This window comes from Staurois parvus, unplaced genomic scaffold (assembly GCF_062004578.1).
Source record: "Staurois parvus isolate SC_StPar_1 unplaced genomic scaffold, SC_StPar_1.0 ptg001026l, whole genome shotgun sequence".
In the NCBI taxonomy this organism is placed as follows: domain Eukaryota; kingdom Metazoa; phylum Chordata; class Amphibia; order Anura; family Ranidae; genus Staurois; species Staurois parvus.
This window is the reverse complement of record NW_028318822.1, coordinates 97099-208087: the sequence shown is the minus strand read 5'-3', so window position 1 is coordinate 208087 and position 110989 is coordinate 97099. Positions and strand designations below refer to the sequence as shown.

The following is a 110989-nucleotide window of genomic DNA, read 5'->3' as shown; positions in this document are numbered from 1 at the left end:
GGTCAAAGTCGCACTCAACCAAAGTCGCAATGAAAATGGAGTGTGAATGGAGCCTTAGGGATGTGCTGGACAGGCTCGTAAACTTGGATTTATAGATCATCTATGTAAATTCAGTCTTCCATCAAGCAATAGCCATGACAGCGGTGGTGAATGTTCGAGTCGAACGCAAGTTTGACTAGAGCATGGGCGAGTTATGTGTTTGCTGAACACACAAACGGTAAGGGCATTTGGCGGGCTGGTGCAATGCTTTGGCGCAATCACAGCGCATGATGATGTCATATGTTCGACTTGAACATCGGCCATTCGTGTGTTTGGTGAACATACGGATGGTAAGGGTGTTTGGTGGGCTGTTGCAATTCTTTGGCGCAATCACAGCGCATGATGATGTCATACGTTCGACTTGAACATCGGCCATTCGTGTGGTGAACATACGAACGGTAAGGGCGTTTGGCAGGCTGGCGCAATGCTTTGGCGCAATCACAACGCATGATGATGTCATACATTCGACTTGAACATTGGCCATTCATTGTTTGGTGAACATACGAACGGTAAGGGCGTTTGGCGGGCTGGTGCAATGCTTTGGCGCAATCACAGCGCATGATGATGTCATACGTTCGACTTGAACATCGGCCATTCGTGTGTTTGGTGAACATACGAACGATAAGAGCGTTTGGCGGGCTGGTGCAATGCTTTGGCGCAATCACAGCGCATGATGATATCATACGTTCGACTTGAACATCGGCCATTCGTGTGTTTGGTGTACATACGAACGGTAAGGGCGTTTCGTGAACTGGTGCAATGCTTTGGCGCAATCACAGCGCATGATGATGTCATACGTTCGACTTGAACATCGGCCATTCGTGTGTTTGGTGAACATACGAACGATAAGAGCGTTTGGCAGGCTGGTGCAATGCTTTGGCGCAATCACAGCGCATGATGACATCATACGTTCGACTTGAACATCGGCCATTCATGTGGTGAACACACAAACAGTAAGGGCATTCAGGGAGGGGGGGCTGGTGCACCCCACAATGTACTGGCCTCAGGTCAGGTGCAATGCTTTGGCCAATCACAGCGCATGATGATATCACGGGGTGGGGCCACCCAGTGATATCAACTAGGTGACCCCACCCCCTTGTAACGTCATCACAGTATTTAAGAACTGTCATCCCAGTGCAGCTGTCAGATGGCGGGAGCCCCATGAAAGCATCCCCCCATGTTGAGAGCATGTGGCCTGGCATTCTCTGGTTCCCCCGTTCCCCTTTCCTAACCTGCTGGGCTGCGTGCTCGGATAAGGGTCCGGTATGGATTTGGGGGGGAACCCCACGCCTTTTTTTTTCTAATTTCTAGTGACTAGAGACACTATTTTTCAGCATTGTCAAGACTGCATTTACCAGAGGAGGGGAAAACCAAAGGGCATCCTGGGGAGGCAGATCTATTACCCTGTAGAATCCGTTCTTCTTTCTTGGTGCGGGGGCTTGAAGGCTGACAGAGGGGAGTGTGTCTTTTTCCCTTTCAAGAGCAGACCGTGGCTCTACCGTCTAGCACAGTAAGCCTGCTTGGCAGTCTAGCATCACCCAGCACTGCAGGGCGACCTTCAACACTCCAAGAACCGCAGTAATCTCCAGGAATCGGGCCAGCCGCTGCTGAGCCCTTCGCAGGCGGTTCCCACTGTCTTGATTGGTTGTCAGGAGGCAATCCGGAGCCATGTTACTCTGCCAGGAGCCTGACCCTCCACAGCAGATTTCAGTTGTGTCATCTCCCAGGGGTCTGGTGAGCGGGTGCAAGCCCAACAATCGCCCTAACACAGTACAGGCACTGCATGCAGCCACCATTATTCCCCCTCTTTGCCTAGTTAAAGGCTTTGTTGGAGAATACCCTTTGCTAGGCCGTTCACTTTGCTGGTTGCAGCGCACAGTGATGCCTTTGGACCCCATCATAAGCCAGTCGAACTTCATGACTTTGATGCTATGTTTGGCAAGTTGGGGAACCCCCATAACTAACCCTTCTTTTTGTCTCCTGCTGACGTAATGATCTCTAGTAAATTATGATCTTGTAAAGCTACCCTTTTGAGAGTCTCTTGCACTTGAGTTTGCAGTATTCCTTTTCAACCAGGTGTGTCGGGGGAATCCAAAATCATCATCGGCTCTTTCGAGGAACATAGCAAGGATCATAATTTGTCCTTCGCCAAGGGAACTAAGAAGGCTTCAGTGCAAAGTGAAGGGTTATCTTTTTGAGGGTAAATCTAGCCCGGCTACACTTTCCCCAGGTCTAGGTGGAAAAGTGTCAAGGTCCTACCTTTTCCCAGAGGTTATACTGCTCCATGTGCTGGCATCCATCTTGGGTTTCTGCAGAGCATGGTGGGAGTCTTTTATGCCTTCAGGCCTCTACGGTCCATCCCCCAGAGGGGTGTGGTTGATCACATATAAGCCTGTTTTCCGCACATGCCCTTTGCATTCGTGTCTTGTGTGTTAGTGTTGCAACAGTTCTGTGTATACTCTCGTGACTCTCCTGGTATCTGACTCGGCTTTTGACTAGACCATTCTCTGTGTTTTCCTTTGATCTGACCTCCCGTTGCTGAACCCGGCCTGTGACCTGTTGTTCTTGTCTACTGTTCTGTACCGTTTGTCCCATTGTTGTCGACCCGGCCTGCCCGACTACGCTATTGTCTGATCTGGTTCCTACCAGCTACACGCCATTGGCGGCGGCCATTACCGCAGCTGAGGTGTCTCGGGGGCCGTGACCTGGTTCCTGGCTGCGTCAAGTACATCCCCACCATCAGGGGCCCTGGTGAAGGGCAGCCTGGGACTTAGACTCCGCGCCCTGAGGGACTCCGGTCTGTGAGTGGTGGTTGTCATCAGTCAGTGCGTGACCCTGCCACTAGGCCTGCCTGTCCGTTCCACATCTCCTGCCCTGACAAAAAGTTGACAGATGCTTGGCTGCTGCAGACAGTAAATCAAGGCCAGCGCTTGTTGGTTCAGTGAACCCCAAAAGAGTCCTTCGTTTCTGCAAACCTTCCAGAACAGCGAGACAAGAAGGACATCCTGTTCTGGTACATCTGGGACCTATTCACAGTTGGAGGGATCACTTCCGGAACTCAAGTTTCTTAGAATCAAGGGTATGTATTCCCCAATCTTCTTGGTGGAGAAGAAAACTGAAGATCAGGGGTCAGAAATTGATCTAAGCTGATTCAAGATGGAGTCACTTCCATCTTCAGACAATGTCACACTCAGCTCTTCACAAAGACTAAATGTGGTCCATCAGCTTAAAAGAAGCATATCTTCACATCCCCATAAAAGATTCCTTTCAGTCGTATCTGGGCTTTGTGGTGGAAGACCTCAAGTACCAATTTGTGTGCCTGCTTGTTGGTTTATCCACATTCCCATAGACTTTCTCAAAAGTGCTTCTGTCCTTCATAGCACTGCTGTGGGAAGTAGATACCAACATTAACTTGACAATGTGATTCTTAAATCTTATAGCAGATATCAGTTGCTTTGTCAAAAACAAGAAGTCGTATTTATACTCACTGGTTTTGGCTGCATAATACATTTTGCAAAGTCATCTCCATCAGAGCCCCCACCCACACCCACACACTTGTATCCCCATCAGAGCCCCCCTTGGCATACATCTGTGTGCCTATCAGATTCCCCTTACATAGACTATATTGCCAAAAGTATTGGGCCAGCCCTCCAAAATTGGTATTGTGGGATATTATAGGAGATTTATCCTTAACTTTGCATGCCTAGCATGTGGATCTCACAAAGGGAAGAAATTCTACAGTTGTTCACTGGAGTACTGAGGCAGAAGCAACGGTCTGCTGTTTTAAGCAACCTTTGTGCCAGGAACATTGCTAGTAGGTCCAGACTGTCAGAAAGAGTTTCTGGTACAAACTGATGCTTCAAAGTTGGGTCTTTGTGCTGTCTTGTCTCAGGTGATTGATGAGCACCCTGTTGAGTACTTGAGCCGGAAGCTCACTGCGGCTGAGGGAAACTATTCCATTGTGGAAAGGGAGTGTCTGGCAATAAAGTGGGCTCTGGAGACACACTTACTAACTGTTGGGCCAACCCTTCAAGATAGTGTCAAACCATGCGCCCGTTACATTGTTGGCACAAAATAAAGATAAGAACTCCAGAATCACCCAATGGTTTCTCACCCTTCAGGATTTCAAATTTGTAGTAGTGCACAGGGACAGTATAGCAGAATGTGGAGGCCCTTTCCTGGGTGCCATTTTGTGGTGTCCAGACCCCTGGCCTGGAACAGGAAGGTGCTATGAATGGTGAGGACACCTGAATGCTGTCTGGAAGGCTCTGTAAGTGGACTTTGACCTGCTAGGTGAGCTGGCCTGTAAATGAGACTTTCTTTATTGCATCTAATGTATCTAGAACAATGAAAGTTAGTGGATTATAAGTTGATTGAACTTTTTACTCCCCTGATCCCGACACAGGTTAACTGCTCAGTTTGCCGACCCCTGTGTTGATCGTTTTCTGCCTACTGGCACGGAGATTGTGGTTGTACTATCTGGAGAATCTCTGTGCTGAATGAGAGAATCATTGTCATGTATTAGTAGCAGTGGATGTATTGGAGCCCCCCACCCCAAAGCACCCCCTCAGGGCATGTGGCCTGGTATGGTTCAGGGGGGCGCTCATCCCCCCCTTTCCTGACCTGCTGGGCTGCATGCTCAGATAAGGGTCTGGTATGGAATTTGGGGGGACCCCATGCCATTTTGTTTTTACATTTTGGCGTGGGGGTTCCCCTCAAATTCCAATCCAGACCTGAAGGGCTTGGTATGGATGGGAGGGGGATCTTACATTTTTTATTATTTTTTTACATTCAGCTGTCAGTGGGGAACCCGCTGACAGATGAAGACTCATAGGTTGGTAGGGAACTGGTGGCCACCCATTCCTTAACAACCCATGACAGTACTGACAGATACCAGTACATACCACATGCCTGGACCACTACTTAATTACTGCATGCATTTAATTATTTACTTCCTTTTGTGAATTGGCTTTAAGGTCTTTTTATGCGGTATTTACGGAGCGTTTTTGCTATTTTCGGTAAATACTGCATACTAGCAATAGTGAATCGACATTTTCAGTATCGCATGCGATATGTGGTCATGTGACTGACTTAACGCATGCAATAAGCTTTAGTGAATTGTGCCCTCTGTTCTTATATTGTAGATAGTATCCTGAAGGGGTTGAGCAGAGATAGTTTCCTGATGACCTAACACCTTTGGAGACCCTTCTTGAGTAGAATTGTGTGGACCCCTATACTGTGCCCTGCTGTTCCCAAGACTAAAACTCCACTAAGCTGTGGTAGCGATGCAAGGAGTCCTTGGCGCAGGGACCAGGTTGGCCAGGACAGGAGAGACAAAAAAAGGGTGTCACATCTCATTCCATTACAGACACATCTTTTTTGGGGTAACTTTTGTGTCAGGGTACTCTGAAGGATATCTGAAAAATGATCCTTATGCAGTTGGCTAACTGCATCTGGATTTGGGCTTGGTATAAATGGGAGGGGGGACCCCACGTTGTGTTTGTAAAACATGTTTTAATTGTTGGGAAATGCCAACAATTCTTTTGATGTTCAGCTGTCAGCGGGGAACCCCACTTACAGCTGAAACATTATTATTATTATACAGTATATATATGGCGCCAACAGTTTGCTCAGTGCTGTACATTAGAATGGGAGACAATACATGAGACAGTACAATTATAATACAGTGCGATACACAAGGGGTTCGAGGGCCCTGCTCCTTGGAGCTTACAATCTAGAAGGGAGGGGATAGTGGTACGAGAGGGATAGCTGTGGGGGATGGAGTGGTAGGAAGATTGGAGGAGATCGGCAATTAGCAGAGGATGGGGTAGGCTTCCCTGAAGAGGTGGGTTTTCAGGGTGCGCCTAAAGGAGAGGAGAGTGGGTGATAGTCTGATGGATTAGGGTAGGGAGTTCCAGAGGATGGGTGATGCCCTGGAGAAGTCCTGGAGGCGGGCATGGGAGGAGGAGATCAGGGAACTAGAGAGAAGGAGGTCTTGTGAGGAGCGGAGTGTGCGTTTTGGGTGGTATTTGGATATTAGGTCGGTGATATAGTTTGGGGCAGAATTATGGACAGCTTTGTACGTCAGTGTTAGCAGTTTGAATTTGATCCGTTGGGCAATCGGAAGCCAGTGGAGGGATTGGCAGAGGGGGGTGGCGGAAACAGAGCGGTTGGAAAGGTGGATGAGTCTGGCCGCCGTATTCAGGATCGACTGAAGTGGGGATAGCCTGTGGTGAGGCAGGCCAGTGAGGAGCGAGTTGTAATCGAGTCGTAATATGATGAGGGAGTGGATGAGCTGCTTAGTAGTTTCTGGAGTTAGGAATGGGCGTATTTTGGCGATGTTGCGGAGGTGGAGTCTGCATGAGTTTGTCAGCGATTGGACTTGGGGCTGGAAGTTTAGATTGGAGTCAAGAATGACACCAAGTACTCTGGCTTGCGGGGTGGGCTTGATGGTGGCATGGTTGGACGTGATGGAGAAGTCAGTGGGGGGGTGCGCGGGCTGGTGGAAAGACTAGGAGCTCGGTTTTGGAGAGGTTCAGTTTAAGGAAGTGGAGCGACATCCAATCTGTAATGTTCAGTAGGCTGGTGATTCAGGCAGAGACTGAAGGGGTGAGGCGAGGGGTCGAGAGATAGATTTGCGTGTCGTTGGAATAGACGTGGTAGTTGAAGAGAGTGTATCAGTTGGCCAAGGGAGGAGGTGAGAAGAGAAGGGGCCCGAGAACAGAGCCTTGAGGGACCCCAACAGAGAGGGGCAGTGGGGGGAGTGGATGGTAGTGTTATAGGTAACGCTGAAGGAGCGTTGGGATAGATATGAGGAGAGCCAGGAGAGAGCGGAGTCTCTGAGGCCAAGGGAGTGTAGTTTCTTGAGGAGGAGGGGGTGGTCGACTGTGCGCAACACCGCGGAGAGGTCGAGGAGTAGGAGCACTAAATAGTGGCCATTAGTAAGGCGGTTTCAGTGGAGTGTAGGGGACAGAAGCCGGACTGTAGGGGGTCGAGGAGGTTGTTGTCATTGAGGTGGGAGCTTAGGTGAGTAAAGACTAAGCGCTCAAGGAGTTTGGATGTAAATGGCAGCAGGGAGATGGGTCTAAGGTTGTTCAGGTTGGTGGGGTCCAGGGAGGGCTTTTTAAGTATGGGAGTGATGTGTGCATGGTTCAGAGGGGAGGGGAATACGCCAGAATAGAGGGAGAGATTAAAGATGTGGGTGAGGGAGCGTAGGATGGAGGAGGAGGGTGATCGTTGAAGTTGTGAGGGGACAGGGTCAAGGGGGCAGGTGGTGAAGCGGGCTTCAGAGAAGACCTTAGTGACCTCCTCAGTGGTGGTGAGGTCAAAGGAGTGGAGTATTGAGGGGGTTACTGTGTGAGGGATGTTTGATGGGATTAGATGGATGTTAGATGGGGTGGAGGTCTGAACAGTGGTGAGGCTGAGGGAGAGGGGTGTTGTGGGGGTTGCTGTGTGAGAGGAGGTAGGTGGGGAGGAAGTCTGAGCAGCAGCTATATCCCTGCGAATAGTGTCAATCTTATTTTTGAAGTGATTGGCAATCTCAAGGGAGGTGAGTGAGGTGCTGGGTGGAGGTGGGGGCGGAGAGAGTAGAGAGTTGAAAGTGGAGAAGAGTCGGCGAGGATTGGAGGAGAGGGCCTTGATGAGGGTCAGGGAGTAGGCTTGTTTGGCAGCGTGGAGGGAGGAGGTGTAGGTGTGGAAGGCAGATTTATAGCGGGTGAACGCTAGTTGGGATCGGGTTTTGCGCCATAGTCGCTCCAGCGCACGACTGCGTCGTTTGAGAGTTTTGGTGTGATCAATCTGCCAGGGCTGGAGCGGTTGGGGTCTGATACTTCGTGTGGTTAAAGGCGCTAGCGAGTCTAGAGCTGATGACAGCGAGTTGTTATAGGCAGTCGTGGCCAGGTCGGGGCAGGACAGGGGAAAGATGCTGTTGTAAAGTTGATCAGCTGCGGAGTGGAAGGGGGAAGGGTTTAGGTTGCGGAGGTTCCGGCTGGTAATAGTTTGACATTTGGGGGGGTAGGCGTTTGAGGACTAGGAGACAGAGAAGGAGATAAGGTTGGGGTCAGAGAGATGGAAGGGGGTGTTTGTGAGGTTGTGGGGGCGCAAAGATGGGAGAAGAGGAGGTCCAGGGTGTTCCCGTCGGAGTGGGTGGTGGACTGTATACACTGTGCGAGTGCAAAAGAGGAGGTTAAGTGGAGGAATTGAGATGCAGCCGGGTTATTGATGTTGACAGGAATGTTGAAGTCTCCAAGGATGATGGTGGGTAGCTTGGAAGAGAAAAAGAAGGGTAGCCAGGCGGAAAAGTCATCAAGGAAGCGGAATACGGGTCCAGGAGGCCGGTAGATCACAACAATCCTCAAGGGGGTTGGAGAGAAAAGTCGGATGCAGTGGGCCTTAAAGGAGAAGGATAGAGAGGGGGGGTTTGGGAGGACTTAGAAGGTGCTCAGTGGTGACAGGAGCAGACCAACCCCACCACCTTTTCGACCATTGGGTCTGGGTGAGTGGGTCCTGATGAGACCTCCGTAGGAGAGTGCCGCAGGGGAGGTGGAGTCAGTGGCTTGGTTTCCATGATCCGTGATCACTAGGAGGTTGAGGGAGCGGGAGACAAAGAATGAATGTGTCACTACTAAAATACTGTATGACTTCATAATAGAACTCAGGATTTTAGTAACTGAGCGCTATCTTACCACATAACTCAGATGAAGTAAGATACCGCTCAGATGTTCAGTTTGTGTTCGAAGTTCATGGTCGAACATTCTGTAGGGTCAGATGTTTGACCATGAACTGAACAGGGGGGTGTTCGGCCCATCACTAACTGCAAGTTGCTAGAAGAGATCAGATTTGGTTTTGTAACACTATGGTTTTGTGGACACCAGTACAGTTCTGATCCTAATCAAGATACTGATCCATCTCTTGTGTGATGGGCATTCAAGGGGTTAACTACGGAGGTTAATAGTGAGGCGAGCAATCTGGCACTATCTGAGGCTAGCTGGCAGGGACATTAAGAGTGACTTTAACCCACACAGACGTTGCTAGTGACTCTAATACAGTGATCAGTGATAATACTGTACACTGCACTAATGAATCTTGACACTATTGTTTGGTGTATGTGGATATATATATATATATATATACACACACACACACATACATACAGTATCTCTCAGAAGTGATTCCCCCCCTCACATTTGTGCAAATCTTTGATTCTATCTTTTCATGTGACAACACTGAAGAAATGACACTTTGCTACAATGTGACGTAGTCAGTGTACAGCTTGTATAACAGTGTAAATTTGTACTCACTTTTGTTGCCAGCAGTTTAATGGGAGAAGGACTGACTGCTGACAGCCCCTACTACACCCAACTCCCACAGCTGATGCCCACGCCTCACAACCTTTTCTAAATCTCATCTCCACCACCTGGGAAACACTTCCACTGCTGACGTCCACCCCTCATCTCCTCAAGCCAAACCTCACCCTACAATCTGGGACTTGCACAAACTGGAACTTGTAGCTTGATTACAACCTTGCTACTACCCACCGGCACCAGGCACCACGGATCCCCTGGGGCCAGTATTACCCTTGGCCACAACTTATCCAACTGAACTCTACCCATCCTGAACCTAAGCACGAGAACTCTAGCTGCAGGAAGATACGAGATACTCTACTGCACGCTAGACTATCTGCAACCATGCACCCTGAGAAATTCTCCACCACACTTGTCCGCCACTCCATTTACCTTCCAAAAATGCCTCCTTTACTCCTCTCCTCCATTCCCAAAATCTCTTCTCTATATCCCTCTGCTCCTCCCAAACAACTGTATATCGCACCCGCACTGCTTCCATCTCCCTACTACGGCTCTCACCACCTCCTCTTGATACTCCACTCTCCCACTGACCCGAACGCCATCACTGGTAGATTTACGCGCTCCTGTACATCCCGCTCCCATGCCACCTTTCTCACTCTTCTTCTCCTAACCGCTGGGGACATCTCCCCGAACCCTGGTCCTCCACCACCTCGCCCACACACTAGGCACCCTCTTACTTCCACGATCTGCCGCAACCCCCTCAATCTAGTACCTGTCCCCTTGCTCCCCAAAACCACCTCCCCGTTTTCATGTGCACTCTTGAACGCCCAATCGGTTTGCAACAAACTCACCGCCATCCACAACTTCTTTGTCTCCGGCTCCCTTAACCCCCTAGCGATCACCGAAACCTGGATCCAAGCCACTGACTCTACCTCCCCTGAGGCACTCTCCTATGGAGGTCTCATCTGGACCCACTCACCCAGACTCAGCGGTCAAAAAGGTGGTGGGGTTGGTATGCTCCTGTCACCGCAGAGCACCTTCCAAGTCCTCCCAAACCCTCCCTCTCTATCCTTCTCCTCCTTCGAGGCCCACTGCATCTGACTATTCTCTCCAATCCCTCTGAGGATTGCAGTAATCTATCGGCCTCCTGGATCCGTGTCCCTCTTTCTCGATGACTTCTCCGCCTGGCTACCCTTCTTTCTCTCCTCCGAGCTACCCACCATCATCCTTGGTGACTTCAACATCCCTATCAACATCAATAACCCGACTACATCCCAACTCCTCCACTTAACCTCTTCTTTTGCACTCGCACAGTGTATACAGTCCACCACCCACTCCGACGGGAACACCCTGGACCTCGTCTTCTCCCATCTCTGTGCCCCCCACAACCTCACAAACACCCCTTTTCCTCTCTCTGATCACAACCTCATTACCTTCTCCGTCTCCTCGTCCTCAAACACCTATCCCTCCAAACGTCAAACTATCACCAGCAGAAACCTCTGCAACTTGAACCCTGCCCCTTTCCACTCTGCAACTGACCAACTCTACGACACCATCCATCCCCTGTCCTGCCCTGACCTGGCCACTACTGTTTATAACAACTCACTATCAGCTGCTCTAGACTCCTTAGCACCCCCAACTACACAAAGCATTAGACCCCAACCGCTACAACCCTGGCAGACTGACCATACCAAAAATCTCAAACGACGCAGTCGTGAGCTGGAGAGACTATGGAGCAAAACCAGATCCCAACAAGCGTTCACTCGATATAAGTCGGCTTTGCACACCTACACTTCCTCCCTTCATGCTGCCAAGTAAGTACTTTTAACTCTCTACTCTCTCCGCCCCTACCTCCACACAGTACCTCACTCACCGCCCATGAGATTGCTAACCACTTCAAAAACAAGATCGACGCAATTCGTAGGGACATCACCACTGCTCAGACTTCCACCCAAACTAGCATCCCTCACACGAAAACCCCCTCAACACTCCTCTCCTTCGACCTCACCACTGCCCAGACTTCCACTCCACCTAGCATCCCTCACACTAAAACCCCTCAACACTCCACTCCTTCGACCCTGCTGCCACTGAAGAGGTCACTAAGGTCATCTCTGAAGCCCACCTCACCACCTGCCCCCTTGACCCTGTCCCCTCACAACTCCTACGATCACCCTCTTCCACCATCCTATGCTCCCTCACTCACATCTTTAATCTTTCCCTCTCTACTCGCACATTCCCCTCCCCTCTAAAGCACGCGCACATCACTCCCATACTTAAAAAACCCTCCCTGGATCCCACCGACCTGAACAACCTTAGACCCATCTCCCTGCTGCCATTTACATCCAAACTCCTAGAGCGCTTAGTCTATAATCGCCTGAGTTCCCACCTCACCGACAACAACCTCCTTGATCCCCTACAGTCTGGCTTCCGCCCCCTACACTCCACCAAAACTGCCCTACTCAAATTCACCAACAACCTGATAACTGCCAAAGCTAATGGCCACTATTCAGTGCTCCTACTCCTCGACCTCTCCGCGGCTTTCGACACGGTTGACCACCTCCTCCTCCTCAAAAAACTACACTCTCTTGGCCTCAGAGACTCTGCTCTCTCCTGGCTCTCTTCCTATCTATCACAGCGCTCCTTTAGTGTTACCTATAATGCTGCCACTTCGTCTTCACTCATCCCTCTCTGTTGGGGTCCCTCAAGGTTCTATCCTTGGGCCCCTTCTCTTCTCCATCTACACCTCCTCCCTTGGCCAACTGATACACTCTCAAGGCTTCAACTACCATCTCTATGCCAACGACACGCAAATCTGTCTACCCCTCACCTCACCCATTCAGTCGCTGCCCGTATCGCAAGCCTATTGAACAACATGTCGGATTGGATGTCACTCCACGTCCTCAAACTAAATCTTTCCAAACCGAGCTCCTAGTTTTCCCCCCAGCCCACGACCCCCCCCTCTGACTTCTCCATCAAGACCAACAACACCACCATCAGTCCCACCCCTCAAGCCAGAGTACTAGGTGTCATCCTAGACTCCAATCTGTCCTTCCAGCCCCAGGTCCAATCACTGACAAACTCATGTAGACTTCACCTCCACAACATCTCCAAAATACGTCCGTTCCTAACCCCAGACACTACTAAACAACTCATTCACTCCCTTATTATATCACGACTTGACTACTGTAACTCCCTCCTCACCGGCTTACCTCACCGCAGGCTATCCCCGCTTCAGTCTATCTTGAATGCTGCGGCCAGACTCATCCACCTTACTAACCACTCTGTATCCGCCACCCCCCTCTGCCAATCCCTCCACTGGCTTCTGATTGCTGAACGGATAAAATTCAAAATGCTAACATTGACGCACAAAGCTGTTCATAATACTGCCCCAAACTACATCACCGATCTGGTATCCAAATACCACCCAAAATGTACTCTCCACTCCTCACAAGACCTCCTACTCTCTAGTTCCCTGGTCTCCTCCTCCCATGCCCGTCTCCAGGACTTCCCCCATCCTCTGGAACTCCCTACCCCAATCCATCAGACTATCACCTATTCTCCTCACCTTTAGGCGCACTCTGGAAACCCATCTCTTCAGGGAAGTCTACCCCGCCCTCACCTAACTGCCGATCTTCTCCACTCTTCCTACCACTCCATCCCCCACAGCTATTTCCTCCTGTACCACTATCCCCTCCCTCCTAGATTGTAAGCTCCAAGGAGCAGGGCCCTCGAACCCCTCGTGTATTGTATTGTTACTGTACTGTCTTGTGTACTGTCTCCCATTATAATGTACAGCGCTGAGCAGACTGTTGGTGCTATATAAATACTGTATAATAATAATAATGGCAGTGTGTTGAGTTATTTTGAGGAGACAGCAAATTTACATGTTATACAAGCTGTACACTGACTACGTCACATTGTAGCAAAGTGTCATTTCTTCAGTGTTGTCACATGAAAAGAGAGAATCAAAGATTTACAAACATGTGAGGCGTGGACTCCCTTCTGGGAGATACTGTGTGTGTGTGTATATATATATATATATATATATATATATATATATATATATATATATATATATACACACACACACATACATACATACATACATACATATACACATACATACATATACACATACATACATATACACATACATACATATACACATACATACATACATACATATACACATACATACATATACACACACATACATATACACACACATACAGTTGTGTTCAAAATAATAGCAGTCAGACATCACTAACCGGATCAATCACTGTTTTTGGTAGAAATGATATTTCTACATGGCAAATAATTTCCTAGCAGGTGTAGTAGAGTAATAGAAATCCAACAGACCCAACAGTCATGACATGCATGCTGCTGATTCTGTGTAATGGAATCACTCACTGAAAGGGGCGTGTTCAAAATAATAGCCGTGTGGAGTTCTATTAGTGAGGTCATTCATTCTTTGAAAAACAGGTGGCAATTCTTGCCCTTATTTAAGGAAGGAAGGCAGCAAATGTTTACATGCTGGTTACAGTGCATTTCTCTCTGAAATTCTGAGGAAAATGGGTCGTTCCAGACATTGTTCAGAAGAACAGCGTACCTTGATTAAAAAGTTGATTGGAGAGGGGAAAACATATAAAGAAGTGCAGAAAATGATAGGCTTCTCAGCTAAAATGATCGCAAATGCTTTAAAATGGCAACCAAAACCTGAAAGACGTGGAAGAAAGCGAAAAACTACCATTGGAATGGATAGAAGAATATCCAAAATGGCGCGGACTCAGCCAACAATCAGCTCCAGGAAGATGAAAGAAGGTGTAAAGTTCCCTGTGAGGACTGTTACAATTAGAAGACGCCTATGTGAAGCCAAGCTATCTGCAAGAAGCCCCCGCAAAGTCCCACTGTTGGAAAAAAGACATGTGCTGAAGAGGTTACAATCTGCCAAAGAGCACATTGACTGGCCTAAAGAGAAATGACGCAACATTTTGTGGACTGATGAAAGTAAGATTGTTCTTTTTGGGTCTTGGGCGGAGACAGTTTGTCAGACGACCCCCAAACACTGAATTCAAGCCACAGTACACTGTGAAGACAGTGAAGCATGGTGGTGCAAGCATCATGATATGGGGATGTTTCTCATACTACGGTGTTGGGCCTATTTATCGCATACCAGGGATCATGGATCAGTTTGAATACATCAGAATACTTGAAGAGGTCATGCTGCCTTATGCTGAAGAGGAAATGCCCTTGAAATGGGTGTTCCAACAAGACAACGACCCCAAACACACCAGTAAACGTGCAACATCTTGGTTCCAGACCAACAAGATTGACGTTATGGAGTGGCCAGCCCAATTCCCGGATCTTCATACAATAGAAAACTTGTGGGGTGACATCAAAAATGCAGTTTCTGAGGCAAAACCAAGAAATAGAGAAGAACTGTGGAATGTAGTCCAATCATCCTGGGCTGGAATACCTGATCACAGGGGCCAGAAGTTGGGTGACTCCATGCAACACAGATGTACAGCAGTTCTCAGAAACAGTGCGACTACAACCAAATATTCATGAAGTCATTCAAAGGAAAGCAAAATCTTCAAACATTTTTCAGTTTATATAGTGAATGTTTGAGTTTGTAAAAAAGAATACAAACACTGCAATTTTTTTGAACTGTCTAATATTCACTTTTCTTCAATTGTTTTAGAGGAACAACACAAATGTGATCTATTTTTCTTCATGTTTTGATTTGGAATAGAATGTGTCGTGTTCCCAATGCATTTGTGTGGATGGAAATAAAAGCTATTAGAAGGATTTTCAGCTTTATTCACTTTTTTTCAACACACTGCTATTATTTTGAACACAACTGTACATACAAACACAGTATAAATAATAGAGAGATAGAGTGAGAGAGAATTAGATATTCTTTGTTTAAAAAAATAACATTTTTCATTAATTTTGTTATATTAAAATATAAATATATTTATCTGTAAAAATAAATCTTAACTTTAGTCATTTTAAATGATTAGTAGAAAAGATTGTAACAAAATATAACTGAAGAACAATAAATTACAACAGTAATGCAAAATACAGAATATTGTAAATAAGGGATATAGATTATACCTTAAAATACAGCTTAAACAAGTTCTATATTGTGAAAGGAGAACACTTAAACGTTAATTTCATGGTTGCTGGTGGAAACGTGATAGGTATTTCTTTAACATATCTGATTTCTCTGGACATGGTAACGGTGTGATATTCTTAGGTTCTCCCGGGTGTCTGGGTGTCCACTTAAATTCTATTTCACCTGAGACAAAAGATACAACATCTGACACAATCTGAATCATTAATTCTTGCGTTGTTTCTTCATATACTTTAGAGACTATCCAGTCCTTTTTGGCCTTGCTGTATGAATAAGGAAATCTTTCAGCTCCCAACTGGCCGTTGGCCAACCTTGGATTTTGAACGGAACCTTGCTTGCGACTTACATTTCTGTTATAATCCAAGGCTGCTAACTCGGTTCGGGCAACCATGCCATCTATTTGGAAGTGGTGCCTTTTGGATCTGTACTTGAGGACCATACTGTGATAGACTTCAAGGCTTCCTGTGTGGCAGAAGTTTGACAAATGACCCATGTCCTCCAATAACTTTGGGTCCCGAACAATTTTTTTGAGTTGTTGGTGTGCTGCAGATCCAGCAATGAGCCAGGGACGTTCCTCATCATCTCGATGTAAAACTGGTGCATGACTGCAGGATTTATAAAGTTTTCCCTCTGACCATTCATGTATGTTAGCTGCATGGTATATTATTGACATCCATTTCTCCTTCAAAAGATCCACATTCCTATGACAGGTACTGGCGCTCCACCACAAATGATTTTTTGTTGGGGTAACCCAAGACGCTAATTCCTTAGCACTTGACCGTTGCATTTTGCGGCCTATCGATTTAGCTAAGCGCCAGATATCGAATTCATGACGGATATGTTTGTACTGTTCCTTCATAATTTTACGTATTCCAACGTGACGATCGGTAGCGATCATTTTAATTTTTACGTTTTCGCTAAGTAAACGGTCCAAAGCTAGCTGAAATGCCTTTTTTTCGGGGGAGACCGACGAGACGCCAGCTGCGATTTGTTCTAATTGAAAATCTAGAATTTTCTCGGTCTCCGCGTCCAGGAATGTGTACGTGCAGTACTTGGCAGAAGAACCTGGTGAGTCGCACTGACCACCTCCGGCCAAAGCCACACTTTTCCCTCTAATCTCTGCCAACCCATCAGATCTTTCCTTGAGCCAGTGGTGATGTATAGTAGGGTAAATAAATTTGTTTTGATTATCGCAATGAGTTTGACGGGATATTCCGGCCAAGGATAGTAGATTGAAAAAATGTGTTGATTTCTGGAAGCTACAGCCACTACATAGCAGAGCGGAGGATATCAATAAATTTCCGGCCGGCATGTTGCCGATAAAAGGTTGACTGGACCACAGATGAAATTTGTGGTTCTCCGAACAGAATCCACTCACAACAACGGCGGACCCAACACGATATTTTTTGAGATGGGCAATATATCCAGGACAATCGCTTCTTCCTTGGCATCTACAATTTAATAACAACTTATTCAAGCATGACTCGAAAACAATGAACTTGCGCTCCGTGGCCATTTTATTTGATCCCAAGTGCAAAGGCATGTGAAGAAATGAGGAATCTGGATCAGACGGATCTATTAAATTGTCTTCTTCCGTTTCTTTTTGATACTCTTCTTCTTCCTTTACTGTTGGACGGTAACCTTCATCCATAATGGTTTGTTCAGTAGCTGAGAAAGGAGCATCAAGAGTTGGAGGGATCTCAGTAGTAGCACTAACTGGAAGTTGAAGCAAGTATCCCCGAAAAGGTGTTTCTAAAGGATTCAACGAACCGGGGGCAGTGGAAATTTGTGGTTTTTGCTTGCTGAATTCCTCACAAAATGAAGGTTGCTGCAAAGGTTCTTCAAGTTTGACAAATCGATGTTGCCTATCTTCTGTAACCTCAGGAGCTGACCACAACGAAAGAGGTGGCAGGATCACCATTTCACATTGTACACCAATTGAACATTGAGTATTCCGGATCGAGACTTGTATACATTTTTGTTTAACACCCATGTTTTTTTGTGTTTGTATACTTTTGTGTTTTTGTCCAGGATAGTACTCTGTGTTTGTTCCTTTGGTAGACATTTCTTGAAGGGACCTTTTTTTTTTTCTTTTAGAAATTTTAATAGAGGACTCAATATTTTCATCTTCTTCTGTTGTTTGTAAAATAGCCTCTTGTGCAACGTGTTCAACTTCCATGTCTTCGAAAAAAATAGTTTCAGAAGGAAGTGCTTCGGACGTTGGGGTGGTGGGTTCCTCTAATTCTTCTAATTGACTGAACTGTCCGCTTAAGGAACTAGAAGTTCCTTCAGGTTCAAAAGTAGGATCTGTACTGTGTTCCTCATAGGTGGTAGAAGTATCCAGTCGTGGTCTTTTTGCATATGAATGTTCTGACAGTTCATCAATGATATGTTCCCTTGACGGGGGTAGACGCTGACTTGGAATTGCATTTCTCTTCAGGCCACGTAGAGTTCCTCTGGTTGCGAAGTCTTCATCGTCAAAATGCAAGGAGCAAACACGATATTTGCCTTTTTTGCAAGACATGATTTCTGGGACAAGGAAGTTTTTTTCTTTTTCTTTGAAACCAAGCTGATCGAGCCATGATTTTATCCTGTTTACCTTCTTTGGGAAGACATGTAATGTTGTGTCTGGATGGTGTGTTCTCCATGAAAAACTGCAACCTGGCACGAAGCAGTTTGGCATCCTAAAAATTACAAAAATTATACATTTTGTTATTATTAAAATTTTTTATATTATATATATATTTTATTAATATCTCAGTTGTGGGACATTTATATTCATATAGACCAGTGGTCTCCAAACTGCGGCCCTTTGCTTTCCTCTCTCTGGCCCTATTCCTCCCACTGACACCAACAAGGAGGCATATTTCCCTCCACTGACACTAACGATGGGGCACAATTCCTCCCACTGATATAAACAATTAGGTACTATTCCTCCAACTAATACCAAGGATGGTACCTTCCTTCCTCTGATACCAATGATGGGGCACTATTCACCCCCCTGACACCAATGATGGGGCACTATTCACCCCCCTGACACCAATAATGGGGCACTATTCACCCCCCTGACACCAATAATGGGGCACTATTCACCCCCCTGACACCAATGATGGGGCACTATTCCTCCCACTGACACCAATGATGGGGCACTATTCCTCCCACTGACACCAATGATGGGGCACTATTCCTCCCACTGACACCAATGATGGGGCACTATTCCTCCCACTGACACCAATGATGGGGCACTATTCCTCCCACTGACACCAATGATGGGGCACTATTCCTCCCACTGACACCAATGATGGGGCACTATTCCTCCCACTGACACCAATGATGGGGCACTATTCCTCTCACTGATACCAATGATGGGGCACTATTCATCCCACTGATACCAATGATGGGGCACTATTCCTCCCACTGACACCAATGATGGGGCACTATTCCTCCCACTGACACCAATGATGGGGCACTATTCCTCCCACTGACACCAATGATGGGGCACTATTCCTCCCACTGACACCAATGATGGGGCACTATTCCTCCCACTGACACCAATGATGGGGCACTATTCCTCCCACTGATATGAATGATAGGACACTATTCCTCCCACTGATACCAATGATGGGGCACTATTCCTCCCACTGACACCAATGATGGGGCACTATTCCTCCCACTGACACCAATGATGGGGCACTATTCCTCCCACTGACACCAATGATGGGGCACTATTCCTCCCACTGATACCAATGATGGGGCACTATTCTTCCCACTGATACCAATGATAGGACACTATTCCTCCCACTGATACCAATGATGGGGCACTATTCTTCCCACTGATACGAATGATAGGACACTATTCCTCCCACTGATACCAATGATGGGACACTATTCCTCTTACGGACACCAATGATGGGGCACTATTCCTCCCACTGACACCAATGATGGGGCACTATTCCTCCCACTGATACCAATGATGGGGCACTATTCCTCCCACTGATACCAATGATGGGGCACTATTCCTTCCACTGATACCAATGATGGGGCACTATTCCTCCCACTGATATGAATGATGGGGCATTATCAAGTCCTGGGAGGGCGTCATATGACGTCCTCCCAGAACGCACCTCCTGTGCGCCCTTGGGGGCACGCACCTGGCAATCTCCGTGATCGCTGTGCCATATGGACACAGTTGATCACATGATGTGGTAAAAGGCCAATCACAGCTGCCTTTTACCATGTGATCAGCTGTGTCCAATGACACAGCAGATCACCGGTAAATGCTGTTGCTGATTATCGACTGCACTTTCCTCACACTGTCACAGCGTGAGGAGAGTACTGCCGAGAACCGGCAATTGTCAAGAGGATGGATCGGCACTGATGATCAGTGCCCTGATGATCGGTACCCACCAATGCCACCCACTTGTGCCCATCAGTGCCACCCACCTGTGCCCATCAGTGCCTAGTAGTGCCACCCACCTGTGCCCAGCAGTGCCACCAGTCAGTGCCCAGTGGTGTCACCCATCCGTGCCCATCAGTGCCACCTATCAGTGCCCATAATTGTTGCATATTAGTGCAGCATCATCAGTGCCAACTCATCAGTGCCACCTATCTGTGCCCCTTCTTCAGTGCTGCCTATTAGTTCCCATCAGTGCCGCCTATCAGTGCCCATCAGTGCCGCCTGTCAGTGCCCATCAGTGCCGCCTATGTGCCACCTCCTCAGTGCCGCCTATCAGTGCTGCCTATCTGTGCCACCTCCACAGTGCCGCCTATCAGTGCCCATCAGCATTGCCTATCAGTGCAGCCTCTTCAGCGCACATCAGTGAAGGAGAAAAATTACCTGTTTGCAAAATTTTATAATAGAAACAAATAAAAACTTGTTTTTTCTAATTTTTTGCTCTTTTTTTGTTTATAGTGCAAAAAATAAAACCCCCAGCAGCAAGGAAATACCACCAAAAGAAAGCTCTATTTGTGTGAAAACAATTATAAAAATATCATATGGGTACAGTGTTGCATGACCGCGCAATTGTAATTCAAAGTGCGACAGTGAAAAAGCTGAAAATTGGCCTGTGCAGGAAGGGGGTATAAGTGCCCGGAAGGCAAGTGGTCTTTCATAGCCATTCATTGTGTGCCATTGTATTGATCTCCGTGACTGGTCACAGTGATCACATGATACAGACAGGGCCAATCACAGTGCATTTGTACCATGTGATAGCTGTGGCCAATCACAGCTTTACAGTAGTACACCTTGGATGGACAGATGCCAGACATCAAAAAAAGGATTGCTTATGACAGTTATCACGGTTTTAAATTAATACATTTTATACAAAAAATGTTTTCAACGTATTTATGTGTAAATTGAAATATTCAATCAGGAATCTTACCTTGTGCTAAAAATGACCAGTAGAATAGTAACTTTAGACCAAAAAATACGCAGACTCTTAGAAAACTGAGTGAGAGTACGATTTCACCAGATCTGAAAAATAAAATTGTTGAAAAGTACTACGATATAAAAATTGTGTTAGAAAATTTTGCTGAGTAACGATTGATTGTAAATGTATTTATAACCGTATGCCCATATGGAAGAAAAATATATTTTCAATATATTTAGAAAAAAAAAAAAAACATGCGATGTATATTTACAATATATTGGCCTACATACTGTATAATAATAATAATACATAAATATATTTTAACGTGTATTCCAAAAATGTAGATTAAAATATATTTTCCAGATATTTTTGATCATCTAAAAAAATGCATTTAAGCATAGATTTTTAAATATACTTGTAAATGCATTCCAAATTACACTTTGATATATATTGCAGCATGTGTTCTGAATATAATTTTTTATAATAATAATATTCACAAATATATTTTTGAAATATATTGAATATGGTCAAAATCGTAGTAGCTGAAATATATGTCAATATATTTGGGAAGAATATATTAAGAATGTATTTTTAAAATATATTTTTCTTCCATGTGGGTGTGATGTGTCCAAGATCATAAATGATGCAGCTCATTTTCATAGCTACGCATGTATAATCTTTAGGCCTCACGTACACTGTTGTTCCTAAACGTGAGTTTAGGAGCCTTTGGTGTTTTTTTTTGCCACAGCCCCTGAACTCAACTCAATAAAAGCCTGTGTGTTCACGTACACATAGACGTTTTCCAGAGTTTACTCACATGGAAGAAAAATATATTTGAAATATATATTAAAAATATTCTTCCCAAATATATTTACATATATTTGAAATGCTACAATTTTGGCCGTATTCAAAAAAAAAAAAAAAAAATATAATAATAATAATATATATATATATATATATATATATATATATATATATATATATATATATATATATATATATATACACACACACACATACACACACACATATATACACACACTACACTGCATGCTGAAATGCGTTTTTATTACAAAATATATGAAAAATATGTTTTAAAACACATTCAAGTATACTGTATTTCTTTAAAAATACAAGTCTACATTTTTGGAATGCATTTACAAGTATATGTAAAAATAGATGTTAAAAATGACTTTTTTGTATGTTAAAAAAATCAGTAATAATAGGGGAGCTGAGGACAGTAATGGAGGGGGGGTGCTGAGGACCGTAATGTGAGGGGGCGGAGGACAGTAATGGGGGGGTGTTGAGGACTGTAATGTGAGGGGGCGGAGGACAGTAATGGGGGGTGTTGAGGACCGTAATGTGAGGGGGCGGAGGACAGTAATAGGGGGGGTGTTGAGGACCGTAATGTGAGGGGGCGGAGGACAGTAATAGGGGGGGTGTTGAGGACCGTAATGTGAGGGGGCGGAGGACAGTAATAGGGGGGGTGTTGAGGACCGTAATGTGAGGGGGCGGAGGACAGTAATAGGGGGGGGTGTTGAGGACCATAATGTGAGGGGGGCTGAGGACCGTAATGGGGGCAAGTACAGTAATAATGGGGGAGCTGAGGACAATAATGGAGGTGCTGAGGACAGTAATGGGGGTGAGGACGGTAATAATGGGGGAGCTGAGGACAATAATGAGAGGTGCTGTGGACAGTAATGGGGGTGAGGACGGTAATAATGGGGGAGCTGAGGACAATAATGAGAGGATGCGGAGGACAGTAATGAGGGGACTTAGGACAATCATGAGGGGCTAAGAACAGTAATGGGGGCGTGTACAGTAACATTGGGGAAGCATAGGACAGTAATGGGGGGTGCTGAGGATCATAATGTGAGGGAAGCTGAGAACAGTAATGGGGGCTTGTACAGTAACAATGGGGGAGCTGAGGACAGTAATAGGGGGTGCTGAGGACTGTAATGTGAGGGCGGCTGAGGACAGTAATGGGGGAGAGTACAGTAATAATGGGGGAGCTGAGGACAGTAATGGGGGGTGCTGAGGACCATAATGTGAGGGCAGATGAGGACAGTAATAGGGGCGAGTACAGTAACAATGGGGGAGCTGAGGACTGTAATGGGGGGTGCTGAGGACCGTAATGTGAGGGCGGCTGAGGACCGAGATGGGGCAAGTACAGTAATAATAGGGGAGCTGAGGCCAGTAATGGGGGGTGCTGAGGACCGTAATGTGAGCGGGGCGGAGGACAGTAATAATGGGGGAGCTAAGGACAGTAATGGGGGTGAGGACGGTAATAATGGGGGAGCGGAGGACAATAATGAGAGGGTGCTGAGGACAGTAATGGAGGTGCTGAGGACAGTAATGGGGGTGAGGACGGTAATAATGGGGGAGCTAAGGACAGTAATGGGGGAGCAGAGGACAATAATGAGAGGTGCTGAGGACAGTAATGGGGGTGCTGAGGACAGTAATGGGGGTGAGGACGGTAATAATGGGGGAGCGGAGGACAATAATGAGAGGGTGCGGAGGACAGTAATGGGTGTGAGGACGGTAATAATGGGGGAGCGGAGGACAATAATGAGAGGGTGCTGAGGACAGTAATGGGTGTGAGGACGGTAATAATGGGGGAGCGGAGGACAATAATGATGGGGGAACCTCGGTGTTCCTTTCCTCTCTAGGCTGGGTTATGCTGAGTGGGTGTACGGAGCATTTTTGTTTTGATACATGTTTTTTAGCCTAGTAGTCCATTATCTCACTTGGAACGCACGGTGTCAGGTCACCACTCTGCATAAAATCCTTCCTGTTCAGGTGGTGGTGTGACATTTTGCATGAGGTGGGGAAGATTCAGGTGCTTGAGAGAGACAAGTGGAGTCTCTTTCCGGGGTGTGGCTGTCTGTCTCTTATCACCCAAGGTTTTTTTTCCTTGATGCTCAATAATTGAAAAATGGCTGCGTACGTAGGCGATGGGTTGTGCCTCTTAGGCCCTCTCTGCTGCTTTATGTAAATAGTTTTCAATAGTCTGAAAATATTGGTAGTAAACTCTGTATATATGGTATATATTCTGGACATAGGTGTACATTCCTTTTGTTTTCTGTTGTATGACCGTACTATGGTTATGTTTTATTACTTTTATATAAAATTATGTTGTTTGATTCTTTTCAATAAAAGATCAATAGTGCCCCATCATTAGTATCAGTGGGGGGAATAGTGCCCCATCATTGGTATCAGTGGGAGGAATAGTGTCCCATCATTGGTATCAGTGGGAGGAATAGTGTCCCATCATTGGTATCAGTGGGAGGAATAGTGCCCCATCATTGGTATCAGTGGGAGGAATAGTGTCCCGTCATTGGTATCAGTGGGAGGAATAGTGTCCCGTCATTGGTATCAGTGGGAGGAATAGTGTCCCGTCATTGGTATCAGTGGGGGGAATAGTGCCCCATCATTGGTATCAGTGGGGGGAATAGTGCCCCGTCATTGGTATCAGTGGGGGGAATAGTGCCCCGTCATTGGTATCAGTGGGGGGAATAGTGCCCCGTCATTGGTATCAGTGGGGGGAATAGTGCCCCGTCATTGGTATCAGTGGGGGGAATAGTGCCCCGTCATTGGTATCAGTGGGGGGAATAGTGCCCCGTCATTGGTATCAGTGGGGGGAATAGTGCCCCGTCATTGGTATCAGTGGGGGGAATAGTGCCCCGTCATTGGTATCAGTGGGAGGGATAGTGCCCCGTCATTGGTATCAGTGGGAGGGATAGTGCCCCGTCATTGGTATCAGTGGGAGGGATAGTGCCCCGTCATTGGTATCAGTGGGAGGGATAGTGCCCCGTCATTGGTATCAGTGGGAGGGATAGTGCCCCGTCATTGGTGTCAGTGGGAGGGATAGTGCCCCGTCATTGGTATCAGTGGGAGGGATAGTGCCCCGTCATTGGTGTCAGTGGGAGGGATAGTGCTCCGTCATTGGTGTCAGTGGGAGGGATAGTGCCCCGTCATTGGTGTCAGTGGGAGGAATAGTGCCCCGTCATTGGTGTCAGTGGGAGGAATAGTGCCCCGTCATTGGTGTCAGTGGGAGGAATAGTGCCCCGTCATTGGTGTCAGTGGGAGGAATAGTGCCCCGTCATTGGTGTCAGTGGGAGGAATAGTGCCCCGTCATTGGTGTCAGTGGGAGGAATAGTGCCCCGTCATTGGTGTCAGTGGGAGGAATAGTGCCCCGTCATTGGTGTCAGTGGGAGGAATAGTGCCCCGTCATTGGTGTCAGTGGGAGGAATAGTGCCCCGTCATTGGTGTCAGTGGGAGGAATAGTGCCCCGTCATTGGTGTCAGTGGGAGGAATAGTGCCCCGTCATTGGTGTCAGTGGGAGGAATAGTGCCCCGTCATTGGTGTCAGTGGGAGGAATAGTGCCCCGTCATTGGTGTCAGTGGGAGGAATAGTGCCCCGTCATTGGTGTCAGTGGGAGGAATAGTGCCCCGTCATTGGTGTCAGTGGGAGGAATAGTGCCCCGTCATTGGTGTCAGTGGGAGGAATAGTGCCCCGTCATTGGTGTCAGTGGGAGGAATAGTGCCCCGTCATTGGTGTCAGTGGGAGGAATAGTGCCCCGTCATTGGTGTCAGTGGGAGGAATAGTGCCCCGTCATTGGTGTCAGTGGGAGGAATAGTGCCCCGTCATTGGTGTCAGTGGGAGGAATAGTGCCCCGTCATTGGTGTCAGTGGGAGGAATAGTGCCCCGTCATTGGTGTCAGTGGGAGGAATAGTGCCCCGTCATTGGTGTCAGTGGGAGGAATAGTGCCCCGTCATTGGTGTCAGTGGGAGGAATAGTGCCCCGTCATTGGTGTCAGTGGGAGGAATAGTGCCCCGTCATTGGTGTCAGTGGGAGGAATAGTGCCCCGTCATTGGTGTCAGTGGGAGGAATAGTGCCCCGTCATTGGTGTCAGTGGGAGGAATAGTGCCCCGTCATTGGTGTCAGTGGGAGGAATAGTGCCCCGTCATTGGTGTCAGTGGGAGGAATAGTGCCCCGTCATTGGTGTCAGTGGGAGGAATAGTGCCCCGTCATTGGTGTCAGTGGGAGGAATAGTGCCCCGTCATTGGTGTCAGTGGGAGGAATAGTGCCCCGTCATTGGTGTCAGTGGGAGGAATAGTGCCCCGTCATTGGTATCAGTGGGAGGAATAGTGCCTCGTCATTGGTATCAGTGGGAGGAATAGTGCCCCGTCATTGGTATCAGTGGGAGGAATAGTGCCCCATCATTGGTGTCAGTGGGAGGAATAGTGCCCCATCATTGGTGTCAATGGGAGAAATAGTGCCCCTCTCATTTTTTTAGCGTTTTTCCTTTTTCTAATGTAACGTGGCACATTGAAATCTTTTAGGATTTATATATGCATGAAATTACCTCCTCGCTTACCCCCTCACTGGGCAAAACAAAGCTGCAGGTTAAGGAATCAATTATCCAATGAGTAAACTTACCTCCAAATCCGTGTCAACTTACAAAAACACAAAAAACCCACAAAAATAATAACGTGAAACTATACAATGGGGAGATTTTCTACAACTGGTGCGCTCGGAATCGGGTGCAGCTCCAACGGCGCTCTACAATACCGCCGACAATGAAGGAATGGTTGTGGAGAATCAATAAAATGGAAGAGATAGAGGAACTCATAGCAATTTCACGAGAAAGACTCGCAAGATTTTCCTCTACCTGGTACAGCTGGACTCATTTTAACCTCTTGGTGCCGGCACCTCCTGGTCCTTTAAGAGTTTCAGAAGCCAGGAGGCAGGGCGGGGTTTTAGGGTCTTTTGACCACAGTGATTCGCTGTCACGGCGGTCACATGATTCGAAAAGGTCCCAATCGAAAGGGGAGATCGGGACCTTTCCGGGAGTTGCAGACATATGTGCTGGGAGCACTCAGGGCGTGTGCGTTCAGCACATATGTAATTTCTAATTGCACGCAAATATGCGGCCGCTCGGCGTCAAGGCCCAGACACCGAGAGGCCGCATATTTGCGTGCAATCGGCGTCAAGGGGTTAAGATAACTTCTGTATATCACAATTTATGCAAAAAACAACTCACCCAAGCTCTACTGCTAATCAGAAAGATGGGAGTGGGTTGCTGTTGCTCAGGCTGATTTTTGAATCCTAGGACATATATAGCAATCTAGCTGGCAACTCATTTCTTCATCATAAGATCTTTATTAGCACACAGTAGATGTAAAATTCATCAAAGCTGACGCGTTGTGGCCAAAACGCATCAAATTTACACCTGGGCAACACAGTCGCTAAATGGTTAGCATTTCTGCCTGGCAGTACTTGGGTCGCTTGTTCGAATCCCACCACCTGCCTGGAGTTTGCATGTTCTTCCTCTGCCTGCGTGGGTTTCCTCCAGGTGCTCCAGTTTCCTCCCACACACCACAGACATGCTGGTAGGTTAATTGGATCCTGTCTAAATTGTCCCTAGTATGTGTATGTATGAATGTGAGTTAGGGACCTTAGATTATACACCCCTTGAGGGTTAGGGACTGATGTGAATGTACAATATATATGTAAAAAGCTTTGCATAAATTGAAGGCGCTATATAAGTACCTGAAATAAATAAATCTTCTACTGTGTGCTAAGATATTATGATGAAGAAATTAGTTGCCAGCTATATATATATACATATATATATATATATCACAACGTATGGCCACAGAAGTAAAGTGTATGCTGTAACCATGAGCTCATCGGCTCCTATACCGCTCATACTCTTTGAGGATCACCTTTGGACATAGGCAACCCTAGTGGACTGATCTGTAACCCATTTGCAGAGGATAGGAAAAAGAACAAACCCTTACCGCCTAAATTTAGACCCCTCACCTATTCCCGACCCTTACCTTCTGCGCCTATAATCTCGTCCCTCCACCTTCTTTTTCTATCCCCTCTTTCCTCCCACTCCTATTCTTCTCCCTTCCTCCGTAATACCCCCCCACCCGCCCCACCAGCGACTCAAAGCTGCATCTTTAATTTGGCTACTGTACATGCGAGTTTCTGATGGGATATCACTTCTTGTTTGCATTTGGTAACAATACTTGGTCATTTCTCATGACTATTTATCTACTGGAATTCTTGTTTCTGTTCGAGTTCTTCCGTGTTCTTTTGTGTTCTTCCAATTCACTGTGTTCTTCCTTGTCTATATCCTGGCATAATATGTATCAGGGGGTCTTCAAACTTTTCAAACAAAGGGCCAGTATATGGGCCTTCAGACTTCAGGAGGGTTAGATTAGGGCCAGTGAGGATAGAAAATATCCTGGCCCCAGCATCAGTGAGAATAAACATGGCCTCAGGGTTGATGGTCAGTAGGAGAAGTAGCGCCTCAGGGTTGATGGTCAGTAGGAGAAGTAGCGCCTCAGGGTTGATGGTCAGTAGCAGGAGTAGCGCCTCAGGGTTGATGGTCAGTAGCAGGAGTAGCGCCTCAGGGTTGATGGTCAGTAGCAGGAGTAGCGCCTCAGGGTTGATGGTCAGTAGCAGGAGTAGCGCCTCAGGGTTGATGGTCAGTAGCAGGAGTAGCGCCTCAGGGTTGATGGTCAGTAGCAGGAGTAGCGCCTCAGGGTTGATGGTCAGTAGCAGGAGTAGCGCCTCAGGGTTGATGGTCAGTAGCAGGAGTAGCGCCTCAGGGTTGATGGTCAGTAGCAGGAGTAGCGCCTCAGGGTTGATGGTCAGTAGCAGGAGTAGCGCCTCAGAGTTGATTGTCAGTAGCAGGAGTAGCGCCTCAGGGTTGATGGTCAGTAGGAAGCGTAGCGCCTCAGGGTTGATGGTCAGTAGGAAGCGTAGCGCCTCAGGGTTGATGGTCAGTAGGAAGCGTAGCGCCTCAGGGTTGATGGTCAGTAGGAAGCGTAGCGCCTCAGGGTTGATGGTCAGTAGGAAGCGTAGCGCCTCAGGGTTGATGGTCAGTAGGAAGCGTAGCGCCTCAGGGTTGATGGTCAGTAGGAAGCGTAGCGCCTCAGGGTTGATGGTCAGTAGGAAGCGTAGCGCCTCAGGGTTGATGGTCAGTAGGAAGCGTAGCGCCTCAGGGTTGATGGTCAGTAGGAAGCGTAGCGCCTCAGGGTTGATGGTCAGTAGGAAGCGTAGCGCCTCAGGGTTGATGGTCAGTAGGAAGCGTAGCGCCTCAGGGTTGATGGTCAGTAGGAAGCGTAGCGCCTCAGGGTTGATGGTCAGTCGGAAGCGTAGCGCCTCAGGGTTGATGGTCAGTCGGAAGCGTAGCGCCTCAGGGTTTATGGTCAGTCGGAAGCGTAGCGCCTCAGGGTTGATGGTCAGTAAGAAGAGTAGCGCCTCAGGGTTGATGGTCAGTAGGAAGAGTAGCGCCTCAGGGTTGATGGTCAGTAGGAAGAGTAGCGCCTCAGGGTTGATGGTCAGTAGGAAGAGTAGCGCCTCAGGGTTGATGGTCAGTAAGAAGAGTAGCGCCTCAGGGTTGATGGTCAGTAGGAAGAGTAGCGCAGCAGGGTTGATCGTCAGTAGAAAGAGTAGTACCTCATGGTTCATGGTCAGTAGAAGTAGTACCTCAGGGTTCATGGTCAGTAGAAGGAGTAGCGCCTCAAGGTTGATGGTCAGTAGGAGGAGTAGCGCCTCAAGGTTGATGGCCAGCAGGAGGAGTAGTGCCTCAGAGTTGATGGCCAGCAGGAGGAGTAGTGCCTCAGAGTTGATGGCCAGCAGGAGGAGTAGTGCCTCAGGGTTGATGGCCAGCAGGAGGAGTAGTGCCTCAGGGTTGATGGCCAGCAGGAGGAGTAGTGCCTCAGGGTTGATGGCCAGCAGGAGGAGTAGTGCCTCAGGGTTGATGGCCAGCAGGAGGAGTAGTGCCTCAGGGTTGATGGCCAGCAGGAGGAGTAGTGCCTCAGGGTTGATGGCCAGCAGGAGGAGTAGTGCCTCAGGGTTGATGGCCAGCAGGAGGAGTAGTGCCTCAGGGTTGATGGCCAGCAGGAGGAGTAGTGCCTCAGGGTTGATGGCCAGCAGGAGGAGTAGTGCCTCAGGGTTGATGGCCAGCAGGAGGAGTAGTGCCTCAGGGTTGATGGCCAGCAGGAGGAGTAGTGTCTCAGGGTTGATGGCCAGCAGGAGGAGTAGTGCCTCAGGGTTGATGGCCAGCAGGAAGAGTAGTGCCTCAAGGTTGATGGTCAGCAGGAGGAGCAGTGCCCCAACATTGGTATTAGTGGGAAGAATAGTACACCATCATTGGTTTCAATGGAAGAAGTGCTGCCCCATTGTTGGTCTCAGTGGGAGGAATAGTCCCCCAAGGGCTGGATAAAGGGTAGCAAAGGGCCATATCTGGGGGCCACAGCTTGGAGACCCCCAATATATATTTTTATGTCTTGTTAATAAACTTCTTATGAAACAAAAAGAATCTGGTGCAGCTGTGCATGGGAGCCAATCAGCTTCTGACTTCAGCTTGTTCAATTAAGCTTTGCCAATAAAACCTGGAAACCGATTGGTTTCTCTACAGAGCCGCACCAGATTTTGCACTCTCCGGTTTTAGGAAATCAACCCCAATATCTCCTTCTCGTAACAGTACTCAATATATATGTGCAAAATTATATGAACTGGGAACTAATTTCCACATAAGTCCTCGAGTTCATTTACCCATGTTGTGGAAAAGGTAGCCGCCAATCAGCTTTTGACTTCACAGTAAAAAAATGGGACTCAGCGAGTGCTTATAAATAGCAGCTGATATACTAAAAGGAAACCACAAACCTTCTAAAATCAAAATGTAAAAATATAGTGCAGCGCTAAAAACAATATAAATGCCAAAACGCATAAAATGACCAGCATAAACGCATAATCTGCACAGAAATGTTAATACTTCGGATACTAAATTAGTGTCCAATGGAGAAATGCAGATAGATATACCAAATGGATGACTATTCGTATCCCTTAGAACTGTACAAGGTGCTCGTATATGAAATCATAACATAAAAATGATATTATATTGATAGGTCAAAAGTTTGGTATAAGTGCAGCTAAAAGATTCAGAAAGGTGACACTTATTCTCCCAGTAGAAGCAGGTAATCCAGTGATGTGCGGAGTAATGGTAGAAATGCACACTCACCAGACGCGCATCAAATATGCGCAATTAATCAAACAGCCAGAGGTCCCCTCTTATGGTGGAGTAGGATGCAGCCTGGTATGTGTAAACCTCCTCTATGGATCTGGGCGATAGGATGTCAATCAGAGGTCCCCTTAAAGGTAAGCTGCGGTGGGGTCTGGTGTAGGTCTCTCTCCTCTGGGTCTTGGGATGGTCACCTGCGGAGTTAAATGCTCGGTACAGAGCAAAAAAGTATGGTGCCCATAGTGTAGTATTCCTTATGAAAGGTTTATTAACTTGTTCAATTAAACTTTGACAATAAAACCTGGAAGCCGATTGGTTTCTCCACAGAAATGCACCAGATTATGAGCTCTCCGGTTTTAGGAAATCAACCCCCAATATCTCCATCCCATAACAGTACTCACTATATATGTGCAAAATTATATGAACTGTGAACTAATGTCCACGAAAGTCCTTGCGTTCATTTACCCATGTTGTGGAACAGTGAAAATTCTCCTCGCTGAAACGAAAAAAATATCCAAACGTGCTCCTGAAAAATCTCCACCACCAAGAGAAGCTACAGACGGGTTCTCACCTCCACACGGCACTGATCTCACTGCTACCCAGACAGGAAGTCTCTCTGGAAGACAGGAAGTGATGTCAGGTACAGACTGGACGTGATGTCAAGTATAAATAGGAAGTTCTGGGTGAGAGGTGAGGTGGGAGGAAGTAGAGAGGAGACGTTGGTGGAAGTGGCAGCAGAGGAGGTAATAAGATGTTATTTCCTATTTACACCCAGTAACCCTCCGTCATGTCTGTCCTCTTCCTCCATAGTCACGTCCGTCCTCTTCCTCCATGGTCACGTCCGTCCTCTTCCTCCATAGTCACGTCCGTCCTCTTCCTCCATGGTCGCGTCCGTCCTCTTCCTCCATGGTCACGTCCGTCCTCTTCCTCCATGGTCCCGTCCGTCCTCTTCCTCCATGGTCACGTCCGTCCTCTTCCTCCATGGTCCCGTCTGTCCTCTTCCTCCATGGTCCCGTCCGTCCTCTTTCTTCACAGTCACTGTGACGTCTTTTATCTCTAGCAGATGATGATACACACATATTTCCACCCCAAAACTTGTACATCTCACCCTCACATCTACCATCTCCCTACTACTGCTCTCATCACCTCCTGCTGATACTTCACTCTCCTGCTGACCCAAACACCAGGACTGGAAGGCATGTGCGCTCGTGTACATCCCGCTCCCATCTTACTTTCCTCACCCTCCTTCTTCTCCTAACCTTTGGGGATATCTCCCCAAACACTGGTCCTCCACTATCTCACCCCCGCACCAGGCACCCTCCTTCTTCTCCTAACCTCTGGGGATATCTCCCCAAACCCTGGTCCTCCACTATCTCACCCCCGCACCAGGCACCCTCCTTCTTCTCCTAAGCTCTGGGGATACCTCCCCAAACCCTGGTCCTCCACTATCTCACCCCCCCCGAACCAGGCACCCTCCTTCTCCTAACCTCTGGGGATACCTCCCCAAACCCTGGTCCTCCACTATCTCACCCCCGCACCAGGCACCCTCCTTCTCCTAACCTCTGGGGATACCTCTCCAAACCCTGGTCCTCCACTATCTCACCCCCGCACCAGGAACCCTCCTTCTCCTAACCTCTGGGGATATCTCCCCAAACACTGGTCCTCCACTATCTCACCCCCGCACCAGGCACCCTCCTTCTTCTCCTAACCTCTGGGGATACCTCCCCAAACCCTGGTCCTCCACTATCTCACCCCTGCACCAGGTACCTTCCTTCTTCTCCTAACCTCTGGGGATATCACCCCAAACCCTGGTCCTCCACTATCTCACCCCTGCACCAGGTACCTTCCTTCTTCTCCTAACCTCTGGGGATATCACCCCAAACCCTGGTCCTCCACTATCTCACCCCCGCACCAGGTACCCTCCTTCTTCTCCTAACCTCTGGGGATATCTCCCCAAACCCTGGTCCTCCACTATCTCACCCCCACACCAGGCACCCTCCTTCTTCTCCTAACCTCTGGGGATATCGCCCTGAACCCTGGTCCTCCACTATCTCACCCCCGCACCAGGCACCCTCCTTCTTCTCCTAACCTCTGGGGATATCTCCCCAAACCCTGGTCCTCCACTATCTCACCCCCGCACCAGGCATCCTCCTTCTCCTAATCTCTGGGGATATCTCCCCAAACCCTGGTCCTCCACTATCTCACCCCCGCACCAGGCATCCTCCTCCTTCTCCTAACCTCTGGGGATACCTCCCCAAACCCTGGTCCTCCACTATCTCACCCCCACACCAGGCACCCTCCTTCTCCTAACCTCTGGGGATATCTCCCCAAACCCTGGTCCTCCACTATCTCACCCCCACACCAGTCACCCTCCTTCTTCTCCTAACCTCTGGGGATATCTCCCCAAAACCCTGGTCCTCCACTATCTCACCCCCACACCAGGCATCCTCTTTCCTCCAGGAATAGCCGCAATCCCCTCAATTTAATCTCAATCCCTGTGCTCCTAAAAACCACCCTCCCTTTTTCATGTGCGCTCTGGAATGCCTGCTCTGTCTGTAATAATCTCACCTCTGTCCATGACCTTTTTGTCTCCCGCTCCCTTCACCTACTAGCAATTACAGAAACCTGGCTCCAAGCAGCAGATTCTGCTTCTCCCGCAGCACTTTCCTATGGAGGCCTCATCTGGACCCACTCACCCAGACCCAGTGGTCGGAAAGTTGGTGGGGTTGGTTTGCTTCTATCCCCACTGAGCACCTTTCAGGTCCTCCATAACCCTCCCTCTCTATCCTTCTCTTCTTTTGAGACTCACTGCATCCGGCTGTTTTCTCCCATTTCTCTGAGGATTGCAGTGATCTATCGGCCTCCTGGACCGGTGTTGCGCTTTTTTGATGACTTCGCTGCCTGGCTACCCTACTTTCTCTCCTCCGAACTACCCGCTATCATTCTCGGAGATTTTAACATCCCCATTAATGTGAACAACCCGGCTACATCCCAGCTCTTCAACATAACCTCATCTTTAGCCTTAGCACAATGTATACAGTCCTCCACTCACTCTGATGGGAATACATTAGACCTTGTTTTCTCCCATCTTTGCACTCCCTACAACCTCACAAACACCCTCTTTCCTCTCTCTCTGATCACAATCTCATCTCCTTCATAGTGTCCTCATCTTCAAACACCTATCCCTTCAAGCAAAAAACAAACAATTACCTGCAGAAACCTTCACAATTTAAACCCTTCTCTTTTCCACTCTGCAACTGACCAACTCTATGACAGAATCTCTCCCCTGTCCTTCCCTGACTTGGCCACTACTGTCTACAACAGTTCGCTTTCATCCACACTGGACTCACTTGCTCCTCTAACAACACGAAGCATCAGGTCCCGACCATTACAACCTTGGCAGACTGACCACACCAGAAATCTTAAGAGACATAGTCGTGCGCTGGAGCTAATGTGGCGTAAAACCAAATCCCAGCAAGCATTCACCCAATATAAATCTGCTTTCTTCACATACAATTCCTCCCTCCATGCTGCCAGACAAGCCTACTTTGTCACTTTTATTAATACCTTGTCATCCAGTCCTCATTGTCTCTTCTCTACCTCCTACTTTCTCCACCTCCACCCAGTACCTCACTCACTGCTCACGAGATTGCAAATCATTTCAAAAACAAGATTGATGCAATTCGTAGGGGCATCGCCACTGCACAGACATCCATCCCACTTAGCATACCTTATACTAAACCTCCCTCAACACTTTCCTCTTATGACCTCGCTACTACCGAAGAGGTCACTAAGGTTTTCTCAGAGGCCCGTCTCACCACCTGCCCCCTGGATCCTGTCCCCTCACAACTACTACGGTCACCCTCCTCCTATCCTATGCTCCCTCACTCACATTTTAAATCTCTCCCTCTAAACTGGTGCCTTCCCCTCCCCTCTAAAGCACGCGCACATCACTCCCATACTTAAAAATCCCTCCCTGGACCTCACCAGCCTGAACAACTTAAGACTCATCTCCCTGCTGCCATTTACCTCTAAACTCCTAGAACGCTTAGTCTACAATCGCCTGAGCTCCCACCAAACCGACAACAACCTTCTTGACCCTTTACAGTCTGGCTTTTGCTCACTAAACTCAACTGAAACTGCCCTACTAAACCTCACTAATGATCTACTAACTGCTAAAACCAATGACCACTACTCCGTACTCATCCCAACCAATGGCCACTACTCCGTACTCATCCCAACCAATGGCCACTACTCCGTACTCATCCCAACCAATGGCCACTACTCCGTACTCATCCCAACCAATGGCCACTACTCCGTACTCATCCCAACCAATGGCCACTACTCCGTACTCATCCCAACCAATGGCCACTACTCCGTACTCATCCCAACCAATGGCCACTACTCCGTACTCATCCCAACCAATGGCCACTACTCCGTACTCATCCCAACCAATGGCCACTACTCCGTACTCATCCCAACCAATGGCCACTACTCCGTACTCATCCCAACCAATGGTCACTACTCCGTACTCATCCCAACCCATGACCACTACTCCGTACTCATCCCAACCCATGACCACTACTCCGTACTCATCCCAACCAATGGCCACTACTCCGTACTCATCCCAACCAATGGCCACTACTCCGTACTCTGACTACTTGACCCCTCTGAGGCTTTTGATACGGTTGACTATCCCCTCCTCCTCAAATAATTCTACTCTCTTGGCCTCTGAGACTCTGCTCTCTCCTGGTTCTCCTCCTACCAATCGCAGTGCTCCTTCAGCGTAACCTATAACTCCTGTCCTTGGACCCCTTCTCTTCTCCATCTACACCTCCTCCCTTGGTCACTTGATAAACTCCCATGGCTTTAAGTACCATCTCTATGCTGATGACACACAATCTATCTTTCTACTCCTCACCTCACCCCTTCAGTCTCCTCTCACATTACTAACCTACTAAGTGACATATCGGCATGGATGTTACTCTACTTCCTCAAACTGAATCTTTCCAAAATGGAGCTCATACTATTCCCTCCAGCCCGTGCTCCTTCCCCTGACTTCATCAAGATCAATAATACAACCATCAGTCCCTCCCCTCATGCCAGGGTACTAGGTGTAATCCTAGACTCCCATCTGTCCTTTCAGTCCCAAAACCAATTGCTGTCTAAATCTTGTAGACTTCACCTCCGCAACATCTCCAAGATATGCCCGTTCCTAACCTCGGAAACCACTAAGCAACTTATTCACTCCCTGTTTATCTCTCACCTTGACTATTGTAACTCCCTCCGCATTAGCCGACCTCATTGCAGGCTATCCCCTCTTCAGTCTATCCTGAATGCTGCTGCCAGACTCATCCACCTTACTAACCATTCCATATCTGCCACCCCTCTCTGCCAAGCCCTCCACTGGCTTCCCATTGCCCAATGAATAAAATTCAAAACATTAACAATAACATATAAAGCCATTTATAACTCTACCCCAAATTACATCTGATCTTGTCTCCAAATACCACCCAAACCATCCTCTCCGCTCCTCCCATGACATCCTGCTCTCTAGCTCCCTTGTCTCCTCCTCCCATGCTCGTCTCCAGGACTTCTCCAGAGCCTCCCCATCCTCTGGAACTCTCTACCCCAATCTATCAGACTATTGCCTGCTCTGCCCATGTTTAGGCAATCTCTGAAAAGCCTATCCTGCCTTCAGCTAATAACGGAATCTTCTCTTCCTCCTACCAGTCCATCCCCCACAATTACTACCTTTTGTATCACTAGCCCCTCCCTCTTAGATTGTAAGCTCCAAGGAGCAGGGCCCTCCTATCCCTTTTGTATTGAACTGTATTGTTGCTGTATTGTCTCCTGTTATATTGTAAACTGCTGAGCAAACTGTTGGCGCGATATAATTCCTGTATAATAATATATAGTGTAGGACTCCAGATTAACCCCTTCAGGGGCAGAACATTCCCCCGCTTATGGGGCCGGAGCATTCTCTTCCTTGTGGAGATGGGTCACCTTCTTACTGGAGGTGAGATGAACATACTTGGGTTTGGGGTGAGACGGCACCACAGAACAGAACTAAAGTTCAGGTGCTGAATTTGAACCCCATTGAGGTCAATGGAAGCCGAATGTTAAAATCCAGAACTAGGAGCGCAGAGATAGAGCATGCGGAGGCAGATCTCACAAAATCTGATGTGTGGGTGTTTACACGGGAACTTGAGGGCACAGTAGTGGTGAAAGGATACATTACAATGAAATCGTCCATCGGGTAGTAATGTACCACTACACAGATAGTCTACGTAGGATACAGACCAGGGTGTAGAGTAACAGGGTAAGTACAGCACACAGAACATAGATCTGGGCAGACAGGGGTGAAGTCCAACTAACAGGGTAGCGATCTGGGCAAACGAGATAAGGGTGAAGCCCAGCACACAGGGCAATGATTGGGACAGATACGGGTGAAGTCCAGCACACAGGGCAGGGTTCTGGGCAGATATGGGTGAAGTCCAGCACAGAGGGCAGGGTTCTGGGCAGATATGGGTGAAGTCAAGCTCACAAGATAGGGTTCTGATGGTTCTGAGCAGATACAGGTGAAGTCCAGCTCACAGGGCAGGGTTCCGGGCAGATACAGGTGAAGTACAGCACAGAGGGCAGGGTTCTGGTGGTCAGATATGGGTGAAGTCCAGCTCACAGGGCAGGGTTCTGGTCAGATATGGGTGAAGTCCAGGTCACAGGGCAGAGTTCTGGTCAGATATGGGTGAAGTCCAGCACACAGGGCAGAGTTCTGGTCAGATATGGGTGAAGTCCAGGTCACAGGGCAGGGTTCTGGTCAGATAAGGGTGAAGTCTAGCACACAGGGCAGGGTTCTGGGCAGATACTGGTGAAGTCCAGCACACAGGGCAGGGTTCCGGGCAGATACAGGTGAAGTACAGCACAGAGGTCAGGGTTCTGGGCATATATGGGTGATGTCCAGCTCACAGGGCAGAGTTCTGGTCAGATAAGGGTGAATTCTAGCACACAGGGCAGGGTTCTGGACAGATATGGGTGAAGTCAGGCTCACAAGATAGGGTTCTGAGCAGATACAGGTGAAGTCCAGCTCACAGGGCAGGGTTCTGGTCAGATACGTGTGAAGTCCAGCTCACAGGGCAGGGTTCTGGTCAGATACGTGTGAAGTCCAGCTCACAGGGCAGGGTTCCGGGCAGATACTGGTGAAGTACAGCACAGATGGCAGAGTTCTGGTGGTCAGATATGGGTGAAGTCCAGCTCACAGGGCAGAGTTCTGGTCAGATATGGGTGAAGTCCAGGTCACAGGGCAGAGTTCTGGTCAGATATGGGTGAAGTCCAGCACACAGTGCAGAGTTCTGGTCAGATATGGGTGAAGTCCAGGTCACAGGGCAGGGTTCTGGTCAGATAAGGGTGAAGTCTAGCACACAGGGCAGGGTTCTGGACAGATATGGGTGAAGTCTAGCACACAGGGCAGGGTTCTGGACAGATATGGGTGAAGTCTAGCACACAGGGCAGGGTTCTGGACAGATATGGGTGAAGTCAAGCTCACAAGATAGGGTTCTGAGCAGATACAGGTGAAGTCCAGCTCACAGGGCAGGGTTCTGGTCACATACGTGTGAAGTCCAGCTCACAGGGCAGGGTTCTGGTCATATACGTGTGAAGTCCAGCTCACAGGGCAGGGTTCTGGTCAGATACGTGTGAAGTCCAGCTCACAGGGCAGAGTTCTGGTCAGATATGGGTGAAGTCCAGCTCACAGGGCAGAGTTCTGGTCAGATATAGGTGAAGTCCAGCACACAGGGCAGGGTTCTGGGCAGATACTGGTGAAATCCAGCTCACAGGGCAGAGTTCTGGTCAGATATGGGTGAAATCCAGCTCACAGGGCAGAGTTCTGGTCAGATATGGGTGAAGTCCAGGTCACAGGGCAGGGTTCTGGTCAGATAAGGGTGAAGTCCAGCACACAGGGCAGAGTTCTGGTCAGATATGGGTGAAGTCTAGCACACAGGGCAGGATTCTGGACAGATATGAATGAAGTCTAGCACACAGGGCAGAGTTCTGGACAGATACGGGTGAAGTCAAGCTCACAAGATAGGGTTCTGAGCAGATACAGGTGAAGTCCAGCCCACAGGGCAGGGTTCTGGTCAGATACGTGTAAAGTCCAGCTCACAGGGCAGAGTTCTGGTCAGATATAGGTGAAGTCCAGCACACAGGGCAGGGTTCTGGTCAGATAAAGGTGAAGTCCAGCACACAGGGCAGGGTTCCGGGCAGATACTGGTGAAGTCCAGCACACAGGGCAGAGTTCTGGGCAGATACTGGTGAAATCCAGCTCACAGGGCAGAGTTCTGGTCAGATATGGGTGAAATCCAGCTCACAGGGCAGAGTTCTGGTCAGATATGGGTGAAGTCCAGCTCACAGGGCAGAGTTCTGGTCAGATATGGGTGAAGTCCAGCTCACAGGGCAGGATTCTGGTCAGATACTGGTGAAGTCCAGCACACAGGGCAGGGTTCCGGGCAGATACAGGTGAAGTCCAGCACACAGGGCAGGGTTCCGGGCAGATACAGCTGAAGTACAGCACAGAGGGCAGGGTTCTGGGCAGATATAGGTTAAGACCAGCTCACAGGGCAAAGTTCTGGTCAGATATGGGTGAAGTCCAGCTCACAGGGCAAAGTTCTGGTCAGATATGGGTGAAGTCCAGCTCACAGGGCAGGGTTCTGGTCAGATATAGGTGAAGTGCACCACACAGGGCAGGGTTCCGGGCAGATAGTGGCAACTTGGGAGGGGGGTCTGTGACACCAGTAATGGTCAGTACTAGTCATTTTCTAGGCTAATAGGCAAGGGATTGTCAGACAAATGGTATGGGGGGGACTGGGCACTGCCCTGGGGGACATGTACCAAAGAAAACAGATTTTTTCATAAATATCTGTGTGGCACGGAGCAGCTATTTGGGTTCCAAAGTTCATCCCAGACCATCATATGAGCATGCAGCCTGGCAGACCAGGTAAGGGTGGTGGTCTCACTCCCCCTGAACCGTACAAGGACACATACCCCAAACATGGAGGAATCACCCAGCACAGCACCTTGTCCATGTGTTGATGAGGAGAAGGGCCTCATTCCCACAATCCTGGCCTGGTGGTTTTTGGGAGTCTCTAAAGAAGAATATAAATACCTCCCCACTAAACGCTGCCTACAGACTACAAGAGAGCAAGAGAGGCCAGAGTCGTGCAGATGAAGATCAGATTATGGTTTAGGTGAGACAATAAGAGAGAGAACAGAAATAAACACCCCAATAATTTAGACAGGACTAGAGATGTAAGAGAAGCAGTGATGAAGGAAAAATTGAAAACAGAGTCGGCCTATTAACCCCTTACATCCCCATCCTAATATTGTACAACCAACACCGTCCAGATAATTCTCTGCTATCTATCTACAGAGAAACCCGCATAGATCACATGACCACATCAATGAGGATGGAGGAGGACCGGAGTCACATGACTGAGAGGATACTAAACCTCACCCTGGAGATCATCTACTTGCTGACCGGAGAGGTGAGGAGGATTCTGGGAGGTCACATGACATCACTCTTATCTCTATTAATAAAGCACAGACCTGACCGGAGAGGTGAGGAGGATTCTGGGGGGTCACATGACATCACTCTTATCTCTATTAATAAAACGCAGACCTGACCGGAGAGGTGAGGAGGATTCTGGGAGGTCACATGACATCACTCTTATCTCTATTAATAGAACAAACCTGACTGTAGAGGTGAGGAAGATTCTGGGAGGTCACATGACATCACTCTTACCTCTATTAATAAAACACAGACCTGACTGGAGAGGTGAGGAGGATTCTGGGATTCTAACATGATTATCCTTTTGGTTTTCCAATACAGAAATTGCCTCCTCTGAAGTCAGGTGATCATATGACCATCACAGTGCCTCCATGTGACTCCCTAAAACCTGAGAGACACAACATGCAGAAGATTCTAGAAGTCACCAAGAAGATGATGGAGCTGCTGACAGGAGAGGTGAGCGGTGCCGGGAATTCTGGGACATTCTCCAGTAACAGACAAGGGATGTGTCTGGATGGTGACTGTATCATTGTGTGTGTCAGGTTCCTATAAGGTGTCAGGGTGTCACTGTCTATTTCTCCATGGAGGAGTGGGAGTATTTAGAAGGACACAAGGATCTCTACAAGGACGTCATGATGGACAATCAGCCGCCCCTCACATCACCGGGTAAGAGGAGACTTTATTGTAAAGGAGAGAGCAGTACGGAGGATCCACCTAGATCCCCCATCATCTGATAAACACATAGAAACAATGGATTCAGTCAGTGTGTGTGTTTCCTACAGATGGATCCAGTCATGGGAACCCACCAGAGAGATGTCCCCATCCTCTGTATTCCTGGGATTCCACACAGGAAGGTCACACCATCCCTCACCATCATCAGGTAGATGGATCCAGTCATGGGAACCCACCAGAGAGATGTCCCCGTCCTCTGTATTCCCGGGATTCCACACAGGAAGGTCACACCATCCCTCACCATCATCAGGTAGATGAGGAACAATCACTGATAGTATCATTAGGATCTGTACATTATCTGCATTGTTACCACTGATGACATTTTTATTATATATTCAGAGTGGAAACCTGAGAGATTCTACAGTTGATATGAAAGAAGAGATAAAAGAGGAGGATGAGGATGGGGTGATGGAGGAGTCAGAGTCTCTAAAAGTACACAAAGATCTGTACCAGGACACCATGGTGGAGTCATCCAGCTACAGAAACCCACCAGAGAGATATTCCCGTCCTCTGTATTCTGGGGATTCCACACAGGAAGATCACACCATCCCTCACCATCATCAGGTAGGTGGAGTTGAGGATCTGGAACCTGACAGATCCTGTATACTGTGTGCAGATGAAGGGTTCATTGTAGACTTGTGAGCTTCAAACCCACAGAGTAAAAGAGATCTATACACACCAGGCTCCCTGTTATCTACCAAACATTTTTCCTTTTCTTACAATCAGAGTATTAGTAGTTACAGGGAGATGGAACTCATTTATTTGATGTGTATGTTATGATGCATTTACAGCTAAATAATTGTATGTTCTGGTTGTACAGAACCACCTGGGGACCAACAAAATGGTTATTTGGGGCCTACTGATGCAATGTGTGGATTTGTTGCTATCAGGCAATACTGGAAATCCTAACCCCAACCCAGCCACTTTAGGAGGTCAGGATCTCTCATCTTAAAATAAAAAGTGACTTCTGCGTACAAAACAAAGAATGCATCCTCCTAGAGAGAGATTGCTACATTGTGTTACCAGTTTCTGTATGATCGGTGTCAGCTATTGTTATTCTATTAATCTGTAGTGATGAGCCGAACACCCCCCCTAAACGGCCGATGTTCTAGTCGAACTAACGGGAGATTAAGCTCTCTCCTCATTCCTTCTCCACCAAAAAAGGTCCTCACCACGGATAGTGATTCTCCATGGATGTGCATCCTTCACAATTGTATCTTCTGCCATTCTGTTGGTTTAGGGTGAAGATCTGATGAAGATGAAAGTTGGGGGTGAAGTAGAAGAGACGTATGTGAGGGATGATCAGCAATATACGGAGGAGGCTGGAATGACGAGGACATTCAAAGAGGAGGACACTCCTACAGAGATCAGCACAGGTGAACCAGAATATATTCTTCTATTATCTCTGCTCTGTTTTTCAAGCTATGAATAAGAGTTAGATGAGGACGAAAGGTGTTAGGGTTGTTCTGTGTTTCCCTCTGCTGTGTTCATGATTTTGTGATTTTTTTTTTTTTTTTGAAGAATCCTATAAGGATGATTTTAGAAGCCAACTTTTTCCTTTCCTTATCTCTGCTCTGTTACTGCGCACTGATTGGTCCAGAGTAGGGCAGGAGATGAGTGATGTCATAGGTTGATAATAGTCACCTTCTTGTACTGATACCCGTCCTGCACATTAGACCTTCTTTTCTGTCAGATAAGCCCCTTTCTCTGTGCTGCTGATACAATTGATATATTCAGACATGATTTGTGTACTGGGGTCCAGTTCAGGGCAGGTTGGGCTAATTTGCTGAATCAGAATGGGGGCTGGGCACTGCACTGGGGGACATGTATCAAAGTAAATACATATTTTTAATGGTAATCGACACCCCATGCAAAATGAGGGTTTTTCCATAAAACATTTAATTCAAACATGCAGCCTGGCTGGAGAAGAAAGAGGGTACTAGCATGCACCCCCATTCCTCCATATCAAGCATAAATGCACTCAGCATATGGGGGTACCTTGCATTGGGTAGCATGCTAGCAAAGATTCTTGTCCCCATGCTGATAAGTAAAGTTTGTCTTCCCCACAAACCTGGACTGCTGGTCATGAGGGTGTGAAGGTGGAGGCTTAGCAAAATTTGGAATCCCCTTTAAAATTATGGGGGCCCTCAGATCTTACCCTGGTGCAGTTTTGCATTGTAGCCAGTCAGCATCTAACCTCAGCTTGTTCAGTTAAGCTTTGGCCATAAAACCTGGAAGATGATTGGTTTCTATGCAGAAGTGCACCTGATTTTGCACTCTCCAGTTTTAATAAATAAACCCCAGGTCTGTCTGGATGGTATGGTCACATGCTGACTTGGCACCATCCACAGGCAGCTTAACTCTTCAATAAGACAGAAGAAGTTGAATCCAACACATTTTTACTTGCAGTATTTGCAGTATAGGGGTGTTTTTTCCAATCTTTTGAAGGGCCACAAGACAATGAGTTCCTAAACCCTTTCGATGAGTAGAACTAACACTAGCTGAGGAAACATGGAAGAAACTGGGAGAGTCTAGCCAGGACTGAACTAAGTAGCGCTAAACAGGAAGGCAGAGGAAGCTACCAAATCACCTCTGTAAACTATTTGTAGTAACCTAAAACTACCACTAGATGTCAGCATTCATCAAACAATGGTAATGCTGATGCTTTTCAGTACAACACAAAAAAAAATATGAATAGGTGGGAAAGGACACCTACTCATTCACATTCATGTCCCTATTTATGTGGATTATGGGGTTCAGCTGGCAGTGTGAGGCTGAATTTCAATCCTAATTACTGTAGCATTTTCAGAGGTAGACAATCTTGTTTGAGTTGACTTATAGCTAAAGGTAACATAAAACCTTATTACCTGTCTTGTTGGGATGAAAAGTAAGGAGGTTCTTGGAAAAGAAAAGTAAAGAGGAACATAGAAATCTGAAACACTTATATTTGCAACAGAAAATACTTCCCCAGACACCCTCCAGTGCTGCTCATCACCAGAAGCCTAGGCTTATGGTCACTTGTTCTCTACTATAGGCTCTTCAAGCCTGAACCTTGAACCTCTTCATTATCAGAGATCACATGACCCAGTGCCTAGCCTTGTGGTTGTGTGAAGAGCATGCCCCTCCCAGTCCCTATTGGTTCCTGCTCTTCTGACAAGGGTGTGGAAATGTAGAAGTGATCTAGGGGAGGACCAAAGGACCTTTTACTGAAGAGGGGAAGTCACAGATGGTTGGGACATCTACAGAGATCATCTGCTCAATATAACCTGCCTGATCCAGATGGAATCTTGATTTGATGCCTAGGCTAACGGTATCTTGTTCTCTACTAAAGGCTCTAAAAGTCTGAATGTTGAACCTCTTCGTTATCAGAGATCACATGACCCAATGCCTAGCCTTGTGGATGTGTGAAGAGCATGTCCCTCCCAGTCCCCATTGGTTCCTGCTCTTCTGACAAGGCTGGGGAAATGTAGAAGTGATCTGGGGGGAGGACCAAAGGACCTTTTACTGTAGAAGTGATCTGGGGGAGGATCAAAGGACCTTTTACTGTAGAAGTGATCTGGGGGAGGACCAAAGGACCTTTTACTGAAAAGGGGAAGTCACAGCTGGTTGAGACATCTACAGAGAACATCTGCTCACTAAAACCTACCTGATCCAGACGGAACCTTGATTTGAGTGAATGAACCATCTTGTGTTTTTATATTTTCCAGGACACATCCATGACAAACCCTCAAAGGATCATCTCACTTTATCTTCAAGTTGTGAAATAAAAGAGGACATCACAAGAGATTGTGCAGGAGAAAAGACAATGATCTCAGCTATGGATGGTGGACTTCCCAGTGTGGATGGACCATCAAATCCCTCTGACTCTGAGCAACTTTGTACTGTGAGGGATGGTGCCGAAATTCAGGGGGAGGAGACATTTTCCTGTCCTGAATGTGGGGAAAGTTTCACCTCTTTGTCCCATCTTTGCATGCATCAGAGTACCCACATGAGGAAAAATCTATATTCTTGTCCTGAGTGTGGTAAATGTTTTACACAGAAGTCAGACCTGGTTAGACATGAAGGATCTCACACAGAGAAAAAGCCTTTTTTCTGCTCTGAGTGCGGGAAACGTTTTTTACTGAAATCAAGCCTTGTCAGACATCAAAGGTCTCACACTGGGGAGAAGCCGTATTTCTGTGCTGAGTGCGGGAAATTTTTTTCACAGAAATCAATCCTCGTCAGACATCAAATATCTCACACAGGGGAGAAGCCGTTTTCCTGCCCCAAGTGTGGGAAATGTTATATACGGAAATCAGACTGTGTTATGCATCAGAGATCTCATACGGGAGAGAAGCCGTATTGCTGCCCTGAGTGCGGTAAAAGTTTTTTTAAGAGGTCCAATCTTTACAGGCATCAGAGGATTCACACGGGGGAGAAGCCGTATTCCTGTCCTGACTGTGGGAAATCTTATCCACAGAAATCAAGACTTATCACACATCAAAGATCTCACACGGGAGAGAAGCCGTATTCCTGCTCTGAGTGCGGGAGAAGATTTTCAGAGAAGCCCACTCTTTACAGACATCTGAGGACTCACATGGGGGAGAAGTCCTATTCTTGTACTGAGTGTGATAAATGTATTTCGAAGGCATCCCACCTTTGCACACATCAGAGGTCTCACCCAGAGGAGAAGCTGCATTTCTGTCCTTACTGCGGGAAATCGTATTCCCAAAAATCAGACCTTGTTGTACATCAAAGATCTCACACAGGAGATAAGCCATATTCCTGCCTTGAGTGCGGGAAATGTTTTCCATGGAAATCAAGACTTGTTATGCATCAGAGATCTCACACGGGGGAGAAGCCCTTTCCCTGCCCTGAGTGCGGGAAATGTTTTTTACAGAAATCAGACCTTGTTAGACATCAAAGATCTCACAGAGGAGAGAAATCGTATTCCTGCCCTGAGTGAGGGAAATGTTTCTTTAGAGAAGTCTAGTCTTTACAAGCATCAGAGAATACAACGCGAAGGCTCATAGTGCAGTATGTTTAAACAGTGTGGCTTGTGAAATAAAGTAAAAGGTTGCACTCGCAAAACTAGTAGAAAAGGAGTGCAGGGTCCACCTGATCGCTCAGTCCTCGTGCACAATCCAAGAGGAGCCTGACCAAGCTAAGGTGAAGACCGCATTGTAGCTCACTGGATGGATGCTGGTTCGTGCAGAGGAGGCAGATACTGTACCAGCTGCTGTCAGATATGGACCCGCCCACTTAAATGATGTCATTAACCAAGCTCCGGTGGGTGGGGTGAAACGCGTCATGCCAGAACGGCAGCTGAGGCCATTCCTCAACATTGGACTCCTGGGTTTGGTTGAGTAGGGCCCAGGTAAATTATGTCATCAACTGGCATATGCCAAAGAAAGGGAGACAATGCAAATGAAGGGATGGACGCTGCTCAACCGACCCCAGGAGTCCAATGTTCAGCCACGCTCTGGTCACGCCCTCTGATGCATTTCACCCTGTCCACCAGGGCTTGGTCACCAAGCCCTGGTGGGTGGGGTGAAACGCATCAGTGGGTGTGGCCAGAATGGCGGCTGAGGCCATTCCTCAACATTGGACTCCTGGGGTTGGTTGAGCAGCACCCACGTAAATGATGTCATCAACTGGCATCTGCCAAAGAAAGGGAGACAATTCAAATGAAGGGATGGATGCTGTTCAACCGACCCCAAGAGTCCAATGTTCAGCCATGTTCTGGCCACGCTCACTGATGCATTTCACCCCGCCCACTGGCGCTTGGGGTGAAACGCATCAGAGGATGTGGCTAGAATGGCGGCTGAAGCCATTCCTCAACATTGGACTCCTGGGGTTGGTTGAGCAGCGCCCACGTAAATGATGTCATCAACTGGCATCTGCCAAAGAAAGGGAGACAATGCAAATGAAGGGATGGACGCTGTTCAACCAACCCCAGGAGTCCAATGTTGAGGAATGGCCTTAGCTGCTGTCCTGGCCACACCCACTGACACATTTCACCCCACCCACCAGGGGTTGGTTACAGCCTCTGTGACCAAGCCCCAGCGGGCGGGGTGAAACTCATCAGAGAGATCGGCCAGAACGTTGCTGAACATTGGACTCCTGGGGTTGGTTGAGCAGCGTTCATACCTTCAGTTGCGTTGTCTCCCTTTCTTTGGCATATGCCGGTTGATGACATCATTTACGTGGGCGTTGCTCGACCAACCCCAGGAGTCCAATGTTGAGGAATGGCCTCAGCTGCTGTCCTGGCCACGTCTACTGCCACGTTTCACTCCACCCACCTGGGCTTGGAAACTAACCCTGTGACCAAGCTCCGGTGGGTGGGGTGAAACGCATCAGTGAGTGTGGCCTGAACGTGGTTGAATATTGGACATCTGTCTTGCTTAACCGTTAATGAGGGTGGTCAGACGCTATAGCTGGCTCTGTGTTGTTTACCTATAGCAGTCCCCTTTCCCATAAGGCAAGCAGGCCTATTGGTACACTGTTGCCCTCAGGACTTATACACAATGCTATAGTGCCTGGCTACCAGGCCGATGCAGGTGCGAGCTAAACACAGCAAAGAGGTATTTGCCATTGGCAGACAGGCAGTGTTCCGGGCAGGCAGCGTTCTGAGAGTAGTCAGGGTCAAATCCATGGTCAAAAGGCAAGCTGAGTTCAGACAGTAGTCCAGTCCGAGGTCAATAACAAGGAAATCCAAGCTAGCTGGCAGGGCAAGGGATTGGGTGAAGGTCAAGGCACAGGAGCAAGGCAGGAAAACAGAGCTTGAAGCACATGTTGCAAACAGGATCACAAGCATGACACTAAGGGCTTGGCAATCTAGAAACAGGTTTGGACTCTGCCTAGAGGCTGTGTCTACACCACAGGTGTCAAACTGGCGGCCATCCAGCTGTTGTCAAACTACAAGTCCCATGAGGCATTACAAGATTGACAGTTACAAGCATGACTCCCAAAGGCAGAGGCATGATGGGACTTGTAGATTCGCAACAGCTGGAGGACCACCAGTTTGACACCCCTGCTCTACACCAACCACCCTACAGGTGGACAGTCAGAGAGGCAGAATGCAGCTCAGCCAAAACTGGGATGCTGGAATGAGACCAGCAGCTGCCATAGAACAGGAATATTGCATGCTCCTGACAGAAACCCTGGCCAATAGTGGGGTACCGAACTGAAAATTCTGGTGCCGAAACTGAAAATTCAGGATGCGCTTGGCTGAAAACCGAAATGGACAGTTTTTAAAAATGTATAGCATTTTGAAATTCATTTTTTTTGGAAAAATATACACTTTAATGAAAAAAAAAATAATATATACACCAAATTCTTTGTAAAATATGAAAGAGGATGTTACGCCGAGTAAATAGATACCCAACATGTCACGCTTTAAAATTGCGCACGTTCATGGAATGGCGTCAAACTACAGTACTTAAAAATCTCCATGGGTGATGCTTTAAAAATTTCTACAGGTTACCAGTTTAAAGTTGCAGAGGAGGTCTAGTGCTAGAATTATTGGTCTCGCTCTGACGTTTTCAGCAATACCGCACATGTGTGGTGTGAAAAACGTTTACATATGCGGGGCTACGTATACGTTCACCACTGCGCTGGGGGATGAGGGAATGTTAAAGAATTTTTTTTTTTTTTAATTTATTTTAATACTATTTTTTACACTGTCCCTTTAAAAAAATGTATCACTTTTATTCCTATCACAAGGAATGCAAACATCCCTTGTGATAGGAATAATTAGTGACAGGTCCTCTTTATGGAGAGATATGGGGTCAATAAGACCCTCACATCTCTCTACAATTGGATCGTGCTTTGCTGGGTTTTTTGCCTTCCTCTGAATCAACTGTGGGTGTAGGATTATAACTTTTTTTTTTTTTAATGGTTGAACTGGATGGACTTTTGTCTTTTTTCAGCCAGACTAACTATGAAACTGTAATGTAAAGCAAAAGATAAAAAAAAGCATTGATCTAGCGCTTTAAAGAAAAGAAAATGGCCTTGTTTACAAGCCGCGGGAACCGAAAGTAACGTAATGATGTCGCTCTGGTCCTCCAAGGCCATAGAGATGAGTGGAGGCCATATTTCCTTCACTGATCTCTATGCCCAGCACTGGGTCTTTGGATGGGTTCTGAAGTAAGGCTGAGGCAACGGGGGCGGGGTTATTTTCCACACCTGTATTGGTGCCTATTTTCATATCAGCCAAAGGCCGATAGGGGTATTTTCGGCCGAAACGTTTCGACCACCAAATTTCGCTGCATCCCTACTGGCCAATCTCGAAAAATTATCCTATACACTCCCATTGAAACCAAAAGTGGTTTTCTGGAGGGCTAGAAATATAAAAAAGCCCCCAACGACGTGACAAAACCATGCATCGGAAAAGTGGAGCACGTTCCTAGTGTTAGGACCTGGGTCACCTGCTACTGGCACTGTGCTTCCCTGAGTGTAAAATTGTAGTTCCAGTGTCCACCAGTAGGAGTCAGCCAACAGATCCCAGTAATCAGTTTCCACCTGATGCTGGCTGCTGGGAGGGTATTTAGTTCCTCCTGTACATTTCCTACTTGCTTCATTTTATTTATTTATTTCAGGTACATATATAGCGCCATCAATTTACGCAGCGCTTTACATATATATTATACATTCACATCAGTCCCTAACCCTCAAGGGGTGTACAATCTAAGGACCCTAACTCACATTCATACATACACATAATAGGGACAATTTAGACAGGATCCAATTCACTTACCAGCATGTCTTTTGGAGTGTAGGAGGAAACCCACGCAGGCACAGGGAGAACATGCAAACTCCAGGCAGGTGGTGACGTGGTTGGGATTCGAACCAACGACCCTAGTACTGCCAGGCGGAAGTTCTAACCATTTAGCCACTGTGCTGCCCATTCATTGTTTGGTTTTCTGTGTTCCCCATATATTGTATATAGTTAGTTTACTAGCTAGGCTTTCTGTTACTTACTGGGTTTTGGTTACCTTATATCTTTGTCATTTTCTGGTGTTTGGATGGATTTGGGTTTCTCTGTAAATAAATCTTTTTTTTTTAAAATATATGTGGTCTGGTCCCAGTTTCCTGAGTGTGTAGCTACACAGATTTGGCTGTCACTTCTGCCAATTCCTGACAGCGAGCTTGTAGATATGACTGGCATGTATCGATGCGAAAAACTCAAATGCCCAACGTGTCAACGTGTCCCTCAAGGTCTTTAATCTTTCTATACTGCAAAGTGAAACAAAAAACAAGAAGCGCACCAACCTTGCGCATTACCTCAGTAACCATCAGAGCTCTGATGAAGCGGGAATGGCCTTCGAAACGCGTCAGCTGTACTGAGTGTCTACCCCCATGATGGGATTCGCGCCGGCTCCTTATCTTTGAAGTCCCTTCGAGGACTACATGCCTGATTTTATTTGCTGTTTGTGAGTACCATTTTTCAATTAATACATTTGGTTACTGAGGTAATGCGCAAGGTTGGTGCGCTTCTTGTTTTTTGTTTCACTTTGCAGTATCGGTCGGGCTTCCCCAGCCTTGTTTGGAGCTGCACAACCTTTAAATACACATGGTGATCGCTTTTTCTGGTTTTGGTTCCATCTACTCACCACCAGTCTGGGTCCTAGAGCGCAGGAGAAATCGCATCTGGTCTTAAATCTTTCCATGACCAGACATCTGCTATCAAGGAGTTTCTCACCTGCTTTTTGACCTACATTATATACTGCCTATACTGCCTCACTTGTCCCTGTGGTCTACGATATGTAGGCCAAAGTAAAAGTTTATTTCGGACCTCACTGCCACTCTGCACAGAGTCCTGGAACCTGAGGGATGAGGACATGATGGGTAGGATTGCCACCTCATCCCCTTAAACCCGAACACATATTAATGAAACGGGTTCTCAGGCTGATTTAATGCAGATGAGGCACTGAGTTTAATGACCACCTTAATCAGCCACAGAACTGATTAACCACTTTAGGACCGCCCTGTAGCAGATATACTGCTACAGGGCGGCCCCTGTGCGCAGGATCACGCATATATATGTCTGTCACGGTATGGAAGCCTGCCAATTATTAATTCCCTTATTAATGCCTTGTATCACATGCCCTCAGAGTCCTGCTCTGTATTGTTCCAATTGTCCCCTGTGTCACTAGGCCAAATGGCCTAATCAAATTACTCTGGGCCCCCTCCCTCCCGGCCAGCTGGCTGGGAGCTCTCTGCACATCTCCCAACTTGCTTTTCATCTATGCAGACATCATCCGTCCCCCAAGATGTCCCTGTAACCAGCCAGATTCTCCCTGGGGTCTAGTATTACCTCCCCCCCTCCCGATTGCCAAGGCGACCGGGGAGCGTCCTGCAGCAGTTTAAGAGGCTGATGCTAGGAGCTCTGTTTTTCATTCCGGTGTGCAGTCAGCAAAGGATCTCAAGCTCCGGCGAGACCTTTCTGACTAGACTCTGCAAGTCTACTCCCCAGCCTCACAGAGACCCCACAGGAGGGAAGAGACAACCAGAGAAAGCTTGCCTGCGATTGCAAGAGACCCCACAGAAGTGGGAGAGACTACCACAGCCTGCCTGCCAGAGTCAGAGGCCACCCGCCTGATCTGGACTCAACAGGTACCTGCGTTCTGCTTCTACCCCTGGGAGACCAGGCACCCTGTTGGATCCGTGAGTACCTGCTTCCCCCGTGTTACCTGAACTGTTGCGGTGGTGACCCCTCGCACCGCCCTCCTGTGTCAGACTTCCCCTGTTACAGGGACACCCCCTTGGCTATCCTATTGGACTATAAGTGGGTGGGGCCCCCTCATTACCATTTAGTGGCAAATCCACCCTCTCTGCCACCCAACGTATTGAAGGACTGCCGTCTGTTTGTCTCAATAAAGCTTTGTGCGTCTGTCATCCACTCTGTGTGTTCTGTCCTGCCTTTCCTCCGTCACAATGTCATTATGAATTTCCGGGTAGGGGGAATGAGCAAGCCGCACACATGCCCTACCCGCGCCGCCATTCTTTGACACGGATGTCATTCACTGGGTCCCAGCTGGTAATTACCCACCGGCGCCCGATGATTACTGAGCATCTCCGACTGGGAGGAAGATTGTTTTGTTTACAATCTTCCTCCCTGTCAGCTCGAGCACACAGCACAGCCACCCTGATCAGTGTGCTTACAGTGAAGCACACAGACCCCACCCCCTAGTAAAACACTCCCAGCACACAGTTAACCCTTTGATCGCCCCTCACATTAACCCCTTCCTGCCCTGTGCCATTAGTACAGTGTCAATGCTTTTTTTTTTTTTTTTTAGCACTGATCAATATATTGGTGTCACTGGGGATGTCAGTGACACCAAGTCAGTTCCCCCCCAGTGTCAGAATGTCCACCGCAGTCCCGCTAAAAGTCGCTGATCGCCACCATTGCTAGTAGGAAAAAAGAAATTTCAGTGTCTATACCGCCATTTGTAGACGCTATAACTTTCAGGTAAACCAATTCATTTACACGTATTGGGATTTTATTTTTAGTAAAGACATGGAGCAGAATACATTTTGGCCGAAATTTATGATGAAATTTGATTTTTTTACATTTTTTTACTGGATATGTTTAATAGCAAAAAGTCAGAAATATTGTTTTTTTTTCTCAAAATTGTCGGTCTTTGCTTATAGCCCAAAAAATAAAAACCGCACAGGCGATCAAATACCACCATAAGAAAGCTCTTTTTGTGGGAAAAAAAGGACATACATTTAATTTGGGTGCAGCGTTGCACGACTGCGCAATTGTCAGTTAAAGTAACGCAGCACCGTAACGAAAAAAAATGGCCTGGTCAGGAACGGGGGGGGGGGGGGAATCCTCTGGAGGGCGAGGGGTTAATATGTGTTCGGTTTTAAAGGGATGAGGTGGCAACCCTTGTGATGGGACAGTAGCCAAAATTCCAGAACTGCTCTGCTGCATTTTGACAGGGACAAGGCTGTGTTTATACTATGAAAACATAGCTCAGGGCTGCAGTTCCTCTTAGCTCCAATAGGTGGGAAGCTCAATTCTACCCAGACAGGAAGTCTCTATGGAATTCAGACAGGAAGTGATGTCAGGTACAGACAGGAAGTTCCCGGTGAGAGGTGAGCAGGGAGGAAGTAGAGGAGACGTTGGTGGAAGTGGCAGCAGAGGAGGTAATAAGATGTTATTTCCTATTTACACCCAGTAACCCCCATCATGTCCGTCCTCTTCCTCCATAGTCACGTCCGTCCTCTTCCCCCATAGCCACGTCCGTCCTCTTCCCCCATAGCCGCGTCCGTCCTCTTCCCCCATAGCCGCGTCCGTCCTCTTCCCCCATAGCCGCGTCCGTCCTCTTCCCCCATAGCCGCGTCCGTCCTCTTCCCCCATAGCCGCGTCCGTCCTCTTCCCCCATAGCCGCGTCCGTCCTCTTCCCCCATAGCCGCGTCCGTCCTCTTCCCCCATAGTCGCGTCCGTCCTCTTCCCCCATAGTCCTGTCCGTCCTCTTCCCCCGTGGCCGCGTCCGTCCTCTTCCCCCGTGGCCGCGTCCGTCCTCTTCCCCCGTGGCCGCGTCCGTCCTCTTCCCCCGTGGCCGCGTCCGGCCTCTTGCCCCGTGGCCGCGTCCGGCCTCTTCCCCCGTGGCCGCGTCCGTCCCCTTCCCCCGTGGCCGCGTCCGGCCTCTTCCCCCGTGGCCGCGTCCGGCCTCTTCCCCCGTGGCCGCGTCCGGCCTCTTCCCCCGTGGCCGCGTCCGGCCTCTTCCCCCTTGGCCGCGTCCGGCCTCTTCCCCCATGGCCGCGTCCGGCCTCTTCCCCCATGGCCGCGTCCGGCCTCTTCCCCCATGGCCGCGTCCGGCCTCTTCCCCCATGGCCGCGTCCGTCCTCTTCCCCCATGGTCGCGTCCGTCCTCTTCCTCCACGGTCACGTCCGTCCTCTTCCTCCATAGTCACTGTGACGTCTTTTATCTCCAGCAGATGATGATACACACATATATAGTGTGGGAACCCAGATTAACCCCTTCAGGGGCACAACATTCCCCCACTTCCGGGGCCGGAACATTCTCCTCATTGTGGAGATGGGTCACCTTCTCCCTGGAGATGAGATGGACATACCTGGGTTCAGGGGGAGACGGCTCCATAGAACACAACTACAGTTTAGGTGCCGAATCTGAACCCCATTGAGGTCAATGGGAGCCGAATGTTAAATAAAAAAATTAATGGCCATTTTTTGGTCGAATAGGCAAGAGATTGTGGGTCAAATGGCACGGGGGATGGGCACTGACCTGTTTGGCAGGGAACAGTAGTTTTAGTAAATCTTAAGGTGAAACATTTAAAAAAAAAAGCAAAATTCCATTAAATCCCATGTCTGGGGGGTGTCCTGACCCGGCCTGTGAAGTGGTGTATCAGTACGATGTATACAACCCACTACAGCTACACTGACATTTACATAGAAAAACAATGCTGTTCAAATTGCCGGCAAATGGCAGTTCCTGGACCCGTCCTTCTGTTTGCAGTGAAAGTGGCTGGGGATTCCTTTTTATCTATACCAGACGCTAGATGAGGGACTGCTATAGATGGTAATGGGGGACCCCACAAAAAACAGTGTATGTACCAGTCTCCCATTCTTCATAAGAGTCTGTTATGGATGCCAAAGGTGACCCTGCAATTTGTAGCGGGGGCAGTGAGTGAGCAGTATGTAGCTGTAAGGGACCGCCCGGCGACACCACTAGCACTCCACTGATCAGGCGTCCCCAGCGCACGGAGTCTAAGCCCCGGAGTACTTGTTCACCAGGGCCCCTGATGGTGGGGATGGACTTGGTGTACCCCGGGACCAGGTCGTGCCTACTGAGGATACCCGCCAGTGGTAGGGGTATTCGCCAGGGGCTCCCACGGGAGAGAGCCTGATATGAGGAGGTCTGGAGACCCCGTTGAAAGGGATGGATGGCTGAGCAAGTGCAAAGTCAGGCAAACCGGGTCGATAACGATGGGGACGGTGTGGTACAAAGCAGCGGGCAGAGAATAGTCAGGTCACACGCCAGGTCAGCAACAGCAGGTCAAATCCAATAGGGGGCATCCAGGAGAGAGGTCAGGCAAAGCAAGGGTCTGGGCAGGAGAATACAGCGTGGTCAGGTACAATCCGGGTCAGCAACTCACTAGATACAGGTTCAGGATGCAGGATAAGACCAGAAGGCACTGAATGACAGCTCAGGGTCGTTTAAATCTCGCGCCCTGCGCTGCCATTGGTGCCCAGCGGGCGGCCGCTGCTTCTACTGCGCATGCGCGAACTCGAACGCCGGCCCGGACCTAGTGCCCGCGTCCCTGCACAGGGCGGCGCACTGCGCCTGCGGCGGGACCATCGCTGCAGGGATCGTGGAGATCCCTGACAGTAGTAGTGTGGCAGTCGGTGAGCAGTGTAGCGTAAGGGCGGTCGGTGAGCAGTGTGTAGCGTCAGTGAGCAGTATGTAGTGGGGGCAGTCAGTGAGCAGTATGTAGTAGTGTGGCAGTCGGTGAGCAGTGTAGCATCAGGGCGGTCAGTGAGCAGTACGTAGTGGGGGCAGTCGGTGAGCAGTGTGTAGCATCAGTGAGCAGTATGTAGTGGGGGCAGTCAGTGAGCAGTGTGTAGCGTCAGGGCGGTCAGTGAGCAGTATGTAGTGGGGGCAGTCGTTGAGCAGTGTGTAGCGTCAGTGAGCAGTATGTAGTGGGGGCAGTCAGTGAGCAGTATGTAGTGGGGGCAGTCAGTGAGCAGTATGTAGTGGGGGCAGTCAGTGAGCAGTATGTAGTAGTGTGGCAGTTGGTGAGCAGTGTAGCATCAGGGCAGTCAATGAGCAGTATGTAGTGGGGGCAGTCGTTGAGCAGTGTGTAGCGTCAGTGAGCAGTATGTAGTGGGGGCAGTCAGTGAGCAGTATGTAGTGGGGGCAGTCAGTGAGCAGTATGTAGTGGGGGCAGTCAGTGAGCAGTATGTAGTGGGGGCAGTCAGTGAGCAGTATGTAGTAGTGTGGCAGTTGGTGAGCAGTGTAGCATCAGGGCAGTCAGTGAGTAGTATGTAGTAGTGTGGCAGTCGGTGAGCAGTATGTAGTAATGTGGCAGTCGGTGAGCAGTGTGTAGCATCGTGGCAGTCGGTGAGCAGTGTGTAGTGTCAGTGAGCAGTATGTAGCATCGTGGCAGTCGGTGAGCAGTGTGTAGTGTCAGTGAGCAGTATGTAGTAGTGTGGCAGTCGGTGAGCAGTGTGTAGCGTCAGTGAGCAGTATGTAGTAGTGTGGCAGTCGGTGAGCAGTGTGTAGCGTCAGTGAGCAGTATGTAGTAGTGTGGCAGTCGGTGAGCAGTGTGTAGCGTCAGGGCAGTTAGTGTAAAGTATGTAGTTTGCAGTCCTTTGTGTGCAGTGTAGTAGTCAGGGTAGTACCCTGAAGTATGACAGATGGAAGGTATTCCTGCAGGAGAGAACCTCTCCCCATAAGCCCCTTACCACGTGGCTGGAAGACTCCCAGGCTGCCATGTCGGCTCTTCCCCTGAGTCCTGTTCCATTGTCAGTCAATGCTGACCTGTACATAGGGGGGAGGTTGGCCATACCCCTGCCATATTGTCAGCCCAGGAAGAGTCCCTGCTACCTGGAAGCCACAGGGGGCAAAGAAAGCTGTACTGCACTACATCCAGGGAGAGACCCAAAGACTTGCCAGTCCCCCCCTGGTGACCCAATGGAGCCTGGTCTGGTAGGGGAGGACTGCCTGGTTGTAGAGATGGGGGTGCAAGCAATAATTGTGGGGTCCACACCCAAGCACTACCCTGGTGGTCACCTCGGTACAGATGAAGATCAGCTCCTTGTTTAGGTGAGACAATAAGAGAGAGAACATCACCACAATAACATGGACGGGGCTACAGAATTTTAAGGCCACAATTACTAACACACATTAAAGCCCCTGTCACTTTAATATGCATTTTTTAGGTGTTTTTGTTGCTTTTGTGATGATTTTTAATGCTTTTCATGCTTTAATGAAGCTTGGCAAATGCCGCGTGTATGTTTTGGCTTTCTATTTGTTTTACAAAGGAAGTGATGGGGTGGAAGCCAACAGATCTGTGCCACGGTTAGGGGTTGGTGTGGTATCTGGTGGTTTTTGTTTATTTTACTTTGGTGTGTTTGGTGGCTCAGTCGTACCCCGTTCATCAGTTTCCTGGTTTATGAGTACCCCCTCTCACCAGACCTCCAGCTCATTAGCATATGGGTTCAATAGATCTCCTGGCACTGGTTTCCCAGCTCAGTAGTACCCCCAGTTCAGCAGATCCCCCATTCTGCAGTTTCCTGGCTCAGCAGGTCCCCTGCTCAGTAGTACCCCCTTCTCAGTACATTGCCCACCGCCATTGTTTAGTAGAACGCCCTGTTCAGTAGTACATTGCCCACCACCCCTGCTCAGGAAAACTCCCTATTCAGTAGTGCATCCCCCCACTCAGTTACACATTATCCCCCCATTGGTCAGTAATACACCCCCCCCGTCACTCTGTAGTACATTCCTCACCACACATGCTCAGGAAAACCCCATTCAGTAGTACATTCCCCCCAACCACCCCACTCGGTAGTAGCCCCCCCAACTCAGTGGCACACAATCCCCCCAACCATCAGTAGTACACCCCCTGCTTAGCAGAACCCCCTGCTTAGTAGTACTTTCCCCCCAACCCTGCCCCCCCCCCCCCCCACTCAGTAATGCTCTATCCACTCAGTAGTACATTACCACCCTCTGGCTACCCGCTCAGTAGTACATTACCACCCTCCGGCTACCCACCTCAGTAGTACATTACCACCCTCCAGCTACCCACCTCAGTAGTACATTACCACCCTCCAGCTACCCACCTCAGTAGTACATTACCACCCTCCAGCTACCCACCTCAGTAGTACATTACCACCCTCCGGCTACCCGCTCAGTAGTACATTACCACCCTCCGGTTACCCGCTCAGTAGTACATTACCACCCTACGGCTACCCGCTCAGTAGTACATTACCACCCTCCAGCTACCCACCTCAGTAGTACATTACCACCCTCCGGCTACCCGCTCAGTAGTACATTACCACCCTCCAGCTACCCACCTCAGTAGTACATTACCACCCTCCGGCTACCCACCTCAGTAGTACATTACCACCCTCCAGCTACCCACCTCAGTAGTACATTACCACCCTCCAGCTACCCACCTCAGTAGTACATTACCACCCTCCGGCTACCCGCTCAGTAGTACATTACCACCCTCCGGCTACCCACCTCAGTAGTACATTACCACCCTCCGGCTACCCACCTCAGTAGTACATTACCACCTTCCGGCTACCCACCTCAGTAGTACATTACCACCCTCCGGCTACCCACCTCAGTAGTACATTACCACCCTCCGGCTACCCACCTCAGTAGTACATTACCACCCTCCGGCTACCCACCCCAGTAGTACATTACCACCCTCCGGCTACCCGCTCAGTAGTACATTACCACCCTCCGGCTACCCGCTCAGTAGTACATTACCACCCTCCAGCTACCCACCTCAGTAGTACATTACCACCCTCCGGCTACCCACCTCAGTAGTACATTACCACCCTCCAGCTACCCACCTCAGTAGTACATTACCACCCTCCAGCTACCCACCTCAGTAGTACATTACCACCCTCCGGCTACCCGCTCAGTAGTACATTACCACCCTCCGGCTACCCACCTCAGTAGTACATTACCACCCTCCGGCTACCCACCTCAGTAGTACATTACCACCTTCCGGCTACCCACCTCAGTAGTACATTACCACCCTCCGGCTACCCACCTCAGTAGTACATTACCACCCTCCGGCTACCCACCTCAGTAGTACATTACCACCCTCCGGCTACCCACCCCAGTAGTACATTACCACCCTCCGGCTACCCGCTCAGTAGTACATTACCACCCTCCGGCTACCCGCTCAGTAGTACATTACCACCCTCCGGCTACCCACCTCAGTAGTACATTACCACCCTCCGGCTACCCACCTCAGTAGTACATTACCACCCTCCGGCTACCCACCTCAGTAGTACATTACCACCCTCCGGCTACCCGCTCAGTAGTACATTACCACCCTCCGGCTACCCGCTCAGTAGTACATTACCACCCTCCGGCTACCCACCTCAGTAGTACATTACCACCCTCCGGCTACCCACCTCAGTAGTACATTACCACCCTCCGGCTACCCACCTCAGTAGTACATTACCACCCTCCGGCTACCCGCTCAGTAGTACATTACCACCCTCCGGCTACCCGCTCAGTAGTACATTACCACCCTCCGGCTACCCACCTCAGTAGTACATTACCACCCTCCGGCTACCCACCTCAGTAGTACATTACCACCCTCCGGCTACCCACCTCAGTAGTACATTACCACCCTCCGGCTACCCACCTCAGTAGTACATTACCACCCTCCAACTACCCACCCCAGTAGTACATTACCACCCTCCGACTACCCGCTCAGTAGTACATTACCACCCTCCGGCTACCCGCTCAGTAGTACATTTCCCATAATCCCGTAACACCCCCCTCCACTCATTCGTACCCCTACCTGATCATTAGTACCCCACCCACACACACTCAGTAGTACATTGCCAAATATCTACCACCCACCTACTACATTCCCCCCCCCATAGTACCCCCATGATTAGTAGTATCTCCCTACTCAGTAGGACAATCCCCTCTACCCACACCACCTTCTCCCCCCCCACTATGCTGAGATTCCATTCTGCTGAGACTGTGCTCTGCCGCTGTTTCAGCCAAGGTGTCCGCTATTTAATGGTTTTAATACAGGCAGTCAGGAGACAATACAACACATCCTCACAACTGTCAGAAAAGCGATCTGAGAGCGTATTGCGCTTCAGACAGCAAAGCAAGGTCTAAACAAGGACATAGATTTCTATGGGGGCTTGGGGGGGGCTTTGAGATGATGCAAAGCGACATGGGGTACAATTCCTGTAGTAAAGCAAACTCAACCTTTGTACAGGACTATAAGGTAACCATTTTATTTAGTGAGAGGTGCTTTGATTGGCAATCAGAGCGCCTTAAAAAATGCACGTCAGATGCCACATTTTGAAGCAAATGTAAACAAGGCCTAGGAGTAGCAGTGATTACCGTGAAAATTTATAGCGAAGAGTCAACCTAATACCCTCTTACATCCCCATCTTAATATTGTGCAACCTACAGTGAAGGAAATGTGTATTTGCTCCCCTGCTGATTTTGAATGTTTGCCCCTCACAAAGAAATGATCGGTCTACAAATCGAATGTTCGGTGTATTGTAACACTGAGAGACAGAATAGCAACAACAAATTCAGCAGAAATGCGTCTAACAAATGATGACTGATTTGCATGTTCATGAGGGAAATAAGTATTTGATCCCCTTCACAAAACATGACTTAGTACTTGGTGGCAAATCCCTTGTTGGCAATCACAGAGGTCAGACGTTTCCTGTAGTTGGCCCCCAGGTTTGCACACATCTCAGGAGGGATTTTGGCCCACTCCTCTTGGCAGATCCTCTCCAAGTCACTAAGGTTTGGTGGCTGACGTTTGGCAACTCGAACTTTCAGCTCCCTCCACAGATTTTCAATCGGATTAAGGTCTGGAGACTGGCTAGGCCACTCCAGGACCTTAATGTGCTTCTTCTTGAGCCACTCCTTTGTTGCCTTGGCCATGTGTTTTGGGTCATTGTCATGCTGGAACACCCATCCACGACCCATTTTCAATGCCCTGGATGAGGGAAGAAGGTTTTCACCCAAGATTTGATGATAGATTGCCCTGTCTATCGTTCCTTTGATGCGGTGCAGTTGTCCTGTCCCCTTAGCAGAAAGACACCCCCAAATCAGAATGTTTCCACCACCATGTTTCACAGTTGGGATGGTGTTCTTGGGGTCATAGGCAGCATTCCTCCTCCTCCAAACATGGTGAGTTGAGTTGATGCCAAAGAGCTTGATTTTGTTCTCATCTGATCACAAAACTTTCACCCAGTCCTCCTCTGCATCATTCAGATGTTCAGTGGCAGACTTCAGACGGGCCTGGACATGTGCTTTCTTGAGCAGAGGGACCTTGCGGGCACTGCAGGATTTCAATCCTTGTCAGCGTAGTGTGTTTCCAATTGTTTTCTTGGTGACTGTGGTCCCAGCTGCCTGGAGATCATTGACAAGATCCTCACGTGTAGTTCTGTGATGATTCCTCACTGTTCTCATGATCATTGACACTCCACGAGGTGAGATCTTGCATGGTGCACCAGACCTAGGGAGACTGACAGTTGTTTTGTGTTTCTTCCATTTGTGAATGATTGCACCAACTGTTGTCACCTTCTCACCAAGCTGCTTGGCCATAGTTTGGTAGCCCAGTCCAGCCTTGTGTAGGTCTACAATCTTGTCCCTGACATCCTTGGACAGCTCTTTGGTCTTTGCCATGGTGGAGAGTTTGGAATCTGATTGATTGCTCCTGTGGACAGGTGTCTTTTATACAGGTAACAAAATGAGATTAGCAGCACTCCCTTTAAGAGACTGCTTCTAATCTCAGCTTGTTATCTGTATGAAAGACACCTGGTAGCCAGAAATCCTGCTGAATGATAGGGGATCAAATACTTATTTCCCTCATGAACATGCAAATCAGTCATCATTTGTTAGACATGCATTTCTGCTGAATTTTTTGTTGCTATTCTGTCTCTCAGATTTACAATACACCGAACATTCGATTTTTAGACTGATCATTTCTTTGTGAGGGGCGAACATTCAAAATCAGCAGGGGATCAAATACGCATTTCCTTCACTGTATACAGTCCAAATAATTCTACGCTATCTGTCTACAGAAAACCCCGCATGAATCATATGACCACATCAATGAGGATGGAGGAGGACCGGAGTCACATGACTGAGAAGATACTAAACCTCACTCTGGAGATCATCTACCTGCTGACTGGAGAGGTGAGGATTCTGGGAGGTCACATGACATCACTCTTATCTCTATTAATAAAACACAGACCTGACTGGAGAGGTGAGGAGGATTCTGGGATTCTAACAGGATATTCCTATTGGTTCCTCGATACAGAGATTTCCTCTTCTGAAGTCAGGTGATCATATGACCATCACAGTGCCTCCATGTGACTCCCTAAACCCTGAGAGACACAACATGCAGAAGATTCTAGAAGTCACCAAGAAGATGATGGAGCTGCTGACAGGAGAGGTGAGCGGTGCCGGGAATTCTGGGACATTCTCCAGTAACAGACAAGGGATGTGTCTGGATGGTGACTGTATCATTGTGTGTGTCAGGTTCCTATAAGGTGTCAGGGTGTCACTGTCTATTTCTCCATGGAGGAGTGGGAGTATTTAGAAGGACACAAGGATCTCTACAAGGACGTCATGATGGACAATCAGCCGCCCCTCACATCACCGGGTAAGAGGAGACTTTATTGTAAAGGAGAGAGCAGTACGGAGGATCCACCTAGATCCCCCATCATCTGATAAACACATAGAAACAATGGATTCAGTCAGTGTGTGTGTTTCCTACAGATGGATCCAGTCATGGGAACCCACCAGAGAGATGTTCTCGTTCTCTGTATTCCTGGGATTCCACACAGGAAGGTCACACCATCCCTCACCATCATCAGGTAGATGAGGAACAATCACTGATAGTATCATTAGGATCTGTACATTATCTACATTGTTACCATTGATGTCATTTTTATTATATATTCAGAGTGGAAACCTGAGAGATCCTAAAGCTGAGGTTAAGGAAGAGGAGCCATATGTGAGGGATGATCAGCAGTCTATGGAGGAGGATGGAATAACGGGGACATTTATAGAGGAGGACACTCCTACAGAGATCAGCACAGGTGGGTCATGAACACTAAATCCATTCCTCCACCCATACTGCTCACTGATTGGTCCAGAGTAGGGCGGGGACTGGGTGATATCAGCCTGTAATCCCCTGGTCACTTTCCTGAGCTGTGTTCCCCGTCCTGTATTCCTGGATTTCTCTCGGATAATCTTCCTTCTCTGTGCTGCAGACACAATTTATGTACCGTATTTTCCGGCGTATAAGACGACTTTTCAACCCATGAAAATCTTCTGAAAAGTCGGGGGTCGTCTTATACGCCGGTATACGGCGAGCCGGTGTCAGGGCGGCACTTTTTCGAGGGGCGGCGCCGCCCCCCCTCCTCCTCCAACGGACACTAAGTACAGGGGTGGGCAGAGGGGCTGCTGTACCTTACCTGGTTCCGGTCCCACGACGATCCGGTCCAGGAAGCGTGGCTGCTCCTTCTTTCAGTTCGGCCGCTCGATGGTTGCTCGGCTCCGCCTCCTCACCGGTGATTGGGCGCCAGCACTGGAAAGGCACACAGGCGACCAATCACCGGTGAGGAGGCGAAGCCGAGCGGCCCCGCGAAAATCGAGAGGCTGAACCAAAAGAAGGAGCAGCCGCTCCTCTCCCCCACTGACACTAACGATGGGGCACTATTCCTCCTCCACACTGACACCAATGATGGGGCACTATTCCTCCCCCACTGACACCAACGATGAGGCACTGTTCCTCCCCCACTGACACCAACGATGAGGCACTGTTCCTCCCCCACTGACACCAACGATGAGGCACTGTTCCTCCCCCACTGACACCAACGATGAGGCACTGTTCCTCCCCCACTGACACCAACGATGAGGCACTGTTCCTCCCCCACTGACACCAACGATGGGGCACTGTTCCTCCCCCACTGACACCAATGATGGGGCACTATTCTCCCCACTGATACCAATGATAGGGCACTATTCTTCCGACACCAATGATGGGGTGCAATTCCTCCCACTGACACCAATGATGGGGCGCAATTCCTGCCACTGATACCAATGATGGGGCGCTATTCCTCTCACTGACACCAATGATGGGGCGCAATTCCTGCCACTGATACCAATGATGGGGCGCAATTCCTGCCACTGATACCAATGATGGGGCGCAATTCCTCCCACTGATACAAATGATGGGGCACTATTCCTCCCACTGACACCAATGATGGGACACTATTCCACTGACACCAATGATGGGGCACTATTCTCCCCACTGATACCAATGATGGGGCACTATTCCTCCCACTGACACCAATAATGGGGCGCTATTCCTTTCACTGACACCAATGATGGGGCGCAATTCCTGCCACTGATACCAATGATGGGGCGCTATTCCTCTCACTGACACCAATGATGGGGCGCAATTCCTGCCACTGATACCAATGATGGGGCGCAATTCCTGCCACTGATACCAATGATGGGGCACTATTCCTCCCACTGATACCAATGATGGGGCACTATTCCTCCCACTGACACCAATGATGGGGCACTATTCCTCCCACTGATACCAATGATGGGGCGCTATTCCTCTCACTGACACCAATGATGGGGCGCAATTCCTGCCACTGATACCAATGATGGGGCGCAATTCCTGCCACTGATACCAATGATGGGGCACTATTCCTCCCACTGACACCAATGATGGGGCACTATTCCTCCCACTGACACCAATGATGGGACACTATTCTCCCCACTGATACCAATGATGGGGCACTATTCCTCCCACTGACACCAATAATGGGGCGCTATTCCTTTCACTGACACCAATGATGGAGCACTATTCCTCCCACTGACACTAATGATGGGACACTATTCCACCCACTGACACCAATGATGGGGCACTATTCCTCCCACTGATACCAATGATGGGGCACTATTCCTCCCACTGATACCAATGATGGGGCACTATTCCCCCCACTGATACCAATGATGGGGCACTATTCCTCCCACTGACACCTATGATGGGGCACTATTCCTCTCACTGACACCAATGATGGGGCACTATTCCTCCCACTGACACTAATGATGGGACACTATTCCTCCCACTGACACCAATGATGGGGCACGATTCTTCCCACTGACACCAATGATGGGGCACTATTCCTCCCACTGACACTAATTAAGGGGACACTATTCCTCACACACTGACACTAATGATGGGGCACCATCATTGATGTCAGTGGGAGGAATAGTGTCCCATCATTGGTGTCAGTGGGAGGAATAGTGTCCCATCATTGGAATACCATACTGAAATAGCATACCATATTGAAATCAAATCTGATGTTTTTTTATTTGGTGTGCGTTGGAAGAGGGGTAGTCTTATACGGCGAGTATAGCTCAAACACTACATTTTAACAGGAAAAGTAGGGGGGTCGTCTTATACGCCCAGTCATCTTATACGCCGGCAAATACGGTATCTAGACTGGATTTATGGACATTCTGGGGTTCAGCTGTCAGCAAAATGTTGATTTTCACCATAGGCGTTGCTTGACCTATGCACCTGGGGTATGTGCCTTGGGTCTTGTGCCCCATGCTTGGGTGTAGAAAGATCTCTGACAGAGCAATTCTCCCGGGGTTACTTACTCTGTTGTGTGTTGGCTGTGCCGGGTGGAGGGATATGTCTCAAGTAAACATTTAAGCTGCCACTGAATACTAATATTGTGAGTTCTGACCCTGCATTATATAACTTACAGTGGGGAAAATAATTATTTGATCCCCTGCAGATTTTGTAAGTTTGCCCACTTACAAAGAAATGAAGGGTCTATTTTTTATCACAGGTGTATTTTAAATGATAGACAGAATATTATAAAACAAAAAAACACGATACAAATGTTATAAATGGAGTTGCAGTTCAGTAAGTAAAATAAGTATTTGATCCCCTACCAACCAATAATGATTCTGGCTCCCACAGCCTGGCTATGTGCTCATGCGGTACACAGATCAGTCAATGTAAGAAGGGGCTTCTAACGACAACTCATTATGTGTATAAAAGACACCTGTCCACAGAATCTCCTCCATTCAAACCTAACCACTATGGGTAAGACCAAAGAGCTGTCAAAGGACGTCAGGGACAAGATTGTAGACCTACACAAGGCTGGAATGGGCTACAAGACCATCAGCAAGAAGCTTGTTGAGAAGAAAACTGTTGGAGCGATTTTTCACAAATGGAAGAAATACACAATAACCATCAATCACCCTCCTCTGTCTGGAGCTCCATGCAAGGTTTCACCTCATGGGTAAAGAAGATCATGGGAAAAGTGAGGGATCAGCCCAGAATTACACAGGAGGAGCTCATGAATGATCTCAAGGTTGGGACCACAGTCACCAAAAAACCATTGGTAACGCAATACACCACCATGGATTGAAATCCTGCAGCACCCACAAGGTCCACATCCTCGAGAAGGCACATGTACAGGCCCATCAGAAGTTTGCCAATGAACATCTAAATGATTAGGAGACAGTGCCTTTGTCAGGTGAGACCAAATTGAGCTCTTTGGCATTAACTCGACTCACCATGATTGGAGGAAGAAAAATGCTGACTATGACCCCAAGAACACCATCCCTACAGTCAAGCATGGAGGTGGAAACATTATGATTTGGGGCTGTTTCTCTGCTAAGGTACAGGCCGACTTTACCACATTGAGGGACCAATGGATGGGGCCATGTATTGTAAAATCTTTGATGAGAACCTTCTCCTCTCTGCCAGAACACTGAAGATGGGCCGGAGATGGGTGCGCCAGCATGATAATGACCCAAAATATACTGCCAAGGTAACAAAGGAGTGGGTCAAGAAGAAGCACATTAAGGCCATGGAGTGGCCTAGCCAGTCTCCAGACCTTAATCCTATAGAAAAGTTATGGAGGGAGCTGATATTTCTAGTTGCCCAGCAACAGCCAAGAAACCTTAAGGATTTAGAGACGATCTGTAAAGAAGAGTGGACCAAAATCCCTCCTGAGATGTGTGCAAACCTGGTAACCAACTATAAGGAACGTCTTACCTCTGTGCTTCCCAACAAGGGTTCTCCACCAACTACAAGGATCGTCTTACCTCTGTGCTTCCCAACAAGGGTTCCTCCACCAACTACAAGGAACGTCTTACCTCTGTGCTTCCCAACAAGGGTTCCTCCACCAACTACAAGGAACGTCTTACCTCTGTGCTTCCCAACAAGGGTTCCTCCACCAACTACAAGGAACGTCTTACCTCTGTGCTTCCCAACAAGGGTTCTCCACCAACTACAAGGAACGTCTTACCTCTGTGCTTCCCAACAAGGGTTCCTCCACCAACTACAAGGAACGTCTTACCTCTGTGCTTCCCAACAAGGGTTCTCCACCAACTGCAAGGAACGTCTTACCTCCGTGCTTCCCAACAAGGTTTCTCCACCAACTACAGGGAACGTCTTACCTCCGTGCTTCCCAACAAGGTTTTTCCACCAACTACAGGAAACGTCTTACCTCTGTGCTTCCCAACAAGGGTTCTCCACCAACTACAAGGAACGTCTTACCTCCGTGCTTCCTAACAAGGTTTCTCCACCAACTACAGGAAACGTCTTACCTCTGTGCTTTCCAACAAGGTTCTCTACCAACTACAAGGAACATCTTACCTCTGTGCTTCCCAACAAGGTTTCTCCACCAACTACAAGGAACTTCTTACTGCTTAGACCTGAAGAAGGGGACATTCCCCGAAAGCTTGTCCTCAAAATTGTATGTTCGTGCAAATAAAAAAAGTATCACGGACAGTACTCAATTGTTCCTGTTGCAAATGCACTAATACGGCTACAATCGCCTCAAGCAATCTGTAAGTGGGCAAACTTACACAATCTACAGGGGATACAATCATTATTTTCCGCTTTGTATATTGTAGATAACATAGTACTGACCCCTGCACTATATACTCTCTGTTGTACATTACATACTCCTGACCCCTGCACTATATACTCTGTTGTACATTACATACTCCTGACCCCTGCACTATATACTCTATGTTGTACATTCCACACTCCTGACCCCTGCACTATATACTCTGTTGTACATTACATACGCCTGACCCTGGGACTATATACTCTGTTATACATTACATACTCCTGGCCCCTGCATTATATACTCTATGTTGTACGTTACATACTCCTGACCCCTACACTATATACTCTGTTATACATTACATACTCCTGACCCCTGCACTATATACTCTATGTTGTACATTACATACTCCTGACCCCTGCACTATATACACTATGTTGTACATTACATACTCCTGACCCCTGCACTATATACTCTATGGTGTACATTACATAATTCTGATTCTATATGGTCCAAATTGTTGTATGTTTCTGTAGCATTTACCCCCATAGGGACCGTTGTGAAATTTGAAGAGGTTCTTTCCCAGGTTACTGCAAAGCAGCCAGGCACACAACACAACCCAGTCATCCATCCACTCCGTAGAGTCTAAGGGTGTTTTTTTGAAATTACTGGGAAGGGATCTTGGATTGAAACTGGGTACTCCAAAATGGAATGGAACCAAAGTAATGGTAGTAGGCTAGGAAAGTCCATATGTGCACAGCTGGAGACCATGCACCAAAATTGTAGAGCAAGTCATAGCAGGCTGAATTAGTCCACATTTCTTGGCTGGAGACCAGGAAAAAACTTCAGCACAAGAGTGGAAGTTTAACTCACGGGGTCCCAGAACCTACAAAGTCCATAGATGCAGCCTCCAATGAAACAAGCCAGCATTCAGCCCCAGGGAAAGCCGCCCCTGGAGCTCACAGATCCATTCCCACACAGGGGAAAGACCCTCTCCTCTAGACTCCAACCTATTTAATAGGAACCAAACCACCATCTGGGCAGATATCCCCAGGGATTGGATAGGCCCTACTTAACCCCTTGACACCGACAGTATGCAAATATGCGGCCTCTCAGCGGCATACAATTTGAAAACACATATGTGCTGAGAGCCCACACCCTGCGCGCTCCCAGCACATATGTCCATGTCTCGCAGAAAGGTCCCGATCTTCCGTTGCGATCGGGACCTTTTTCCGATCATGTGACAGCGAATCACGGCAGTCACATGACCCTAAAACCCCGGCCGCCTCCCAGCATCTGAAACCTCTTAAAGGGTTGGGAGGCGCCGGTATGAAGAGGTTAATATTCAGGCCGGGTATTTTAATCCTCCCACCCCAGTCTCCAGAAGCTTCTCCTAGAGTCGGGGGGGTATTCAAACTCTCAGCCTGTAGAGTCTCCAGCAGGCTAAACCAAGCAATTTAGACTCCTGTGGCTATAACAGGAACCCCAAACTAAATTAACTGCTTATGTAGGAGGGTGCAATGTTACACAGTATGTTGTACATTCCATAGTCCTGACTTCTGCTCTCCCCCCTCCCCCCACTGCTATATATAAACATAATATGTATCCTCTTTTGTTACACCCATTTCCTCCCAGGTGGACATTTTATATGGGATGATGTGATTGGAGCACAGACTTTTACAGGGTGATAATAATGTGATAACATCCTCCAACTTTTGACCCTTAAACAGAAAGTGATAATGAGGGAGGAGTCAATACCCCAATGATGGTGGTCTTCAGGATCAGTCCAGTCTTCATCTTGGTTGTTCTCCCCCCATCCTCACTCTCTGACCTCTGGTGGGGCTCAGCCCCGCTGTTCTTCATGACTAAATCATGGACTAAATAAGGAAGTGCAGTACTTCTTGTGTTGGGAAGATGGCGATGAGTGATAGAGGGGGTGGGGACCCTCGTCCTATAATCCCCTCATCACTGTCCCTCCTATAAAAGACAGTTCTGGTTGTTTCCTCACTCTCTGACTAAGGTCCATGAATAAAGAAATGACCTGGTAGGAGATCAGAGGAGCCAATTCCTAGTTCCCTTGAGGGTGGAATTGTAAGCTCCTCAGAGACCAAGCTGCCTGATGTGGGCGGAGTCCTGGTTTGGGGGAACCAATCAGCTCTGTCTATTAATCCTCTTTGTCTTTGTATTTTAGTCCATGGCCGGGAGATGAGGAAAACCTCCGAGGATTGTCTCACTTTGTCTCCAGACTGGAAAGTAGAAGATGAGGACATCACACAGTATAGTCCAGGAGAAAACCTGGCTCCCTCCAATGTCCATCCGGCACCACCCAGTGTAGATGGACCATCGGATTCCTCGTATCCTGAGGAACCTCAGACTGTGCGGGACCGGGCCGGCCTTCCAACAGAGAAGAGGTTTTCCTGTACTGAGTGCGGGAAGAGGTTCAAATTTGAATCCAAACTGAATGTGCATAAAAGATCTCACACAGGGGAGAAGCCGTATCCCTGTCCTTTGTGCGGGAAATGTTTTTCACAGAAGTCCCATCTCTCCATACATCAGAGATCTCACATGGGGGAGAAGCCATTTTCCTGTCTTGAGTGTGGAAGATGGTTTTCAGACAAGTCCTCTCTATATATGCATCAGAGAGTTCATGCAGGTGAGAAGCCGTATACATGTTCTGAGTGTGGAAAATGTTTTATAAAAAAATCTGAACTTGTCAAACATCAAAGGTCTCACACGGGGGAAAAACCATATTTCTGTCCTGAGTGCGGGAAATGTTTTTCACAGAAGTCCAGTCTTAACACACATCAGCGGTCTCACTTGGGTGAGAAGCTTAAGAGGTTTTCCTGTCCTAAGTGCGGGAAGCGTTTCCATTTTAAATCCATTCTTGATATGCATAAAAGAACTCACACAAGAGAGAAGCCACATGCCTGTCCTGAGTGCGGGAAATGTTTTTCACACAAGTCCAATCTTTATAGCCATCGGAGATTGCACACAAGAGAGAAGCCGTATTCCTGTTCTCAGTGCGGGAAATGCTTTGGAAGAAAATCAGAACTTGACCCACATGAAAGGTCTCACTTGGGGGAAAAGCTGTATTCCTGTCCTAAATGCGGGAAATGTTTTTCAAATAAGTCCAATCTTTGTAGACATCGGAGGCTACACACAGGTGAGAAGCCATATTCCTGTCCTGAGTGTGGGAAATGCTTTTCACAGAAATGCTATCTTTCCAGGCATCAGAGATCTCACATGGAGAAGAAGCCATATTCCTGTCCTGAGTGCGGGAAATGTTTTTCACAAAAATGCTATCTTTCCAGACATCAGAGTTCTCACACGGAGGAGAAGCCACTTTCCTGTTCTGAGTGTGGGAACTGTCACTCACAGAAGTCCTGTCTTTACAAACATCTTAGACTGGACACTGAGGTCAATGAACTTTCCTGGTCTGAGTGAGGGATGTCCTGTCTTCCTGTACATCGGGGTCCCACACAACCCTGGAGGTGTATTAGTGCCTTGAGTGTGGGAAATGTCTTCTAGATGAATGTTGCTGGACATCCCAGCTCTCATGTGGGGAAGAAGCACACCCTGATATACACCTCAGATATACTCCATGGCTGATCTTCATCATGGAAGAAACAGTTCATAAGGATATCAGAGGTCACCAAAGACATGGATGAAGTGTGGGACCGGGTTGGCCATTGATAGCAGGAGAAGAATAAAAATGAAGTCATCACCTTTCATTGGCTGAGTACATTTTGTGATGGAAAATTTCACAAACACTTAGAGGTCTGTTTTTAAAAAATGTGTTACCAAAGACATGGATGAAGTGTTGGATCGGGTTGGCCATTGATAGTACAAAAATAAAAAGGGAGTCTTCACCTTTCATTGAATCCTTTTTTTTTTGGTGCAAGTTTTTACAAACACTTGGGAGGTCTATTTAAAAAAAAAAAGGTTAACAAATGTGACCAGTTGTGATGAATTTTGACAGTATTTTATTTTTATACAGTGATTTCCCATGATCATTGGTTCCATCTAGTGGCCATATTGTAGTATTGCACGATTTTTACTGATTTAGGTATTTCAAGCCACTAGATTGAGCTAACAATCAGAGGAAATCATTGCATTTTAAATATTAATACGCCAGAATTTGTCACAGTTGGATAAATGCTTGTCACATCCAAAAAAAATTATTTAAACAGACCTTTTTCTTTCATCAGCCATGGTTTCATACTAGTATAACACAGAGGGGTGCAGCGCTCCTAAAATCTATAACGCAGGAAAAATTATAAGCAAATGACAAAATAAAGTGACCATGTGCAAATAAATATATAGGCCACTAATTCGTGGCTAATAGTGCTGGAAAGTGTGAAATCCAATATAAAAGTTCATAAAGGAGGTGATGATGAGATCCCAAATGATCTAAGGATGTCCTATGATGGAGACCGTGGGTCAGGTGATGTAAAGTAATATGATTGCGCACTCACCAGATACGCAAATCAAATGCGCATTGATCGTAGAAATCACAGGTCATCCAATATCATGGGATGGATCTGGTCACAGTATACCTCACTCCCTGACGACACTGCCACACCCGAGGGTCACCTTGCAATGGATGTAGCTTGCTCTGTGGGTGTAGTTAGCTCCCAAGGGAGCTCAAAAGAACAAAGGAGCCCACATAGTGCAGTATCTTTAGGATATTTATTCCGTTCAAAGGTAAGTAATACAGATAGGAGTAGATGTAAAAGGTTACTGACCATAAATGCAAGTAAGATGGCCCTCGTGGCGCCGGCGGCGTTGGGTCATACCTGCTGTAGCTCTACCCTGACGCGTTTCGAGCTACTGCTCGTAGTCATAGGGGTTCAGCTTACCGCGGGTGGACGCTTCTTCCTTATTTATATAGGAAAATGCCGCGTGCGCAGTTACCGTGCGCCATTTTCCGAAAGCCGCGTGTCTCTGCAGTGGGTGCCATTTTTAGTGTAGCCTGACTGTTAGGGATCCGGGTATGACCAGAAATGTGTGGACTGACACAGGGAAGTAGCAGGCTTCAGGAACACAGGCGTAGTCAGGCTGGAGAGGTGGAATGGTCAGGCAGGCCGTAAGGTACTGTCAGGTGCCGCCTGGCAGTGTCTCTAGCAGCACGGATTTCCTCAGGGCGTGGGGTCTAAGTCCCCAGCCTGCTATTCACCAGGGCCCTTATGGTGGGGATGGACTTGGTGCAGACAGGAACCAGGTCGCTATTCACTAGGGCCCCTGATGGTGGGGATGGACTTGGTGCAGACTGGAACCAGGTCGCGACCCCTGAGTGCGTCCAGCTGTGGTAGCGAGTACTGGCAGGGGAGTGCAGGAACGGAGTCTGATGGGAAGAGGCAGGCAGACTTACTAAAGGTGATCCGTGCGGGATGGATCGTCGGGTGAAGTAAGCGTAGTCAGACAGGCCGGGTCGGTATCGTGCGGGCAGCGTGGTACAGGAGGAGCAAGCAGAGAATGGTCGGGGTCACAAGCCAGGTTCAGCAGGTAGCGGGCAGCGCGGTACCGAGGATCAGGCAGAAGGATGGTCAGGTAAGCCAGGGTTTCAACAGGAGACGGTCAGCGGAGGTCAGGATCAAAGCAGGGTCAGCAACAAGGCAGGAACACAGGATACCAGGTACAGGGGCTCATGGGAAACATACACCAAGGCCCTGATCACAGGCCTGGTCATTCCTTAAATACACCTCCTGCAATCAGCCCCAGGTGTTGGCTGACTGCAGGAGTGAGCTTCTGGCTTCTGAGAGCACCCACTGGTCAGCCCTGGTACTGCAGCCCACACGGCAAGTGAATCCCACCACCAGTGCTGAGTCCATTCCTGACACTGACCGTCGGCACATGGGCAGATGCCTGTATGACGGACTTGCGGTGACAGGAAGCATGACAGGAATCGTCAAGTGATGATGTGTGGCTACGGAAATGATTCTGTGCCACAAATGCATCAATCTACATGCATATCAAGAACTAACATGAATAAATATGAAGAATTAACATGAATGAATACATATGAATGAAAGAAACCCAACATGGACTTTAATGTTCAGGTCCAAGGGTAATTAAAAATAATGGGCATTAATATATACTTTGCGATCCTGTTCATATATATAGGTGAGTAAACTCAGCAATCGTTACTCTATATATAAAAATCCATATAAATCATCATAATAGTGCCATGAGCTGCACACGTGCCATTTTCCTATATAAATAAGGAAGAAACGTCCACCCGCGGTAAGCTGAACCCCTATGACTACGAGCAGTAGTTCGAAACGCGTCAGTGTAGAGCTACAGCAGGTGTGACGCCACGCCGCCGGCGCCACGAGGGGCCCCGGGTGGCCATCTTACTTGCATTTATGGTCAGTAACCTTTTACATCTACTCCTATCTGTATTACTTACCTTTGAACGGAATAAATATCCTAAAGATACTGCACTATGTGGGCTACTTTGTTCTTCTGAGCTCCCTTGGGAGCTAACTACACCCACAGAGCAAGTTACATCTATTGCAAGGTGACTATCGGGTGTGGCAGTGTCGTCAGGGAGTGAGGTATACTGTGACCAGATCCATCCAATGATATTGGATGACCTGTGATTTCTACGATCAATGCGCATTTGATTTGCGCATCTGGTGAGTGCGCAATCATATTACTTTATATCACCTGACCACGGACTACGTCATAGGACGTCCTTAGGTCATTTGGGATCTCATTATCACCTCCTTTATGAACTTTTATATTGGATTTCACACTTTCCAGCACTATTAGCCACGAATTAGTGGCCTATATATTTATTTGCACATGGTCACTTTATTATGTCATTTGCTTATCATTTTTCCTGTGTTATAGATTTTAGGAGCGCTGCACCCCTCTGTGTTATACTTGTGCCCTTTGAAAGGTCTTATACAGTTGTGGCCAAAATTATTCAACCCCCACTGAAATTGAGTGTTTTGGCCAGTTTGACATTGCTTTTGATCATTCAGTCATCTTGCTTACATTTACATTAAAGAGGCACTTGTAGGTCAGACAAATATAACATAACAGTTATAATGAAATAACCACAAATGTCTTTTCTGTGCTCACAGCATTATCAGTTTTATTCAACCCCCAAGTGACATTCAATCTTAGTACTTAGTACAGCATCCTTTTACAGTTATAACAGCTTTTAAACGTGAAGCATAGCTTGACACAAGTGTCTTGCAGCGATCTACGGGTATCTTCGCCCATTCTTCATGGGCAAAGGCCTCCAGTTCAGTCACATTCTTAGGCTTGCGCACTGCAACTGCTTTCTTTAAGTCCCACCAGAGGTTCTCAATCGGATTTAAGTCTGGTGACTGCGATGGCCACTCCAAAATGTTCCAGCCTTTCCTCTGCAACCATGCTCTAGTGGACTTGGAGGTATGCTTGGGATCATTGTCCTGTTGAAAGGTCCAACGTCTCCCAAGCCTCAGGTGTGTGACGGACTGCATCACGTTTCCATCCAATATCTCCTGGTACTGAAGAGAATTCATGGTACCTTGCACACGCTGAAGCTTCCCTGTACCTGCAGAAGCAAAACAGCCCCAAAGCATGATTGACCCTCCACCATGCTTCACAGTAGGCAAGGTGTTCTTTTCATCATAGGCCTTGTTCTTCCTCCTCCAAACATAGCGTTGATCCATGGGCCCAAACAGTTCTAATTTTGTTTCATCAGTCCACAGAACACTATCCCACAACTTTTGTGGTTTGTCCACATGGCTTTTGGCATACTGCAGTCGACTCTTCTTATTCTTTGGAGACAGCAAGGGGGTACGCCTGGGAGTTCTGGCACGGAGGCCTTCATTACGCAGTGTGCGTCTTATTGTCTGGGCTGAAACTTCTGTACCCACATCTGACAAATCTTTTCTCAGTTCCTCAGCAGTCACACGGGGACTTCTCTCCACTCTACGCTTCAGGTAGCGCACAGCAGTCGAAGTCAGCATCTTCTTTCTGCCACGACCAGGTAGCGTTTCAACAGTGCCCTTTGCCTTGAATTTGCGAATGATGCTTCCTAAGGTGTCTCTTGGTATGTTTAACATCTTTGCAATCTTCTTATAGCCATTGCCCTTCCTGTGAAGAGAAATCACCTCTTCTCTTGTCTTCCTGGACCATTCTCTTGCCTTCACCATGTTTGTAACCACACCAGTAAATGTCTAGAAGGAGCTGAGTATCACAGTCATTTTAAAGCTGCCTAATTGGTGCTTATTATGCTTGATTGCTGCTCGGTGACATCCACAGGTGTTTTCAATACCTGATGGAAAGCACCTGTATGAACCTCTGTTCTTCAGAGTGGTAGTCTTTAAGGGGTTGAATAATTGTGGCAATGAAGAAACCACATAAGAACCATTTACTACTGTATTACATAAACAATTGATGTCATTTTAGTTGCATTTGGGTAGTTACAACGTCCTTGTAGGATTTGATTCTGAATACAATTCCAAATGTACACTATAGTCCCTAAACCCCTTTACAGCATTGGGGGTTGAATAATTTTGGCCACAACTGTACGGTGCCTTTTGGTGTACAGCTGCTGTTGGTGGTGATTCTATTTAGCGCTCACTTATTTCTCCTGTATTCATGGTTTCATACTAGTAACTGAGATCATACCCATGTACTTATGAGTACAGTAGACATTGAATGGCATAAGTACCCCTTGACACCGACCGTACGCAAATATGCGGCCTCTCAGTGGCTGGGCCTTGAAATCTGCGTACCATTTGAAAACACATATGTGCTGAGAGCGAGCGCCCTGCACATATGTCGGTGTCTCACAGAAAGGTCCCGATCTCCCCTTGAGATTGGGACCTTTTCCAATCATGTGACCGCCGTGACAGTGAATCATGGTGGTCACATGACCCTAAAAACCCACTCTACCTCCCAGCATCTGAAACCCCTTAAGGGGTTGGGAGGTGCTGGCATTAAGAGGTTAATTACCCGCCTCCCGCCCACCATATTAGAAAATGACAGGAAGGCGGTGGTTCTCTCGTTCTGGGAGGATGTCATATGACGTCCTCCCACCCCGGGGGTGTGTGGCGATCAGTGGTGTGCTGTGTCCCTGGGGCACTGCGGATTACTGATCGCAGTAAAGAGCCGATGATGCAGGCTCTATCATGTGATCAGCTGTGTCCAATCACAGCTGATCGCATATAAATAGGAAATGCCAGTTATCGGTTAAAGTCATTCCTCAGAGGGAACATGTATACTGATCATTAGTGCCCTGATGATCAATATAGCCCCATCAGTGCTACCTGCCTAGCCCATCAATGCCACATATCAGTGCCCATCAGAGCTGCCTTTCAGTGCCACCTATCCATGCCATATATGATGCCTGTCAGTGCCCATCACTGCAGCCTCATCAGCGCACATATGTGAAGGAAAAAAATTATTTACAAAATTTTATAACAGGAACTAAGAAAAAAAGTTTTGTTTGTTTGTTTTTTTTCTTTTTTTTACATTTTCAGTCTTTTTTAGTTTGTTTAGGAAAAAATAAAACCCAGTGGTGATTAAATACCACCAAAAGAAAGCTCTGCCCATATTTGGCACCTTTTGGGGGGGGGGACTTATACCTGGTTTTGACAGGTATTTATTTCAGGTTCTTATATAGCGCCGTCAATTTACGCAGCGCTTTACATATATATTGTATATTCACATCAGTCCCTAACCCTCAAGGGGCGTACAATCTAAGGCCCCCAACTCACATTCATACATACACATACTAGGGACAATTTAGACAGGAGCCAATTAACCTACCAGCATGTCTTTGGAGTTGGGAGGAATCCAGAGTACCTGGAGGAAACCCATGCAGGCACAGGGAGAACATACAAGCTCCAGGCAGGTTGTGCCGTGGTTGGGATTTGAACCAACGACCCTAGTACTGTCAGGCGGAAGTGCTAACCATTTTAGCCACTGTGCTGCCCGCTTCCACTTCCAGCTCAGTTTACCACGGCGAAATGACCCGGAAGTTCAGCTCCCCTCCTTCCACCCCCCCCCCACACAGCCCTCAGGGACACTTCACAAGCCCCAGAAGACTGTGTCCCATTCACAAACAACACAGCACTTTGCGCATGCATAGTAGGTAACTGGCTGTGAAGCTGCAAGACCAGTTTCCCTTAGTCAAGATGGTGGCCCCAGCACCCAATAGCCGCCTGAAGAATCAGCTCGATGTGCAGACACCACTGGATCCCTGGACAGGTAAGTGCCCTAGTATTAAAAGGCAGCAGCTACAGTATTTGTAGCTGTTGGCTTTTTTTTTTTTCTGGGGGGGGGGCGCTGAACTTTGCTTTAAACCCTTTCACTGCCAGAGTTGTCTTTTTTTTATTGTTTGCTGTTTGGTAAAATGCACAATTTGGGTCTGAAGATTAGTTAAAACCTCCAAACCGATTTTCTGAAAGCAGAGACCCTGGAGAATAACATGGTGATTTTATGTCATATGTCAAGGGTATATTTCAGTAAATAATACACTAAATTTAATCTTAGTGCAAACAAATGCAAGATAGTACCCAGTTACATAGTTAGTCTGGCTGAAAAAGGACAAAAGTCCATCCAGTTCAACCACAAAAAAAAATAAAAGTTATAATCCTACACCCACAATTGATCCAAAGGAAGGCAGAAAAACCCCAGCAAAGCACGATCCAATTTGCTCCTGCAGGGAAAACAAATTCCTTCCTGATCCCCCTAGAGGCAATCTGATATTCCCTTCAGAGAATTCGAAGGGAGGGATCTTGTTGTCTACCAGCAATTGGGGTGGACCTTGTTGTTTACCAACAAGGAGGGAGACTAACTAGGGTGGACCTTGTTGTTTTACAGAGAAGAAAGGGACTAATCAGGGTGGACCTTGTTGTCTCCCAGCAAGGAGAGGAACTGATCAGGGTTGACCTTGTTGTCTATCGGCGAGGAGAAGGACTGATCGGGGTGGACCTTGTTGTCTATCAGTGAGGAGAGGGACTGATCGGGGTTAACCTTGTTGTCTCCCAGCGAGGAGAGGAACTGATCAGGGTTGACCTTGTTGTCTATCGGCGAGGAGAAGGACTGATCAGGGTGGACCTTGTTGTCTCCCAGTGAGGAGAGGGACTGATCAGGGTGGACCTTGTTGTCTCCCAGCGAGGAGAGAGACTGATCAGGGTTAACCTTGTTGTCTCCCAGCAAGGAGAGGGACTGATCAGGGTGAACCTTGTTGTCTTACCAGCGAGGAGAAGGACTGATCAGGGTGGACCTTGTTGTCTACCAGAGAGGAGAGGGACTGATCAGGGTGGACCTTGTTGTCTACCAGAGAGGAGAGGGACTGATCAGGGTTGACCTTGTTGTCTATCAGCAAGGATAAGACTGATCGGGGTTTACCTTGTTGTCTCCCAGCGAGGAGAGGGACTGATCAGGGTTAACCTTGTTGTCTCCCAGCGAGGAGAGGGACTGATCAGGGTGGACCTTGTTGTCTTACCAGCGAAGAAAAGGACAGATCAGGGTGGACCTTGTTGTCTATCAGTGAGGAGAAGGACTTATAGGGGTGGACCTTGTTGTCTATCAGCGAGGAGAAGGACTTTTATTATTCAGGCGCCAACAGTTTGCGCAGTGCTTTACAAAATGAAGGTAGACATTACAGTTACAATACAATTTGGTACAAGAGGAAACCGAGGACTTATAGGGGTGGACCTTGTCTACCAGTGAGGAGAGGGACTGATCGGGGTGAACATTGTTGTCTACCAGTGAGGAGAGGGACTGATCGGGGTGAATATTGTTGTCTACCAGTGAGAAGAGGGACGTATCAGGGTTGACCTTGTTGTCTACCAGCGAGGAGTACTGATCAGGATGGACATTATCTACCAGCGAAGAGGGGGACTGATCAGGATGGACATTGTTGTCTACCAGCGAGGAGGGGGACTGATCGGGGTGAACATTGTTGTTTACCAGTGAGGAGAGGGACTGATTGGGGTGACTATTGTCTACCAGCGAGAAGAGGGACTTATCAGGGTTGACCTTGTTGTCTACCTGCGAGGAGTACTGATCAGGATGGACATTATCTACCAGCGAAGAAGGGGACTGATCAGGATGGACATTATCTACCAGCAAAGAGGGGGACTGATCAAGATGGACATTGTTGTCTACCAGCGAGGAGGGGGACTGATCGGGGTGAACATTGTTGTCTACCAGTGAGGAGAGGGATTGATCGGGGTGAACATTGTTCTCTACCAGCGAGAAGAGGAACTGATCAGGGTGGACCTTGTTGTCTACCAGTGGCCGATTTTCAGTCCTGTCAGTGACCATCGAATTTGAGTGATCAGGCATGTTGGAAATTTAAAAAAAAAACAAAGGAATTTCTAATCGATGATGGGAGAATCGTGCGAGAAATGTAATTGTAAAAAGAAATGCGCGTGAGCTGTGACCTGGAAAGAAAAGAAAATTCTTGGCCACGTTGGAAATTTTTTGAAAAATGATCGAATTTCGAATCAATGATGGGAGAATCATACAAGAAATATAAACCTGTGACCTGGAAAGAAAAGAAAATTCTTGGCCAAGTTGGAAATTTTTTGAAAAACAAACAAATTTCAAATCAATGATGGGAGAATTGTACAAGAAATATAAAGCTGGGACCTGGAAAGAAAAGAAAATTCTTGGGTACGAAAATTCTTTTCTGTAGTAACACGAGGAAAAATTGAAGGCTTGGTTGGTTGAATTTCGAAATCAATGGTGGCGCCATTGCACTGCAAAACGCACAAAATTTCCAATTTTCTAAAGAAAATTTGTTCTGAATTCGACCCATGTATGGTCTGCATTAGAAGCTGCACAAGATTCTGTGTGCTTCAGTTTTAATAAATCTCCGTGAACTGCATGTTGGGGATGCGGTTACTCTGAGGTCCACAAGATGGTGATCTCACTTCTACACAGGCAGGAAGTCTCTATGGAAGACAGGAAGTGATGTCAGGTACAGACAGGAAGTGATGTCATGCTCAGGCAGGAAGTAATGTCAGTACAGGCAGGAAATTCCATGTGAGGAAGTAGAGAGGAGACGTTTTGCTGGAACTGGCAGGAGAGGAGGTAATACGATATGATTTATCTCCCGTTGGTTGAAGGACGCAGCCAGATCTTCATGACGGCAGGAGCAATATGTTAGGTGCAAGCAAAACTAAAACCGCACCCTAGGGGCGCCCCCCCCTCCATCTGCAACACAAGCCTTATACTTTGTACACATGATGAGAATATCGGACGAATGATCATCCATTTTGTTTTTTTTGGCATGCTAGTCTCATATTGAAAACAGGTTACTAAAGTTACGAACATTCTGCTAAGACAGAATGCAACATCCCACGATGACGTCGTGTATTGTATTGCAGTGTGTTTTTTTCGTTTCCGAGCATGCACGGTCTTGGTCACTCAATTTTTTTTTTTTTATGGCCGAATACTGTACTGATTAGACAAAATAATAGTTTGTTCTGGTATCGTATGAGAAACATTTTCATGCTTGTTCCTTGGGATACTTTCACACGAACTGTCGCAATTGGCTCTCTGGAGCAGCCTTTCTTAACCAGGGTGCCATGAGACTTCTTCAGGGGTGCCTTGGCAAAATGTCTAAAAATTGGCCAAAACTTGTATACAAGCCAGAGGGTGGAACAAGTCTACCTTTGAGTTATACAAAGCCACAGGTTTTCATTGTGCACCAGTATGACCTAGCTGTCGGCGTCTTGACAACCAATGACATCATCTGTTGATAAGGAGGATGTCAGCTGCCTGCACAGCATCCTAGTTTGACCCTCCCCCGCTTCTCTCCATCAGTGCTGGGGTCACATTAGCTCAGTGATGGAGAAAAACTGAGGGAGAAGAGAAACATTGGAATACTAGTCAGTACCAGTGTGCAAAAGTGTATTTGCTTTGGAAGAATAAATCCCCTCTAATGTTGGTAATGTTGGGTGTCCTATGTGTGTGGATGTTGCTGCGTTATATAAAACTATATTAGATTTGTTTTTCACATTTTAGAATGGGGTGCCTCAGGACTGTCTATAATTTTAAAGAGTGCCTCGGGACTGTCCGTAATTTTAAAGGGTGCCTCGGGACTGGCTGTAATTTTAAAGGGTGCCTCGGGACTGGCTGTAATTTTAAAGGGTGCCTCGGGACTGGCTGTAATTTTAAAGAGTGCCTCGGGACTGTCCGTAATTTTAAAGGGTGCCTCGGGACTGTCCGTAATTTTAAAGGGTGCCTCAAGACTGTCCGTAATATTTAAGGGTGCCTCGGGACTGTCCGTAATTTTAAAGGGTGCCTCGGGACTGGCTGTAATTTTAAAGAGTGCCTCGGGACTGTCCGTAATTTTAAAGGGTGCCTCGGGACTGTCCGTAATTTTAAAGGGTGCCTCAAGACTGTCCGTAATATTTAAGGGTGCCTCGGGACTGTCCGTAATTTTAAAGAGTGCCTCGGGACTGTCCGTAATTTTAAAGGGTGCCTCGGGACTGTCCGTAATTTTAAAGGGTGCCTCGGAACTGTCCATAATTTTAAAGGGTGCCTCGGAACTGTCCATAATTTTAAAGGGTGCCTCGGGACTGTCCGTAATTTTAAAGGGTGCCTCGGGACTGTCCGTAATTTTAAAGGGTGCCTCGGAACTGTCCGTAATTTTAAAGGGTGCCTCGGAACTTTCCATAATTTTAAAGGGTGCCTCGGAACTTTCCATAATTTTAAAGGGTGCCTTGACTGCAAAAGGGTTGAGAAACACTTGGATGATCGCTCCAAAAGTGGTATTTTTCCTCTGATTTCTGGAGTCTGCCTTTCAGTTTCATACACAATCCCGGAGGCTGCAGCTATGGACAGATACTGCCTGATTTCTGCTTTACCGCCTTGGAAATTTCTTCACCAGTTGCTATGGAGAGTAGAGAAGGAGTGCATTCCAGAAATCCTGATTGCCCCAGATTGGCTGTGCCAGCCCTGGTTTGTGGAATGCAGTCAGGCAAGTACCGTTCTCTTGGCAACTGCCAAACCCAGACACGTCCATCGGATTGCCAGACAGAGAAGCGTGATTGATCACTCCAGGGAGTACGTCTCCACTACTCTAGAGTCCAGTGGCGGCGTGCTTTACACCACTGCATCTGATGCTTTGCATTGCACTTGGTGATGTAAAGCTTGGATGCAGCTGCTCGGTCATGGAAACCCATTCCATGAAGCTCTCTACGCACTGTTGTTGTGCTTATCTGAAGGCCACACCGAGTTTGGAGGTCTTTAGCTATTGACTCTGCAGACAGTTGGTGACTTCTGCGCACTGTGCGCTTCAGCATGCACTGACCCCGCCCTGTCATGTGACGTGGCCTACCACTTGGTGGCTGAGTTGCTGTTGTTCCCAGTTGCTTCCACTTTGTTATAATCCCACTAACAGTTGAGCGTGGAATATTTAGTAGCCAGGAAATGTCACGGATGGACTTATTGCACAGGTGACAACCTATCCCGGGACCACGCTTGGAGTCACTGAGCTCCTGAGAGCGACCCATTCTTTCACCAATGTTTGTAGAAGTAGTCTGCATGCCTAGGGGCTTGATTGTAGATACCTGTGGCCATGGAGGGGATTGGAACACCTGAATCACATGACTTGGAGGGCGGGCCCAATACTTTTGGCAATATAGTGTATATCAAGTTCTACAAGGTTGAGGTGGATGCCAGGTTTTTCAGAAAGTGTTATGGGAGTCTGAGTTCTGTTGGGGAGAGGTTCCTTGTTGTTCTTTATGATTTTGATCTCACCCTTGTTTCTTTCAGACACTGATTTGGGATGTCTAATTCGTCGTAAAGATCTGTCTAGCTGTGTTCTTCATTGAAGAAATGCCCACCGTAAAATTCTTTTCTCTGAGTTCATCCTTTTTGTTCTTTTCTTGGCTATTTTGGTGTGGTTTATCCTATTCCCTAAGACGTGAATTGCAGATGCAGGTTTTGGCCACTAGCAGGGGGCTGCCCCTAGGGTGTGTTTTTACAGTAGTTCTGGATGCACTTGGCATCGTGCTACTGCAGGTGGCAACATCAAACCCATCTGTCATGAAGATCTGGCTGTGTCTTTCAATGAACCCAGAGAAAAGGATTTTATGGTGAGTGCAAAAATCCAGGGTTTATGTTTACACCCACCCCCCATCATGTCCGTCTTTTTCCTCCATAGTCACTGTGATGTCCTTTATCTCCAGCAGATGATGTTATACACTTACGTATATAGTGCCGAAATGTATATTACCCCCTTCAAGCAGAACATTTCTCCACTTCTGGGGTTGGAACATTTTCTGTTTTTTGGAGATCAATTCTAGTAATATGGCCCTCTAAACAAACAGCACTGACAATAAATAGACAAGACAAGGACCATCCTGACCATACATGGCCTACAAAGGGCAATGATTACACTACACAGGAAACCAATGGGCAATCATTACAATATTCAGCCAATACAATGATGGAGTGCAGGGGTCAGGAGTATGGAGCATAGAGCCCCTGGCGTTGCTGGTTAGGAGGAAGAAAACATTCCCAAACCTGCAATGAGGACTATGTTCCATCACTGATGTCAATGGGAGGAAAATACTGAGGGTCCTGAAGGAACTATAGGAGCTGAGGGGCTGTGAGGGATAATGGATAGCTGATGGACCCTTGGGGAGCAGTGGGGTTGAAGGGCTCTGAGGATGTAGTGTAGCTGAAGGACTTTTTGCTCTTGATTGGATTTGCGGGCATCAGGGCTGTGAGGAAAGAAGAGGCTGTATGGCTTAGGCAACTCTAAGGTAGGGATGGGGGCTCTTGGTCAATGATGGTCCTCCTACCTGCACCTACTTTTCAGGCCTCCTTACAGAACTCCTGCCAAAAAGGCAACCTTCACCTTTTTACCATCTCACTGGTCAATTAAAAGTTTCCAAGATACTCTGGAATGAAGGATAGTGCTCCACTCTTTGGTGGTTAACATTGCCTAACAGGTAGCCAGGGGTCAGTGTTGTGCATCAGTGGGGACCGTCCAGTACCTTCCTATTACACAGGCTCTGGCGGTGCTGGAGTTTAGAACTACGGGAACCCACTGCCACTTTGTACAATGTCCTGGATACTACAGTATACTTGGATATCAATAAAGCCAACTTTTCCCCCTGTTGTCCTCCTACCCACGCTGGGCTGCCATTGGGGGAAGAAAACAGATTCCTCCCCCACAGCTCTGTACTCCACCAGCAGCATCCTCCTGCTTTCCAGTCCAATCCCTTCTCTTACTGCAGAGAGTGGCAGTGACATCACTCCTGTCAGCAGGCTGCTGGAGGTTGGAGCCTTGCATCCAGAGTTCTGGCAGTTATCCTGGTTAGCCAGATACTCTGGCCAAAAGGCAATAATTTCCCCTTCCTGGATATCATGATGGCCCTACATTGACCTCACAGCACTGCCTCAGAGCAAACCAGTCAGAGGAAGGATCATATTTATCATTCCTTGTCTGCAGATCTAAAACTCATCAATTCCAGTTCAGAAACTAAAGAAACCCAACAGAGAAAAGGGGATTTCTGATCTAGCAGGCCAAGAGAGTTTTGGGCTCTTGAAATTGTATCAAACACTAAACAGTTCAGACTAAATGTGTTCCCATGGGGGTAGTAGTCCTTAAATTTACAGCAACTCTCCTATTCTCCCTTCACATCCACATCCTATTATTGTGTGACCAATACCATCCAAATCATTCTTACTTTCATTTCCCAAAGATATCCGTCTACAGGGAGACCTGTATAGATCACATGATCACAACCATGAGGATGGAGGAGGACCGGAATCATATGACTGAGAAGATACTAAACCTCACCCTGGAGATTATCTACCTGCTGACCGGAGAGGTGAGGAGGATTCTGGGAGGTCACATGACATCACTCATATCTCTATTAATAAAACACAGACCTGACCAGAGAGGTAAGGAGGATTCTGGGATTCTAACATGATATTCCTTTTGGTTTTCCAATACAGAGATTTCCTCCTGTGAAGTCAGGTAATCATATGACTATCACAGTGCCTCCATGTGACTCCCTAAAACCTGAGAGGCAGAACATGCAGAAGATTCTAGAATTCACCAAGAAGATGATGGAGCTGCTGACAGGAGAGGTGAGCGGTGCCGGGAATTCTGGGACATTCTCCAGTAACAGACAAGGGATGTGTCTGGATGGTGACTGTATCATTGTGTGTGTCAGGTTCCTATAAGGTGTCAGGGTGTCACTGTCTATTTCTCCATGGAGGAGTGGGAGTATTTAGAAGGACACAAGGATCTCTACAAGGACGTCATGATGGACAATCAGCCGCCCCTCACATCACCGGGTAAGAGGAGACTTTATTGTAAAGGAGAGAGCAGTACGGAGGATCCACCTAGATCCCCCATCATCTGATAAACACATAGAAACAATGGATTCAGTCAGTGTGTGTGTTTCCTACAGATGGATCCAGTCATGGGAACCCACCAGAGAGATGTCCCCGTCCTCTGTATTCCCGGGATTCCACACAGGAAGGTCACTCCATCCCTCACCATTATCAGGTAGATGGATCCAGTCATGGGAACCCACCAGAGAGATGTCCCCGTCCTGACGATGTGTGGACTCTACAAGATGATATTTTCTATGTGATCTCACATCATAAATCCTTCTATATTACAGATGTTATTTCTGCCATTCTGTTGGTTTAGGGTGAAGATCTGATGAAGATGAAAGTTGAGGGTGAAGTAGAAGAGACGTATGTGAGGGATGATCAGCAATATACGGAGGAGGCTGGAATGATGAAGACATTCAATGAGGAGGACACTCCTACAGAGATCAGAGATCCTCTGTATTCCTGGGATTCCACACAGGAAGGTCACACCATCCCTCACCATCATCAGGTAGATGAGGAACAATCACTGATGGTATCATTAGGATCTGTACATTATCTGCATTATGTAGGGCTCACCTGCCAAGGAACCACTGTTTCCAAGGGCCTGTTCCCAGTGCTCATGACTCTAAAAGAAGCACCACACTTCCCAAGACCCTTGTTGCAGAAGGGTGGAATAATCAACAATGATAGAGCAATTATATCAAGAAAGATATACAAATATTTTATAAAGAACAGCAAATTTTCTAGGTAACCTGATTGAGAGTTGAAGAAAACACTACCTAAACCACTGGCAGTCCATATGCTTTCTCTCTGAAACTGGGTGGTGAACAGGGCTTACTGGGACTACACACAGTTCAGTAGTAGCAGTGATACTAGCCCAGCTACAGGTAAAATTTATGTAATTTTATTATATTTTCAGGCTGGAAACCTGAGAGCTTCTGATGTTGAGAGTAAAGCAGAAGAAGTAGAAGAGCTGCATGTGAGAGATGATCAGCAGTCTATGGAGAAGGATGGACTAACGGGGACATTTATAGAGGAGGACACTCCTAAAGAGATCAGCACAGGTGGGTCATGAACACTACATACAGTATCTCCCAGAAGTGAGTCCCCCCTCACATTTTTGTAAATATTTGACTCTATCTTTTCATGTGACAACACTGAAGAAATGACACTTTGCTACAATGTGACGTAGTCAGTGTACAGCTTGTATAACATGTAAATTTGCTGTCCCCTCAAAATAACTCAACACACCGCCATTAATGTCTAAACCGTTGGCAACAAAAGTGAGTCCACCCCTAAGTGACAAGGTCCAAATTGGGCCCAAAGTGTCAATATTTTGTGTGGCCGCCATTATTTTCCAGCACTGCCTTAACCCTCTTGGCCATGGAGGTCACCAGAGCTTCACAGGTTGTCACTGGAGTCCTCTTCCACTCCTCCATGACGACATCACGGAGCTGGTGGATGTTAGAGACCTTGCGCTCCTCCACCTTCCGTTTGAGGATGTCCCACAGATGCTCAGTAGGGTTTAGGTCTGGAGACATGTTTGGCCAGTCCATCACCTTCACCCTCAGCTTCGTTAGCAAGGCAGTGGTGGTCTTGGAGGTGTGTTTGGGGTCGTTATGTTGGAATACTGCCCTGCGGCCCAATCTCCGAAGGGAGGGATCATGCTCTGCTTCAGTATGTCACAGTACATGTTGGCATTCATGGTTCCCTCCATGAACTGTAGCCCCCCAGTGCTGGCAGCACTCATGCAGCCCCAGACCAGGACACTCCCACCACCATGCTTGACTGTAGGCAAGACACACTTGTCTTTGTACTCCTCGCCTGGTTGTCACCACACACGCTTGACACCATCTGAACCAAATCAGTTGATCTTGGTGTCATCAGACCACAGGACATGGTTCCAGTAATCCATGTCCTTAGTCTGCTTGTCTTCAGCAAACTGTTTGCGGCTTTCTTGTGCATCATCTTTAGAAGAGGCTTCCTTCTGGGATGACATCCATGCAGACCAATTTGATGCAGTGTGCGGCGTATGGTCTGAGCACTGACAGGCTGACCCCCCACCCCTTCAACCTCTGCAGCAATGCTGGCAGCACTCATATGTCTATTTCCCAAAGACAACCTCTGGATATGACGCTGAACACGTGCACTCAACTTCTTTGGTGGACCATGGCAAGGCCTGTTCTGAGTGGAACCTGTCCTGTTAAACCACTGTATGGTCTTGGCCACCATGCTGCAGCTCAGTTTCAGGGTCTTGGCAATCTTCTTATAGTCCAGGTCATCTTTATGTAGAGCAACAATTCTTGTTTTTAGATCCTCAGAGAGTTCTTTGCCATGAGGTGCCATGTTGAACTTCCAGTGACCAGTATGAGAGAGTGAGAGCGATAACACCAAATGTAACACACCTGCCCCCCATTCACACCTGAGACCTTGTAACACTAACGAGTCACATGACACCGGGGAGGGAAAATGGCTAATTGGGCCCAATTTAGACCTTGTCACTTAGGGGTGGACTCACTTTTGTTGCCAGCGGTTTAGACATTAATGGCTGTGTGTTATTTTGAGGGGACAGCAACTTTACATGTTATACAAGCTGTGCACTGACTGCGTCACATTGTAGCAAAGTGTCATTTCTTCAGTGTTGTCACATGAAAAGAGAGAATCAAATATTTACAAAAATGTGGACTCACTTCTGGGGGATACTGTCCATTCCTCCACCCATATTCCTCACTGATTGGTCCAGAATAGGGCGGGGACTGGGTGATATCAGCCTGTAATACCCTGGTCACTTTCCTGTGCTGTGTTCCCTGTCCTGTATTTTTCTCGGAAAAACGACATTGTGTAGATTTTTGTGTTGCTCAGTCTAGCCACCTGCGGTGTGTCTTGAGTCTTCTGTCCCAGGCCCAGGTCTAGCAAGATCTCTGACAGAACAATTCTCCCAGAGTTCCTTGTTCTGTTGTCAACTGGTTGTGCCAGGTGGAGGGATATGTCTGTATAGTCTCAGACCCAAGTCACTGAGTGCAGTCTCAGGAGATGGGAGGCAGCGGTGTGGGACCTCTGCAACTTGTCTACAGTAAACATTTAAACTTCCACTGATTTCAGAATACCAATATTATGAGTCTTGACTCTTACACTATATAATTTATATTGTACATTATATACTCCTGACCCCTGCACTATATACTTTATGCTGTACAGTACATACTCCTGACCCCGGCACTATATATTCTATATTGTACATTATATACTCCTGACCCCTGCACTATATACTCTATATTGTACGTTACATACCACTGACCCCTGCAGTATATACTCTATATTGTACATTACATACTCCTGACCCCTGCACTATATACTCTATGTTGTACATTACATTCTCCTGACCCCTGCACTATATACTCTGTTGTACATTACATACTCCTGGCTCCTGTACTATATACTCTGTTGTACATTACATACTCCTGGCCCCTGTACTATATACTCTATGTTGTACATTACATACTCCTGACCCCTGCACTATATACTCTGTTGTACATTACATACTCTTACCCCGGCACTATATACTCTGTTGTACATTACATACTCCTGACCCCTGCACTATATACTGTAAATTGCATTTTACCTGCACAGATCCCAGGTTGACATTGCATTGTTCCAGGAGACTCCCTTTTGTGCTGATGGCCTTCCGGCATGCCCCCAAAGATATGACTCTAGATGGTTCCATAGTGTCCCCCCCTCGTCTAAATCTAGGGGCGTCTCTATTGCCATTCATAAACGTCTACCGGTTCTCTCTTTGGACCATAGGGCTGATCCCAATGGGCAGTATCTTTTTGTGAAGTTTTCCCTTTGGAACAGGATGTATACCGTGGCTAATTTTTACGTCCCAAACCAGGATCAGGTTGCCTCTGTGACTCGCTATCTGCGCCTTCTCGCTGATTTTGCGGAGGGTACGGTGTTGTTGGGAGGTGACTTTAATGGAGCTTTGGAACCTCTCCTTGATTCCTCTTCTCACCGCTCTCAACTATCCTACAGCCGTATTCGCCTTCTGAAGAAACAATTTCATGATCATCTACTTTTGTGTCTTTGGAGTTCGCTTTATCCCGAGACTCGTAACTATTCGTATTTTTCCTCGGCCCATTAATCCTATAGTCGCATTGATTATTTTTGTTGCTAGCTCCCAGGTACTTGAGTGCCGTCCTTCTGTGGACATCGGTCCTCTTATTTGTTTGGATCACTCTCACCTGTTCCTTACTCTATATCCTCCACAGGCTCCTCGTTCTGAGTGGACCTGGCGTCTCAATGACTCGCTGTTGGCCGATCCTGTTTGTCAACAGGCGATTTCTGATCACGCGCTGGATGACACTCCCTTACCTTTCCAATGGGAGGCCCTCAAGGCGGTGTTGCGGGGGGTATTTATTCAACATGGGGCTCGGCTCAAGCGTGAACGGTCTGAGAGTATCCAAACCACTCTTCAGAAGCTCCTTGACTTGGAAACCCGTCATTAATCATCTCCTACCCCGGGTCTGCTTGCTTCCATCTCTGCGACTAGAACCTCTTTGTTACAACTTTACGTGGTTTCCCACAGTTTGTTCCAACGTTGTTTGGCTTTTGGCAGATACCACTTTGGGGATAAGTGCAGTCACCCTTTGGCGAGATCTCTCCATCCTCGTACCTCGCAGACTTTTATTCCCTCTATTCAGACTTCTTCTGGTGACCTGATGTTGGATCCGCCTCTCATTCGTGACACTTTTTGGGATTTTTTTGCACTCTCTATAATTTACCTTCCCCGTCTTCTGGTGAGGACTCTTCCCCATATCTTAATCGCCTCTGGGAGTACGTTGCTGAAACGGGCTTACCCACCATTGATGCTGACACTAGGGATTCTTTGGATAGCCCTTTCACTCTTGTGGAGTTGACAGTTGCCATCGTGGCCACTTTTTCCGGTAAAAGTCCTGGAGTTGATGGCTTCACCCCTAAATTCTATAAGACCTTCAGAGATGTTCTATCTCCGTTTTTTGCTCCCACGTTTTTAACTCCTATTTCGGCCACTTCTTCTTTTCCATCGCAAATGCTAGAAGCCCATATTTCTCTTCTCCCTAAGCCGGATAAAGATTTTAGCCTCTGTTTTAGCTATCGGCCTATCTCTTTGATTGGTGTGGATGTTAAGATTCATGCCAAATTGCTTGCCGCTCATTTACGGCCCCTGCTTCCGGATCTTACTCATACTTTTTTTTTTTTTATAAATATTTATTGATTTTTGGAGGATCTTATTCATACTGATCAGGTGGGGTTTGTGCAGGGTAGGGAAGCCCGTGATAACACTTTGAAAACTCTCTTGATCATGAACCATGCTCAATCTGTGGGACTTCCTGCGTGCCTATTGTCTGTTGACGCTGAAAAGGCATTTGATAGAGTGGGGTGGCCGTTTTTGGCTCAAATGCTTTCTCAATTAGGCCTGGGTCCTGTTTTCCAACAAAAGGTTCTTGCTCTTTATTCCTCTCCTTCCGCCAGAATTCGTCTTAACGGTTCTTTGACGACACGCTTCCCTATAGCTAATGGAACTCGGCAAGGTTGCCCGTTGGTCACGGAGTATTTGTCAATCGCACTTTGCAACAATCCCAACGTCACGGGTGTCTCTGTGGGTTCACTGGAGGGTAAATTGGCTCTTTTCACGGATGATCTCTTGCTCTATGTCTCTAATCCTCAAGTGTCTCTGCCTTCCATTTTTTCGGAATTCCAATGATATAGTGAGTTTAGCAATTTCAAGGTCAACTTAAGACGGAGATTCTTAACGTTTCTTTGTCACTTTCCCGGTTCAGTGAGCTCGGAGATAACTTTCCTTCCAAGCTTTGCCCTGGATCCCTCAAATATCTGGGTTGTAAAATTCCTACTAATCTCTCTCGTATTTTGTCTGAGAGCTATACCCCTTTACAGGATCTCCAGACCTATGACCGTTACTTGTACTCTTGGTTTGGCTGGATCAGTATATTGAAAATGGATGTTTCCCCCCGTTTCCTTTATCTGTTCCAGACTCTGCCTATTGCCATTTCCTGGCCCTTTTTCAGGCGATTGTAAACCGCTTTTATGAGGTTTATCCGAGGCTACATAGAACGATTTTGCCGCTTTTCAAACAGCGGGGCGTTGCGGGGGCTCCCGAAATGCATCTTTATCATGCTGCGGCAGTCCTTACTCTTTGAACTGGTTTCATCACGCCTCTACGAAGCAGTGGGTTTCTTTGGAATGGGTCATGCTACTGTGTGATCTTCTGGCTCTTTCCTGGATAGTTGCTACATCTCGGTGTCCACGTTCTTCCTTACCATTTCTGACTATTCACCTCCTGTGTACATGGGACAGTGCAGTATTGTGGCTTGGGGTCTCTTCCCTGGTTGGTCCCATGACCCCTCTGTTTGGAAACCCTCAGTTTCCTCCGACTCAATCTCATGGGCATTTCCTTTTTTTTTTTTTTTTTTTTTTTTTTTTTAGAGTAGAGCCACCCGTAGGCACTACTCGTGGACATCTTCTGTCCTTCAGACATTTTTGCTTCTTGGGTTGGGCCGCCTTTACCCATTGAATGGAGTATAGACAGCTTGGCCCTTTTCTGCACACCTTTGCTGACCTTGACTTGTTAACCAGGGATCCTATGCCGCTCGAATCCTTGTTCCTTCGGGATATTCCCCCCTTGCACCCCCTTTGTGTGATTTATCAGATCCTGCTGGCCATCCGGATCTTCTGCCGTACGCCTTTAAGTGGGCTGGGGCCCTTGCTACTCAGATATCGAATGAGGACTGGTTGAAATCCTTTACCCATACCTACCGTTTGTCTCTGACCAGTAGGGCTCAGGAAACCAATTTCAAGATGCTCACTTGGTGGTGTGGATGCCCCACCTTACTTCACAGGATGTTCCCTTCCACCTCTGATCTCTGTTGGCACTGTCCGGAGGCCCCTGGCTCCCTTCTTCATGTCTGGTGGGAATGTCCCTCTATTTATGCGTTTTGGGATTTCACAAGTTTACTCGGAGGTTACGGACCAGACGGTCCCCAAATTGTTCTGATTTCTATCCTGCCTGGCTCCATCACATGTATTAAATGTGGCCTTCTCTGCCATTGCTTGACGGCTGCCAGGTTGGTTATACCTCGTCATTGGAGAAGTAGCTGTATCCCGACTCTTTTGGAGTGGGTTGAGGAGATGGATCACAATGGACGTATGGAGTCACTCTTGGCTCAGGAATTGGGCACTTCAGAACACTGTCGTCAGACTTGACTCTCCTGGCATATGTATAGGGAGTCCTCCGCAGTCCGCGCTCTCCTGGCATATGTATAGGGAGTCCTCCGCAGTCCGCGCCCTCCTGGCATATGTATAGGGAGTCCTCCGCAGTCCGCGCTCTCCTGGCATATGTATAGGGAGTCCTCCGCAGTCCGCGCCCTCCTGGCATATGTATAGGGAGTCCTCCGCAGTCCGCGCTCTCCTGGCATATGTATAGGGAGTCCTCCGCAGTCCGCGCTCTCCTGGCATATGTATAGGGAGTCCTCCGCAGTCCGCGCTCTCCTGGCATATGTATAGGGAGTCCTCCGCAGTCCGCGCTCTCCTGGCATATGTATAGGGAGTCCTCCGCAGTCCGCGCTCTCCTGGCATATGTATAGGGAGTCCTCCGCAGTCCGCGCTCTCCTGGCATATGTATAGGGAGTCCTCCGCAGTCCGCGCCCTCCTGGCATATGTATAGGGAGTCCTCCGCAGTCCGCGCTCTCCTGGCATATGTATAGGGAGTCCTCCGCAGTCCGCGCTCTCCTGGCATATGTATAGGGAGTCCTCCGCAGTCCGCGCCCTCCTGGCATATGTATAGGGAGTCCTCCGCAGTCCGCGCTCTCCTGGCATATGTATAGGGAGTCCTCCGCAGTCCGCGCTCTCCTGGCATATGTATAGGGAGTCCTCCGCAGTCCGCGCTCTCCTGGCATATGTATAGGGAGTCCTCCGCAGTCCGCGCTCTCCTGGCATATGTATAGGGAGTCCTCCGCAGTCCGCGCTCTCCTGGCATATGTATAGGGAGTCCTCCGCAGTCCGCGCTCTCCTGGCATATGTATAGGGAGTCCTCCGCAGTCCGCGCCCTCCTGGCATATGTATAGGGAGTCCTCCGCAGTCCGCGCTCTCCTGGCATATGTATAGGGAGTCCTCCGCAGTCCGCGCTCTCCTGGCATATGTATAGGGAGTCCTCCGCAGTCCGCGCTCTCCTGGCATATGTATAGGGAGTCCTCCGCAGTCCGCGCTCTCCTGGCATATGTATAGGGAGTCCTCCGCAGTCCGCGCCCTCCTGGCATATGTATAGGGAGTCCTCCGCAGTCCGCGCTCTCCTGGCATATGTATAGGGAGTCCTCCGCAGTCCGCGCTCTCCTGGCATATGTATAGGGAGTCCTCCGCAGTCCGCGCTCTCCTGGCATATGTATAGGGAGTCCTCCGCAGTCCGCGCTCTCCTGGCTGCTTGAGTGGGTTTTGTCCCTTTTTTCTCTCTTCCTGGTTCATGTTGGTTTGTTGTCCTACTGAGTGCCGTTCCCAGTCGTATCCACTTGTCTTCTTTTTCTTTATTCTCTTTTCCTTCCCCTTCTTTTTCCTCTACCCCCTTTCCTTCCCTCTCCTTTCCCCCTCCCCCCTTTTTTTTTTTTTCTTTTTTGATTTTTTCTCCCCTTCTCTTTCTGTTTTCTGGGTGGGGAGGGGTGTGGATTGCTGTGGTGGGTTCCATTGCTCCTTTCTTTTTTCTTTTTCGGGATGATCTCTATTGTTATGTATGGTACTATGTCCCTCAGGGTTTGTGCTGCTTTTGTGATTCTTTTAGTCTTCTTATCCGTACCCTGGGGGGGGGGGGCTTGATATTGTTTGTACAGAAAGAATATTTGCACTTTACCCTTGGGTCTGTAATCGGAGCTACTCCATGCCAGACTGTAATTGTTTATTATTGCCCCATGTTCTATTGCCTACCCTTCTTCTCCCCCCCCCCCCCCCCTTTTTCCCTCGCCCTCCCTTAGTCTTTTTTTTAATTTTTTGTTGTTGTGTCCCTTAACAATTGTATTGTTTATGTTTTTGTACAGTTTCTGAAAAGCTTTAATAAACTGAGATTGATCATAAATTGCATATTACATAATTCTGATACTATATAGTCCAAACTGCTACCGGCCTTTCTCAACCAGGGGGCCCAGGCTCCCTGGGGTGCCTTGAGGTTTCTTCAGGGGTGCCTTGGCAAAATGTCTACAAAATTTCCCAAAACTTGTATACAAACCAGAGGGTGGAACAAGCCGGCCTTTTAGTTACACAAAGCCACAGGTTTTCATTGTGCACCATTACGACCTTCTGGGCCGCCGGCGTCCTGACAACCAATGACATCAGTTGATAAGGAGCATGTCAGCTGCCTGCACAACATCCTAATTTGACCCTCCCCCGCCCCTCTCCATCAGTGCTGGGGTCACATTAGCTGAGTGATGGAGAAAAACTGAGGGAGAAGAGAAACATGGGAATACTAGTCAGTACCAGTGTGCAAAAGTGCATTTGCTTTGGAAGAATAAATCCCCTCTAATGTTGGGTGTCCTACATGTGTGGATGTCGCTGCGTTATATAAAACTGTTAGAATAGTTTTTCACATTTTAGAATGGGGTGCCTCAGGACTGTCCATCGTTTTAAAGGGTGCTGTGAGTGAAAAAGGTTGAGAAGCACTGATTTATACAATATGTTATACGTTCCATAGTCCTGAAATCATCTCTCTGCCTCCACCCACTGCTATATATATATATATATACACACACATAATATGTATTCTCTTTTGTTGCACCCATTTCATACCAGCTGCACATTTTATATCGGATGATGTGATTGGAGCACAGACTTTTACATGTTGATTATAATGTGATAATATCCTCCACCTTTGGACCCTTCAACAGAAAGTGATAATGAGGGAGGAGTCAATACCCCAATGATGGTGGTCTTCAGGATCAGTCCAGTCTTCATCTTGGTTGTTCTCCCCCCATCCTCACTCTCTGACCTCTGGTGGGGCTCAGCCCCGCTGTTCTTCATGACTAAATCATGGACTAAATAAGGAAGTGCAGTACTTCTTGTGTTGGGAAGATGGTGATGAGTGATAGAGGGGGTGGGGACCCTCGTCCTATAATCCCGTCATCCCTGTCCCTCCTATGAAAGACAGTTCTGGTTGTTTCCTCACTCTCTGACTAAGGTCCATGAATAAAGAAATGACCTGGTAGGAGATCAGAGGAGACATTTCCTAGTTCCCTTGAGGGTGGAATTGTAAGCTCCTCAGAGACCAAGCTGCCTGATGTGGGCAGAGTCCTGATTTGGGGGAACCAATCAGCTTCTGTTTAGTAATCCTCTTTGTCTTTGTATTTTAGTCCATGGCCGGGAGATGAGGAAAACCTCCGAGGATTGTCTCACTTTGTCTCCAGACTGGAAAGTAGAAGATGAGGACATCACACAGTCTAGTCCAGGAGAAAACCCGGCTCCCTCCAATATCCATCCGGCACCACCCAGTGTAGATGGACCATCGGATTCCTCGTATCCTGAGGAACCTCAGACTGTGCGGGACCGGGCCAGCCTTCCAACAGGGAGGAGCTTCTCCTGTACTAAGTGCGGGAAGGGTTTTTCACAGAAATCCTCTCTTTCCACACATCAGAGATCTCACGCAGGGGAAAAACAGCACTGTTCTGGGTGCGGGAAATGTTTTATAAAGAAGCCCAGTCTTCTCATACATCAGAGATCTCACACAGGTGAGAAGCCTTATTGTTCTGAGTGCAGAAAATGTTTTGTACAAAAATCACTCGGCACACATGAGAAGTGTCACACGGGTGAAAAAACGTATTTGTGTTCTGAGTGCGGGAAATGTTTTTCAAATAATTCCAATCTTATCATACATCAGAGATCTCACACGGGCGAAAAGCCTTATTCCTGTTCTGAGTGTGGGAAATGTTTTGTACAAAAATCAGATCTTGTCTCACATCAGAGGTCTCACACGGGGGAGAAGCCGTATTCCTGTCCTGAGTGTGGGAAATGCTTTTCAGATATGTCCAATCTTTACAGACATCAGAGATTGCACACGGGAGAGAGATTGTATTCTTGCCCTGAGTGCGGAAAATGTTTTGTACAAAAATCACAACTTTTCACACATCAAAGGTTTCACATGAGGGAAAAGTTATATTCCTGTTGTGAGTGCGGGAAATGCTTTTCAGATAAGTCCAGTCTTCATACTCATCAGAGACTGCACAGGGGAGAGAATCCATATTTCTGTTCTGAGTGCGAGAAATGTTTTATAAAAAAGTCACAACTTGTCAGACATCAGAGATCTCACACGGGGGAAAAACCATATTTCTGTCCTGAGTGCGGGAAATGTTTTTCACAGAAGGCCAATCTTGACACACATCAGAGATTGCACACGGGGGAGAAGCCGTATTCATGTCCTAAGTGCGGGAAATGTTTTTCACAGAAGTCCAGTCTTTACAGACATCAGAGATTGCACACGGGGGGAGAATCCGTATTCCTGTCCTGAATGAGGGAAATGTTTCTCACTGAAGTCCTATCTTCCTGTACATTGGGGTCCCACACAACCCTGGAGGTGTATTAGCGCCTTGAGTGCGGAAAATGTTTTCTAGATGAATGTTGCTGGACATCCCAGCTCTCATGTGGGGAAGAAGCACACCCTGATATACACCTCAGATATACTCCATGGCTGATCTTTATCATGGAAGAAACAGTTCATAAGGAGATCAGAGGTCACCAAAGACATGGATGAAGTGTGGGACCGGGTTGGCCATTGATAACAGGAGAAAAATAAAAATGGAGTCATCACCTTTCATTGGCTGAGTACATTTTGTGGTGGAAAATTTCACAAACCCTTAGAGGTCTGTTTTTAAAAAATGTGTTGAAAAAACTAGACCAGCAACGGCTCAGACATGATAAATGTTGGTTGTATTTTATTTTACACAGTGATTTCCTATGATCGTTGGCTCCATCTAATGGCTATAATGCTGCATTGCTCCTTTTTTTTTCCAGTGGAAGTATTTGAGGATAAATAGCGCATTATAGCCAATAGATGGCGCTGACAATCATAGGAAATTGTGTGAATTTGTACTGGCGGAACAAATGCTTGTCACATTTGCGCAACTAATTTTTTTTTTCATTCGTTAGGCATGTCTTCATACAAATAACAGAGATCATACTCATGTATTCATGAGTACAGTAGACATTGAAGAACATACCTTCAACCAACAATATTAAACCATTTATTGATTGAAAACTGAAAGTACACTATATTGGCAAAAGTATTGGTTCCGCCCTCCAAATCATGTGATTCAGATGTTCCAATCCCCTCCATGGCCACAGGTGTATACAATCAAGCCCCTAGGCATGCAGACTGCTTCTACAAACATTGGTGAAAGAATGGGTCGCTCTCAGGAGCTCAGTGACTCCAAGCGTGGTCCCGTGATAGGTTGCCACCTGTGCAATAAGTCCATCCGTGACATTTCCTGGCTACTAAATATTCCACGGTCAACTCTTAGTGGGATTATAACAAAGTGGAAGCAACTGGGAACAACAGCAACTCAGCCACCAAGTGGTAGGCCACGTCACATGACAGGGCCGGGTCAGCGCATACTGAAGTGCGCAGAAGTCACCAACTGTCTGCAGAGACCTCCAAACTTGGTGTGGCCTTCAGATGAGCCCAACAACAGTGCTTAGAGAGCTTCATGGAATGGGTTTCCATGGCCGAGCAGCTGCATCCAAGCCTTACATCACCAAGTGCAATGCAAAGCATCGGATGCCGTGGTGTAAAGCACGCCGCCACTGGACTCAGTGAGCAGTGGAGACGTGTTCTGTGGAGTGACCAATCACACTTCTCTGTCTGGCAATCTGATAGACGTGTCTGGGTTTGGTGGTTGCCAGCAGAACGGTACTTGCCTGACTGCATTGTGCCAAGTGTAAAGTTTGGTGGAGGGGGATTATGGTGTGGGGGTGTTTTTCAGGGGTTGGGCTTGGCCCCCTAGTTCCAGTGAAGGGAACTCTTAAGGCGTCAGCATACTAAGACATTTTGGACAATTTCATGCTCCCAACTTTGTGGGAAGAGTTTGGGGATGGCCCCTTCCTGTTCCAACATGACTGCACACCAGTGCACAAAGCAAAGTCCATAAAGACATGGATGACCATGTTTGGGGTGGAGGAACTTGACTGGCCTGCACAGAGTCCTGACCCCAACCCCATAGAACACCTTTGGGATGAATTAGAGCGGAGACTGCGAGCCAGGCCTCCTCCCCCGACATCAGTGCCTGACCTGACAAATGCGATTCTGGAAGAATGGTCCAACCTTCCCATAGACACCCTCCTAAACCTTGTGGACGGCCTTCCCAGAAGAGTTGAAGCTGTTATAGATGCAAAGGGCGGGGCCAACTCAATATTGAACCCTACGGACTAAGACTGGGGGGCCAATAAAGTTCATGTGCGTGGAAAGGGTGGGGCCAACTCAATATTCTACCCTACGGACTAAGACTGGGATGCCATTAAAGTTCATGTGCGTGGAAAGGCAGGAGGCCAATACTTTTGGCAATATGGTGCACCATAGATGGCACAAAGTATTTTACAAATTGACACCATCTAGTAAATAAATTTGGTATTTTACATGTTAAATCAATAAAACACATTCTTCTAGCACAGCAAGTAACTTAATACCACCCCCCCATTCAAAGAGAAGGAATGTACATTCACTTTCACTGGGTGAAACAACGTTTGTTCAGAGATGGGAAATACTGTTTGTCGTAAATGAATGAATGGACCTCCTAGCAATGCACATTTTGGACCTGCAGATTAGTTAACCCCCCCCAAACATACTCTCACCGGCCACTTTATTAGGTCCACCTTGCTAGTACCAGGTTGGACCCCTTTTTGCCTTCAGAACTGCCTTCATTCTTCATGGCATAGATTCAGCAAGGTGTTGGAAATGTTCCTCTGAGATTCTGCTCCATATTGACATGATAGCATCACGCAGTTGCTGCAGATTTGTCGGCTGCACATCCATGATGCCAATCTCCCATTCCAACACATCCAAAGGTGCTGTATTGGACGGAGATCTGGTGACTGTGGAGGCCATTGGAGTACAGTGACCTCATTGTCATGTTCGGGAAACCAGTTGGAGATGATTGGAGCTTTGTGACATGTTGTGTGATCCTGCTGGAAGGAGCCTTCAGAAGATGGGGACACTGGAGTCATGAAGGGATGGACATGGTCAGCAACAATACTCAGGTAGGCCGTTGCATTTAAACGATGCTCAATTGGTACTAAGGGGCCCAAAGTGAAATCTCCGCCACACCATGACATACCACCACCAGTCTGAACCTACAAGGCAGGATGGATCCATGCTTTCATGTTGTTTACGCCAAATTCTGACCCTACCATCTGAATGTCGCAGCTGAAATCCAGACTCCTCAGACCAGGCAACATTTTTCCAACCTTCTGTTGTCCAGTTTTGGTGATCCTGTGTCATATGTAGCTTCCGTTTCCTGTTCTTAGCTGACAGGAGTGGCCCCTCTTGTGGTCTTCTGCTGCTGTAGCTTCAAGATCTGCTTCAAGGTTGGATGTGTTGTGTGTTCAGAGATGGCATTCTGCATACCTTGGTTGTAACGAGTGACTACTTGAGTTACTGTTGCCTTTCTATCATCTCCAACCAGTCTGCCCATTCTCTGACATCAATAAGGCATTTTCCTCCACTCTCTGGATATTTTCTCCTTTTTGGACCATTCTCTGTAAACCCTAGAGATGGTTGTGTAAAAATCCCAGTAGATCAGCAGTTTTTTTTAAATACTCACACCAGCCCATCTGGCACCAACAACCACGCCACGTTCAAAGTCACTTAAATCCCCTTTCTTCCCCATTCTGATGTTTGGTTTGAACTTCAGAAAGTCGTCTTCCCCACGGCTAGATGCCTAAATGCATTGAGTTGCTGCTATGTTATTGGCTGATGAGCAATTTGTGTTACCAAGCACTTGAACAGGTGGACCTAAAGTGGCCGGTGAGTGTATATTTCTGTTACGTTCCTTGACGGATTTAGCTGGCCGTCATTCTTGACCATGGGGTTACATCGCAACCTATAGGAGTAGGACACCAAGCAGAAAAAAAAAGAACTCAGAACCCCCTGTCTGCTACAAGCAATCCAGTCATTTCTGCCTAGTGTAGGGGTGTCAAAGTCTACTTTATCGCGGGCCGTAGCAGCATTATGGTTGTCCTCAAAGGGCCGGTTGTATCTGTAAGACTAGATGTTCAGAGTCCCCTACCGCCATTACATCAGATGTCAAGAATCCCACACCTTCCCTAACATCACCATGCACCCCCTTTGGGGGCAGATCTGGAAAGCAGAAAGTGCAGGGTCTGGAGGAGGACCAGAGGAGGAGTAGAGTCAGTTACCAGAGTCTGCTGAATGCTGAGACCAGGGTCGGCAGAGATGACGGGTGTTGTAGCTCCACTGAGTGGTGCAGGATTTGGCAGAGGAGTTCTATTCTCTCTGCTGTTGACTGCCGAGACAAGGTGGGGTCGTAGATAAGGGGTACCTGCAGGAGAGGTGCAAGGTTCATATGAAATGGCCTGGAGGGCCAGATTTGGCCTGCAGCCCTTGTGTTTGACACCTGTGGCCTAGTGTCTCAGGAGCACGGACCTGGTTCCCTGCTTGTACCTGCGGTTCTATAGCCTTTTTTCCTGGAATTATTTCTGTGGAGGTCTTCAGTCGACAGATGGGCTGGATAATATAGATCCAGTGGTCACCCCACTCTGGCCAACAGGTGCGCACAGACCTTTAGGTAAATGCTGGGTCGGCTGCAACAAAACCCCATCCTGGATAGGGGCAGTCGGCGAGTTAAACATCTCATGGGGACACATAGGACCAGGCGGCTACAGTCTTTGTCACAATGTTACCCTGGATGAAAACCCCTTCACTTTGGTGGAGAGGAAGATCTGTCATGAAAGCCCTACACATACGCTCTGCAGGATTGGTAAGTAGGAGCCCCCTCCTTTCCTGTTTCCTGTGCCTCCTTGGGGTTAGCAGAACGATGGTGTCATCTGCCCACCTGGCTTCCTGCAATCAATACATCTGGCAGTCCACTATACACAAGCTCCCCCTCTGGGCCCTTCTGGAACTGTGTACCTTGTTGCCTACCAGTGAGGAGACTGATCAGGGTGGACCTTGTTGTCTCTCAGCAAGGAGAGGGGTTGATCAGGCTGTACCTTGTCTACCAGCAAGGAGAGGGACTGATCAGGGTTGACCTTGTCCCCCAGCAAGGAGAGGGACTGATCAGGGTGGACCTTGTCTACCAGCGATGGGAGGGACTGATCAAGATGGACCTTGACTTCCTGCGAGTGGAGAGACTGATTGGGGTGGACCTTGTTGTCTACTAGCGAGGAGTGGGACTGATCAAGGTGGACCTTGTTGTCTACCAGTGAGGAGAGGGACTGATCAAGGTGGACCTTGTCTACCAGTGAGGAGAGGGACTGATCAAGGTGAACCTTGTTGTCTACCAGTGAGGAGGGGGACTGATCAAGGTGGACCTTGTCTACCAGTGAGGAGAGGGACTGATCAAGGTGAACCTTGTTGTCTACCAGTGAGGAGGGGGACTGATCAAGGTGGACCTTGTCTACCAGCGAGGGGAGGGACTGATGAAGATGGACCTTGACTTCCTGCGAGGGGAGAGACTGATCGGGGTGGACCTTTTTGTCTCCCAGCGAGGAGAAAAGACTGATCAATGAAGACCTTGTTGTCCCCCAGCAAGGAGAGGAACTGATCAGGGTGGACCCATCAGGGTTGACCTTGTCCCCCAGCAAGGAGAGGGACTGATCAGGGTGGACCTTGTCTCCCAGCAAGGGGAGGGACTGTTTAAGGTTGACCTTATCTACCAGTGAGAAGAGAAGACTGATCAGGGAAGAACTTGTTGTCTCCCAGCGAGGAGAGGGACTGATCAGGGTGGACCTTGTTGTCTCCCAGCGAGGAGAGGGACTGATCAAGGTGTACCTTGTTGTCTCCCAGCGAGGAGAGGGACTGATCAGGGTTGACCTTGTCTCCCAGCGAGGAGAGGGACTGATCAGGGTGGACCTTGTTGTCTCCCAGCGAGGAGAGGGACTGATCAGAATTGACCTTGATGTCCCCCAGTGAGGAGAGAGACTGATCAGGGTGGACCTTGATGTCCCCCAGCGAGGAGAGGGACTGATCAGGGTGGACCTTGTCTCCCAGCAAGGGGAGGGACTGATTAAGGTTGACCTTGTTATCTACCAGTGAGAAGAGAAGACTGATCAGGGAAGACCTTGTTGTCTTCCAGCGAGGAGAGGGACTGATCAGGGTGGGCCTTGTTGTCTACCAGTGAGGAGAGGGACTGATCAAGGTGCACCTTTTTGTCTCCCAGTGAGGAGAGAGACTGATCAGGGTTGACCTAGTTGTCTCCCAGCGAGGAGAGGGACTGATCAGGATGGGCCTTGTTGTCTCCCAGCGAGGAGAGGGACTGATCAGGGTGGGCCTTGTTGTCTCCCAGCGAGGAGAGGGACTGATCAGGGTGGACCTAGTTGTCTCCCAGCGAGGAGAGGGACTGATCAGGGTGGACCTAGTTGTCTCCCAGCGAGGAGAGGGACTGATCAGGGTGGGCCTTGTTGTCTCCCAGCGAGGAGAGGGACTGATCAGGGTGGACCTAGTTGTCTCCCAGCGAGGAGAGGGACTGATCAGGGTGGACCTAGTTGTCTCCCAGTGAGGAGAGGGACTGATCAAGTTGGACCTAGTTGTCGGCACAACCTGGTCTTTTATAGGTCACCCCCCATAAATCGCACTTGTGTGCTCTCAGATTACCTTTAGTGTATTTGTTACTGAAATTTAGCATTGAGTAAACCGTTGTGGTAATGCCGCGTTATACAAAATCAGGACTGCAGGAGATCCGGAGGGAAAGGAAATGGGAGCCAATAGCCTGCAGGAGATCTGCCGGAAAAGGAAATGGGAGCCAACAGGCTGCAGGAGATCTGCTGGGAAAAGAAAATGGATGCTAATAGGCTGCAGAAAATCTGGGAAAGGGAAATGGGTGCTAATAGGCTGCAGGAGATCCGTTGGGAAAGGGAAATGCGTGCTAATAGGCTGTAGGAGATCCGTTGGGAAATCGGAGCCAGTATGCTGCAGGAGATCTGCTGGAAAAGGAAATGAGAGCAAATAGGCTGCAGGAGATCTGTTTGAAAAGGGAAATGAGTGCTAATAGGCTGCAAGGAGAACCACTGTAAAATAAATATGGGAGCCAACAGGCTGCAGAAGATCTGCTGAAAAAATAAATGGGAGCCAATAGACTGCAGGAGATCTGGGAAAAGGAAATGGGTTCTAATAGGATGCAGAAGATCTGTTAGGAAATAGGAGCTAATAGGTTGCAGGAGATCTGTTGGAAAAGGAAATGGGAGCCAATAGGCTGCAGGAGATCTGCTGGGAAATGGGAGCTAATAGACTGCAGGAGATCTGCTGGAAAAGGAAATGAGAGCCATCAGGCTGCAGGAGATCCACTGGAAAAGGGGAAATGGGAGCTAATAGGCTGCAGGAGATCTGCTGAGAAAGGAATTGGGAGCCAATAGGGTGAAGGAGATCTGCTGGAAAAGGAAATGGATGCTAATAGGCTGCAGGAGATCTGCTGAGAAAAGGAAATGGGTTCTAATAGGCTGCAGAAGTTCCGTTGGGAAAAGGGAAACAGGAGCTAATAGGCTGCAGGAAATCCGCTGGAAAAGGGAAATGGGAGCCAATAGGGTGCAGGAGATAAGCTGGGAAAAGGAAATGGATGTTAATAGGCTGCAGGAGATCTATTGAAAATGGGGAAATGGGAGCTAAAAAGCTGCAGGAGATCTGCTGGAAAAGGAAATGGGAGCCAACAGGCTGCAGGAGATCTGTTAGGAAAGGGAAATGGAAGCTAATAGGCTGCAGGAGATCCACTGGAAAAGTAAATAAGAGCAAATAGGCTGTAGGAGATCCGCTGGGAAAGGAAATGGGAGCCAATAAACTGCAGGAGATCTGCTGGAAAAACGGAAATGGGAGCCAATAGGCTGCAGGAGATCCGCTGGAAATGGGAGCCAATAGGCTGCAGGAGATAAGCTGGGAAAGGGAAATGGGAGCCAATAGGCTGCAGGAGATCTGCTGGGATAAGGAAATGGATGCTAATAGGCTGCAGGAGATCCGTTGGAAAAATGAAGCCAATAGGCTGTAGGAAATCTGCTGGAAAAGGAAATGGGAGCTAATAGGCTGCTGGAAATCCACTAGAAAAGGAAAAGAGAGCCAATGGGCAGCAGAAGATTAATTGGGAAAGGGAAATGGGTGCTAATAGACTGCAGGAGATCTGCTGGGAAAAGAAAATGGGTTCTAATAGGCTGCAGGAGATCAGTTGGGAAATAGGCGCTAATAGGTTGCTGGAGATCCACTGGAAAAGGGAAATAGGAGCCAATAGGCTGCAGGTGATCTACTGGAAATGGGGAAATGAGAGCTAATGGGCTGCAGGAGATCTGCTGGAAAAGGAAATTGGAGCCAATAGGCTGCAGGAGATCCGCTGGGAAAGGGAAATGGGTGCCAATAGGCTGCAGGAGATCCGCTGGGAAAGGGAAATGGGTGCCAATAGGCTGCAGTAGATCCACTGGAAAATGGAAGTGGGAGCCAACAGGCTGCAGGAGATCCATTGGGAAAGGGAAATGGGTGCCAATAGGCTGCAGTAGATCCGCTGGAAAAGGTAAATGGGAGCCAACAGGCTGCAGGAGATCCATTGGGAAAGGGAAATGGGTGCTAATAGGCTGCAGGAGATCTGCTGCAAAAGGGAAATGAGGGCCAATAGGCTGCAGTAGATCCGCTGGAAAATGGAAATGGGAGCCAATAGGCCGCTGGAGATCTGTTGGGAAAGGGAAATGGGAGCCAATAGGCTGCAGTAGATCCGCTGGAAAAGGGAAATGGGAGCCAATAGGCTGCAGGAGATCCGTTGGGAAAGGGAAATGGGTGCTAATAGGCTGCAGTAGATCCACTGGAAAATGGAAGTGGGAGCCAACAGGCTGCAGGAGATCCATTGGGAAAGGGAAATGGGTGCCAATAGGCTGCAGTAGATCCGCTGGAAAAGGTAAATGGGAGCCAACAGGCTGCAGGAGATCCATTGGGAAAGGGAAATGGGTGCTAATAGGCTGCAGGAGATCTGCTGCAAAAGGGAAATGAGGGCCAATAGGCTGCAGTAGATCCGCTGGAAAATGGAAATGGGAGCCAATAGGCCGCAGGAGATCTGTTGGGAAAGGGAAATGGGAGCCAATAGGCTGCAGTAGATCCGCTGGAAAAGGGAAATGGGAGCCAATAGGCTGCAGGAGATCCGTTGGGAAAGGGAAATGGGTGCTAATAGGCTGCAGGAGATCCGTTGGGAAAGGGAAATGGGTGCTAATAGGCTGCAGGAGATCCGTTGGGAAAGGGAAATGGGAGCCAATAGGCTGCAGGAGATCCGTTGGGAAAGGGAAATGGGAGCTAAGGAGCTAATAGGCTGCAGGAGATCCGCTGGGAAAGGGAAATGGGTGCTAATAGGCTGCAGGAGATCCGCTGGGAAAGGGAAATGGGAGCCAATAGGCTGTGTGCATTTTTGCACATGTGTTTTTGCCGCGTTTGGCTTTTTTTTATCCAACTTGTTGCCGGGCAGATTTCATCATAAGCCCACTACATGCTTTTCTGCAGCGTCTCCAAGTCTATAGAACCAAAAATGTAACGTTTTGCTTTTTAAATAAAGAACTGTTTCTGTGCGATTTCTGCACTGCATCCCGTTCACACGAACCGCTGTGTATTTCAAGGACACCCTGAAATCGGTTCGCAAAATGCGGAGTGGTCTGCAGAATCATGTTCCATGCACACCTGTGCAAAATGCAGCAGAAAATCACGGTGATCTCCACCTGGAATATATGGAATAGCGCCCTCTATGGACAAGATCAGGCACTGCAGTTTGTCGCTGCTTTACGGGCATCCAAAATTGGGCATGTTTGGTATCTACGTACTCGGCACAACCTCGTCTTTTCCACTCTGCGATTATAAATAATATGGATCAATCCTGAACCTCAGATGGTCACTCGCAGGAGTTCCAAGGCAGATCCGCAGATCCCGAGAGGACAGATCTCCGTTCTATTGGAGGACAGTTTCCCTGGTCTGCAGACAGCGGGGGAGGGGGGTCTGTTTGTCCTCAAACAATGCCTGGGGAGGAGAAACCACTTTCCATGGAGACCGCCTTCCTCTGTGTACACAGCGCACCAAACAGCCAGGAAACACTAAATCTGCATACCCAACAGCAAGAAAAGGCTTCTGTGTGCGTCCAGCTGTCCCTGTATTGTCTGAGAGTCAGGAATTGACAACCAAGGTCCATGGATGGGAAGTTCTCTGCAGAAGACAGGAGCAGGGGCGGACTGACCATTTAGCCAATCGGGCACTGCCCGAGGGCCTGAGGTCAGTAGGGGGCCCCATGAGATGTCCCTGGTACATTTCATAGGCTTTTTTGGGTGTGGTTTAAGTGTGAGCGAGGACATAGGGGGCCCCATGATTTCCTTTTGCCCGGGGGCCCAGGGGCAAACTGACCATTTGGAAACTCCGGCACTGCCCGGGGTCAGTAGGGGGCCCCATGAGATGCCCCTGGTACCTTTTTACATAGGCTTTTTTGAGTTTGGGCAAGGACACAGGGGCCCCATGATCCCCTATTGCCCAGGGGCCCCATGAGTTGTCAGTCCGCCCCTGCGGGGGGCCCCATGAGTTGTCAGTCCGCCCCTGGACAGGAGTCACTATTTCTTTCTACCTTCGGGACACTACAAAAGAAAATAAGACCCCAGATGTCTTCATAAAGAGGACCTGTCACCTGTTGTTCATCCCTTGCGATAGCAAGAAAAGTGATAAAATTAAATTAATTAATTAAAGGAAGAGAAAAACTAAAGGTACAGGAGTAAAAAAAAAAATGAAATAAATTAAATAATAAAAAAAAGGAAGAAAAAGGTAATGGTACAGGGTAGAAAAAATCAATCAATAAAAACATGAAAAAGAAGGGAAAAAAATTCAAGGTACAGGGTAAAATTTTAAAAAAATAATAAAAAAATTAAAAGGAGCAAAACAACAAAAATGAAAGGTATGGAGTAACATAAATAATTATGAAAATAAAAGAGAAAAAAATGAAAAGTACAGGTTAAAAAAAAAATCAACCAATTAATAAAAACATGAAAAGGAAGGGAAAAAATTAAAGGTACAGGATAAAAATAAAAAAAAAAATAATAAAAGGAACAAAACAACAAAAATTAGAGGTATGGAGTAATATAAATAATTATGAAAATAAAAGGGAAAAAAATGAAAAGTACAGGGTAAAAATAATCAATCAATCAATAAAAACATGAAAAGGAAGGGAAAAAATTAAAGGTACAGGATAAAGATTAAAAAAAAGAATAGAAGGAACAAAACAACAAAAATTAGAGGTATGGAGTAATATAAATAAATATGAAAATAAAAAGGGAAAAAAATGAAAAGTACAGGGTAAAAATAATCAATCAATCAATCAATCAATAAAAACATGAAAAGGAAGGGAAAAAATTAAAGGTACAGGATAAAGATTAAAAAAAAGAATAAAAAAGAATAAAAGGAACAAAACAACAAAAATTAGAGGTATGGAGTAATATAAATAAATATGAAAATAAAAGGGAAAAAAATGAAAAGTACAGGGTAAAAAAAATCAATCAATAAAAACATGAAAAGGAAGGGAAACAATTAAAGGTACAAGATAAAAATTATAAAAAAAAGAATAAAAAAGAATAAAAGGAACAAAAAACAACAAAAATTAGAGGTATGGAGTAATATAAATAAATATGAAAATAAAAGGGGAAAAAATGAAAAGTACAGGGTAAAAAAAATCAATCAATCAATAAAAACATGAAAAGGAAGGGAAAAAATTAAAGGTACAGGATAAAGATTAAAAAAAAGAATAGAAGGAACAAAACAACAAAAATTAGAGGTATGGAGTAATATAAATAAATATGAAAATAAAAAGGGAAAAAAATGAAAAGTACAGGGTAAAAATAATCAATCAATCAATCAATAAAAACATGAAAAGGAACGGAAAAAATTAAAGGTACAGGATAAAGATTAAAAAAAAGAATAAAAAAGAATAAAAGGAACAAAACAACAAAAATTAGAGGTATGGAGTAATATAAATAAATATGAAAATAAAAGGGAAAAAAATGAAAAGTACAGGGTAAAAAAAATCAATCAATAAAAACATGAAAAGGAAGGGAAACAATTAAAGGTACAAGATAAAAATTATAAAAAAAAGAATAAAAAAGAATAAAAGGAACAAAAAACAACAAAAATTAGAGGTATGGAGTAATATAAATAAATATGAAAATAAAAGGGGAAAAAATGAAAAGTACAGGGTAAAAAAAATCAACCAATCAATCAATCAATCAATAAAAACATGAAAAGGAAGGGAAAAATTAAAGGTACAAGATAAAAATTAAGAAAAAATAATAAAGAATAAAAGGAACAAAACAACAAAAGTTAGAGGTATTGAGTAATATAAATAAATATGAAAATAAAAGGGAAAAAAATGAAAAGTACATGGTAAAAAAATCAATAAAAACATGAAAAGGAAGGGAAAATAATAAAGGTACAGGATAAAAATTTAAAAATAAAAAAGAATAAAAGGAACAAAACAACAAAAATTAGAGGTATGGAGTAATTTAAATAAATATGAAAATAAAAGGGAAAAAATGAAAAGTATAGGGTTAAAAAAAAAAAAAGATAATAACATACAGAAAAAAAATTAGAGGTACAGGTTAAAAATCAATCAGTAATAAACTTAAGGTACAGGATAAAAATAAATATATAATAAAATAAATGAAAAGGAAGAAAAATATTAAAGGTACAGGGTAAAAATAAATAAATAAATGCAGCGTGCACATTCACATTTGCATGTGAGCACAGCAGGATTTTTAACACTTTATTGAAAAAAAAAAAAATTTTTACATGCTGTGCAGAGCCATGATGTGTACTTTTGTACACTTCCAATAAGACTGATTTTTTTTTTTTTTTTTTATATAGCTAAGCCATGCTGGCATCAGGAAATAGGAATTCCTTGTCTTAGAGCACCAACTAGTGGACAGATACAGTAATGCCTAAACAAACATTGGGTTGATCTATAGAAGGGCCTTCCAATCAGATGTGGGTAAACATTGTGAACTCCACCCTCCAGTCTAGTCCTAGAGGAATTTTGTGAATAAAAGGGGAAAGTTCAGAGAGGAAGGGATCATCACTTTCCACCTGAAGGAAGGATCTCGATCGATCTCAACGTCTCACCATCTCGATCAACTCCAACAAGATGCTCTCACGCTTGTTGATCTCAGGCTCCGTGGATTGATCGCCTTGAAAGACCCCTGAACATTAAGCAGCCTTGCAGTCCCCGGGCGTGGTCCCAGAACCCACCACAAGTATCGTTATCGGTAAGGAAGAATTTGATTTCCCCGAAACATCGTCCTCTCACTTCTGAATTATCTGACTGTAGATTTCATTATTTGGTGCGATAGATTCAGCATCCTGACCTATTTGAAGGTGAATTCTCCACCTCGGGAATGCAGGAATTATATCGAGCTTTGTCAGTAGCATAGACTCGATCTCTCACATTCTGCTGCATAAAAATACCAACTGCAGAGGGGACAACTCGGCCCCAGACCTTCCCTCTCCTCAGAACCCCCAGACCTCTCATCTTCAGACCCTTTACACCTCCTCAAACCTCTCCAGATCTCTCCTCCTCAGACCCCCCCCCCCCCCCAGATCTTTCCCTCCTGCTCAGACCCCCCAGATCTTCTCTCACTTCTTCAGACCCTCTAGAC

General features: G+C 47.4%; 4 protein-coding genes across 5 annotated transcripts; 3 read left to right on the top strand and 1 right to left on the bottom strand.

The window, feature by feature from the left end:
• Nucleotides 1-15145: 15145 nt before the first annotated feature.
• On the bottom strand, nt 15146-31523 carry LOC149441084 (uncharacterized). 2 transcript variants are annotated; one of them, XM_089657745.1, is made up of 3 exons: nt 31463-31523; nt 20859-20950; nt 15146-18161 (listed from the first exon to the last, which is right to left on the bottom strand). In XM_089657745.1, exon 3 carries the CDS (start codon nt 18158-18160, stop codon nt 15518-15520), a length of 2643 nt encoding a protein of 880 aa, XP_089513871.1. In that variant the 5' UTR covers nt 18161; nt 20859-20950; nt 31463-31523; the 3' UTR covers nt 15146-15517. The 2 variants fall into 2 exon arrangements, with proteins under 2 accessions (XP_089513871.1, XP_089513870.1); XM_089657744.1 differs by having other exon boundaries at nt 31357-31508.
• An 8433-nt stretch (nt 31524-39956) lies between these two features.
• Nucleotides 39957-41187, top strand: LOC149441083 (gastrula zinc finger protein XlCGF66.1-like). The gene is made up of 3 exons (XM_089657724.1): nt 39957-40430; nt 40775-40909; nt 40996-41187. The coding sequence occupies exons 1-3, from the start codon at nt 40335-40337 to the stop codon at nt 41185-41187; spliced, it is 423 nt and encodes a 140-aa protein (XP_089513850.1). The 5' UTR covers nt 39957-40334.
• Nucleotides 41188-41526: 339 nt separating this feature from the next.
• Nucleotides 41527-71651, top strand: LOC149441082 (uncharacterized). Its single transcript, XM_089657723.1, is given in 10 exon segments — nt 41527-41749; nt 42426-42561; nt 44893-46151; nt 53289-53320; nt 61955-62069; nt 62194-62328; nt 62415-62538; nt 62655-62752; nt 62842-62977; nt 69969-71651. Coding segments are annotated over 10 exon segments (3483 nt in total). The 5' UTR covers nt 41527-41554; the 3' UTR covers nt 71222-71651.
• A 9120-nt stretch (nt 71652-80771) lies between these two features.
• Nucleotides 80772-97946, top strand: LOC149441081 (uncharacterized). Its single transcript, XM_089657754.1, has 8 exons — nt 80772-80830; nt 85462-85590; nt 85718-85852; nt 85939-86062; nt 86179-86276; nt 86424-86615; nt 87027-87171; nt 96490-97946. The coding sequence occupies exons 2-8, from the start codon at nt 85495-85497 to the stop codon at nt 97638-97640; spliced, it is 1941 nt and encodes a 646-aa protein (XP_089513880.1). The 5' UTR covers nt 80772-80830; nt 85462-85494; the 3' UTR covers nt 97641-97946.
• Nucleotides 97947-110989: the final 13043 nt, after the last annotated feature.

Bases quoted from the DNA above. Each gene is read 5' to 3' on its own strand.
- LOC149441081 (XM_089657754.1), top strand. From the start codon at position 85,495: ATGATCACAACCATGAGGATGGAGGAGGACCGGAATCATATGACTGAG. The intron at 85,853-85,938 runs GTGAGCGGTGCC...TGTGTGTGTCAG, and splicing joins TGGAGCTGCTGACAGGAGAG to GTTCCTATAAGGTGTCAGGG. The intron at 86,063-86,178 runs GTAAGAGGAGAC...TGTTTCCTACAG, and splicing joins GCCGCCCCTCACATCACCGG to ATGGATCCAGTCATGGGAAC.
- LOC149441084 (XM_089657745.1), bottom strand. From the start codon at position 18,160: ATGCCAAACTGCTTCGTGCCAGGTTGCAGTTTTTCATGGAGAACACAC.
- LOC149441083 (XM_089657724.1), top strand. From the start codon at position 40,335: ATGACCACATCAATGAGGATGGAGGAGGACCGGAGTCACATGACTGAG. The intron at 40,431-40,774 runs GTGAGGAGGATT...TTTCCAATACAG, and splicing joins TCTACTTGCTGACCGGAGAG to AAATTGCCTCCTCTGAAGTC. The intron at 40,910-40,995 runs GTGAGCGGTGCC...TGTGTGTGTCAG, and splicing joins TGGAGCTGCTGACAGGAGAG to GTTCCTATAAGGTGTCAGGG.